Here is a 144,179-nt window from a genome sequence, read left to right as displayed (position 1 = left end):
ACTTTAACTGAGACAAGTGACAACATAAAAATGACACTGAGTGCTGTGCCAGATTCTTCTGAGTTGGGCTTGTTTGTGCTGGTGTAGGCTGTGTGATGACTCAGGGCTCCCACAGTTTTCTCTACTTATTCTGCTGTGAAGCCTCTTATCTTACAGTGGACAATATGCTGAGACATCATTTGTTCTTCACTCGGTGCAAAAACATTATTTATGTTTTAAGTTCACATTTGTTCTTTTGAGTCTGTGTGTCAAGTAGTGGGACTTAACACCATAAGAAACCATTTGGATCCTAAGAGAAAATAGCATCCTTTAGTTATAAAGTGGCCATTCAAATGGTCTCCAATGTGTTCATATAAATTATTTGACATTGTTAGTGAAATGAAAGCACATCACTTAAAAAACTAAAAAGTCTGTTGTGAGAGACATGACTGGATGTTGTATTTCGCAGACTTTAGCATTCTCCCTGATACTTCAGTGGGATCAGGTTCAGACTTGACAAATGTGTAGTCAAGTACCCTGAGCTTAAAAAGCTCACATGCAGGGATGAGAACAGAAAATTCACAAACGAAGAAGCACAAATGGTCAATAAGCACAGGAAAATGTGTCCAATCTCAGTAAGATTACAGATGTTTCATGTATCAGTCATGATGGGCTCGGTCATGCTATAGTAACACTCAACACCAAATCTCAGTAGCTTGAAACAACAAAGGTTTATTGTTTGCTCATCTCCATCATGGCGTAGCTGAAGCCTTGTTCCCTGGAATTGGTTAATCAATTATGGGACCCAGGCCACTTTCTGGAATGTTGCTGGTAACCAATAGATGAGGTGAAAGAGCTCAGTAGAGTCTTACACTGGCAAAGAAATATTCAGTCCAGAGTGATACATATCATTTCTATTCACAGCTCAGTGACCGGAATAGGTCACATGGCCCCACCTAACCCCAAAGGCCATGAAATTCAATCCTACTATATGCTCGGGGGGTGAAAAATAAAAAAATATTTGGTGGGCAGCATTAACAACTACAACATGTAATCAAAACAATGATAAGCTATTATTTTTCAGCTATCGGATTAGAAAATTTATAAAGAGATACCTCAGCAGGTGTGTGGAAACAGGCTCTCTTACACATCAGGAATAAAAGTTTGTACATTATTTTTTGGGGTAGTTTGACAGTATAGACACACACACACACTACATATACTTTACCGAAAATGTCACCTGTAGGAATTTAACCTGAAAAGATATTCACAGTTGTGCAAAGTTAGGTTTACAAAAGCGTTCATTACAGAATTGTGTATAACAGTGGAAAATGCAACGTAAGTGCAACCCATAAGTGCAACAGCAAATTAATAGCTGAACAGCTTATGTTATAACTGTTTGATTAAATACTATGAATCCATTAAAATTATCCTCTCAAAGAATTTATAACTAAGTAAATCTTTATGTTATAATGTTAAATGACGAAGCAGCCTATACACATTCAGTGTAACGTCTCATTGCTCTTTACAAGTGGAAAAAAGCACCTCAGAGTTCTTCCTTGTCTCTCCTTCAATGATCACAGCTCCCTCAGCAGAGCCTGCAGATCTACTATTATAACCCCAACCAGGCCTGTCCTGTGGATGACCCCTGAGCTATTTTGTAGCTCAGCTGTTCAGCATCTCTGGAAGCTATGCTGGGAGCAGGGTGGTGGGTGTCCTCAGAGTGGCTTCCATTTCCCTGGAGGCTCATTTGTGCTCAGCACTGTGAAGAGGTGGAAGTACTGACTCCATTCCCAGAGTCATTCTTATGGCTGAGTTTTTATTCCCAAAGAACCACCCCTTGCTCTCTAAGGATTAGCAGAGCCCCCTGATCTTATCACTTGGGTTCTTCTTCCTTCCTTCCTTTCTTCCTTCCCTTCCTTCCTTCCTTCCTTCCTTCCTTCCTTCCTTCCTTCCTTCCTTCCTTCCTTCTTTCTTTCCTTCCTTCCTCCTTCCCTCCCTCTCTCCTTCCTTCCTTGTTTCCTTGAAAGAAACATTTACTGAGTAGTTTTAAGTTTTGGGCACTGTGCCCAGGACTTGAAACACCACAATGAACAAGATACTGTCTCTGGTCCCGCAGAGCATTCTATCCTCCACTGGGGAAAAGAAAGAAAAGAGGCAATTTCAATACATTCCTGTGGTAGGCACCTCAAAGATGGCCCAATGACCCCTGCCTCCTGATACCCACGCCCGTGTGTAACCCTCTCTCCTGAGTGGGGGCTAGACTTGTGACTTGCTTCTAACAAATAGAATATGGTGGAGCAATGGGAGGTCACTTGTGAGATCAGGTCATAAAAAGACTCTGGCTTCTGTCATGGGTCCCCACCTCTTTCTCTCCCTTTCTCCTCTCTCTCTCTCTCTCTCTCTCTCTCTCTCTCTCTCTCTCTCTCTGTCTTCCCTTGCTCTGGGGGAAGCAAGCTGCCTTGTACTTCACCACAGTGCTAAACAAAGAGTGTCATTTGTCAGAAATAGGAGGTAATTATAAAAATAATCACAAGAAAAGCAAAACAATGCTGTTAAATCCTAACAAAACAAGGTTGCCCACTGAAAGCTCTGAATCGAGGATATCCTTGCCCCTCTCGCTGTGTCACTCTTAAGAAGAGAGGTGATAAACACTTAGTACTACACTGAAATCTTCTCTTTGAAGCATTAAGAATTTAAAAAGGAATCACATAATTTTATTTTAGTTACTCTTGTTGTGTATATATTACTAAAATTTCATCTGTTAATCATGAAGCACTTTAAAAACACTGCCCTAAACTAACCAGCCAAGACCATTAGCCACAAATAGGAGTCAGCTCGCCTCTGCCAGGCATAGATGTTTATTAAAGCCAGACCAAGGCCGTGGTTCTGCACCTGGGTACACGGCACAGTGGTGTTCCATGAATTTTCATGGTGGGTTACCAGATTTTGATCAATATATAAAATTGATTTCCCTTGTCCAGCTGAGGATACACATTGTTGTGTATGTGTCACAGAAGGCTCTACAGAGTGAGTTGGGCCATGTGTCTCTCACTTTCCATATTTAAGAAATATCGTCTCTCTGTGGTAACGATGAACTCAACACTTGTCAGTGCTATAACCACTCAAATTCTACATAGTAATAAAGGGTGGCCCAGCGAGTCGTAAAATAACTCTAGAATGGCTTTTTAATTTTCCAAAAGTTGCCTTTTTAAAAGCATAATCCACCTTTTAATAAAGCTTTGTGCACACTGTCCAGCCTTCTAGAATTCAAAAATGTACCTAATCCTCCCATTTTAGGATTGAGACCCTCAACTCTAAAGTATGGAAAAGGTCATAGTTTAGAGGTCAGAGGTAGAATCCTTCCAATAGCAATTGAGATTTCAAAATTCTTGCAATAAGTGTTGTGCTTTTATGGGAACAGATACTTTTTCATGCATAAGGACAGGAGAGGAAGGTACAGGGTGACAGAAATGTTATTTCTCTCCAGTGCAGAACTGGGCCATGTTTGAGTGCCTGGAGTGAGCTTGGCAGAAAATCACTTGCTTCCTCATGCTGTTATGTTGCACAGAACTTTTTGTCCACATGACTGTCTTAGTGAATGGCTTGTTTTGTAAACTAAATGCCACAGTAGTTCTACATATCCAAATTAGAAGAAATATACTGACCTAAAATATTAAAATTCATTGATAGGTCAGAATTGATTTTTTTCTTATTTAAATTTCAAAACAGCATCCCCAAAATGATTTTACCTAAGTATGTAACTTGGATTGAAATATTTGAGTCCCAGACAGGAAAAAATAAAAAAATAAAAATGTCATGAGAGGAGAGTTGAATGGAAAGAAATTAAGTACCACTTCCTCTCTTAAGAAGGATTTGTGACTCACCCATCACCCTTTTCTCGTCTCTAAGAAGAGGCCTTCATAGAAGCAAAATAAGTTGCATTTGCTTACAAGTTCAAGTCAATAACAATTATATTTAGTTGGAACATTAATACCTGAGGAGAAAGAACAGATTGTCATCCACTAACGGGTCAGGATCAGGGCATGCAGGGCCTCCGTAATTGGCTGGCCAGGGAGGAGGTGGAGGCTGGACCCAGGCTCAGGAACATAATATGGCTGTGGCTCTCACCACAAAGGACACTGGGTGATGGTCCAAGGTGATGTTCAAAGGGGAGGGATAAATAATGCAATTATATCCAATGCTGGTACCTGAGGGGGTCCAGTTTACTGGTGAAACATGTCAGCAAAGGTCTCCATACAGAAGTTATGCTTCAAGTTAGCAGACAATTAATATTACGCTTACAAATGGTTCATCTTTTTAGAGTATAACCCTGGCCAGCAACTTGAGGTCAGTAGAGAGACCCCAAGTTCCCCTGGAAGAAGAATGATGAGATTTGCCAGTGCTCCAGCAGAGCCAAACTGGGCTCTGTTTCTCAGATAAATTGAGGCAGAAGTTCAATTACATAAACTAGACCCCCATGGTGAGATTTAGGGGAGTGTTATAACTCAACGAACCCACCAGGTTCAGGCATTATAAACACTAATCAACAGAAAAACAACTATTTCCAGAATCTACCTACTTGTAAAGGTGGGCCTCAGTGATGCCAACTTAGAAAGTAGGAACTGACATCAGTGTCAGGAAACCAAGCAACTCTGCCATGGCAAGTAGGATCAGCCGTCCTCATTCAGGACATGCTCTGGTGATGGCCCCGTACTACATTTTACGGAAAGGAAGTATAAAAGAATTTATAGAATCCCAAATGCCCAATAAACAAATGAAAGAGTCACAACCTCATGGCAATCAGGGAAATGCAAGGTAAAATCACAATTGGTACCATTTCATATCCATGAAGTATACATAAGAATGGTACTGCAGCACTGTAAAAAAAGAAATTAAAATTAGCTTAACATTAATCAATGGTTGGATATTTGATATAGTAACAAATATTTACAGTAATTTAAATTTTGAATTATATTTGGCAATGGAATGCTTTAAAAATGCTATAAAGCAAAGAGCATAAATGGACATGATCTAGTAGAGAAAATTGAAGGCACATTCATGAAATATGTTAATAATGTATTCTAGAGCAACACAAGTTTAAGTATTTCTAAATACCTAAGTTAATTCAGAAAAGCATTTTGTTCCTATTTCTAACATAACTCTCCAGCTTATATTGTACATTTTCATTTAGATGCCCAGTAACCTGATATAACAGTAAGTTTTTCTGAAGACAAAAACCAAGCAGAATGCTTTAACAGAGTAGGTTTTCAATCATGTTAGTTGAATGAATTAGTAAGTGAATGAAGAGTCAAAGACACAATTGTGTCAGCTGCTTAACTGTCATCATTTGTACCAAGGTCAAAGCCATCACTGTTAATCCTTGTCACCTGCTTCTCCTGTATATCCTGGCTTTTTTCTGGAACCCCTGACCTTTCTCCTTATGGACTTGTTGGACCAGTCAGGGCAAGCTGGAAGACAGACAATCTGTCCCCATAGCTCACTCTCTACCCACACAATTCATCTCAGCTTGGACAGTTTCAGAGGGACACATTCAGATGTGTTTGAGGTGACCTTGAGAATAGACAGTGTTTTCTTCTATGATATGTATTCATGTGTGTGTGTGTGTGTGTGGGCGTGTGCTTATGTGCATGTGCACAAAATACCAGAATGGGCTGAAAGTTGAATGTTCCTTCCACCATATCACCTCTAATTTTACAGATATTCCAAAGACTCACACACAGTAAAGTAAATAAAACATGAACACTGTGGCTTCTCTCAGCGTACTGTGATGTGCCTTCACTACAAGAGGCATTTCAGGGATATACCTAGAATAAACCCAAAGAGTACATGTACCAGGAAGGATGGAGGGCATTAAAAATTCTAAAATAGACAATAACTAAAAGAATGTTTGAGGTGTATTTGAAGCAGGAGAAACAAAAAACGGGATAAACCCATTGCCAAGGGAACATAATACACTGTTAACAGGTGGCGGAGAGAAAATGTGAAAACCTCACTACCACTTTGCCTTGGTTTTCAAAAGCAGCATTTTCCAAAGTGGGTTCCACAAAATACTAGTTCTTTAATAGGTTTTGCAAGAAGAAGAGTTGCATGACCAGGTACATTTGGGAAACGTTGGAAAAACACACAGACTTCCTTACTGCAAAACTTTTCCTATTTTTTAAGATGCTACAATGTTCTTTGAAACCTAAAGAGGAGGGTGGAGTCTTCACTGCTAGTCAGACTATGTTATAACTGACACTTTTTATCTGAAGTGTCTCATGGGACTAGTGTTCTACGGAACACACTTTGGAAAACATTCTTTAAAAGCAAGGGGAAGGCTCTCTAACAAAAATATGTAGAATAAATAGTGCAAAGACAAAACTGCATTAGGAAACTACAGTTTTGTGTTTGAGGAAACGAGAGAGAGAGAGAGAACTATTTTCAAGGATGTCAAGTGTCTTTGCCCAGAAAGTACATTCCAACTACTATAACCTGTTTTGAGAAGTAAAAGAAAATGTTAAAAATTCCATCAGGTTGGAAATGAGCAAGTAACACATCCAAAGACAGGTCTTAAAAACTTGAGACCAAAATATAATCACCATTTAGAGCTAAAATTGATTTTCATTCCATTATAATTCTTCTATTACAAGTGACAGAAACTGACACTGACAATTTTAAGGAAAAAGTGAATGCACTGGTGGGACTTTTGTTGGGAAGAAAGATGGCAGACTAGGGATTCAGCTTGAAACCAGGGCAAGAACCAGGGGAGCTGTGGGCACTAGATCCTGAAATACATATTATCTTTCTTAATTGCCATGGCTGAAGTGAAATCCTTCAAACCATTTTCTCCTCTATCAATTACTCTGCTCGAGACTCTTAAGTCCCAGGAAGGGGTGCCCATTTGGAACAGCTTGGTTCTCATGCCGGCCTCTTAGCCAAGGGAGAGCTGGGCACCAAAAATGCTCACAATGGGAAGATGTATTACCTAAAATAACATGGGGGGTTGGTAGTGGAATGTGCCTGAAAATCAGCAAATTCCCATTATGTGTTTCCTAAGAATGAGCTATATGAAATTAATCTAATGGCCTGAGGTTGGTAAAACTCTGAAATGTCATAGAACTGTATCTTTGATTCATTGTTTATGTTTCGTTCATCCATTTATTTGTAAATCTTCAATATCCAGCAAACAAAAACAAGGCACCATGGTACACACATCACATTAACCTCCTGCTTAAAACTTTCAATGGTTTACACTTCGGATAAAATACAAAATCTCTAATGTGGTCTCTTTGGGCCCCACAGCATCCAGACCCGAGTCTCTCCCATCCTTCTCCCCTTGCCCTATCCATTCCAGCTCCAGGCTTCCACCACCGTCGCCTCTGATGGCACTCTTCTCACTCAAGCCTGAAAACCCTGAATAACATCTCGTGATCATGGGCCTCAAGGTGAATGTTGGTTCCTCAGAGAAGTTTTGCTAAACCCTCAGTCCGATTCTTTCTCGCCTGTTGTTCTGGCCCCTGGAGCCTTGTTTTCTTTCTAACACAATTTGTAATCTCCTATTTTTCCTATTTATTCATGACTTAAAAGATGGCACACCTCCAAAATCCAAGTACCACATCTATTTTGTTCAATCCTAAATGTAATGTGTAACACAGACTGTGACCAGTGTTGGCACAAAAGAAATACTGTTCAGTGAGGATTCAGAAATGAATATTAACTCTATATGTGGAGTCTGTCTTTTAGGGAGAAGAAATTATAATAATTGAAACTGGACTAAAGTTGTTGTGCCCGATGCTTTGGAAGGCCAAAACTCAAAATGTCAGAGTTTGGATTAAGAAACAGTTTATTGATCGAGAAGGTGCTAACCAAAAAGATGGAAGCCCTAGAGGTGCGTCAAATCTATCATAAGAAAGTACAGAGCTCATGCTTCTTTTATGTCAAGGGAAGGGGAAATATGAGGGGAAGAGGTGACTGATGGCTGCAGACATCTGGGCGCCAGCAGGGGTTTTGAGGCAGATTGTGGAACTTCTTTGTTCTTACTCTGCTGACTCTAGCTGATGTGAGTTCAGTCATGAGGTTCCTGCAACCCTTTGATAAACAATCATAAAATAATCATTATTTTTGTATATACTTTCCTTATTTCTTTGGGAAGGCAATTTCCGGTAAGGGACTCTTTTTATAAAATTCAAGCCACAAGCCGAATTCCTTTAATGATTAGCATGTCTATATGCAAGACTAAGCAGAAGCTACTAACCTGAAGGCCATGGGAACAAAGCAGGATTGAACAAGATGGAGTCAGAGAGGCCAACCTGTTAGTTCACTCTGTTCCATGATCACGGTGGTAAGTGCAGTGCTAGAGGGTTGGAGAAGGTATCACAGGAACACCCTGAAGGGACGACGGGCAATTTCACAACGTCTCCCTTCATGTTGCTGTAGATTTCTTTAAGAGGGTGAAATGAGGGGTGGATGACAACATCGGGTAGCAAATGCACAGAGGGAGGGAGAAGGGAGAGGGAAATTCGAGGGGTGCACCTTTAGGTGAGTGCCACAAGGTCCAGGCTATGACCGACCCCCTCTGTAGCATTTCTACCCAACATTTGAATGAAGACAGAAAGAATAGTTAGGAAATCTGTGCATGACACAGATTGGGAAGAATGACTAATGTGCTGTCTTGTCCTGAAATTCTATTTCATCAGGTTTGCTTTAAACAGGCATACTACATTGCATTTCTTAACGATGCACTCTGCATTGCTTTCTCTTAATTAGTAATGTCTTTGTAATTTAATTCAAATGACTTGGGAAATGGGGTTTCTAAGAGAACAAATCAATGACTTGATATTCTGGAATGTTAAATATGTTATAAAGTTAATTCATGATGCCAGAGTTGAAAACAGAAACATAAAAACCAAATGTTTAACATTCTTTTTTCAAACTCATGGTGCTTTCAGCCTTTCCATTATTGCCATAACATGATTTTTATTAAACTATAACTTCTGTTTCATTGGCACAATTAGGCCTAAATTCAATGTTTTATCAACACCATGAAAGGACCATTAACCAATTTATGCTTACTCAGTTGTTAAAATGAGGTAATAAAAACCAATTTCCCTTTTCTCATCCCTCCTCTCTTTCCTTCCTTTCCTTCCTTCTTTCCTTCCTACCTTCCTTCCTTCCTCCCACAAACGTTAAGATTCTAGTGCTAGCCTAGAGTTCTGCTAGGTGAACATAATTTGAATATAGATAATACTTGGATTCAGATTTTATTTAACCAGTTATGTCAAGAGTAAGTTTAACGTGATTTAATTGACTCAATTACAGTACACATCCAGAAACATCTCGTACATTTTTAAACTCCTTATTTCAGCCCAATACGATGTAACAGAGTTTGTCTTTTTTACTTTCTCCCATTCATCCATAGATACTGATTCACCACCATGTAGTTCTTGATTAGTTTATCGTTAGTTCCCACTTTGGCTGAGAGCAAAATAAAAATGTATTCAGCTGAATCTTTAGTAAGTCAGTAAGCTTTCTTTTCATTTTCTAATTCTACTTATAGTTAAGTAGACTGGACTAAGCAGTTTTCCATTCAGCAATTGTAATTAAGCCCATTAATTAAAAAAACATAGACCATAACACATCAATTAAAATGGTTATAGGTTATATCTAATATGGGGATCAAACAAATACATAGTTCTGTTTGTGGTGACATATTAAACAAAACTGGGCACATTTAATTTAGTTGATCTATCACTGTGGATCTGCTTCCTTGTCTTCTGCTGTTTTTAGAAATGTTTTCTTTTTCTTGCTTTGTTGTTGTTGGTATTTAGTAGACCATCCAGGCCTTCTTGAGTAAGGACAGAAGATAGGAATTTGTTAGCACTCACTTGATATTCACCAACATCCTTCTGACACATGAACAAATGTCCTGGAGAGTATTATTTAAATTTGTGTTTCTCTTAAATCATTTTTAATAAACTACAAATCATTTTAAAATAAACTAGGAAATTCTGTACGTTTAGCAGAATTGTTTTATAAAGTGAAGTTGAGGTAAATCTAAGAGACTTATATGGATATAGATTGAGATTTTCCTGTTGATAAGAATTTAAGATACAGCCTCAGTGGTGTAGATAAGAGTGAGAAGCAGCCTCACATTTTAAAGAAGGACCCCAAACACCCATACACAAGCCCTACTGTGATACAGATATTATGGTCCAGCAACCATCACTCCCAACAGCCTCTAGAAGAGGAGACCAGAGATTCATTTGGGCAAATGCATCTTTTAGGGGAGCTTTTAGGGGAGCTTCCCAAGAGGAAAGACAACAGTGGAATTTCTTCCTTGTTTTGCATGGCACATTACTTCTCCCACTCAAGCCAAGAAAGGGGAGATAGTGAAAGAACCCTTTGGAATTGGGAGTGCTAGCCAGAAAGGGATGTGGGACTTTCATTTCATATCCAGATGCTTGCTGAGCTGGAAGAATATGTACATGTGCCCTGTGCTACTATAGAAGTGAAAGAGAAGCCAATTTGGGGGAGAATTTAACAAGGGTCCCTTGGAGTTTGAGGGGTATTGAGAAATCTGCAGACTAAAGGCTGTGTGGAGCTGTGCCTAGTGGCTGGGCGAGGACAGAAGGTTGCAAGTATACTTCCACCATTTGTCTGGGCAAATACACACCGTTTCCCATGGACTGAAGGGACACTGTGAAGACTGCCTACCAAATGGAATGAAAAGAGAGGCCATGCTGCAGCTGTAATATGAGAGGGGAAAGGAGGGACATTTGAAATGGATGAGAAATTAAAGTTTAATTTAGACTGGACTGAAAATTTCCATAGCTAAAAATGAGACTCTTCTCATATCTGTGAGTGACCCCAAAGGTAAAGTATCTGCTTGAAATGTCATTGGGAACAAAGAAGGGAGATTTGCTTGCTTGAAGGCAGTAGTGGGAGAAGAAAGAACAGTTTATTGATTATGATCTCTGATTCAGCACATTTAATAAATCAGTCACACAGTTTATTTAAAGAGTAAGCTATTCTACCACCTATGAAGTATTCCTGACAAAAAATTATTTTTTTGAACCCGAATTTAATCAAGTCTCTTGAACTAACTTACAGCTTACAGAAAAGACAGAAGATAGGAACCTATTAATGATATCAGGAGGACATTGTCAGCCAAATGCAGAATGTTATAAATTCCACAGGACAAAGGTCCCTTTTTTCTTCAACAAACACAACATAGAGGAAAAGAAGGGAAGAATTGTCAGAAGTTAAAAGAAACACAAGAGGAGGCTTTCTGGTCAAGATGGCAGAGTAGGTAAATGCTATGCTTACATCCTCTCGCAACCATATCAAAATTATAACTAAACTACAGAACAACTATCACTGAGAATTGCCTAAAGTCTAGAATTGCCCAAAGTCCTACTTCTAAGGACAGACAGAAGAAGCCACCTCGAGACTGGTAGGAGGGGAAGACATGTGGAATGGTCTGGTACTACACCCACATGTAACCATTAAAAATTGGGAGGGATATCTCTGCTGCAGAGGTCCCCCCTTAAGGAGCAAGGGTCCAGCCCCACATCAGGCTCCCAAGCCCAGGGTTTCAGTGCCAGGAAGAGAAGTCACCATAACTTCTGGCTATGAAAACCAGCAGAGATTGTGGCTCAGTGAGATGGAGGGTGACTGGAGTCCCAGCTGCTACTCCTGTAGGATACCAACTACATAAGACTACATAAGACCACTCTACTCACTGACAGGCACACTCACTCTGAGCTCCAGTGCTGGGGAAGCTGCTAGAAAAGTGCTGGGGACATGTAGGAAGGAACTGAGTTGTCTGACTTCACGGTGAGGGCTGTAGGGGCAGGTTTCTCCCAGATAGAGGAGCTGGCAGAAGCCATTGTTTCCTTGTTGATCCCTCCCCTCTCCTGGCATGCAGATGCAGGGTCCACCATATCTAACTCTCCATCAACCTGGCTAACACCATAGGTTGGCCCCACCCTGGTATATCCTGACCCTGCCCCACCCAACTTGTGAGCCCACCCACGCTACTTCCAGTGGCTTTTCCAGACAAAAGGCCTATCTTGGCTGATGCTGCAGACTTTCCTAAAATCTCTCAAAGGTTCACAAAACCCAAACAAGCAGCATCTGGCTTCAGTGTGCCCTATACCTCTTGCTGACACACCCTAAGCCTGGCACTCGTGACAACTGGCCTTGGTTTGTGGCCTGGCTCCTCAAGGCACCTCCAAGCCAAGTGCAGTTGGCAGCAATCTGCTGAGTGCTTTGTGGCTCATGCGAGGTTGCCCCGGGTAGGGCCCAGGCTGCAGCTGAACTTGGCCTGCAGTGGGGTCTTTCCCAGGAGGCCCTGGGGCTGACACACCCAATAGCCAGCTTCTGACTGAGCCAAAGCATCACCTGGCTGCCTCTAAGGATGACACACCTGAAAGGCAGACTGGGCAGGCACCAGAGCCCTGCTAAAGCGAATCCTGCTCCATAGCATTAGCCACAGCACAACAGCTTACCCATTGTAATCAAGGCCAGTCCTCATAACCAATCAGCCCAAGGGTCAATCATTCCCACTGACATGCAAACAGCAACCAGAGCTCAACTGCAACAGAAGGGCACACACAACTGACAAGGGACACACCTGGAGCACCCAGCTCAGGTGACCAGGAAGATGATGCCACTGGGCCCCACAAAACACCAACTACATAAGGCCAATCTACTAAGACAGGGAGACATAACTGCCCTACCTAATACATAGAAGCAAACACAGGGAGGCAGCCAAAATGGGAAGACAAAACAACATGTCCCAAATAAAAGAACAGAGCAAAGCTTCAGGAAAAGAACTAAACAAAATGGAGACAAGTAATTTACCAGATGCAGAGTTTCAAACACTGGTGATAAAGATGCTCAGTGATCTCAGGGAGGACTTCAACAAAGAGATAGAAAACAAAAAATTGGTGATAGAAAACATGAAAAAGAACCAGCCAGAAATGAAGAATACAATAACTGAAATGAGGATTCCACTACAGGGAATCAACACATTAGATGAAACAGAGATCAAATCAGCAATTTAGAAGATAGAAGAAAGCACCCAATCAGAACAGCAAAAAGAAAAAAAAATCCAAAGATGAGGATAGTTTAAGGAGCGTCTGGGTCAACATCAAGTGTACCAACATTCGCATCATAGGGGTAACCAGGAAGAGAAGAGAGAGAGCAAATAATTGAAAACCTATTCAAAGAAAGAGTGACTGAAAACTTCCCTAACCTGGTGAATGAAATAGACGTACAAGCCCAGGAAATGCAGAGTCCCAAACAAGATGAACCCAAAGAGGCCCACACTAAGACACATCATAATTGAAATGCCAAGGTTAAGACAAAGAGAGAATCTTAAAAGTAGCCAGCGAAAAGTAGTTAGTTACCTACAAGGGAGCTCCCATTAGATTGTCAGTTGATTTCTTAACAGAAACTTTGATTGGCACAAAATATTAAAATGATGAAAAGCAAGGACCTACAACCAACATTACTCTACCCAGTGAAGCTATAATTTAGAATTGAAGGGTAGATAAAGAGCTTCTCAGACAACAAAAAGTTAAAGAAATTCATCACCAGCAAAAAAGTATTACAAGGAATCATAGAGGGATTCTTTAAGACAAAAAACTAAAATAATAAAAAATATGATAAGATGCCAGTAACTACATATGAATGATAAGATGCCAGTAACTACATATCAATCAAAAATTACTTTAAATGTAAATGGATTATATGCTCCAATCAAAGGTTGGGTGGCTGACTGGATAAGAAAACAAGACCCTTACATATGCTGCCTATCAGAGACTCACTTCAGATTGAAAGATACACACAGACTGAAAGTAAAGGGATGGAAAAAGGTATTTCATAAAAATGGAAACAGAAAAAGAAAAAGCTGGGATATCAATTTTCATATCATACAAAATAGACTTTAAAACAAAGGCTATCACAAGAGACAAAACCCAATAATCCCACTTCTGGGTATTTATCTAAAGAAACCCAACATGCTACTTCCAGGGGATATGTGCATCCATATGTTCATTGCAGCATTGTTTACAGTGGCCAAGATGTGAAGTCAGCTTGGATATCCATTGGTGGATGAATGGATAAAGAGGAGGTGGTACATATATACAGTGGAATATTGCTTGGCCCTGAAGGGAATAGATTCTTGCCATCTGTGGCAGCATGGATGGACCTGGATGGTATTGTGCTGAGTGGAGTGTCAGACAGAGAGAGACAGATCCAATGTGATTTCACTTATATGTGAAATCTAATGAACAAAATAAACAAACAAACAAAAAAGGAAACAGAAACAAACTCATAAATACAGAGGACATTTTGATACTGCCAGATGGGAAGAGGTTGAAGGGATGGGTGAAAAAGGTGAAGAGTTTAAGAAGTAAAAATTGGTAGCTACAAAACACTCATGGGTATGTGATATAAAGCATAGGGAATATAGTCAATAATGTGATAATAACTATGTATAGTGCCAGGTGGGTACTAGACTAGTCGAGGGGATCACTTCTTAAATTGTATAAATATCTAACCAGTATGCTGTACCCCTGAAATTAATATTAAGTAATATTGAATATCATCTGTAATTGAAAATTTTAAATGGGGGGGGAAGGTGAAGGTGAATAAGAGGTTCAAATTTCCAGGTATAAAAAAAAATGAGTCATGGGGATATAACGTACGGCATAGGGAATATAGTCAATAATATTGTAATAATGTGGTACAGTGTCGGATGGTTGCTGGACTTATCATGGTGATTACTTCTTTAGGTATATAAATGTTCAATAACTATGGTGTACACCTGAAACTAATATAATATTGTATATTAGCTACATTTTAATAAAAAATCTTTAAAAAAGAAACTGAAGAGACTATCTGACATATATGTGTGCACTGTGTTTGAATTTTTATTTGAACAACAATAAAGATATTTTTGAGGAAATCAGGGAAAATTGAACCTATAGATCAAATATACGTATTAAGGAATTAATTATTTGGGGGGTATGATGTTATTTTTTTTCTTCTTTTAAGTTCTCATGTACTAGGAAAACATACTGAGGTATTTATATTGAAGAGAGATGATTTCTGGTATTTGTTCTTAAATACTCCAGAGTAAACTAATAAAAATAAATATAAATTTAAAAAAAACAAAATCTCCAGGATAGATGAAAATAAAGTGTAAATTTGAGGAGAGGAAGAATGATAGAATGGGAATAACTATTGATGCTAGGTGATGGGTACATGAGACTTTCTTATACTATTCTATTTTTACGTGTGAAATTTTCTATAATAAAAAGTTAAAAATTAAAAAATAAAATTAAAAAGCTGTTTAAATAACAAATATATTTATTTTTATTATGTGAGGTCTAACGGGTATAGCATGATGGTGAAGAGCTCAAATGCTGAAATTCAACTTTGTTTTGAATGCTGGCTACAACTGTTGTGTCATGTGACCTTAGGCAACAGATAACTTTATGAGCTCAGTTTTCCCCACATGTAAATGAGAATAATAATTATGCCTATTATTGTTGCTGTAAGGCTTTAATGAGATAATATGTGTAAAATATTAACAAAGCATAGAGTTGTAAATATTAGAGTAATCTGTAATCTCTGCAAGTAAGTACAAGTATTAGTCTAATCGTATTTAATTTCCACTTTTCTCTCTGTTTCCATTTTAAGCTACTATCTTTGATGCTATAGTTTTCTTGTTACCTTAAGATTAAGAACTATAATGCTATAGTTGTCTTGTTACCTTAAGTGAAAAAAATGTGCTTATGTAGAAATCCTCATGGGTGGAGAACCTCACCTTGGAATTCATCCAGACATGACCTTTGATCAGTTAGAGTTTTTTATCTCCTCACCTTGGAATTCATCCAAACATGACCTTTGATCAGTTAGAGTTCTATGATTGTAAGTCATACAAAACAATTCTGAACAACTTAAGAGAAAAACAAAGGATATCTTACAGAGTTCAAGGAAAATCTGGATCTGGGAAGACAGACTAAAGACAAACCCAGGAACCAGAGAAACTATAGAGATCTAAGCAGCATGAAACCATAATGTTTAGTTTTTTTCAGGTCACCACATCAGGATGAATGAACTTCAACTATTTGAAGTCTCTGTATCATTTCATTCAAGATTCCCATTTAAGAGAGAGTGTCTGAGTGACCCAGTTTGGGTCATACGCCCATCCCTTGGTTGGAATGAGAAGTAAATTGGGTTCCTCTAGTGATAGATCTACCAAGACTGTATCCAAAGATGGAGGGATTGTTATCTTTGTCAGTCTACTCATTTCTCCTAACATTCACTCTTTCTTTTGTAGTAATAGGGTTTTAGCTGACCAAATATCTGCCCAGATAAAGACTGTTTCCCAACCTCCCTAGAAGCTCTTTGTGGCCATGTGACTAAGTTGGAGCATGGGCTACAAACAGAAGTACTATGTAACATGTCCGGGTTCTGACCGTAATAGAATTGGACATATGCTCCTGGAGTCGCCTCAGTTCTCCTTATCCCCTTCCCATGGCTGAGAGAAGGCTAAATCTCAAAAGAAATAACAAATAAAAGAAAATTGGGGGTTACTGTTCTTTCCATCTTACCAGGAGAGAAACTAAATCTTAGAAAGGTTAAGCAACTTACTGATTTTTCTGCATTTACATAGGTGGGATATCTGAGATTTAAATGACTTAGAAACCTCTCATTCTTAACCACTGTGCTATATTTAACTCATGCAATGTTAATTAAACATCAAGTATTAGGTACTAAATTAGAAGCCGTAAGTATAATAATGAACAGTCTCCTTGTCTTTCGGTAGCTGATAGGCCAGAGGGAAATAGAGATAGGTAAGGAGGTGATTACAGTGTAAGGCCATATGTCGTCTGAAAGAGACACACCTAAAACCAGTAGGGTACTGGAGCTGCTTCATACTGGTTCTTACCAGCTTGTAGAAGCTGACTGTTACAGCAGCATTATTCATAATAGCCCCAAACTGAAAACAACCCAAGGTCCATCAACTGATACATGGATAAATAAATAGAATGGAATATAATTCAGTAATTAAAAAAATGAAGTATTAATACATGCTATAATATATGTGGACCATGAAAACATATGCTACATGAAAGAAGGCAGTCACAAAAAACACATATGATGCCATTTACGTAACAGAAGAGGTAAATCTATAAACACAGAAAATAGATTAGTGGCTGCTAGTAGGACTGGGGCGAGGGGATGGTTGGAGGTTCGTGGCTGTCGATGTCTTTCTGGGATGATGAAAATGTTTTAAAATTGGTTGTGGTGGTGGTTGCACAGCTCTTGAATATATTGAAGCTGTTAAATTGTACATTTAAGTGGGTGAATTATATGGTATGTGAATTATGTCTCAATAAAATTATTTAAAAACCAGGGTGGTATGAACATCTCCTCCCAACTTGACATTCAATGACATCATGTTGGTGGGAGTAAGTTTGCCAGATTTAACAAGTAAAAATACAGGACAATTAGTTATATTTGAATTTCAGATAAACAGCAAATATTTTTTAAATATAAATGTGTTCTGTGCAATATTTGGGACATACTTAAATACTAAAAATTATTCCTTGTTTATCTGTAATTCAGATTTAACTGGGCATCCTGTAGTTTATCTGGCAATCCCAGGTGGGAGTACTGACATAGCAGAAATCAGTAAGTTTTACAGATCAGACAGACCCTGTTTCCCCTCCCAGAGAGTTGGTTGTTTAGCATTTGACAGCACACCACTGCATAAATCATTATAAAAAGAGAAAGACTAAAAATCAAAGGACGTAATTTAGTGGTTACCAGAGGGTAAGGGGGATCAAATATATGGTGATGGAAGGAGAACTGACTCTGGGTGGTGAACACACAATGTAATTTATAGATGATGTGATACAGAATTGTACACCTGAAATCTATGTAATTTTACTAACAATTGTCACCCCAATAAATAAAAAAAAAAGATATGCTATTAAGAAAATGTTAATCAAAGGTTGTATGATTAAATTTATATCAGATAAAACAAACTCTAAAACAAACAAACAAATACTGTAATAAGGGTAAGAACATTGATAGAAGTTCACTTCATCAAGATTTAAAAATTTGAAAGTTTTATGGGCCTCATAGCACAGCTGTAAAATATTTACAGTGAAAGTTGCCAGAACTATAAGGAGAACCAACAAGTTCACCACCATAGTGGAAGATTTTGATATATCTATATCAACAACTAATACGCCAATCATAAAAGATATCAGTAGGAATATAGAAGATTTCAAAAATATAATTAACAAGCTTGAGCTAATGGACACATATAGACTCTAATACCTGACAAGTGGATCACAGGCATTCTTGTCAGGTGCCCATAAAGTATTTATGTGAAAACTGTTCAGGGGTGTGGTCAAAAAGCAAGTTCAAATAACTTTTTAAGATCTGGTATATGCAGACCATATTTTCTAAACACAATGTGATTGAATTAGAAATGCATTTTAAAATATTTTATGCTTGGAAATTTTAAAATGTACTTACAGAAATGCATGTCACAAAAAAATTATAATGGAAATTTTAAAATATTTAAACTTGGATGCAATAAAAATACGTATCAAAAATTCTAGAAAGGAATTCTTAGAGGAAAATGCATAGTTCTCAGAGATTAGAAGAGAGAAAGAAGAACAAAACCAAAGATAGCGAAAACAAGGGGAAATAGTAATAAACAGAAATTAAAAGAAGGGAATGCACAGATGAACAAATTTAGAAAAAAATTATAAAAAATTGAATAGGTATTTTAAAATCTTCCCATGCATGTCAAGAAAACCCACCAGGACTAGACAATTTTACAGGTGAGTTCTAACACTCTTTCAAGGAATAGAAAATGGAGAGAAATACTCTCTGATTCATTTCCTGAAGTTGGAGATGATGGTGATATAAAAACCAGACAATTTCAATGTAAGAGATGCAATTTATAGTCCCTCTCACTTATGAACATAGATGCCAAAATCCTAAAACAAAATATTTGCAAACAGAATACCATAAGCCATAGAAAAAGCCCATTCAGCTTTGCAAAACTGAGTTGAATGTAAGGATGCAGGATTGAGTCAGCATTAGAAAATCTATTAGCGTGATTCACTATATTAAGAGATTAAAGGCAATATGATCACCTTAACAGATACAGAAAAAACATTCAATAAAGTTCAGCAGCAATTCATGGTTTAAAAAGCAATCTTAACCTGATAATAAGTACCTAGAAAAAGGCATAGAGCAAACAACGTATTTTAATGATGAAATGTTGACGTCATACTTTTAAAATCAGAAACAAAACCAGGATGCTTGTTATTATTGCTTCTATATACCAAAGCAATCCACAAGATAAAGAAATAATGACTGAAAATAAAATTTAAAGAACTGTCATTATTCACAAAGGAAATGATAGTGTACAAAGATAGCGTACAAAGAAAGCACAAATATATATATTGATTATTACTGAAAATAAGATAGAGTTTAGCAGGATCATTAGCTTGAAGATAAAATATAAAAGGTTAATTACATTTTGATAGAACAGCCCACTCAGAAAATGCAACAAAATATATCTAGGAATAATTTTAACCAAAGATGTATAAAACCCTTTTGTAGTAAAATGTAAGACTTTACTGAATGATATTAAAGAGGATCTAAGTAAATGGAGAGACAAAACATGTTTATGGGTTGGAGGATTCAATAATTTGAAGATTTAGTTCTCCCAAAATCTGTTCAATTCAATTTGAATTAAAATCTCAACAGCATTTATTTTTGTGGAATTAATCAAAATGTTTCTAAAATTTATAGGAAGAGCAAAGGGTCAAGACCAGCAAAGTTAGACTAAAACAAGCTGATATTAAGACTTGCAGTAGAAAAGCACCTACCCAAATTACATATATGTTGTGAAAACCTGATATCTGATAGAGCTGGAGATGCACAGAGGTGGGAGAAAAGTAAGAACTACCCTGTTTCCCGAAAATAAGACCTACCCGGGCAATCAGTTGTAATGCGTCATTTGGAGCAAAACTTAATATGAGACCTGGTATTTATTATATTATATTATATTATATTATATTATATTATATTATATTATATTATATTATATTATATTATATTATAGACCCGGTCTTATTTTATTATATCTTGTATTAATTTTGCTCCAAAAGACGCATTGGAGCTGACTGTCTGGCTAGGTCTTATTTTCAGGGAAAACACAGTATTCAATAAATGGTACAACTGGTTATCCCTATGGAAAACAGAACTGAAAATTGGATTTCTAGTTTATGCCATACATAATATCAATTTCAGATAGATTAACGAATTAAATGTGGAAGACAAAGGCTGACAACTTCCAGAAGATACTATAATATCTTTATAATGTCAGCATAGAAAAGGATTTCTCAAACACATACAGGAAAATATTAATAAATTTAAATTCATTAAAATTAAGAAATTTATTTATTAAAAAATAAAAGAGTGAAAAGACAAGTCACAATCTGGGACAAGATATTTATAACACACATGACAGACAAAATACTAATATCCAGAATGTGAAAATGGACAAAAAACATAAATAGGATTTTCACAGAAGAAGAAACTCAGAATAAAATGTAAAAGAGCGCTCAATCTCCCTAGGAAATGTAAACTGAAACCACACTGACCCTCCTTGGACCTGGCTCTAGTACACCATCTGGACTAGGAAAACTCAGACTCTTTGGGGCCCCCTCTGCCATTGTCACATTGGCAAGCACTGGAAGCACCGGGAAGTTATGGTAATGCTGGTGTCACTAATTGGTGAGCTTTATCCGTGAGCAGACAAAGATCAAATGCTACCAAAATAAGATGGGCATTTCCTCTATCATCAGTTGGATGCGATTGGACTACTGAGAAGTTCTGGAGAAGGAAAAGCAACTAATGGGGTCGGTCATGGTGAAGACAAACTCAGTTATCAGAGGAGTTAGGGAGGTGTTGTTTGCAAAAATCTTCTCCCATTCGGTGGGTTGCCTCTTTATTTTGTCGATGGTTTCTTTTGTTGTGCAGAAATTCTTTAGTTTGATATAGTCCCATTCATTTTTTTTTAGCTTTTACTTCCCTCTCCGGTAAGGGGCTGATGTCCAAATATATAAGGAACTCATACAACTCAACAACAACAAAAAAACAAACAACCCAATTAAAAACCGGTCAGAGGACCTCAATAGACATTTCTCCAAAGAAGACATACAAATGGCCAATGGACAGATGACAAAATATTCAACATCACTAATCATCAGAGAAATGCAAATAAAAACCACAATGAGATATCACCTCACCCCAGTCAGAATGGCTATCATCAACAAGACAAATAGTAACAAGTGTTGGAGAGGCTGTGGAGAAAAAGGAACCCTCATACACTGTTGGTGGGAATGCAGACTGGTGCAGCCTCTATGGAAGGCAGTGCGCAGGTTCCTCAGAAGAGTTAAGGAGATTGAGAAAGTGTGTGTCCTGATGGTGGTCTGAGGTCACACTGGAAGGTTCATGAATTGCTACACATGCAAACACACAAAAATACAAACACACACTGAAATGCCATTTCAAAACCTCAATGGCACAAAACTAAATCATACAGTATCAAGTGATGGTAAAGATAAAGAGCAAAGAATTTACTTACTCTGCTAGTGGAAGTATAAATAGAAACAACCACCTAGGAAATAATTTGGTGTTTTCTACTAAAGTTATAGACATGCTTATCCTAAACCCTAGCAGCTCCAATTAGAAATGGAAATGATGAAGACCATAGAGTTATAGGAGATAAAAGTTTATGAGAATGGTTTAAAAATATGTAGAGTTGAAAGATAAACTGACACATATTAAAATTTCTAAGAGTTTATTTGAGCAAAAATCCATTTTAATCTTGCAGTGCCAAACCAGAAGTGGTTAGTAATGCTCCACCAACAGGTGCTAGGGGAAAGAATTTTGTAGAGAAGGTGCAGAAACAAAGCAAGGTGATTATTTGAATGGCTACAGCTTAAGCGTTTGCATTATTTGGAAAAGTCTAGTTGGCTGTTTGTGGTTGGTTGTCCTTAGGTTTTGATTTCTTAACTTGGAGACATTTCAGGCTTAGGTTTTTGATTTGCTTAGGTAGGCTGCTAAAGCATTGAAGCTACATCATTAATGGCCTTATTTAGTTCATTTAACAATAGATAAATAAAACATTTAAACTCCTAAAATAATATTACCTAGTTTACTGGTGTTTTACACTGGTCTACTGGGTATTCAAATATTTGAAATTATTAGCAGTCTGGAGTCAGACTGCCTGGCTTCAAATCTTGGCTCAACCATTTTCTGGCTTGGGCAAGTGATTTAATCTCTCAAAGCCTCACTACTCTCTCTCTCAGGATTATTGTAAGGAATTAATGAAATAATGCAAGTAAGAAGTTCCAAACAGTGCTAGTAAGTGCTCAATACATGTTAGCTATATTATTTCTGTTTGATTATTTTGTCCTTGCAATGAAAAGTTGCAATATGCAAAGTAATATAAATTGTAACTTATGTATGTGAATTACTTTAAAAACAATACATGATGTTTTCAATGTTTAATAGAATAACATTTCTCAATATTAAAAAAGTCTACTTAATGGAGCTTCTTTCAAATCAAGATGGATTGATTTTTATCCACTAAGATAGTCCTATATCTTACCTTTATTTTATTGAATAACAGGACATTTTATAACCATGACTAAATTTTGTTTTCTAGTCAAACCTAAGTCTCAACAAATAGTACTTCTTTTGCATGAAAAAGAAACTTCCTAAACTAACTGTTGCTTGAGTAAGCAATTGACAATACAAAGATCTGGCAAACACTTATTTAGAGGATTTACGAGTAAATCCATTTCTCCCAAACTTTAGCAGTTAGTTATTTTCCAAAGAACAGAAACAAACCAGCCAAAACAATGTAAATACAACAAAAGGAAACAGACCAAAAATAGATATAGTTTTCTTTAAATTCTTGAACAGCACAGTTATTCAAGCCAACTTCCTAATCAGAGGCAGCATATATAATCAGAGGCACCCTGTTTCCCTGAAAATAAGACCTAGCTGGACAATCAGCTGTAATACGTCTTTTGGAGCAAAAATTAATATAAGACCCGATATTACATTATATTACATTATATTATATTATATTATGTAAGACCGGGTCTTATGGTAAAACAAGACCGGGTCTTATATTAGTTTTTGCTCCAAAAGATACATTAAAGCTGATTGTCCGGCTAGGTCTTATTTTTGGGGAAACACGGTATGCAGGCGTGTGTGTGTGTGTGTGTGTGTGTGTGTGTGTGTTAAGCTGTATGAGTTCCTTATATATTTTGGATATTAATCCCTTATTGGATGTCATTTCTGAATATATTCTCCAATTTTGTTGGTTGTCTTTTTGTTTTGTTGATGGTTCTTTGCTGTGCAGAAACTTTGTAGTTTGATGTAGTTCCATTGTTTATTTTTCTTTTGTTTCCTTTGCCCAAAGAGACATATCCAAAAAGATATTGCCAAGGCTGATGTTAAAGAGTTTACTGCCTATGTTTTCTTCTAGGAGTTTTTATGTTTTCAGGTCTTACATTAAAGTCTATAATCCATTTTTGAGTTTATTTTTGCATTTGCTATAAGAAAGTAGTCTAATTTCATATTTTTCCAGGTATTTCTCCAGTTTTCCCTACACCAGTTATTGAAGAGACTATCTTTACCCCATTGTATACCCTTACTTCCTTTGTCACAGATTAATGGACCATATAAGTAAGGATTTATTTCTGGGCTCTCTATTCTAGTCCACTGATGTATATATCTATTTTTATGCCAGTATCTTGCTGATTTGATTGTAATAGTTTTGTAGTTTAGTTTAAAATCACAGAAAATCATACTACACACTTTGTTCTTTGTCAAGGTTTCTTTGCTTTGCAGGGTCTTTTATGGTTCCATATACATTTTAGGATTAATTGTTCTAGGTCTGAGAAGAATGCCATTGGTGTTTTAATAGGGGTTGCATTGAATCTGTATATCGTTTTGGTAGTAAGGGCATTGTTTTCTTAATTTCTTCTTCTGATCATTCATCATTGGAGTATAAACATGCAACAGATTTCTGTATATTGGCTTTGTATCCTGCAACTTTACTGAATTCATTTATTACTTCTAATATATATATTATATATGTATATATGTATATATATTATATATATAATATATATATAATATATATATATATTTCTGGAGTGTTTAGGACTTTCTATATATAGTATAATGTTATCTGCAAATAGTGACATTTTTACTTCTTCCTTACTGATTTGGATGCCTTTTATATCTTTGTCTTGTCTGATTGCTGTGGCTAAGATTTCCAATACTTTGTCGAATAGAAGTGGTGATAGTGGGCATCTTTGTCTTGTTCCTGATCTTGTAGTAGTTTCTTGAGTGACCTGCAGAAGAAGAAAAATAATTTTCCTTCTACACTTCTAAGTTAGTGGCTGAGACATCCTGTAATAAAAGGCAGATTAACAAGAGAAAAACAAATAGAAATGTATTAACATATATACATGGGAGATACCCATGGAAAAATAAATAACTCCCCTAGGTGGTCTAAGCCAGCAGTTTAAATACCATTTTCGGCTAAAGACAACAGAAGGAAAGGTGTATGTGTGTGTGTGGCAGGGAAGGAGTCAATTACATGATTTACTAAGAAAATCATGGTAATTAAGGGTAAAGTTAATTATGCAGATTTAAGTTGATGCCGTCTCCATTGATAGATTCTCCTATAATTTAGTCATGCTCCTCTTCTTGGAACAGAGAAGGAGACTCCCTTAGAGACGGAGATTTCCTTTCAAAAAGCAAATGTCCCTTAAAAAAGGATAACTTCTATTTTTGTTTTTAGAGCTTCTCTTGCATTTGCTGTTTCTCAAAAGAATCCTGGTGCCAAAGAGGCATATTTTGGGGTGACATATTCCGCTACCTGTCAGAACAAAATTGCCAACCTGGATTTAAAATGAATTGGACAAGCTAATCATTGTTTTTGAAGGCCACATCATGCGCTACAACCTGGGCATAGGCATTAGATTGAAGAGAATCAGGATATGCCACCCCGCCAAATATGCCACTATGGTGTATTGGTTAGTTAGAGCTGAAAGCAACTGAGAAACCACAGATACAATTAGAGTTGTTGAAATAAATTTCTAGGCCTGAGATGGAACCGTTCCTGCTCAGGGTACCATGTCAGCAAACAGAAACTTCGATCATTTTTACGTCCTTGTAAATGTTCCACTTGACCAGCAACCCAGTGTATTCAGTCAGCCAATCCCCAAACATCAAGCCAATTCTGGGCATTCTCACCCCAAACAAAAATTTCATCAGGTGGCCCCAGCTAATCAGATATTTTCTATTTGTCTCTCTCCCTTGTTCTTTATTCTTAATCCTATAAAAGCTTCTTGCCTTCTGCCCCATTTTTTAGTTTTTCAAAAGGAGGCTGTCTACTTCATGAAATATTAAATAAAATTTGTTTGTATCACCCAGATTTTCTTACTTATTATTTTTTTTAGCAGAGTTCTCTGCCCTCCCCTTTTCTGTCTAAAAGCTGGGCATACATTTCTCCTTTTTTCTGTAGCAAGGGGAGGACAGCTATCCTTATCACTTGTCATAAACTGAGACATATTAAAATTTTTATGAGTCTACTTGAGCGAAAATTGATTTGAATTGAGCAGCACTAAAACAGAAGTTGTTAGGAGCCTCTACCAACAGTAGCTAGGGACAAGACTTTTCTAGAAAAGAGGTGAAAGTAAAGCAAGGAAATTATTTGATTGGCTCTATCTTAAGCAATTGCCTTATTTAGGAAAGCTTAATTGGTTGTGATTGGTTGTTCTTGGGTTTTGATTTCCTAATCTTGAGGTATTTCAGGCTCAGGTTTTGGTTTGCTCACATAGGCTGCTAAGGCATTAGAACCACCTCAGTCTAATGGGCTCCTTATTTAATTAATTTATCATTCTGGAGATGGAGAACTGGCACCGAGATGAGTCTGCATAAGCAAATCTTACTAAAATAGCCCTTATCCTCCATTAGATCCTCTCATATATTTCCTAGTCACTTTCCCACAATTTATCTGCCCTGGAAGCCCCAAATCCCCTTCCTTTGTGTAGTTAGTACTCCAGAATGTATCACCACTTTTTGTTAAAATTATATAGCCCCCAAATCTAACCACTTAGGTTGTTCACTTCTTTTTTTTGTGAAGTCCTTATGCATTTATACATATTAACATCAATTAAAATTGTATGCCTTTTCTCCTGTTAATCTGTTTTTGTTAGTTTAAGTTGCTCCTCCCCAGGTACTTAAGCTAAGAAGGGAGAGGAAACGTTTTTCTTCCCCTACAAGGTAAAAGGGAGAGGAGGGAGACTGTAGTTTCTGAAGTTGTTCTTTAATTAACATCCCAGATTAATTTGTTTGTTTGCTTGCTTGTTTTCTATCAAATAAGTGTCCATTTTACATATTAACCAAAATCTCTCAAATAAAATACATTTTTGAATCCAATTTAGCCAACTCACCTGTGACAAGCATTTGTCTTTAAAGTATTTTTTAAAAGTGTACCACCTATTAGTTTTCATGTAATTTTGCAAATGCTGATATTAAGTATATTTTAGTATCATTTAGAAGTGAAAACATAAATGAGTGATCGTCCTGAGTTATCAGATAGATTTTGTCTCCCTCAACAAAGAAAACACTTTTCTTAGTACAGATCAATATCGATAGAGGAAGAAGGGCAGGAAGGAAGAAGGAGAGAGGGAAAGAGAGAGAGAGAGAGAGAGAGAGAGAGAGAGAGAGAGAGAGCGCCTCTTGTACCCAGAATATTTTTTACACAATAATAATTTAAATATTAATAACAATCATATTAAGTAAATTGCTTTATCATCTCATTGCTTGCTAATGCTACCATCTCTGTGGTGGTAAGATATTTTCAGATTAGTATTTCACAAAGGACCATTTTTTTGAGCCCTGACTACAATACTCTAGATTTTCAGACTATTCTAAGCAATCTATGGACTTAAGCAATGCACTGTTTGAATTAGATGGCCCTGGAATCTTCTACCACTAAGTTTCTATCAAATTATAAAGGGGAGATGGCAGTGCATTAGGTCTAAATTCTTTTCAACTCATCATTCTAATTATGCCACCTAGGGAGGCCAGCTGGCTAGCTGTCAAGAGACCTCAGGAAGTTCATTTACATTGGTAAATTCAGTGGGGTACAAGCTCCAAATCTTTGCTTTGCAGGCTCAAAACTTGAATTTTTGTGAGTCTTCTCTTGGCAAATTCATATTATCCAAGCTTATCAAACTGTCATTTTATTAATTTACAATGGGCAATAAAATATTAATAGGATTGTTATGCTTGCATCAACAGGACCAGTGCATTTATTCTTTAAAGACAAATCTATCAAGGAAGCCAATTATGACTGAAATTTTTTTTGGGGGGTGTCTGTATTCAGAACAAGAGGAGGTAGTTGAATGATGCACCTCAGGGACATATTTGTCATGTAGCCCAGAGTATTTTGAGTCTGTGAAGGTCTCTTCTCCTGCATAATAAGGTTAAGTACAAACTGGAGGTACACATAGGCTTAGTTTGAGGGAGGGTATGAGAGTTCGGGATGAGTAGGAATTAGACAAAGGGAGGATGAATGTAGGGAACATCCCAGGCATAGGGAACAGCATATGTAATGGTTCAGAGGTAAGGGATAAGTTGTGATGAGCCAGAAACCTGTAATTGTACAGCACTCCTGAAGTGACAATGCAAAGAAAATAATGTCAATAGATTAAAGTGGAGGGCTACCTGTGGCTTTGCTAGCCACAGTAAGAAGTTTGGGTTTTATCTTCAAAATCATGGGGAATAGTGAAGAATTTTAAGTAGGAGGTGTAATGATGATCAGATTTGTGTTTTAGAAAGATCACACCGGCTGCAGTGTGGAGAATGAATTTGGAGGAATGCAAGACCCAAATCAGAGATAGATTGGCAACCCAGGTTACAATGGAGTGACTTGAAAATGAGGCCATGTGAGCTAGAATTTACAGGACTAGGTGATTAATTGAACATAGGCAGAAGTAAAAGGGGAAAAAATATGACATTCAGGGTTCTAGCGTGGGCATGGTGGTACCAGGACTGACATAGGAACCCAGGAGCACACAGGGATTTGAAGGAAGGGTAGGCAGACGAAGAGTCAATTTAGAGGTTAGACATCTGAATTGAGCTTGAGGATTCTGTGGGATATCGATAGGGATTTATTCAGTGGGCTGTTAAATATTTGGGTTTCATATTTAGAAGAGAGAGCCAGACTGCAAATTTGGGGATCACCAGCAAATAAATAATATGTAATAGAAACCTTAAAAGTGTCCGCTAAACCATTTAGAACATATGGGAGGTAGGCAATAATGATCCTGTAGCCCACCTTCTTTAGCCAAATTATGAAAATCAATAAATAATAATACCATTCACTCTCCTGGGGCAATTCTGGCAACATTCTTCCAAAGTTGAGTAGTTCTAGTACTGGAAGCTTGAAGTTCAAGTTCATGATATGATTTTCCAAACAAGGTAATCTCTTGGAACATATACTGAGCTAACAATTATATAATAAAATATTCCGCTTGTATTTGTTAAACAGCTATAGGCTAGCTGGCCTCGACAGTCACACAATGACTATTTATTTGAAGCAAGTCACTGAGTCCAGCCTACCTTCAAGGGAAGGTAAATTTGATTCTACTTTCTGGTGGGAAGACTGTCAAAGAATTTGCAGATATATTTTAAAAAGCCACAGTTAGGGGAAAAAGAGGCTACATGTTTTGGAAGGTTTACCAAGTAAGTTTACTATCAACTACTGGTCTGAAATTTAATTTTTTCTTCCTCTCTTCTCTCTCTCTCTCTCTCTCTCTCTCTCTCTCTCTCCCCCCCTTCCCTTTCTCCCTCCTTTCCTTCCAAAACTCATTTACACATATTGCCCGCACACTGTCACTATCAATAAACTCCAAATTCAATGTATATATTGCTAATTGAAGTTTTTTTTTTTTTTTTTTTAACACAAATTTATTATCTTACAGTTCTGGAGACCAGAAGACTGTAATCAGCTTCACTAGACTTAAGTCAAGGTGTCTTCAGGGGCTGGTTCCTTCTGGAAATCAAGGTGAGGATGTTTTCTTGCCTTTTCTAGCTTCTGGAGGCCACCTGCATTCCTTAGCTCATGACCTCTTCCTTGCCTCATTCCAATCTCTTGCTTCCATTGTCACATCTTCCACTTCCTCTACTGTGTCAAATTTCTATCTCTTTCTTTTCAAAAAAAAAAAAAAAATTGTGGTAAAATATAATAATGTAATATTTACCATTTTAATCCATTTTAAATGTACCTTTCAGTGGCATTAAGTACATTTACAGTCTTTTGCAACCATCCCCATCATCCATTTCCAGAACTTTTTAATTGAAAACAGTTTTAAAATGTTGACCATTAATTTTATATTTCTTTTCAATGTGATATATGGAAGGAATCACAGCTTTGTAGACATGGATAATTTTCAAACTTCTGATCCTCAGTGAACTCATCCATAGTATTTAACATAGAGCTGTATGAACGTGTCTAGCGCTGGACCACACTCTTTGTTCTTCATGACTTAGATATAGTATATATGAGTACATAGAATCGAGTTTATTTTCCAGCAATTCTCCAGAGGGAAGATGGCTTGACTCGTATTTAACATGAGGTCTCAGCTGCTCTGCCTCTGGAGGCTGAACTTGATCTACTCATTGCTCCTGCAAGCTTCCTTGTTCTTTGTCTCCTCATCAGGAAAGCACCAGCATGAAATCCAGAAGGGGAAAGGAGTGAAGCCGGGCCATATATTCCCTTGGTACCCTCCCTGCCACATCTAAATATTTTCTAAATATTTCTCTACTGGAGGTCACAGCTCCTGTCCTGCAGCTCTCCCTCATAGTTTTCTTGAGATTCTGGTAACTGCTCCCTCTTCTTACCCTTCAGGCACTAGTCCAATTAGATACTATGGGGTAACTCCTGCTGTTGCTAATCGAGGTGTGCTTTACCATTTCTTACTGGTTTTCTTAACCTCTGACCACGCCCGCTTAAATAGCCCCTCCTTGAAAATATCTTCAACTACACTTTTCCTTCTGGGCCCCTGACTGATACTTTCCCCATTTTTTGAAACATCTTAACCAGAACCTCATGATGTAAAACATAAAAGTGAAGCTACATCAGCTGATGCAAGAGTGAATAACATAGAGCCTTAATTTCTTGCTTCTCCCCATCCACTGAGGTGACCTCTGAGAACTTAGGGCTTGGAAGGACACACTTGGATAAACAATGGACTTAGCAAATCCAAGGAAATGCCAGCGCTAACCAATGCTCTGATGGCGGTCTCTATCAAACGTGTTAAATAACTTTATCTGACCTCAAAAACACATCTCAGAAGCATGTGAGAAGACAGCTTTAGATATTAGTTCTGTAGGAGAGGAAAAACTTTCCTTTCTTCCCTTCTAGGTTCTTTGGCTGTTCTAATAATTAAACTGACATAAGTCAGATTAATAGGAGAAAAATAAATAAAAGTTTAATAACATGTATACCTCCTGTATACATAGGAGAGACTCAGGGAGACTGAGTAACTCTCCAAAATGGTGGAAGCCATCACCTTAAACACCATTTTCAGTTAAAGACAAAAGAAGAGGTTGGGCGATGGAAGGAGTCAGTTATGAGAGGTCACCAGGAAAAGCACAGTAAACAAGGGCAAGGTTTTTCTGCAGATTCAAGTCACTGCCTTCTCTATTGATGCGAGTTTCTAGATTGAGTCATCATTCTCTTCTTGCTACAGAGAGGGAGACAACTCTACCAGTGGAGATTTCCCTTTTACACGTAAATGTCTCTTACAAAGGGTAACTTCTGCTTGGTTTTCAGAGCTTCTCTCATATCAGCTATTTCTTAAAAATAACCAGCCTAAAATTATGTTTATGCCATGGAGGCTTATTTGGGGCGGCAAATTTTGTTCCCCTCTAGTTCCATTGCTACAATTCACCCACATTGCCTTTGGTGACTTATTACATTTGGTTGGCTGTTCAGCTACAGCAGGGGTGTCCAAACTTTTTCCAACGTTTTTCACCAAGGGCCATATGCAGTAAAATACACAAAGAGCCGGGCCACTCACTCGAGGTGAAGTATGTGTTGCCTCACCTGGTTTATTTAAGTAAACTAAATATATTTTTGGAATTTGCTGCGGGCCAATTAACAATGGATTGTGGGCCGCAGTTGGCCTGCGGGCCGCAGTTGGCCTGCGGGCCGCAGTTTGGACACCCCTGAGCTAGAGGGTTCACAGATTGGTCTCAGAAGACTGATAAGAATGATGATTTGGATTTGATTTAACTTCAATTTCACTTTGACTTACTAAATTTTTTTTGCAAACAGGCAATGTAAAGATATTTCCAAGATCAAAAGGTGAGATATCCTAGATCCCCATTGCTTTCCTAGTTCCCAAAATGTGTTGTTTATGAAGACGCACACAGAATGAGAAGTCTACCAGGTCAGAAAATCCCAACCATGAACTTTCTGTGTATGATTGGAGGAGCCACATTGGCACTCAAGAGATCCACCCTATTATCTATTTATTTTTTATTATTAGTTTCAGGTGGACGAAACAACATAGTGATTAGACATTTACACCTCTCACAAAGTGATAACCCCAACAAGTCTACTACCCCTCTGACACTGTACATGGCCATTACAATACAATTGACAATATTCCCTGTGCTGTACTTCACATCCTGTGACTATATATTTTATTTTTTTCTTCCCTAGTATCATAGATGGGAATTTTCATTGTGCCATCTCTATTTGATTCCATAACTTATTTTGTATTCCACCAACTTGTGGTTTAAATGCAATAGGCTTGACCATGGCCTATCCCATATATATATTGAGAACATTATTTTTAATAGATATTAAAACATAACTATTATTTTGGGTTTTCCCTACACTTGCCTCCAAAGAAATTTAGAGGAGACCTGATATTTTCCTTGAGGTTAATCGAGTCTACTAAAGTATGGAGAAAACCGGTAGGGATTTCTGGAGAATTCATGTATCTCCCCACATCTTTGAAGTCTTCACATTTGCCTCCCTCCTCATCCTGCCCTCAAGGGCTGTAAGAAGCACAAATTGACACTAAGCTTTGATTAGCTGGTTCACGATGGTTGCACAATGTTTAGAATATGCTAAAAAAACACTAAGAATCGTACACTTTAAAAGTGTAAACTTTATAGTTTGTGAATTATATCTCAATTTTGTTTTAAAGGTACCAATAAATAAATGAGCCAAAGGAAAAACTTTTTTTAAAAAGTGAATAATTCAGTTAAGTTAAAAAAAAAAATCTACTTGATGCCACAGAGCTGGTTAGTGGTCCTGTGTGTATTCATTAGAATCCTTAAATTATTTTTGCCTTACTTATACAGAGCCATTGTCTGCACTCTGCTTATTGTGTTGTAATTTTTCATGGATATACTTGTAATTAAAAATGAATTATTTGGTTGTTACATGAGAATTAACAAGAAGAAAAATGTTCTAATTTATAGAAGGTTAAGAATATGTTGTTTCCCATAAATATTGGGAAATATTGAAGAGTCAAGGAACATACATACATATTATATCAAAAGAAAAAAGAATACCAAATAGGATCAAAGTCTTGGATTGCTCTCAAAATTGTTGGATTTGGACCATATCTTCACAAGTAGGAAGATATGAGTTTGAGGAGCCCTATAAGGCTACTCTTACAGGAATAATTATATACACTTCTATCTTATTCCTTTTGGGTTGTTAGAACAAAATTCCACAGACTGGGTGGCAGTATTATGAAATTTAGATCTATACAAACAGGAAGGTGCCATAGCACCTTTCTCCTTTTCTTCTTTCTTTTCCTTATTCAGGCATCAACAACTATTTATTAATTGCTAACTATGGGTTGAGCACTGTTTTAATAATTGGGGATACAGCAGTGAACAAGAGATAAGGTCCTACTACTCAGGCAACTTCCATTCTTGTTGGGGAGACATAAATAGACAAACAAGAAAAGCAGAAATGGTAGTTTTCTCTGCTATGCAGATAATTAAAATGGGTGATGTGATACATTGAAGACCACTTTAGATGAGGTAATCCTTGAAGACACCTCTGAGGAGGTGACTTTTAAAGATGCGGTATGAGTACCACAAAATTAACTATAAGAGCTCAGGGAAAAACATTTCCTAAATAGAAATTGATTGGTACAGAGAAAGAAATAAGCTTTGTGCAATTTGGGCATAAAAGTTCAGAGAGGCTGGGGCATATGAAGTCAAGGGGAGAATGTTAAAAGTGGAAGGCAGAGATGTAGTCAGGGCCAAATCAACAGGGTGCATGAGCCAGGATAAGGTGTTGGGATTTCATTGTGTTTATGATGGGAAGCTACAATTAAGAAAGACAGTGACATTATTTGATCTGCATTATTTAAAGTTGTTCCTAGATGCTGTGTAATGAATGGATTACAAGGAAGCCAAAGTAAAAGCAGGGAGAACAACCAGGAAACTATTATAGTAGTCTGGACAGGAGATGAAAGGGCTATGGACGAGGCTGATAATGGAAACAAGTGGCAGATTTAGGATATGTTTTGGAGGTAAACTTGTCAAGATTTTCTGATGGTTGTGCTGGGGGACGGGAAGTGATGAGATAAAGAGAGAAATAAAAGATAACTCCAATATTTTTGGTTTGATCCTAATGAGTGCCTAAAAATGGTACATACTGAGACAGGAAAACTGGCACAGAAGCGGTTTGAAGATAAAAATGAAGACAAAAATTTTTGTTTGGGCCATGTTAAGTTTGAGATGCTCAGTAAACATCCAAGAAGAAACGTGAAGTGGATGGTTTGTTATACAAGTCTGGAAATCTGGGGAGAGGTCAGCCATGGAGATACAGACTTGGGAGTTTTGGGCAGATAAAATTTAAAGCCAGGAGACTGGCTGAGATAACTTCTAGGCTGTATGTGATAGATAAAAGGACGGGTCTTAGGACAGAGCGGGGGAGCACGTGAATATTCAGATACACAGTAGAGCAGTTAACAATTGAGTCTGAGAAGGAATGGTTATTCAGGAGAAAAACCAGAAAGTGCCTTGTTAGGGAAGCCAAGAGCATAAAATAATTCATGGAGAGGGTGGTCAACTGTTCTGAATGTGAGAGTCAAAGTCAAAAACAATAAAGTTGTCTCTAGATGAGACAACATGTAGGTCATTAGTAATCTTAACATGAGCCGTCTCATTGGACTCGGTGAGAAGGATGCTTGACTGGAGTGCGTTAAGAAAATGCAAGGAAAATCAGAGAAACGGCTACAGGTGTGAATGCCATTCTGGACATCAAGAGAAAGAAGAAAGGAGAAAAGTGTAACGAGATTGCTGCTGTTCTATGTGGAGCTTCTGCCTGAGATCTGTGACTATAATGTACAACGAGCCCAATAGCCCCAGTTGTGTATGTGTATCTCTAGTGATATTCAGCTGCTCCTGTGCAGCGCAGAGTAGGTGGATAATAAGGTTTGGGTTCTGCTAGATGAAAACAACAGAGGACAAAAGGTGAAAAAGTTAAACATATTTGCAAGGGTGGGGGGACGATAATGTTGAATCATAGACAGCTGGATTTTGATGGAAATGAGGATGCTAGGGAAATGGCTGATTGTAAAAAAGCAAGAGGGGTCAGTGGACTGGAGGTGTTGGTGGAGTCAAAGAACAGAGAGGATATTGATGTAAATGAGCTGAATGAATAGGAATTAATGGCCAGATAGGGTAAGTAGATCTGTTACGTGTGGGAAGCTGCTAGATTAGGGAAGGGTATTTTTACATGATTATATCTCACCCACTGCTTATTTTCTTTTGCAGTAATTAAGTTCTCTAGTGTACTATTCCGATGATGGAGTTATCATAAGCTGCATGGGGGAGGGGAGCACACAGATTTTTGAATAACCCATCTGCTAAGGCGTAGATGAGTCTATTATATTAGTCAAAAGATTCCACAGAATTCCAGTAGAGATGGCCTTAGCATGTGACATTAATAAACAGCGTTAGACTAAATTAATTTTTGAAAAAGAAACAAAAAAGAGAAACAAATACCACTTTAAATGAAACAAACTGTTTCCTTTCTCTACTTATAACACTTCTGACACCAAGTGTGTGGAGTTTTTTATTCCACACCAAGCTGTTCTCCAATCTCTGGACACCAACTGGGTGTCCTACAAGTCACTGAATTCTGACACTAATTACCTGGAGTTAAGGCAGACCCTACAGGTTAAGGGCTCCGTCCCATAAGAATGCCCCCAAGTTCAGATACCCGTTGAAAGTCCCAGATTGTCACATGTACTTCATACCAACTGCATACAAATTGGGAGTTCCCATAACACCATCCTCAGTTTCAATAATTTGCTATAATAGCTCACAGAACTCAGGGAAACACTTTACTTACTATTACCGATTTATTATAACAGATAAAACTCAGGGACAGCTAAGTGGAAGAGGGGCATAAGGCAAGGTATAAGGGAAGCGGTGCGGAGCCTCCCTGTTCCCTCTCCAGGCACACCATTCTCCCAGCATCTTGATGGGTTCACTAACCAGAAGCTTTCCAAACCTCATGTTTAGGGTTTTCAGGGAGGTTCCATCATATAGGTAGCCTTGGTTGGCCTTCGGTGGTGATGAACTTTTCCAGCCCCTCTTCCTTCCATTGGTGGAGAGGGGGTGGGTCTGAAAATCCCAACCTTCTCAACACTTCTTGGTCTTTTCAGTGTTCAGCCCCAATTCTAAAACAATCTAGGAAGCCATACCACCAGTCATCTCATTAGCATACAAAAGGACATTCTTAGCACTCTGGGGATTCCGAGGATCATAGAAGCTCTGGTGTCAGGAACCAGGGTCAAAGATCAAATATTAAAACAAGAGCTGCTCCTAGCACCCTAACGCTAAGGAAATTACAAGGATTTTGGAAGCTCTGTGTCAGGAACTTGGGGTAGAGACCAAATATACAGAGGGTGCCAAAAACATGTATATATATTTTAAGAAAGGAAAAAAACTGTTAAAATTGCTCTGATGGTAACCACTTTGAGCACCTCTTATAATTGCAGAAGTCAAACGTGACGTATTCATCTTTTTATCGGTAAAAATAGAGTATTACAATTTTAATAGTTTTTTCCTTTCTTAAACTGTGTATACATTTTTTTTTTGGCACCCTCTGTATATGTATTATTTCACACAGTTTTATCATGCTAATTGGTGAAAATGTTTCCTATACTGTCTGAAAATAACACACCTGTGTCTGGAAAAACGGAAAAGTGAGCACATTGCAATGTTTGCCTGGAAGTATTTAAGTGCACTATTATTAATAGTGATTAATAATGTATTATAATAGTTGTAGGCATGACTGTTTTGCTGCATTATAGGCACACAGTAAAGAATAGAACATGTTTGGGATAGAAATAACATATTAATTACATCATGCTTTACACTTTACAGAACACTTACATTAACTCATTTGAGAATAATATTTGCAACAAAAAAGAGTCAAAAAATAAAACAAAGAATACTATTTGCTGCATCCTATCAAAAGTCTTGGAAGTACTTTCTATACCCCCTCCATTCATTGCTTGGCAGACTTCAGTCTCTTCTCTCCCTGCCCCCAAGGTTAGTTGCATTATTCCCTCTCTTTTCCTATTTAAACAATATTAAAGGCTTTTCTCTTCCTCTCAGGATAAAACTACTTAGATAAGCTCTGAATACTAGCAGAATGGTAGGAATCTGAAGCTGTGATTTTTGAGTTTAAATAAGACATTGTTCTTGGAAGTCAGTCCCAAGTCCGCGTCCTTGGTTTGGCGTGCTATCTGCGACCTCATTATTTTTTCTTAACCTATAAAACACATTATAAGCTGATTCACATCTTATATCTATTATCAGAATAGGATTTAAAATTCCTTAGAATGGTTCAAACATGGGCTTTAGAAAGATAAAGTGCAACATGTTAGGGACATCAGTCCATTAAATATTGTTGCTACAGTCCCACAGGGACAACTTCTCTGGCTAACTCAAATTCCAGTTTCTTCCAACTCTTCTGATTCTTTATTTTCTCTTTGGCTGAAATTGAAAGCAGGGAGGAAGTAGGGAAAAGATACAAGGGTTCGGACAAGGCCAGGGAAGCCCAACAGACCGGTTAATCTTGTCTGTGATTCTCTCCTTCGCTTCCACCCAGGGGCTAAGCGCCTCCAGCAGAGAGGAAGATCCAGTCCAGGCATAGTTTAGGCCAGGATCACATTGACAAATTTTACCGAGGATCCGGAGGTGCCATCTCAGGTGCCCATCCGGGACCCCTCTCCTCGGGTCACGGTCAGCGGCACCCCAACGCCAGGCCCCAGGGTTCCCCACCCACCTCCCTAGCGGGCACGCGGTCTGCGCGCGGGCGCGGCCTCTGACGGAGGGCGGGAGTGCGCTCGGCGGCCACCGCGTTACCCGGACAGCCGGAAGGAGCGGCGGCGCCAGTATCCTGCCGCCTGTCCGTCATGCATCCGCCCACGCCGCCGCCGCTTCCGATTGGTGCGGGGCCTGGCCAGGCCCCTTCCAGCCCCGCCCCCCCGCGGATGGACAGGCCGAGGGGGCGGGGCGGCGGCGAGCGGGCCCGCCCAGCTGTCAGTTACGGGGGTGGCCCGGCGGGCGGGCGGGCGCTCGCAGGCTACCTCGTCGCTCGCTCGCTCGCGCGCGCTCCCTCTCGCCGCCTGTGGGGAAGTCGGGGCTGCCCGAGCGGCCACCGCCACCGCCTCGCCCCGACCTTCTCCCTGGCCCCCGTCTGGCTCAGTCCCTCCCTCCCGCGCACCTCCGAGTAATCAGTGCCCCCGCGTAGGGTCCGGAGAGTCGACGCGACAGCGCCGGTGGTGTTTAAACCATGTTAAGGAGGATTTTGCAGCGGGTAAGAGAGTGAAATCGTCTTTCCGGCAGCACGTGAGCGGGAGAGCCTGAGCCCTGGGCTGCGGGTGCCGCCGCGGAGCTGAGGAGCCCAGGCGGCGGCGGGGCGCCCCCTCCTTAGCTCGGGCTCCTTCCTTCTCTAGGCCCCGCTGCCCGGGAGGCGATTAGGCCGCGGTCGTCCGCCCCAGGGTCGGGCCGTGGGGGCAGGGAGGGCGGCTGGGGCGACGGCGGGGCGACGGGCCAGAGCCCGGGGCCGGGCGCCTTGTCCTCCGTGGCCCCGTGCGCCCAGGCCGGGCGTCCGGCTGTGGCGCGGGGCTGTCATTGCAGAGGGCGGAGGGGAGGAGGGTGTGGTACCGGCGCGTTCCTCCCCGACCCTGGAACGGCGGTGTAAATGGTGAGTTAGCGCCTGCCGAAGCTCGGAGACCGCCCCGGGGAGACTGCGGGAGGCTCGCTCAGCTCCAACCCCACCCTCCCCGCCCATGGTGCCCCCAACTTTACACCACGCGCACCTGCCACTTACCGCTTCGGTTTCGTATCTGGACAATGTTGGGGCGTAATGTAGTGAAACCCGGCCTAGCATGGGCCCAATCCTGGTACCGACACTTACTGGCAAAGTCAGCTGAGAAGGAAGATATTACTCACTGTTGGAAACTTTTTTTTTTCTCAATTAAACATGCGTTTTCCCCTCCCAGCCAGTCCCTTTTTTTTTGATCTGTCCAAGACTAAATTCGCAGGGGGCTTTATCCAGTGATATACACTTACTCCTTCACTCTCTGCCAGTGCTATCTGTATTTGGAATCTGGAAAAACCTTAAGATAGGAAGATTAGAGCATTGGAAAGCTGTACGTGTATTGTTCAGGAATCCATTCCTAGAATAACGTGAAATGTATTTTCCTGTAAGAGTTACTTAAGTTTTTGTTTTGGATGGCTTCTTTTCTTCTTTTTGAGACTACTAGGGAGCAACAAAATATAAATGGTTGCATAGTTGGTGCCAAACCCATTAATTGGTTATCGTGTCAGTAGGATAGCTTAGTGCAAAAGACAGAAGAAATTAGTGAATTTGTGGTATTCAGCCAAGGAATGTGCTAAAGAGAGTTGAGTCAACCGCTATATGAAAAGGGAGTGTTCTTGCTTCTGCATAGCTTTTGGGAAATGTTTAAGTCATGTGAAACTTGGTCATATATTGGGGAGACATAGTTAATGTGTTTGTGTCTGCCACCCTTTATTGATATTTGATGATTTTTTGCAGTGGTTCTGACAGGGTTTTTTGAGACCTTCATAAGCTGGTGATTTGGGCAGTAGCAAGGGCATGCCCTTTACTCTTGCCATCGGTTCATGTGTTCAACAGGAGAGACATCTGTGCATGATTTATTTGTAGTACTTAGAGATTCTTCTTTTATCGGACCTGGAGGAATGGATTACCTCATGCCTCAGATTTTTTTGTCATAGTTCCACAACCGAAAATCATTTTGCCTGTGGTTTGTTTTAAAGTTTATATATAAAGCAAAGTGTTTACTGACTCAAGAGTAGCTTCTGGTAGTTACAGATTAGTTTTCAGAAATATGGGATGCTTTCCAGTACTCTTAGTTTAATGTTTAGCATTACAATTATGTAAAGATCATTTTTAGTGGCGTGCATACGCATCAACTGTTGCAGAAGTTTCAGTTGAAACCACACAATTGGAATTTATTCTGGTTATTGCTGAGATATGACATATCTCATCACATATGAATAAGTCAGTGGACAACTGAGTTTCTTAACCATGGCAGCATTGACATTTGAGACTGGATAATTTTTATTTTGGGGTCTCGCCTTTTCATTGTAAGATGTTTAGCAGCATCCCTGGCTTCTACCCACTAGATGCCAGGAGCCACCCTCCCATCCCCCCACCCCGCTATCAGATGTCCTCTAGGGGCTAAATTGTCCCTGGTTGAAAACCACTGTTAAATGGATACTCTTTTATAGGACAATTTGAATTGTTTCTCATGGTTAACTACTTTATTTATTTTTCAGTGTACTTATACTGAGTGTAAGTAAATGCCAGTTATATGCCAGGGGCTGGGAAACAGTTAAATAAGATATCAGCCCTCCATTTATAACTCACAGCCTGGTTGTGGAAGTGGGCATTTAAAAGTAATCACAGTGCTATGTAATGAAAGAGTGCTGTGGGTGCTACTTTGTAGGAGGGTGTTGGAGCAGCCATGAAAAACTTCAGGGAGGAAGGTGTATTGGAAGCTCAAAAGAGGGAAAAGCATGTCTGACAGAGGAACAGCAAATCCCAGGACAAGGAGCCATAAAAGGGGAATAATATTAGGGGGAACATGAACAGTTAAGTTTAGGAAGTGAAATGGAGATGAGGCTGCAGATCAGATGTGAGAGGCCTGAGAATTCCTTTGGAGTTCAGCGTTTATCTTGCGGATGGGTCTCTTAATGCTCAGCATTTAATAGGGGCGTTTTGATAAAAGCCTGAAAGAAATCTTGTGATTTTATTAGTAGTTTAGAACGTAGAATGTACATTTAACTCCACAGGTGATATTTACTAACAAGTATAACTGGAATCTTTAAATTATGTAACATGGTAACCATTTTATTTTACCCCACCCTGATAATCTTACTTCTCAGCAGAGATATTAAGATATAAGATTAAAACTCAAGTTGCTGTTTTAGAGGTTTGTTTGAAATGGTCTCCGTGCTTTGAAATTCTATTGCATTCCTTTAACATTATGTTTTTAGATGACCTTCTCCTTTTAACTGTTGTAATTTTCTTTTGAATATTGTCCTTTAAATGGCATTTTTGACAGAAGAAACAGATAATGTGCTTATCAGTTATAATTCAGAGTCTTTGAACATCACCAGTAAGGTACCTGGGTACTTTACAGAGAATTTACTTTCTGGTTCTCCTCCTCCTCCTCCGCCTCCTCTTCCTAAAAGGTGTCTGTCTCTCTGAGGCTTGAAAGGGTCTGAGGAAAAAATTGAGGTAGCTCTAATATGTGTGTAGTGACTATTTTGCTTAATAGTCTTTTGAAGAGACATGTGAATTTAAAAGTGCTTGATGGCCAGAAAGATGATCAACATTTAGTACTTGCAACAGTTTGTAAAGTTTGTTGCAATTTCGTTCTTAAGGAACTCACTGTGACTTAACATTAGTATATTCAATTTACCTTTACTGGTATAGTATATCAATAATATTGCTAAAGGAAAGATAGATTTAATCTAGAATTGTAGAAATAGGAGGTTTCTTTTATGGTCAACAGGTCTATCTGTATGATTAAAAAAATGAGGAAGTAGAAACAGAGAGATTCAGTGATTTATCTAAGGCAACACAGTTAGTAGATATCAAAACAGTCTACAGCCAATGTTTTCAAACTCCCAATCCATTTTCCTTTTCCTGGCACCTCGTTGCCCTGTTCCCCCACTTCTCAACTGGTATAGTTAGTACTATGCTACTAACTGAAGAAGATATGGGAAAAATATGAGACCCAACTTGTGGGGAGGGGGCGTGTCTCTGAGGGGAACTTCAAGCAACTTACCTGATTAAGTGCCAAGTAAATGATATAGACAATGGACGCTATAAATAGTTCGGAGGAGGAAAGATTAGAAAGGAAACTTTGTAAGTGGGGAGTCTCCTTGGAGAAAGAAGTATGAAATGGGGTTTTGAAGAATGTGTGTCATTAGGAGAGGGAAAGTTTTATTCTAGGAAGGAGTTACAGTGTGAGCAAAGACTCAGAGGTGGGAATGAGTGCATTCTTCCTGCCTGGCCTCCTTCCTTTGCATATCAGCCTTTCAGTAAACAAATATTTGTAACACTTGCTATGTGCTAGATACTGGGAAGACATAGGTGAATAAAACACAGTTCCTACCCTTAAGTAGCTTAAACCCAAGTGACTTTTAGAGAGAAAGAGATGTTTAGAGTAGAAAGAAATTGAGAGAAATTTACAGATAGTATGATAGTGTGACACTTCATTTTGGAGAAAATCTTGTCTAGCTCAGCCCTGTCCCGTGCAAATGAGTCACGTACATGTGTAAAGTTTCTAGTAACCACATTTAAAAAAACTAAAAAAAGGTGAAATTAATTTTTAAAATATATTTTCTTTGACCTAATGTATCTAAAATATTTTAACATGTAATCAATATAAAAATTATTAATGAGATATTTTGCATTCTTTTATGTCCTAAGTCTTTGAAATCTGGTGTGTATTTTGCACTCACAGCACATCTCAATTGGACTAATTATATTTCAGCTGTTTAACAGCCTTATGTAGCTACTGTATTGGATAATGCAGGTCTGGTTGAATACATATATAATTTTTTAACTTTTTATTTAGAATGAATTTCAAACTTGCATAAAGTTACAAGAATAAAATTATACAAGGAGCATCGGTATACTCTTTATCCAGATTTAGGTATTAACATTTTATCCTATTTGTTTTATTATTTGCTCACTTTTTTTTTTTCCCTTTCCCTTCCTCTTCCCTTTTCTTCTGTGGTGGTGGTGGTGGTCTTCTTCCTCCTCCTCCTCCTCTTCTTTTCTCTCTCTCTCTGTGTAATTTTTTTTTTTTTCCTGAATCATTTCAGGATTAGTTATGGTCCTTCACCTCTGTATACTTAAGGGAAGAATTTTTTTTTTTTTACATAAACTCAGTATAGTTGTCAACTACATAAATTTAAATTGATTCAATTTACTATCCATAATTCTAGTGTTGTCAGTTGATCTTATAATGTCCTTTGTAGCATTTCCCCCTTTCCATTATAGGATCCAGTGAGGGTTAGATATTATATTTAGTTGTCATGTTGCTTTAGCCTTTTTTATTATGGAACATTTCCACAGCATTTCATTTATGACATTTGTGAGGAAAGTGGATCCCCCCTGCTTTTTCTTTTAGAATGTTTCTCATGTTGTGATTGTTTTATTGTGATTAGATTGGGATTATGCATTCTTGGCCATACTGTTTCCTTCTCAGGTTATCACATCTGGAGACCCATGATGTCTTTCTGTCTTTCATAGGTGATGTTCCGAATGGGCCACTGAGCTGCGCCCTCCTTAAAAAAAAAAAAAAGAAAACATAGGTGATGTTCATTTTAATTACCTTGTCAAAGGTCAAGATGTAGTCCAGTTCCTTTGACTGGATAATAATTACTTTTTCTTCCTTTGCATCTAATAGACAGATACTCGTACTTGTAAGACCATGTAAGTATCCTGGTCCTTATCAAAATTTTCCTAGATTTAGCATCCATTGTTGACTTGTACCTGATGTAGCGTTCACACAATGAAGCAGAATGGCGATTTTCCCACTCCAGCATTCTCTCCACGTTTACCATTTGATCCTTGGCTTCCCCACCCCCCCTTCCTAGCTCTCTTCCATCCTAGTCCAAGCTCCTTCCCCTAGCAATTCCCTTTCCTCTCAGATCCCTCTCTCCCTTCTTCCCTCCCTCCCTCCCTTCCTCCCTTTTTTATTGGTATGGATTCATAATTTCAATTTTTTTCATGGTTTATAATGCATCACTGCACTTCATTCTTTTGGTGCTCAAATTGTCCCAGATTTGAACAGTGGGAGCCCCTTTAAGATGGCTCCTGGCTCCTTTTGACAGGCCCCTGTCATTTTTTTTGAGCTCTTCCTTACTTTCTGACATAACAAGGCATTCCAGGCTCATCCTTTATCTACCCTTTCCCAGCGCTGAAAATAGCCGTTTCTCTGAGGAGCCCTTTTCCTTTTAGTGGGGAATGGTATTAGAGACCAAGATCTTGGGTGGCTTTCCTTCTTGTTTCTTTCAGTAGACAAATCTAACTGAACTTTTGAACTTTATTCTGTAGATATTAGGAAATCAGTAAGATTTTATTAAGCAGTGAAATATATTTAGCATGTAGGGGAGGAAAAATTTTCCTGTACCCTCTTTGGGTCTTTGGCTGGGTGCAAGAATTAAACTGACATTAGGCAAATTGACAGGAGAAAATGCATACAAATTTTATTAAAATTTTACATGTGTATGGGGGCATTCACAAGAGAATGAAGACCGAGATAAATGACCAGAGCAGAAAGTGTTTCACCTTTTAGACAAAGAAAGAATATACTGATGAAGAATTGACAAGACAAAGGGGTTTGGGCTGAGGGTAGTAAATGGTTAAGAAGTACAGTGAGTGGGTACCTTGGTTTTCGAATGTAATCTGTTCCTGAAGTCCGTTCGAGTTCTGAAACGTTCGAAAACTGAGGTACCACTGTAGCTAGGAAGATACGGGTGAGTTAAACAAGGGTTTGTATTGCCTTCTTGGCCCCAAATTCTCTGTTTCTGGTGAGGAGGATGCCTTCTACCCTGTTGGTACAGGGAGGGTTCCTTTCACGTGGGAGTTTTACCTCCTGCTTTCAGGAAGAAAGAGGAGGGTCTGGGTGTCATTTTTGCACATACTATTTGTTAAGTGCCTTTAATTAAAAATAATCAACATGCCAAAGTAGCATATTTTGCGCTGACATATTCTGGTTTCCTTCAGGCACGTGATAGGAGTTAATAGTAGTATTTGTTGAAATGAGTATCAAAAGGAATGTTTTGGGAAGATTAATTTGCCAGTGTTTCATGTGATATATTAAAACCATAGGAGAGTATAGGCAGAGATCCGATGGGAGTGATTTAATATTTTTGGCATAAGTAAATATGATTTGCATTAGGGTGATGGCTATGTGAGTATAAAAAAAGGTGATGAATAGGGAAGACCTTGGACATGTCTGTTCCCCAAATATCTATTATGGGCTTACTATGTGCTGTGGACACATGGTTGAGTAAAACAGACGTGAACCTGCTAGGAGCTTAGTGTCCAGGTAAGGACAGAGGAACTTTTCAAAGAATCCCGTAACTGTATAGTCACATCCTTGGGTGGAGTATTAGGAAAGAAAAGCACAGGGACCCCCAAGAGCTCATAGCAAGAGGGTCCTGATCTAAACTAAGATGCCAGGGAAGGCTTCCCGGATTAGTCACACATTTAAATTTGATGGAATTATTACTCATTTATTGAAGTGACTTTTAGAAAGTGAGATTAATTTTCTCTGTGTAAATTTATTTTAAGTGTGTTAAGAATAAAGAAGAGATTATCAGGGCTAAAACTAAGTTTTATCCTCTAATCCTGGTGGTCCTCTTCTTGATTGACCTGGAGACAATATAATTAGTGATTAAGAACGAACCCTGGAGCCATACTACCTGGGGTGGTATCCACACCCCACTTACAAGCTGAGTAGCTTTGGGCAAGTTACGTCTTCTCTGTGTCTCATTAAAATGGTCACGATACGTACTAATACCCTTCTCATAGGGTTGTTGTGAGGACTAAATGAATTAATACATGTAGTTACAACAGTTACAACCGGGCACACAGTAAGCTCTCTTTAAATGTTAGCTGCTGCTAATGTTGGTGTTTTATTATTATTATATACTCCAAATTTCTTCAAGGAACACTTTTCTTATCATTCCCTTTATCTTTTTTGAAAAAAATCTCCATTGTGTGTGCGTGTGTGTGTGGTGTTGTGTGTGTTTGTGTGGCTGTGTAGACATTCATCATACCGTTGAACATTTATTCTGTGCTAATTACTGTGCTGGATTTAGGGTATTAAAAAAAAACCTCTTGAGTATTAATGGGAGGGACAGATACTTAAATAATTACAAAGCAATGTGATAAGTGTTAATAGATACACAGAGGAAGTTTGTGAGTACGAAAGAAAAAGTAACTAATTCTGTGGCAGGAGGGTGAGGGAGAACGGGGGTGGAAACAGAATGGACGTTGGTGAAGTCCTTGCAGAAGCTGGACGTGACTCAGGTCGGAGGAACAGGGGACAGAAGGGAGACCGACCCGGTCAATGCAAGCGCCTGACACAGCCTAGCACGGCAGCAGGGAATTGTGAGCATTTGTGCCTGTGCATGGGGATAATTGTTGGAGATGAGACTGCAAAGGGTTTGGGACTTTATATTATAGACAACAAGGAGCCATGGCAAGTTTTTAAATGATCAAATTTGTAATAAGGAAAGCCCTCAAATGTATTTTTCCCAGGTAATCTTTATAAAAATAGTAAATCACTCTTCTGTCTAAAGTCTGTTGGGGACTAGTCAGTGCCCATGGGAAATATCCAGATTCTTGACCTGGCACAGAGCCCTGTAATGCTCTGGTCCCTTTAACACCATTGCTGGCTCTTTTCCACAAGCCTCTATACATCTCCTGGCCTTGCTACCCTCACCAATTGTGTTTCCCACAACTTACCCTGTTCTCTCATCCTGTCATACGTCCTTCGAAGCTCTTTGCTTTGCTCAGAATGTCCTACAATCACTTGCCCACATCGCTCAGTTCAGGTGACACTAGAAGTTGTTTGCTTGCTTTTTTTCTTTTTCTTCCTTCTTCCAAAGCGCCCCATACTAATTAAGAGAATGGCCTTTTGGAATTAGACCATCATTTAAGCGCTGAGCTTCTCCATTAATGAGGGTGAGATCTTATGCAAAATTTCAAGCTCTCTGAGACCCAGTTAATTTATTAGTAAATTGAAGATGATGTGTACCTCACAGTGTGGTGCAAGGATTATATGATGTTCATGAAGCACTCACCGCAGTGTCCGGCATTCAGCACACATTTAGCGTATGGTAAATGATACCACATATCTCTAGAAAATTTATTATGTTGTTTTTATAATTTGTTTACTGGAATTCTTCCTTACTAGACTGAGCTTCCTTAGAGTAGGGATTTTGTTTTCTTTCTAAGTGTGTAGGTAGTGCTTAATGCTTAGTGGCTTTCAGTAATAAATGTATGTTGACTACTCAATGGCTGTGTAGAGAGGATGGCTCCATTAAGGGAGAGACCAGCTAGAGAGCAATAACCTTTTAGTTCCCAAAATTGTTGCACATTAAAATCATTTGGAATCCTAAAATCAATCAATCAATCAATCAATCAATCAATCAATCAATAAGATTCCCAAATCCCTCCATTGAATCGGAATTTTTGGATCTCTACTTACCAGTCCAGGGGACGATGAAATCTTGAATTTAGGCAGTGTCTTCGGGAGTAGAGAATAGATTGATTTTTCAAGAAAGTTAAGAGATAAAATTGAAAAGATTTGTTGACTTGTGAGTTGTTTTGGGGAGCTGAGAGGATGGTAGAACCAACCAAGGTACAGAATAGAGGAGGAAGAACAGGTTTGGGGAGAAGATGAGTGTGAACTCGAGGCGTGGGCATCCCAGTGAAGACGTTCACTAGGCAAGTGGAAGCATAGGCCTCGCACTCAGGAGACGAGTGGAGGCAAGTGTTAGATGTGTGTGGATATTAAAGAGAGACGTCCAGTCAAAGAAGGACCGCAAAGTGTCCACTGAATAAAACAGATCATACCTAGTTCAGTTTCAGGAGAGTCATAGGGAGAAACGATTGACTGAGAAGTAAGGAAATAAATTAAAAACATATAAAAATAAACAAACGTAGCACAGAATACTTTTCCAAGGAATATGGAGGAGAGGAATGTAATTTCCCATTCTTGGACAACATTCTAACAAATGCTTTTTATTTTCAAGGATCACAAATTTTCTCAAATCAGTTTAAGTTGAAACGGGGATTTATTGTGAGGTTTCAAAGTGATCGAAGAATAAGATTTGCTGTACAGTTGGGTCTCTAGAGAGGAGGATGTAAATGGTGTTGGAGGCAGCTCTTGTCTCTGTCCCACACTCTCTCACGGACCACTGGCATCTTGTCTCTGCATCTCTGCATCCATCCTCCCTGCTGCTGCTTACTCAGTATGCTCAAGACCTCGAATTGCCATCTGACCATATCATTCTACTTGCTTGTTACTTACTTTTACATAACCAACTGACCCAATGTCTCAATTTCCAAATCCTAAGAGAAGAATCTAAAATGTCCTCCTCATCTTTTCTTGTCAGGTCATGCATTGGTCTCTGGCTGACCAATAGAATTGCTTCCTGTGGGTCAGGTGTCCATTGCTGGTTTAGTCATCTGAGACTGAGAGTGGAGTTGGGGTCGAATGATACTGAGGATTCCTTCTTCTAGGAGTCATGGCACCACGAAACACATCTTTTACAGATCATTTTAGAAATACGAGATTGGACAATTAAGTTCGCGAACCCATCCTAGAAAAAGTGCTACACATCTTATTGCTGAATATCACTACAGTTACCTTTGAAGTACTCCCCTTGGGAAAATATGCACCGATGCCAGCGGCCTAGTCCACCCTTCGAAGCAATTTTGGAACTCTTTTTCTGGAATGGCCATCAGAGCTGTTGTATTACCCCTGATGTCCTGAATGTCATCAAAATGTCTTCCTTTCAATATTTCGGGTAAAGAAAGAAGTCATGGGGGCCAGATCAGGTGAGTAGGGAGGGTGTCCCAATACAGTGATTTGTTTACTGGCTAAAAACTCCCTCACAGACAGTGCCCTGTGAGCCGGTGCATTGTCATGATACAAGAGCCATGACTTGTTGGCGAAAAGTTCAGGTCGTCTAACTTTTTCACACAGCCTTTTCAGCACTTCCAAATAGTAAACTTGGTTAACTATTTGTCCAGTTGGTACAAATTCATAATGAATAATCCCTCTGATATAAAAAAAAGTTAGCAACATTGTTGCAAAAAGATCTCAAACTTAATTGTCTGACCTTATAAGCTTTGTCATGGCTCTGAAATAGTGACAATAATTCTGATTACATTTATTAGGTTCTAGGAATAAATAGTCCATCAGGTTAGCTCAAAATTAGGATAGTGGTAGATGCACTTGGCAATAAGAAAGATGGAATTTCATGGCAATTCAAAACCAAAAATTTAATATGGGTCTCAACGTCTGAGACTGTATTGAAAGGCATTGAAGGACCCAGGCAGTGCTGTTTAGGATCTCCATGACAGGCCTTCATAGGTTTTCACTCTAGGAAAGGGCTCAGTGATTCTTTACTATTCTTTACTTGTGTCTCTTGTATCTATATACTTTTGCTTCTGCTATCTACTAATTTTCTTATCCTCTGTTTTAGTTTGTTTCTTCATAGCTTCTGCATACTCAGACTCTGTGGTCTTTTGAAACTTTGGCTGGATTATAACCTTGGTGTGCTCAAGTAGCTCATGTACTCTTACTTTACCTTAGGATCAATCACTGTGTATCTGTTTAGTGCCAGTTTGTGCAGCTAATTAATCACTTCTCTTCATAGTTTGCAATTTAAAGGCCTAAGCATGGGGACTCAGCAGTAGTTTATTCTTGACATTTTCTTTTTTTTTCCTATCGGACCTTCTTATTGGCTGCTAGCAATCTTGTGAATGGCTGCTGTTGAGTCCAGGTGATCACATCTGGTCCGATGGACAGAGACATGTGGTCATATAACCTGGCTGTCTTGGACCGTGTTCTCAACATGGGCAGGGTAACTTGCGTTAGGATGGATCCGTGCCCATTGCATGCACTGTGATTGACTTACATATTTATTATAATAACATGAATCATCTAGTTGTATCTGCATCTGTTTAAGTGTTATATGGGCCATAGTAGTAGATGAAATTTAATAAAACCACATTCTTTTCCTCATCTCAGTTTTAATATCAGACTATGGTTAAGTTTTATATAGTATGCTAATATAAAAGTTTTTCCAGAGATTCAGTGATACTTTATTTGGACTTTATTAGCTAAGTAATATTTGGAAAATATGTTCCAATCTTTGTATGGTGCTATGCCAAAATGCATTGTTGTATAAGATGGATTAAGCACTAAATCATACTGAGTTAGATCTCTGATAAGGAAGTATGAATTATTTTCTTCTGTAAGATGTTTATTTTTTTAATGTAACTTATATCTGTTTTCAACTTTAAATATTTTAAGCAATGATCTAGTTTTAAAATAAGATCTTTAAGTATAATAAAATGTATTTCTGGTTATGAAAATAAATCATGTACATCATGGAAATATGAAAAGTTTAGAAAAGGAGAATTGAGAAGAAGTGCAGGACGGCAGCATGGTGGATGGTTTTACATTAACTGCACAAGTTTTGAAGTCAAGTGGAATTCCAGCTCTGTCCGTTACTACATTTGTGATCATAGTTAACAACTTATTTAGCTTCTTTGGCCTTATTTTTTTACCCTTGGCTAAATGGGAATAATCCCTTTGACTTTATTTAAAGGATTTTTGTGGGGTTTAAATGATGTAATATAAATAAAGTGCTTGCTGTTGTGCCTGCCTTAGAGATTGTATGTTAGCTATTCTTTTTATAGTTTTTTTTATTAAAAAGTATAGGTAACATACAGTATTATGTTAATTTCAGGTGTACATCATAGTTACTCAACATTTATATGCCTAAAGAGGGGATCACCATAGTAAGTCCAGCAACCATCTGACACTGTACTATGTTATCACAATATTACTGACTGTATTCCCCATGCTGTGCATTACATCCCCAACACCAATTTGGTTTATACCTGGAAATTTGAACCTCTTATTCTCCTTTACTTTCCCCCCCCCTTTTAATTTTTCAATTAGAGTTGACATTCAATACTATTTTATATTAGTTTTAGATACACAGCATAGTGGTTAGACATTTGTATAATTTAAGAAGTGATCCCCCTGACTAGTCCAGTACGCACCAGGTACTATACGTAGTTATTACCATATTATTAGGTTGGAGCAAAAGTAATTGCGGTTTTTGCAATTATTTTTAACCTTTTAAATGGTAATTACTTTTGCACCAACCTAATATTAACTATATTCCCTGTGCTTTACTTTATATCCCTATGACTATTTTGTAACTATCAATTTGTGCTTCTTAATCCCTTCACCTTTTTCACCCTGCCCCCCACCCCCTCCCATCTATCACCCCAATAACTCTAGTACCCATCTGACACCATACATAGTTATAATATTATTGACTGTATTCCTTATGCTATACCTTACATCCCCATAACTACTTTCTGACAACCAATTTGTACTTCTTACTCCCTTCCCCTTTTTTTTCACCCACATCCCCCAACCCCCCTCCCATCTGGCTACTATCGAAATGTTTTCTGTATCTATGAATTTGTTTCTATTTTGTTTGTTTATTTTGTTCTTTAGATTTCACATATAAGTGAAATCACATTGCATCTCTCTTTCTCTGTCTGACTTACTCCACTCAGCACAATACCCTCCAGGTCCATCCATGCTGCTACAGATGGCAAGAACCCATTCCCTTCCATGGCTGAGCAATATTCCATTGTATATATACCATCTCCTCTATCCATTTTTCCACTGACAAGCACTCAGGCTGCCTGCACATCTTGGCCATTGCAAACAACGTGGCAGTGAGCACATGGATGTACACATGCCTCGAAATAGCCTTTTGGATAAATACCCTGAAGTGGGATTACTTGTCTCTTGTTATACTTTGTTTTAAAGTCTATTTTGTCTGGTATAAGTATTTCTACCCCAGATTTTTTTTTTTTTCCCGTTTTCCATTTTCATAAAACATCTTTCTCTGTCCCTTTGCTTTTTGTCTGTGTGTGTCTTTCAATCTGAAGTGAGTCTCTTATAGGCAACATATGTAAGGGTTTTTTTTTCTTATCCATTCAGCCCTCCGATGTCTTTTGATTGGAGCATTTAATTCATTTACATTGAAAGTAATCATTGATAGATATGTAGTTATTGTCATTTTATGATTCATAACTTTGAATTTTTTTTGTGTGGTCTTAAGTCCCTCTAAGATTCCTTGTAATACTGGTTTGGTGGTGATGAACTGCTTTAGCTTTTTCTTGTCTGGGAAGCTCTTTATCTGTTCTTTGATTTTAAATGATAGCCTTGCTGGGTAGAGTACCATTGATTGTTAGGTCCTTGTTTTTCATTAATTTGAATATTTCATGCCAATTCCTTCTGGCCTGCAAAGGTTCTGGTAAGAAATCAGCTGAAAATTTCATGGCAGCCCCTTTATAAGTTACTATAAGTTGCTTTTCTCTTGATGCTTTTAGGATTCTCTTTTTGTCTTTAATCTTTGCTGTTTTAATTATAATGTATCTTTGTGTGGGCCTCTTTGGATTCACCTTGTTTGGGACTCACTGCACTTCATGGACTTGTATGTCTATTTTCTTCATGAGCTTAGGAAAGTTTTCAATCATTTTTTTTTCAAATAGGTTCTTGATCCCTTGCCTCTCTTTTCTTCTGGTACACCTATGATGTGAATGTTGTTACACTTGATGTTGTCCCAGAGATATCTTAAACTATCCTCATTTCTTTTGGATTGTTTTTTCTGTCCTGATTGGGTGTTTTCTGATACCTTTTCTTCGCTGATTTTATCCTCTGCTTCATCTAGTCTGCTGGTGATTCCTTCTAGTGCATTCTTTATTTCAGTTATTTTATTCTTCACTGGTTCTTTTTTATGGTTTCTATGTCCCTTTTTATGCTTGCTATCTCTTTGGTGTAGTTCTCACTAAGTTCCTGGAGCATCCTTATAACCATTGTTTTGAACTCAGTGTCTGGAAGGTTGCTTGCCTCCATTTTATTTAGTTCTTTTTTTGGAGTTTTCACCTGTTCTTTCATTTGGGATGCATTTTTTTGTTTCCTCATTTCGGCTGCCTGTCTGTGTTGGTTTTTATGCATTAGGTAGATCTGCTATGTCTCCCAGTCTTTGCCAGGTGTCCTTATATAGTAAGTGCTCTGTGGGTCCTTGGAACTATCTCCCTGGTCACCTGCTCCGGGAATATCCCTTGTGTGGGTTGTGTGTGCCCTCCTGTTATAGTGCCATGATTGCTATTGGCATGATTAGAGCCATGATTGCTATTGGCACATCAGTGGGTGGTATTGACCCTCAGGCTGATCGGCTGTGGGGTTTGGCCATACCCACAGCTTATGGGCGGCTGTGTGTGTGGGGGGGCTTATCCCACTGAGTGGCATTCACCCCAGCAGGTTTTGGTGCCTGTTGAGACCACCTTTTGGGCTTGTTTCTTGTGGGGCTAATTGGGCGGTACTCTGCTGTGGTCTGAAGCCAACCTCCAAGTATGTTGATTCTTGGGCCTCTGGGACTACCTGGTAGGAGCTACAAAGCGATCAACGGTTGTTTGCTGCCTGTGCTCACCCTAGAGGCATGTGGGACAGGCCATTCTGTGAACCAAGGATGTGTGCCACCAGTACCAGGCCTGGAGTAGCTCCTCGAAAAGCCAGGACACCCCAAGGCCTGCTGCCACCTGCTGGTTCCCTTAAGATTCAGCCATTGATAAAGCCTCGTGTGGTTTGCAAGTTGGGTGAAGTAGGATCTCAGGGAGAATGGGGACAGTTGTGGTCACCAGGTTAATGTAGATTCTGGTTTGATGCCAGTGCTGAGCCTAGAGCTACTTAGCAAAAGTCTCAGAGCACGCTGAGGTCAGTCACTGCCCATCTGGGGCCAGTGAACTCCAATAGTTTTCCAAGAAAGAATGCAGTGCAGGTGCGCTGGCTGCTTGCTGAGAGTGGATCTGGCATTGGGGAAGTTGGGTGGGGTGGGGTTTCAGCAGAGTCAGCAGGGTGGAGCAGCAGAGCTCACCAGACCAATTCAGATTCAGATTTGGCCATTAGTGTACGGGGTGGGATTCACACAGGAAGTATGGCACCCATCTGCTGGCTGCACAGGAGCAGCACGCCACACCAGGAAAATAGCGACTGTTCTCCAGCCCTCATCCGAAAGCCACACGTTAGTCTGACCCCTGTGTGCCTCCAACACCACCCAAGTCACTGTCCCTTGGCTAGAGTCCAGGGTGAGTACCTGTGAATAAGTGAGTCTGTGTGCGGGCCCTTTAAGAGGATGTCTGGGTTTCCCACAGCTTTCCGTCCCAGCCAGATGGTTGTAATTACTAGTGTTTTTTTCACAGCCAGATGTTGTGGTGACTACTCTTTCTGGCACCAGTAGTCCGGTCTGGGGAGCCTGATGTGGGTCCCCACTTCTCTGGGTGGACCTTGTGCATCTGAGATACCCTCCTGATTCTTCACCACCACATGGAGGTTTGGGGCCAGCTCGTTTAACATCTCTGCCCCTCCTACCAGTCTTGACGTAGTTTCTTCATTATATCCTTAGTCATAAAACTCCTGTTCAGCTAGACTTCAGATGGTTCTGCACGTTGACTGTTCTTAAATTTAGTTGTAATTTTAATGGAAGGAATCAGGTACAGTGTTTATCTACTCCACCATCTTGGATATTTCTGACCACGTTAGCTATTATTGTTGTTAATAGGAAGATAGAATATTTCATTTAGCAGACTACCACTGACATTTCCTTAATTAGTATAAAACTGAAGTTTCTTATGTGCATGATTTCTAAAATGCGAATGATCTAGCGGAAGTTGATGTTCTGTGCTTTTCAATAAGATTCATGCCTCAGGATTGTTTTGGTTTTATGTTTTTGAGTATGAAGGCACCAGAGTAAGTAGAGAAATCACAGAATTTGGAATCAGAAAGCCTGAGTTCAGGTTCTACCTCTGCTACCATTGTGATCTTAGAAATATCCTTGAGCTTCTCTTGGCTTGACTTTCTTTAATCTGTGCAATGAGGGCATCACCTAGGGATTTCTAAAGTGCTATTCAGGGTAAAAGTGTTTGTTGAAAGTAAAGGAAGTGCCAGGATTTTGAGTCTGCTGATCATTTGCAACTACAAAGTAGCATTTTAGGTGTGTTATACAACAACTCTTGATACCTTTTACCCCATTTTCTAGCATCTTTGCTGAGGAAAACAGTGTCTTCAGTAAGCAAGGATTCAGTGATGAAATTTGATAAGTCATGTAAAATGACTATCACAGCACCTGGCACATAGTAGGCTCTAGAAGATAGTAGGTCTCCTTCTCTACTGAGACCTCCCCACCCAATGTATAACCCTTTATGGGTATCTCAAATGCAAGTAAGGTACATTTATTGTAGTGGGTGCTTTGGTGAGGACCTAGATCCCCCTTCAGGATGGAGAAATGTTCCCTTAGCTGCCTGGAGTCATGGCTGCCAAAGACTCATAACTTCTCTGGGAGTTGCCCTTATAGAAGGAAGTTGCCTCATCCAAGATTATGTCCCCTTCCTAGAAGCAGGCTGCCCTTGATCACTGGTTGATGTTCAAGATACAGGGACTCATCCCCTTGCTAGAGACTTCTGTGAAGGACCTTTCCAGCTTCAGGACTCTCAGCAGGGTTAGCTGAGGCTGCTGTTGCAACTGTGTTCCTGATCAGTACTGTTCAGTTTCTCCCTGTTCGTCATACGGCCTCTGTGCCCGCACAGGTGTTCTGGAGAGCACTTCTCAATAAACCTGCTTGCAGAGTTCAGAGTCTCCCAGTCTGTTTCCTTGGGAACCTGAATTAGGAGTCATCTGCTATTTGGATAGTTTTTCTCAGGGATTTTTGCATCATAAAAGATGATTATATTCAGGATGGATTTTAATTTTATGAATGTTGTGTTCTACTTCTTTGAAACTAGTAATCTGCATATCTTTTATAACAGGAATCCATGGCCAGTAGGTTAGAATTTCTGTTAGATTCTAAAATGCTAAGTGATAGGTCTTCAAGCCTATTTGGTGGGATTTTGAACATGGCCCACAGATGCTCACTCAGGAAATTTTATTATCAGCGTCTTTCTCAGTTCCCTCAAATGATTTTCAGACTTGTAGGATGAAAAATGGCTCTTTTCAAAATTAGACCATGAACCATTATTTTGGTATATTTTTGTGTCTGTCTATTCATATTTATTAAATCAAAGCATCAGGTACTCTAAACTTGTTTAAAATATGTAGATCAATTTTAATTATATATTAGATATTTAAAAATATGTTAGGTATTTAAAAACTTATTTTTTTTTTTACTTAATATTGAGTTAATTGTATGATGTCTATAAATCCAATTTCATTTCTAGTAACATCTATAATTAGTTTTAATGGTCTTAGTCTCTTACTGACTTGGCTGCTTTTTTTTCCCCCCTGACTTGGCTGCTTTTGAGAGAAAATAACTTTCGTGTAACTATTAATAACTATGCCACTAAGTTTTAGAGTTTTCAAAGTGTTAATGAGAAAGCTAAGCATATAAAGAGATTGGAAATACATTAGCGCCCAAATGAAACATGGATAAGAATTTTGGAGCTAGAAGGACCCATGATCTTGTCCTGTCCCTGCAATTTATCAATGGAGAGATTGAATTTAGAGAAATTAAGTGTCTTGATGGATACCAGAGAGATGACCAAAAAACATTTTTTATATAAGATTCTCTCTAGATTATTGAATTGGGACCTGAGAAACCTAAGTTTTAATTGCAGCTCTATTTGATAGGACAATTATGCTTTCTAGGGCTTAGTTTTTTCATCTATGAAGTTAAACAATTGTAACATAATTTCTGAGATGTTTCTCAGCTTTTAAATTTTGATTCTAGGTCTTTTTGGGGAGGGGTGCACTTAATAATAAGTGTCTACTACTTCATAGTATATCTACCAAATGCCAGGTGCTAATTTAAACATTTAACATGTATTATTTCATGTAATCCTCACAACAATTCTGTGAGGCTGACATTAGTTCCTTTTTACAAATGTTGATAGGGGTTTCGAGTGGTTAAGTAAATTTACAGAGTGGGTAAGGTGGAAGTTGAATACAGGTCTGTGTGACTCCAACTTCTAAATTCTGAATCACTGTACCTAGATTTAGGTCGTTTTTTTGTTTCTGGAACATTTGACAGGCCCTGCTGAAAACAGGAGCCAATTGCATTTAGATGGGTACATGCTTCTAACCCCCTTCTCTGGCATAGTGTAGTACAGTGTGTCAGTAGATTAGGCAGGAAAGACTTAGAATGCAGAAGTATGTGCTGGTGCATGAGAAATTTTGGAGACGACTAGAATCAGATGCAACGGGGGCATAGCTTCTTAGAGGCCACTTTGAAAGACCAATGGAATAGGGATTGCACTCAATTTAGCATTAATAATTTAACAACATAGGTGACTGTATTTGCTTGCTCATTAAAGTTGTAGATAGCTCCAGGTTAAGTGGAATTGCTCACATTTCAGAAAATAGGAATTGTTCTCAGCTGAAAGTTTAGATAAATGAGCTAGTGTTAAATGTATATTTGTAAAGAAGCTTACTATTGTACATGGTTTTATGGTAGTAAAGCATCTGTGGAGATATATGGTTCCATAAGTTTTCTAGGTCAGGGTCGTATTATTGTAAAAGTCTGAGTAATGACTTCAGGATTTGATATTGATCAGGCTATATTCAGTTTTAAGAAGAAGGTGGAGAAATGAGAAGGAACTCTGAGGACCAAAAAAGCAATTAGCAAAAATAAAGTATGAGACAAGATTAAAGGTGTGAAAGTTATAATGGAGATTGGAATGAAGAGTATTTGTGACTGTTTTCAAGGTTGAACATTTAAAACGACCAGGAAAGGATTTGAGACAAATTTTATATGAAGTTTGAGGCTGACAGTTAGTAGTTTAATTAACTGTCAGGATTAGGAGTACAGAAGGTATAAAATGAAAAGTACACAGTCCCTTCTCCAATAAATATTTCTAATAGTTTCTTGTGTATTTTTCCACAATTTTTTGATACCTGTATCCATTAACATACAAATATGATCTTTCTTCATGTAAGTTTGAAGTTTCTTCACTTAATATAGGTTGGAGATCTTTTAGAATCAACAATTTTAGAACTACCTCTTAGTGTTTATTTTTAATAACTACATTATATTCTATTGTATAGATTATAAAAATTTAACTAGTCTCCTATTGAAGGACATTTAGTTTGTTTCCAGTTTTGCTATTATAAATAATACTGCAGTGAACATGCTTGTGTGTATATATATATATATATATATATATATATATATGGTACTTTTGTAAGTTTGTCCACTGGGTAATCTCCTAGCAGTGAGTCCCAGAATATGTACATTTTTTGTATTTAGTTACACTCCCACTAAGAATGAGAGTGCTGATTTTCCAACACTCTTATCACCAATGAGTATTGTCAAAGAATAAAAATACCTTGATTTTACTCAAATACCCTGAAAACCAGATTGGCAGTTTGTCATTTAGTCTTCCAATTTCTCTTAACTTAAAAACTTAAGAAAAAAGATGGAAAATAGAGTGATGTAAATCTTGGAGTAGTTACATTAGTCATTTTTTAATGTATAAAATCTATTATTGTGTGTTAGTTAAATTCAGATGGACACTTTTATTGTGTCCTTACTAGAAATTGTGGTGACTACCTCACTCTCTCTCTCTGTATTTATAATATATATACACACATATATAAGAACAAATAAAACATGAGTTCAAATGTAAGATGATAAAATGTTTTTTACTTTTTAGGTTTGATTTTGTTACACTGAATTTCTTAGAACATTGACATAATTACTTTTCCTAAAAATATACATAAAATAGCTTTAAAATAACAATATTAATATTACTGTTAATAAGATTACTGAATGAATTTTACTACTTTTAAAAAAATTTTTTTAGCAGTTTTGTTTTCCTTATTCTATATCTGACTAAGGCTATGTAGTCAAAACGTTGTGTTCTTAAATCACTTGGAATATTTATTTTCTCTGTCTATACCACCAACTTGAGATTCAGTTAGGTTTTCAAAATTGAAAAAAAATTAAATTGTGATAACAAAATTTACCATTTTTACCACTTTAAAATATACAATTTAGTGGCCTTAAGTCCATTTATATTGTGCCACCATCACAACTATGTTTTTCCCGAATATTTTCATCATCCTAAACAGAAACTCTGTACAACTAAACAATAACTCACAATTCCTCCTATCCCTTAGCCTCTATTCTACATTCCGTCTCAGAATTTGATTCTTCTAGAAACCTCATATAGGTGGAGTTATACATATTGGTCCTTTTGTGTCTGGCTTATTTCACTTAGTGTAATGTTCTTAGGTTTATCCATATTGCAGCATGTTTTAGAATTTCTTTCCTTTTAAAGGCTGAACAATATTCCGTTATATGTATGTATACATTTTGTTTATCCATTTACCCATCTTGGACATTTGGGTTTTCTCATCTTTTAGCTATTGTGGATAATGCTGCTATGAAAACTGGTGTACAAATATCTATTCACATTGTTAGATTTTAACTGAGGTTTTTAATAAATGAGGATTATTATTAAGTAAGTTAGAGAACACAGGAAAAGCAAACTTTTCCCCTGGGATGGTAAAAAGTTGAGCTAAATGAAGGGTTTGATTTTGGATATGATTAATTTCAACTGCTTTGGGAAGTCAAGAAGGGATCATTTGAAATGTGGGGTAAAGGTACAGGGTGCTAAAGTAGGTCTCTCTTTTATAGCCTGGGGGAGAGATAATGGCACCTTGAGCTAAGATGATGCAAAGGAGAGGAAGAGAGGCTAGGTTCAGAATTTATGTCGCGATTGAGTTAACTTAGTGTTTGATATAAAAGTTAAGGAAGAGAGAAGGTTGGAGTGAAGGTTAAGGAAAAGAAGGAAGACTTTGGATTTAGGCAGGTGGGTATGTGGTGTTTCTGTAATTCAAGATTGAGAATGCAGAAGGACGTAAGGTTTTGTGAGAAAAGATAATGAATTTGGTTTTGAATCAGCTGACTTTGGGGTGCTTTCAAGGCATTCAAGTAGATATATTTAGCAGGACAGGAAATTATGAATTTGAAGGTTAGCAGAGATCTGGATTAGATTTAGAGTTTTATTATTGTCAGCATTGGGGGTAATTCAAATTAAGAGAGTGAATATCATCTAGAAGAGTATATGATAAGCTAAGAGGTCAGACACGAAAGCTCCCTGGGAAGCCCTGGGCTGCTTTCCATGAAATTAAAAAAAAAATTGTCCTATAAAATAGTACTTGTCATTTGCAAATATACCTTCTCACTTTATCTGTATGTGGTAAGTAAAATCTTAATTCTTAATAGTAGAAAAGGGGTAGTGAGGGCCTTAAGAATTCTTTGGTTATCCAAGGATCAGGTAAAAGCACCCTTCTCAAGGTCTGCGTATAGTAGATGACTTTTCAAACTTTTCGAACTTGTGAAAATCTTCCTGATTGTTTTTTATGGTGGACTGAGGAAGAAATAGAGTAACAAAATCAATGCTGAAAGTCGCAATTTGTAAAAAATTCTTATAGATGTCTTATAAATCCCCAAGGTTTTGAGGTTGTGTGTCATTTAATTTCTAATATTTGTATTCTTTCCAGTTTCAGAAATAATTTTGGTAAAAATAAATATTTATATTTAGTATCCTACAACCATGTTGTTTTTTTCCCCAAAGAATTTTGCAAAAGCAAAAAATTATTTTTAGTTAACTCACCTTTTTCTGGTAATTAATTCATTATTAACTCAACTTTGGCTGGGTTCAACTAGAATAGTATGGGTTATGTGTTTGCTTATTAAGCATTTTTTTATGGCTTTTCTGTGTACAGAGACTGTTCTAGTTATCATTTTAGTCAGTTTTGGTTCTTTGAAGTTAGGTAAGATTTAAAGGTGAGGTTCTTTATCTTGAGTAGCAATTAAGTTGCGAAACTGATTTGAGTAATTCTCCCAGTGAAAGTTTTGCTCTCTTCCTTGCTTGATATACTTTGGAGTGAAGTCATATGTAGAGTTGGGGTCGAGGCGGGATGTTGAGAATTTGGAAACTCTGACTCAGTATATCACCAGATATCAGAAAAACTTGTTATTCATCTCTATATATTTGTTTTTTATATGCTGCTAGAGGTTTGTTTTGTTTCTGTTTTTCCTCTACTATTAGATTAATATTTTCAATCAAGTAGCTATTTCAAGACATAGCTATTGGTTACTTGGGATTACAGCAGTACAATTATGATTCTCACATGTAGATTATTTAATTGTATTCAGCATACAACTAGTGTGAAGTAGATAAATTATGTATTTCAAAGAAACTTCATGTTTTTAAAACTTCTATGATAGTGATATTTTCTTTCAAGGTGTAGTAAACAATGATAACTTTTTTTGTTTTCTTGTTTTTGCCCAGTAAAGTGCTGTCCTTTTTTAAAAGTTTGTATTTGATTCTTTGATAGCAGGTTGCAGAGATTCATGCTGTTTTTTATTGATCATCTAGTTGTTGATAGTATGAATCTTTTTATATTACCAACAGCAGGGCTGCCTGTCTGCTGCAGGTATCTGTTCTTATTTGGTTGAAGTAAATACTTTGTATACCTCTTGGACTTATTTAGGTCTGTTTACTAGGATTACTTATGGCAAATTTGTGAGAGTATTTCTGGTGATAGTAATAGGAGTATTACAGATGTTGTCTGTTGAGGCAAATGTGAGGTGAATTGTTCTAGACCTTGGGTGCGCCTCTCAGTGACGATGTCCAGCAGAAAAGCAGTATGCGTTGGTGAGTCAGAGACAGACTGCTTACGCTAAAATCCTTTTTCCACTTCTTAGCCATGTAACTTTGGGCAAGTTACTTAGACTCTACCTTGGTTCTCTCTTGTGTAAAGTGGGAATAATGATATTAATAGAATGTACCATAAACGTTTTTTGATAGGGATTCTTGAGTCAGTCGTGCTCTATCTTTTTGTCCAGTGTTTTACTAGATTTCCAATTCCTTTAAGGTGACTCCTATGTATTAATGAATGATAATATTAAATGATAAATGTTGAAAGGGGAAAAAAAAGACCTTTAACCCTCCAAACTATATCTTTGGTGATGGAATATCACGTATTGGAAACAGATCGTTAATGGTTGGCATAGATGTAGATGGATGGTGATTAGATAAGGTGGACTGTGTTGGTCTTTTTAGCACCTCTCAAATCACTGTAGTTTAGTTGTTATAGTAAAGAGGGCAATGCAGGAGGAATTAGGAGATGAGCATTTTAGTTCTGTTTTCTGATTTTTGTTCAGTACAATCTTGAGAAGTCCTTTAGCTGCTTTGAATCTGTCTTTTTGTACATAGAGATAACATTTGCCCTGCCTCTGACAGAGATGTCATTATGATTAAATAAGATATTCTGTGAAAGTGAGTGGAAACTGTAAAGCACTGTATATAAATGTAAAATTTGTATTAACTTAAAAAGACTGAAAATGAGATAATGCATATAGAGATCTTGATACAGTATTAGGTACAATCACTTTTCAATAAAGGATAGCTAGCTGCTAGTACTGTTTGTTATTATTATTGAGAAAACATCTACTTTTCTTATGTGTAAGACTCGACCTGATTACTATTTAGGTTATTAAATAGTTTATGAATATATTGTTAATATCTGCTTTGATTTTTCCCCCCTTCTGTTTATATTTCAGACTCCTGGGAGAGTTGGCTCTCAAGGTTCTGATTTGGATTCATCAGCAACTCCTATTAACACAGTGGATGTCAATAATGAAAGCTCTTCAGAGGTATGAAAATAATAATTTGGCAACAAAATTCAACATTATTTAGGGAAATAGTAAATATTTGGAGTAACGATTGGGAATTTAAACTTTAGTAGGAAAAGTTCTCATAAGTCTTTCTTACTAAGGAATGCAACTTTTGAATGATATATGTACATGCATACTGGTGCTTAGTTGTGAGAATGAGAAAATGTATATTAAGGCTGAAAAATAATGTTGCTGATTTGTCTTTAATGCTAATGTCATCTCAACCTAATGAAGCTTTAAAATCTGTTGATAAAGAATTCCCAGTTAATAAGTATCTATTTATGTGTTTGTAATATCATGGACTACTGAGCTAATGAAAATTAGGTTATCTGTAAAATTCATACATTAGTTGCTGTCTTCATTTATTACTTCATAAGAACTTTTATTTTATTTTTTATAGCTTATTAAAAATTAATGGAGAAAGTAAAAGAAGTCTAAAAAAGAAATAACTTAAATTTTTGAGAAATCAGCCTTAGTAGTTGCTTTATTATTATTATTTTAAACAAACAATATTTGCACATCATAGAAAAAGGAGATAAGGAAAGAGAGAACATAAAACCACCCATAATACTGTCTCTAAGAGATCTACACACATTAGGCTCTGATAGTTTTTGTCAATTGGGCCTTTCTGGGTCCAACAGTACTGTGTTTACCCGAAAATAAGACCTAGCCAGACCATCAGCTCTAATGTGTGTTTTGGAGCAAAAATTAATATAAGACCCAGTCTTACTTTAATATAATATAAGACCGGGTCTTTATAATGTAACATAATATAACATAACATAACATAACATAACATAACATAACATAACATAACATAACATAGCATAACATATAATACAATACTGGATCTTACATAATATAGTATAACACAATACAAAACCGGGTCTTATATTAATTTTTGCTCCAAAAGATGCATTAGAGCTGATGGTCCGGCTAGGTCTTATTTTCAGGGAAACATGGTACCACCTACTGAGTCCCCTTTTCTTTGTTCTCCCTTTCCCCACCTCTTGGTTGATGAGTCTCTCTCCAGTGTATTTCTGGGTATATTTCTCTTTCTAACCATTCGTCTCTTTTTTTTCTTTCTCTGTGACTACTTGTCTCTTCATCCGTCTGTCTTCATGTATATGTATATTAACCATAATAAAATTTTACAACATTATGAAAGTGAGAAAAAAAGTATCAGACGACCTTCATTAAGAACAAATTTAAGGAAATGTCTTTAAGAAAAATATTCCAAATTGTGTTCATGATATGATGAGCTCAGAATGGTCACCTGTAACTGTGGAAAGATATCTATTAATAATTGTCGATCTCAGTCAGACCGAAAAAAAAAAAATCTACAATGGGTAGTGAATAGTGGTAATCCTGCGGTATTTTCTTATTAGGGACATTTTCCTGTTCTCTGAGATGCTTGTAGTCTCTTCTCTATCCTCACATCTCCCATGGGTCTTACGCTATTTCCACTTTCCCTCAGTCACCTTCTGTGTCATTGAGAAAATAGGAACCATAGATGAATGTTCTCATTTCGTCACCAAAGCTATTCTTTCATCTGTGTTCTCTTTCTTACTTTAGTAAATGGAAGACAGGTCCCTTTTCCTATCATATTTCAATCCTTTTTCTGGTACTCTGGATTCCATTCATTCTTATATTCTCAGTTTATCATCTTTCCCTCCTGCCATTTTAGTTTTTACCTATGTCATGAATTATTCCCATCAGCATATAAATACTACTTTAGAGGTGCCGCTACCCTAGGACTTAAATTAAGTTCTGTGCTTAAAATTCTTCAGACTACATGATAACATAAATTCCAGCTACTAACCTAATTGAGGGCTATTGGTGATTATGAATCCTCAGGGGAAATTGTTTTTTCCATATGCCCAGTGCTAAGGTACACAATTGTCAGGGTCTCAGACTCTCTCTCTCTCTCTCTCTGGTTTGTTTCCCTTTTACCCTGAGGTTGGCTTCCCACTTTGAACAAACTCTAGGTTTTAACATTGTGCCCTTTGCAGCCATCTACATGGAATTTGAAATATCATGGTCTCCAAGAGTTTAAAGAAATAGCCAGAAATAAAGCAACAGCTTGCTTTGGTGCTCGTTTATATCATGTTTTATATTTTATTATATATGTTATATAACATTATATCTATACTATATAACATTATATATGTGTATATGTAAACACACATATGTACACACACACACACACACACACGCATGTAGTATTGTCTTAGTCAGTATGGGTTATTACTACAAAGGTACTGTAGACGGAGTGACTACACAACAGACATTTATTTCTCACAGTTCTGGAGTCGGGGAAGTCCAAGATCAAGGCTCCAGCCGATTTTGTGTCTGGTGAGGGCCTGCTTCCAGGTTCATAGATGGCTGTCTCACATGGCAGAAGGAGTGACAAAGCTCTCGGGTTTCTTTCATGAGGGCACTAGTCCCATTCATGAGGGCTCCATCCTCATGGTCTGTATCACCTCCTAATACCATCGTGGGTTAGGATTTCAACATATGAATTTTGGGATACACAAACATTCAGTCCATAACTAATATATCAAATGTATAGTACATAATGTAATAAGTGATAGTTTATGTTATTTATTTGTTATCAAGACAGTTGTTCAGACTATTTAGTGTACTGTATTGCCAGAAGGAAATTTCTTTGTTCATGCTTTATCCCTTTTCAATTTGGCCTCCGTTGTTCGTATGCACTGAAACTATTCACTAATGACCTACATAGTAACAAATCCGATTTTTATTTTCCTGGTCCTTTGGCTAGAGAGAGCTGGCTTTTCTTTGGTCTTTGTTTTTGTTAAGTGCCCACTGAAGTTTCAGGTTGCCAGCTTCTCCAGCACCTAGTCTGGAATATTTAAGGCAAAAATAAAACCCACAGTACTCACCACTGTGTCTTCCCTTGGGTCCTGAAATCCTTAGCTGGTGTGCCTTCTTCTCTTTACCTTTCAGTCTTCTGATGTTTGTTTTACATGTAATGTCTAGGTATTTGAGCTTTACTCAGCAGGAGGAATAGGAAATAGGGCATCTATTCCATTTTGTCTGGAATTGGAAATCTGCCCTTTTAAGAAGTTGGATTTATTTATCTTTTTATTATTAAATTGTAAGTTCTTTATTCTGGGTACAAGTCCTTTGTTGGTATTTTGACTGCTTACTATTCATTCACCCCATTGGTGAGGGTTATGGGGATGGCTGCACACATACCTTTTCCCTCCGAAAATAAGAGCTAACTAGATCATCAGCTCTAATGCGTCTTGTGGAGCAAAAATTAATATAAGACCTGGTATTATATGATATGATATGATACGATACGATACGATACAATATAATCCGATACTATACTATACTACACTATCTTACATTACAGTGCTTTATATTACATTACATTATATTATATTATATTTTACCCGATCTTATAGTAAAATAAGACCGGGTCTTATATTAATTTTTTGCTCCAAAAGACACATTAGAGCTGATGGTCCGGCTAGGGCTTATTTTCGGGGAAACACGGTAGTTAACCCCACACTGGGCACGTGAGCTCAAGAGCAGTTTATTAGTCACGTGTGCTCACAGCCCGAGGGAGGAGGACATTGCGTGCCATGAAGAGCCACGTGAGGATTGCACTCGGGAACAAAATGAACAAGCAGTGGCTGTGAGAGGCAGGCTTCATAGTGTCAAGAGAGTAAGGTGCCCCACGGTTTCTGCAAGAGGATGTGATTGACTTGTTTGGATAGTTCTCTGGGCTGGTGGGGAACTGAAACCCACTACTCAGGGATAAGCAGGCCCTGTGCCTGTTTCTTTTGAAAAGGAGGGTTATTTGACTAGAGGACCTTATCTGCAGGGGCAGTGGGGACGGGAACTTGCAGTTACGCCGTTTGAAACCTGCCAGTTTCACCACTTGGCAACGCAGCCCACAATACGGGGCCCTCAGTTTATGCCTTACACCACAGTCAGATCTATGTGATGTGGATATTTTCTCTCAGTTCATGGCTTACTTTTAATTTTGTTAATGGCGTTTTTGAAGAGAAGAAGTTTTTAATTTGGGGGAAGTGTAGTTTGTTAGCCTTTTCATTTATGGTTAATGCGTTTTGGGTCTGTCTATGAATTATTTTGCTGACTCCAAGATTGCAAAGACTTTCTCTTACACTTTCCTCTGATTTTAAAAAGAAAATCATTTTAGGGTATAAATATAAGTCTATGATTTATTTAAAATTCTTGTGTATGGTATGAGATAGTGGTTGAGGCTCATTTTTTCCCACATGGATATGGAAACCACATTTTTCCATATGGTTGTTTCAGTATTTTGAAAGTGTTATCTATTCCCATTGAATTACATTTTCACTTTTGTGAGAAATCAATTGACCTTATATGTGTGGCTGCGTTTCTTTGTTTATTGTTTCATTGATCTTTATTTATATTTGTTTATTTGTCAATACTGTCTTGATTACTATAGCTTCATAGTAAGTCTTGAAATCAGATAGTTTGTCTTCCAATTTTGTTCTTTTCTAATTTGTTTTTACTCTCACGTAACAGGTTCCTTACATTTCTATATAAATTTGAGAAAAGTTGATAAGGGTTATATATAATCTACAGATTAATTTGGGGACTTAATCTTGAATCTTCTAATCCTTGCACACTGTATAATTTTATTTCTTTAATTTCACTTGGCCGTGTTTTGTAGTTTTCAATTTAGAAGTCTTATACACCTTTTATTAAATTTATTTCTTGGTAATTTTTGTTTTTTTCATGTTAGTGTAAATGGTATTGCTTCCAATTTTACTTTCCATATGTTGGTTTCTATGATATGGAAGTACAATTGACTTTTGTATGCCTGTTTTATTTTACAACTTGGCTAAATTAATTTATTCATTCCAACAAGTTTCTTTTTCTGGAGGCGGGTATATTAGGGTTCTCTAAAGAGAAACAGAACTAATAGGTTCATATATATGTGTGTTCTCACCATCATAGCATAATGGACAGAGCACAGTAATCACACTCACTAAATAGTTTTCGAATGAACAATTGAATGATTTTATGTGGAAACTTACAGTGAAGAAACCAGAGTAAATTGAAAGGCATAAAGCTGTCACAGCAAAAAGATGCAGTATTGCCTTCTTTTATTCTGTAGTTCTAGCACCTGGGACTGTGGATGCCTGAAGGACATTCCTTTCATCATTAAAAAAAAAACCACATTGCGTTCATGTTCCTCACTTTCATCCCCTGGCTAATCACCTTTAAGGGTTGTTAACAAAAGGAATAATGATATTAATGACAGCCAACATAATTTGAATATTTTCTTTGTACCAGGTGCTATGATAAGCACTTCACATGTATTATCTCGTTTAATTCTCATGAGATCCATCTGAAGTAGTCCTTATTGTTATCTCTTTGAACAGAGGAGGAAATTGAAGGTCATAAAAGCTACTAAGAGGAGCTGAATCTACATTCAAATCCAAGCCTGGCTCTTTTTTTTTTTTTTTTTTTAAATTTTATTTTTTAAATTTATTGGGGTGACAATTGTTAGTAAAATCACATAGATTTCAGGTGTGCAATTCTGTATCACATTACCCTATCTTGCCTCCCTTTGGAACTTTCTTTGTAGTCTTCCTTTCCTTCCTTGCTATTGTCCTAAGTGACATTGGTTACTCAGAACATCCTAGCCTCCCAGTTCTTAATGTTATTCATGCCAGTGGTCTTTAGTACCTCTTTCCTAGCTCTCGAGCCGTGGCAGTACCTTCTACTTTACTATCAGGCAGAATAATTTCACCTGAAATGTTAAAACCATATCTCCCATATCTTCCCATAAGTGTCTATCCCTTCAAAAACTTTATCATATTTTCGCTACTTAACTGTGGCTTTGCTGAGTATTTCAGGTTTTTGTTTCCTGTCTTTTCTTCTAGTCTTTCATCCTTTCCAGGCTTCATTTTCTTTTCTTTTTAACAACATATTTAATGTCACTCTTGCTATTGGTAAACACTTACAATGTCTCAGACACTGTACTAAATAAGCATTTTACCTACTACACAATAACTCTAGGAGAATAGGTGCTAATATCATCCCCATTCTGTAGATGAGGAAACTGACATTTAGCAAGCAAAGTGATTTCTTTAAGTTCATAGCATAGGTCGAGATTCAAATATGCATCTATTTTTGACACCAAAACTCATGACACTATAACTCTTATGACCTATTGTCTGTCACCATTGTCTTCATTTTGTTTATTTTTCCCCTGATACTGTTAATTCCTCTGTTATCTTGTCCTTATACTGTTTCTCTCTAACAAAACCCCAAACCCTAGATCACTGTAACAGCCCACATTTTAAAATAACGCTATTGTTAGGTATAGAGAATTTGGGAGATTGTTTTAAGATGATATTATTTGGCTCAGAAAAGTAGAAAGAAGAGTCACCTACTGGGAATTATGGGTGTGGGCAAGAATGGCATCTCAGGCTAGTGAAATATTGTGAAGAATAAACATTGCTTTCATTATAAGAAATTTTGTTTAGAATATTATATCACATAAAGGTATTTGTTAAACCTACTAATCATTTCTTTATCTAAAATAAAAGCTAACTTGCTAATATTAATAATAGCTCTCAGATAAGTAAAGGTAAAGTGGCATAAACAAAAATAATAATAATAATCCAACTAAAGCATCTGATTACTGTAATTAAAAAAATGAACCAATGGGAATCCACAGCATGAGAACTAAGTTTAGAAGTCCTACTTTGGATAGATCTTTCACCTTTTGTACAGTTGCTACCTGAATTATTTCCTTTACATATCTAAAAGAGACGTACTAATTATTTTCCTTATGTCTATTTTCATTGTCTGTATTTTGTCTTATAAATAACTTTTTATGTACATCCTCCTAAAAGTTGTTATTTCACAGGGTTTCATCTGTCCATTATGTATGAAAAGATGTATAACTCCTATTGATTTGTCGGAGCATTACCAGAAAGTGCACGCTGAAAATGAAACAAGAGGACAGGAACTTCTTAATAACGCCAGTGTTACTGTGGGTCCTGTATATTTTGTTTTAGCAGCTTGGTTATGGGTTGCTTAAAATAGCTCTGTTTTTCCTTGCTTTGGTGTTGCTTACCTTTTTATGCTACAAGGGAATATGGATTGCTTTAATTATGCATGCTTTAAAGAAAGTTCAAAAAGGAAAAGAAGCTCTTTGGAAGTTGGCTTGGTTTCTCTTACTGTTTGCAGCTGTCTTTTTGTGAATCTGTAAACAAATATAAAAGTTTAAGTTAATATCTTTGCATAAATTTTGTCATGAAATTTGTAATATAATGTGAATGATATGTTATTTCAACATTTGTAAGTTATGTCTTTATTATACAGGTAATGTTTTACTAATGCATTAAAATGTTTTAGTTTAAAATGCTTTACTTTACATAGAAAGAGGACTTTACATGTGAACTCTTACTGTCTTTATTTGGGAAAATATATGGCATTAGAACCTGGATCTTCCACTGTCTCCATCTTTGTTTTGACTCCCCAGACCTGAGGGAGGTGACAGAATGACACACATTCATCATTCACAGTGGATTGCCCAAATGTTTCTCAATAATGTGTAGGGCCGGTACATATCTCAGGCTGGGAGTAGGATCCAGGAAGGGGAAGTGTGGTCCATTTTTAGGCTGGAAAAAGTTTCTCAGGTGATCCTGACATATCTCTTTCCTTTGGAAATTACTACAGTATTCTGAGAGAGAAGCATAGCCTTTCTTTTGCAAATCTTAACAAAAGAACAAAATTTTTGTACCAGGAAAGACAAAATATCAGACTTTTTTTCTGTAGGGCAGTTATGTATATAATAAGGAAATGATCTCACCAAGAATTCACTTATTTAACATATTCATAGAGTATCTCTTAGTGCCAGCTATTTTGGTAGGTAAAGGAGATAGAAAGGTAACTAAGATATGATCTCTACCCTAGGAAGTTTCTATGAGAGATGTTATTTGCAAAATAAGTGCAATGGCTAATTCAACTTGAGGAGAACTCTGGAAAACTTTCACTGGGGAATAGATAAACCAGACGTTCTCTATGGTGATGGGGAAAATGGTGTATGTAACAGGAAGACATCAGTGAAACTAGCTGGAGCACTACGAGCAAAGATAGAGGCATGAAAGATTCTTGGAACTCTGCTTAGCATTTTACCAGTTGTCTTCCTTCCAGAACATATGGATCAACTTTTCTTCTTTATGGGTTAGCCAAAATCAAAAGTGATAATCTCAACTACAAGTCACTTAAATAAGAACTTCCCTTTTAATTCAAGAGACATTTGGTACAACTAGAATACCATAACTATCAAGTTAATGCAAGTTCTTAGCTGTAGTGGATCCCAGAAAGGAGTACAGATAACTGAAATCTAAAAGGAAGGAATTTATTATTTTTAATCTTAAGTAAACTGTGTGTGTGTGTGTGTGTGTGTGTGTGTGTGTGTGTAGGTTAGTTTTTTTTGTTTGTTTTTTTTTTGGAAGTTGGTGAGAAATTTGGAATGATTAAGGGAAATAAATGTAGCTGGCTACTTTTAGTGTTTTACTGTTTGCTCACAGTACTTTTGTGAAAGTTATTTATCCAGCACTTCAATCCCCTTGAAGAACGTTTAGCAACAATAGAGGCAGAATTTCTTAATGTCCAGAATTAGTATCACAAAGTCCTTGAACTAAAGATCCTGCACTTTATTCATGGAACATCACTCCGGCTTTTATTCTGAGCTTATTTTACTTTTATTTTAAATGAGTGATGTGGTTTTAATAAACTTTCCCCTAATATATCCTTCCTATCGATAGCAGGCTAGTATTGCTGGAAATACAAGGTGTGATAAAAAAATATGGTGAATAACATCAAGGTGATATCAATTGTGTTTTTTGACCTTGATGGAATTGTGCGAGCTGAGATTGTACTCAGGAACACTACGGTGAACTCTGAATATTATAAGGGCTTACTAGAGTATTTAAGAAATGATGTGCGTAGAGAATGGCCTGAGAAATGGGCAGAGTTTCATCCTCCATCATGACAATGCTCTGTGTCACACATCGCTTCTGGTACAGCAATTTCTGTCAAATAAAAACATTACGGTGTGTCCTCATCCACCTTATTAACTGGGTTCGGCACTGTGTGACTTCTGGCTTTTCCCCAAAGTCAAAATGATTCAGGACATCGAGGCAGCTGAAGCAGCACAACTAAAGACACGAAAGAGGACTTCCAGAACTGCTTCAGAAAGTGGCAAGAATGATGGGATAAGTGTGTTTGAAATGAGGGGGAGTATTTTGAGGGGGATTAATGGCAATGTGTCTTTTGCTGTAATAAATATTTTTAAATTTAAACATTCACTGTATTCTTTGATCACACCTCGTAGCATGCAAATAATTCTTAGAAATCATTGTTGAACGACAAAACAGGGTGTAGGAAAAACTATAAAATGTGGGTACAGGAATTAAAGAGGCTTGCCAGAGTTAGTAGAGTGGATGATACCCAAATCAGTGATCAATATTTATGCCTCTGAGACATTAAGCAAAGGTTTAGTATCGTCTATATAAGAAGGTGAGGAAATTTTTATGTTTTAGAAAATTTTATTTTTATTACTGATGTCTCAAAATTGGAGTTTTAAAGTGCAAGCTCTAATCACATGGAAAATTCACTTAGGGAAAGTTTTATAACTACATATTACTGCATTTCTAAAATTTCTCTTTAGGGATGGATAAATCAGGTCTTTCTAGACCATTAACCTGGTAATATTTAGAAACTTTAAGATGGTATGGCATACGTTAATGTGATCATAAGCTTTCTGGCATCCTTAGGTACTTAGAGCCAAAACTTGGAAGTAGATAAAATAATCAAAAAACCAAAGTTGTGAAAAGTAAATAATATCATCGGGATGTGGGGTCCTCTGAACCCACACAATTTGCCTTCCATGTATTAGCAGAAGTTGAGACACAACAGGCTGAAAGTTCTAGGAGTTCATGTACGGTTGCACTAAAAGCTTGTCAAATAGTGTGGTATAATCGTTACTAAACAGAAGTTATTAGAATACCAAATTAAGCATAATGTAGAGCCATTATGAAACATGATGGTAGGTAAGAGGTGGTTTTGAAGAAAGAACATAATACAGACTGGGAGCATTCATTCATTCAGAAGACAGTGCTGAGTACCAAATACCTCTGCAGCCTTGTGACGTGATTCTGATGTCCAGAGGCACATCCTCAGTACAACTGCCTTTGCTCATTTCAGGAATTTCTTATGGGGTCACTGCATTCATTCACATATGGCCCTGCCCTCACCCTGGCTCTGTGACCACAGCACATCTCTGTATCCCACATACAGCATGACTGTGTTTCATACCTTTTCCTGATTTTTTGTTCATACTCCTCCATTTGTTTTAGAATGCCTTTCTTTTACTTCTCACAAGTAATCGTCCGCTCATTCCAGTGACTGGTATACATTACATGTGTATGTATGTGTGTCTGTGTATTTTTTGTAAAGCATTAACTGTTGCCACAGGCAGAGTTGGGTACCTCTTCTCCTGTGTTTCTATAGTTCTTATACTTGTGTTGCGGCATTGTCTAGTAATGTATGTCTACGTATCGGCATTGCCAGTACTCAGTGAGCCTTGATTCTGCCACATAATGTACATAAATGATAAACGAGGACATGCTATTTGCATAGACCCCAATGAAGGAGCAGAATTGTTATTTATTTATTTTGAGTTTTTACATGTTCAGAGCACTTTATTGCTTAGCTCAGTCTTTCCCTGAGAAGGTTTGATAATCTGCAAGCTGTTAAAACTCTTCTGATATTTTCACCAAATTCTGTACTGCCGGGTTCATTAATAATTCATTAAATAAATATACAATGTAGGAAATAGTATGTTACAATTCTGTGTTAGTCATTAGGGAAACATAAATGAAAAGCTCCAGTGTGTTGTGTATTATAGTGGATGTAGAAACTTGACAAGCTAATGAGGCTAGTCCTAGAGATAAAAAGCAGTATATGCAAAGGTACAGAAATGTGAGGTACCATGCATGGTTCAGGGAAGCATAGGTGCATGTTGTATATGGAGAGTTAAGTGTCAAGAGATCATTGGGAGAATAGTCATGCAGGACTGTGTATGCCGTAACCATATTATAATTCTGGGATTATTTCTAAGATTTTTATGTTTTATGGCACTGTATATTAATTTTAGGCTTTTGCAAAAGTGTTAATCTTAAATTAGCAAGGAAATCTACTTCTCAACCATTATAAATACTCTGTGATAATTATGAGTTATATAGTATATTACCTTTTTCCTCAGTGATCAGAATCCTCTGGAGTAGGTTGGATTATTTTACTAATGGGATTATCTAGAGAGAGGGAGGATATGATGGCATATGTTCTCAACTCGTCCCCTAGATTAGAACGAATTTCTGAGATTAGAATTGTATACTAGAGCCATTAATTTTATTCAACCTAAAAGATGGTTGTAAGGGTTTTCTTCATATTTTATAAACTCCATGCTGAATAGATTGTGATGAACCTTGGTACAATACCAGAATTTGGGATCATACCATAAATTATAATTTACTTAATGGCATCATTAAGTGAATAAGACACTTGACCATATTTCATAATATACAAATTATTATTCTGTAATACTAAGTACAATTTTGAAACCTTTTTCTCTCTTTTTCTCCATATAGGGTTTCATATGTCCCCAGTGTATGAAGTCTCTTGGATCTGCTGATGAGCTTTTCAAACACTATGAGGCGGTTCATGATGCTGGTAATGATTCAAGTCATGGAGGAGAGGCTCTGAAGCGGTACAGTATAATAGTTTTGAACTGCAATGTTATTATGAATCTATGCAATATTGTTTAGTCATGAATAGTTTGTGAAAATAGTAGTATTTTTATATTATTTAATTTAAATCTGTCCTCGTTTAGCATGGCCTTCCTCCTTTTTGGTTATAATCTGTTTTGTCCTTGACCAGCAACTATCTGTGCCAGCATCTACAATATGGTCCAGAAGTTATGTTTTTAATGAAGATTGTGAGTTATCATAAGGTTGACTTATATTTAGTATACTCTGTTTAATAAAGAATGATATGCTTTGTTTAGAAGATTTTATAGTGAGTTTTTTAAATAATTCAGTCAAGAATTAAGATTTAACAGTTATTTAAAAATTTTTCTTTTATAATCACCAATATACCACGAAGCGCACATACACATTCTGCTTCTTGGCAATTTTGTCTGATCATTTTAAGAATTAAATTAAACTGAAATACAGTTACTTAGAACAGCATACAACAATATAACTTTGCTTTGCTTTTGTAATTGGTGAGAACCCCTGTTATGACATTCTGAGCTAAAGTATGAGGTAAGGTGCCTTGGGGTTTTAAGGGAAGGAAGGTCATTCACAGGATTTTACTATTCGTAAAATTTTTTTCATGCTTTACTTAAAAAAAAAAAGTCTGTTGGTTAATCTACTATAATACAAAGAACAGCATATAAAGATAAAAACATTGTGATCACATAACTGTAGTGTTTATGTGTGAGTTAATAATTTTGGGTACAATCTTTTCGGCATGTGTTAAGAAATAGATATGAAATATGTACTAAAAGCACATTATAAATGTTTTTATATTTAATACCAATGTAACAATTGCTTTTTCAGCTATGAATTAGATGGTGCCCAATATATGAACTTTCAGTATAAAGTCATCCACAGTGTATCCTTGTTTTTGCTTCTTAACTTTTCATTTAATGTTTAACTTACCAAGGCCTTGCTTTTGCCTTGCCATTATCCTGAAACTGCTTCTTCAAAGACCAAGAGTAACCTGGATTATTTTCAGTTCTTATTGTGTGGGAGGAAGAAATTTTCTTTTACCCTCCTAGGTTCTTTCTTTGGTCTAATAATTAAGTCAACATGAGACAGATTGACAGGAGAAAACTAAAATACAAATATGCAGTCACTAACCATGATTGGTTAAGAGACCAGGTTGTTAATTAAAGAACATTAACTATTAATTCTCTCCCCACCCACCATATGTATTTAGAGATGATATAACCCTACTTAGACAAGAGGTCCAAGACCTGCAGGCTTCACTTAAGGTAAGGAGAAAAACAATTTGTTTATTTTCAGTGTTTCAGGTAATATATTTTCTGAACTTTGCTAATTAAAAATCTTTTTTTTTCCCCTTTAGGAAGAAAAATGGTACTCAGAAGAATTAAAGAAAGAATTAGAAAAATTTCAAGGGCTGCAGCATCAAGTAATTGTTTTTAGATTCTTGAATTGTGTTTATTAGTTGTTTATTTTCATTGTTGAAAACTAAGCATAACAATGTTTTTTGTAAGCAGGTGGCCTGATATAAATAACTTACTAATTTTTTTCCTGTGTTGAATAGCCTACAATGTATATATCCTTTGTAATTCTAATGAAGGCAAAAAAATATATGTAACTTCTTAAAGGTGCTCCATTAAAAATCAGTTACCTGTGGATTGTTTTTGGTACCAGGTTACATTATTTTATTCTAACAATGTATGTAAATAGTTAAAAAATATAGATTCAAACAATAGAGAAACTCTTCAAAGCATTCGTGGTTGTGATGAGTTGGAAATGACTAAAATTTGTAGGGAAAGAACATTATTAACTATTACGAACTATTATAATGGAAGTTGTTTGAAAACATGGGAGAACTGTTTTATTAATAATGTTAGGTTTTAAAAAACAGAATAAAGAACGTGTGCATACACAGAGATATATATATACATATATATACATATATATAAGTTTGTATATATATACATATATACACACACATGTGTATACACACACACACACACACACACACACACAATGACTTTACATAGAAATAATACATAGGAAAAACCAAGAAAACCACTGTGGTAACCAAAATGGTTATGTCTGAGTGAGATTCTTTTGATATCTTAGATTCTTTTTAGTTTAGTATCTTTTCTAACCGCATATTTTAACTGATTTTGATTTTTGTTCTAAAAAAGTCTTTTTGCCTTTTAGTTTTTTCACCAAAAATTGTCCTTTGGACTAGAAAAGACAAAAACAAGTAAATGGATAACAAGCTAAGAGTCTTATTACTGCTTAGCTTCTATAACTGGGTTTGCATTAAAGAGGTTTTTAGTAATTTAAAATGCTTATAGATCATGTACTCATTTGTTACATAGATGTTATTAACAACCAGTCACACATGGGCTGAATTATCTTCTGTACCTGAAGACAGAGAGGGAGTTGCTCACTACATTTGAGATGACTATTTCACATTTAATAAACATATTCTCCACAGTGCAAGGTGTAAATTGATTTGTTAGGAGATTTACATTTGGGAGAAAGTGTGTTTGAAATATTGATGATTCTTAGCAATCAGTGTGTCCAAATCCAGTGTATAGGAAAATAGTCAGATATACTATGAGATACTTTATTAAACTCCAGGAGATATGTATAATTCTTTAGAATATGAACATAATGATGAGACAGTATGTTATTTTGTTCCTAATACATGTTATGAATTAAACCTTATGGAATGTGTTCTTTATTTCTGCTTCTTTTAATGATGATTTATAGTCATGAATTAAAAATTTGTTCTCTTAAAGCCAAATTCTTTACTAGTGATGGTTCCATGCCATATTTATCTTATGTAAATTTTCAAATATTATAGGATTAAATCTTGCCTGCTGATTTAAGTATTTGCTTTAGAATCTGTATTTATAATTACAATTTATATTTATTACTGAATTTATAAAATACCATCTATTGCAAGATACAGTAATTTGTTATATGTTAACACAAAAAACATTCTTAGAACCAGTAAACTGCTGTTAAATTACTATGCCAGTCTGCCTAGTATTACCTTAGAGACCTGGAAGAATGTGAGTAGGGCAAAATTCAATTTTCATCAAAACCTTGCTACTTATCTGATAGAATGTAGCTTTCAGAGATTTTGTTGACATTGGCAATTATGACAGTATTGTCTTTTCCTCTTAATGCATTTGTTTATGTCTTTTTCTCATGGAGGAATCTAAACCTGATGGATTGGTGGTTGATTCATCAGCAGGTAACTTAAAGAGATTTTTTTTTTTTCGTTTTTCTTTTTCTTCTTTCTTATCCTTTTTTACTTTTTCTTTTTTTCTTAAGCCTGGTATATGAATTTTGTTTTGTGGTTATACTTTATGGCTCTAAAATAGCAAACACTCAGATACAAGGTTTACAGTTCTTGTTATCTGTGAAGTTCATAATCTAATCATCTTATTAAAATCTTAGTGTTTTCTTAGTTCATTATATTCTAAAGTTATGAATAAACTTCTGGAATATTGAATTAATATCATTGTTTAATGAAAAATTAAATCTATATCAAAGAGTGATGTACTCTTTTTCTCTTGAAATAAGATGATGAAACTAGCATCTTTGTAACTGACTTCAACTGGAAGAATGCTCAATGAGTAATCAAAATTATATTTTGAGGTTAATTTCCCTCTGAATATGTTTTCTTAATGAGAATGAAATATTAGGAATTGATGGCATATTTTAATTGATTATTTATTTTATTAAACCATTTCTAATTTCATTTCATATTATTTAACACATTTTATCAGAGAAGCAGAATATATTTTTTGGTCAGTTGACAGATATAATAAGAAAATAACTGAAATATGAAATAAAAATAATTTGTAAACAAATATGTATAGACTATTGGAGTGTGATGCTAAATATTCCTTTCATTTGTTTTAATGTTTGTAAATTATGACTTGCACCTTAAATGAAGCAGAAATGCTTAATTCTTGAAAGGTGAAGATACTCTCCTTGTAATTGGTGATAGACATGTTAATCAATATGTCTTTACTACAGTGATTATGATTTAAGTAATAACAATTTAGCAAATGTAATTAACATTGTGTTTGAATAAACACTATATACTTTTTTGTAGAACTACAGTCTTTAGAACAACAGTTAGAAGAAGCCCAAACAGAAAATTTTAATATTAAGCAAATGAAAGACTTATTTGAACAGAAAGCAGCCCAACTTGCCACTGAAATTGCAGGTATATTGAACTTTTTAGCTAATACATCGGTCTCATTACCTTTTTGCCATTTTATATCCTAGAAATAAACATTGTATATTAATGATAAAGCATTTGTTATAGACTATGGTGGTGATTACTAGAATTTAATAATGGAATTGATATATAAATTATTTTGTTTGTCCTCCCACCACCTTCCTTCAAAGGACTGATTTTTCTCTGTAGAATTCTTGAATTTTAGAGAAGATAAATTTTCTTTGGGGACATCTTAAAGGTTAACAAGTAACAGTTTGAAGATGTTAAATCAGACAGCATAGATTTAACATTTGTTTATACTATCAGTTACATATATTATTTTTTAACTGTGCTTTAGGTAAAATATTACATGTGACTAAGTATATACTAAAATGGTATTTAGTATATTTATATAGACAAAAACATTTGATTATTTTAAGTTCTTTATTTAATGCAATCAGAAATATACTTTTATTGTATATGTTTATGGTTATCTAAGAAATGTGACTTTGAATTAAGTTATATACAGATATGCACTACCATGTACAGGAATTTATAAAACTGTTCTTTCCTAGAGTTAATGTCATGAAACTAATACATATATAACTATCTTTAATTAGATATAAAGTCAAAATATGATGAAGAAAGGAGTCTTCGAGAAGCTGTTGAACAAAAAGTGACACATCTGACAGAGGAATTAAACAATGAAGCAACTACAATTCAAGATCTGACGACTGAACTGGTAATTTACAAACCATTTTATTAGCGTTTCTAAATTAAAAATGAAATACACGGTCTGATGAAAATTTTTTTGAAGTATAGCTTGAGAAAAATGAAAGGAATAAATTCTCTACAGTTCTACCACATTTGCATATACTGTGTATAATTTTTTAAATCAAAATGGAATTTTATGATACATAATTTATTACCTTAACATTTTTGTTGTTTCTATCTTAGTATCATCTGTCTTTTCAGTAGTTTCCACATCTGCATCTCTGATCCTGATCTTCCCTTGCACTTCAGTTTTTTTAAATCCACCGACTTTTAGGATACTTCTGATTGCATTTCTAGCTTTCATTTCAAATTCAACAAGTATAACAACAAGTCATTATATTTCCTCCGTAACTGTATTTTTGTTATTGGTACTGTACATGTTCAACACTCTCCCCAGGCTTAACAACCTTGGATTTGTCCTTAACTCCTTTCTGCCCTATATTTAGCACTCAATAAATACATAAATAAATGAATCATCTGCATTCAACCTGCAACAAATCTAATTATGCTTATATCAGCTCCTCCTTCATTTTTCTCACCAGTTTCCTAGGATAGAAAATGAAGGAATGTGCCATTTATCAACTGATTGTTATGACCGATGGGTGTAGTTTGTGAAGGAAAGGAAATTATATAAAGCACTAACCATAACTGTGAATGTGCTATTTTGCACCTTGAGTGGTAATACTATTAAATATGATCTAGAGTGGGAAGAAAACAGGGAGAAAAGAGAGGGTTTTGGGTGGGGGAGAAATTAGTGTTTGATGTTTGGAGTTCAATAATTGGTATTAAAGATTGTTTTTATTTTTATTTCTTTGTAGTGAAACCATTTAAAAATGTGTATTATTTTAGTTTTTCACTGTAATTTTTAATTACCATCTCTTGCTTCACAGCTGCAGAGACCTGGTATAGAAGATGTTGCTGTGTTAAAGAAAGAACTAGTCCAAGTTCAGACACTAATGGATAACATGACCTTGGAACGTGAGAGAGAATCTGAAAAACTAAAAGATGAGTGCAAAAAGTTGCAAGCAGATTATGCTAACTCAGAGGTAATGAAGTTCAGTGTACTTAAATGTGATTGGTATTAACTTGTTTATACTGTTGAGAGAAGCCAGGATTTGAGATTTTTCTGAGTGCCCTATCAAAAGAGTATTTGCTTTGAGTAGTGTTTGTATATTGTCAATATGGTCTGAGAGTCTTTTTTATCTTTGCTTTATGTAGAGAAGAGTGTTTGCATAAAAGAGTATTCTTCTATTTAATAAACGATGGATATTGTGTAGAGATGATGTTTAAAGTTAAATGTGCTCCAGGTTAGTCAGTAAGTGGTAATTACGTTTATTTCAATTATGTGTAGGGGTAAAAGAAGCATCTCTTGTGAGAGCCACGATTCCTGCCAGGTGGTGTAAGCATGCCTATGTCTTCATAAGTCAGCCATTCCATTGAGTTGACGTTTGTTTTCCTGTAATTTACATGCACTGGTTCCAGTTCTCCTCAGGAATTACATAGAATAAATTGTTCTTCTTTTCCACATGAGATATTTGAAGACCGCTCATATTTACTGAGTTTTTTCTCTTTCAGGATAAACATTCTCTGTTCCTTTCACCATTTCTCACATGACATAACTGACCTGTAAATCTCTTATATAATTATGGCAGCATATGACAGACAAGCTCTAGGACATGTAATAAATATATTTGCATAAAAATGCTAGCCTTCATCCTTTGTACTGTATGATAGGAGATATTGTTATGACTACCATTATTTGTTCTTAAGCTCCCTTATGTGGTGTGGATCTCTGTTTTTCATATTTCCAGTTTAAAAAGTAAAGTTATAGTGACCTTTCAATTTGCTTTTAAGCTGGTGATCTAAAAGCCACTCTATTCATGTTTAGTAATATATTAATGAACTATGGCGTATAAATATTATCGATAATCCATGTCATCCTTGTTTCACTTCTTCGTATGTCTTATCAATGGGGGAATGGTGAAAGTTTATGGGTATAACATGCATAACATGGGAGACTTTATGATGCTTAACACTTCAGTCTTTAAAGTTTATGAATTTTAGGTCCAGATTTCCCAAAAGTGATCTTTGTAGCCCAAAAACACCTATCCCACGATTTTTCAAATAATTTGAGGGAGTTCACGAAGTTACTGAAGACTGTTAAAAGCTCCCAATGTATAATCAAGGAGAGGCTGATTCAAAGAAGTCTCATGAGGAAATATCCCATTTAGATAGTCCCATTTAGATAACTTGAACCTGGGTGAATCCAGTCATTTACTTATGTCCTTCAATAAGAATTACTTTTGATTAAATCTGCCTGCTAGCATTTCTCAAATTAAAAAAATATATATACTCTTTTGATTAAAAAATTCCTTTAATGTTTTTTGAAATTTGAAAACAAGTAACAATAGGGTGATTAAAACTGAATCAGAGTAATGGTAGTTTTGGAATATGTTTATTTTAAAGTGCAATCCTCTCTGACCTTTTCCGGTTGAGCATTTTATGGAGTTATACTTGTTATACAAGTAGAATTTTTTGAAGAGAAGAAATTTATATATTTACTTGTATTTTGGGAAAAATATATGTGGGAAGATATTTTTGAGTAATTTTTTTATTTAAAAATTACTCTAAGTTTAATATGGAAGATTTTTGTAAATTTATATTCTTATTGATGTAGATTAAAATATTTTTACATGTAATGAGAAGAGGTCATTTAAGATGAAAAAGATAACTAGAGTTATAAAAGATTTGAAGTGAAAGGATTTAGCATCTTCCCACATTGTCCTTCTGTCATCAGGGGTGATTGTAGGAAACAATGACTTTTTTTCCTCTAGAAAAGATCTTTCTAGGAAAGAAGAAAAACGGTTTAGAAATCTATTCTTTGCATCTTAACTTCTTTCAAGTATTCATAAAATTTATCTTTTTAATGTTTTAAATAAAGGTTTAAATATAAATAAAATGTTTATATAAATGTTTATATAAAATGTTTATATAAAATGTTTATATAAAAAATATAAATAAAAGGTTTAAATATAAATAAAAGGTTTAAATATAAATAAAATGTTTAAATAAAGGGATTTATTCTTGCTGAATAATTGGTGATTTAATATTTCCTTATGTTTTTAGTAAAGCATGGATAACATTTACTCCCTACTTAGTTAATTAATAGATTTATATAGTCATTGAAACTTCAGATTGTGTTGAAATATTTTGAACAACTTTAGGAAATCATAGCATAAGAGTCAGAGTAATATTATTAGAAATAAACTCTAACCTTTTGAGCACCACTAGTTTTGGATACTATTCTATGCATTTTAAATATGTGGTCACACTTGTTTTTTTTAGCCCTGTGAGTTAAGAACTATATTGAGTTTGTTTTATATGCAAGGAATCTGAGACTCAATGAGGTTAAAATAACTTGTTCAAGGTCGTGTACCTAATATACAGAAGCTAGGATTATCCAAAGCTGTGTTCTTTCTGTATCATATTATCTCCCATTTTAGTTGACCTGATGATTTGTAAATTTGTGCTATTAATCTTGACATACTTATTATTACTTTTTATATCTTGCCGTATTGTATGTTGTAATATTTATGAGTTTAGCTTAAAGTAACTTCTGATTTATCTCATACCATTTTTATATGTAAAAAAATTACTGTCTAAGTGCTCCATCTCATTTATTGTTTATGACTCCATTTGTTTTTAGCGTCTGCTTACTCTTTAAATAGATGGCAAGTATTTTATTAATTTATTAATATTCAATTCTATTTATTCTCAGTTAAGTGTGTTGGTAAATTATAGCACTTAAAAAATTAACAGAAAAAGAGTTTATTTTATATATTACTACTTTACTGAACCTAAATATTAGCATTAGAAACAAACCACACTAAAAGGAATTTAAGAAGCTAAAAAATGCAATGGTTTATTTGGTATTTCTTGTTGAGGCTGAAGATACATAATCTGGTGTACATTGTTAAATATGTCCTTATGTTTTATTACTTTCATTAAATATATACCTTAGGAATTCATTGACAGGTTTTTTTAGGGGGTGTCTAGATATTTTAGAAGGCATATAGAAAAATAACTCATTCTCAAGCATTTCAAAGAACTTTATAAATACTAATTAGCTATTTTATAGATCAGAAATTAGGGATTTAAAGCTTAAACAGTATTATTTCTAAAAATCTATATTATTGAAAATATCAAAGTTGTAATCAACTTATATTTAGTATGGTCTTTGATGGAAATTTTTTTAAAGAATTTTATTTGTATTCCAAATAAACTCATTTGAATCCCAGTTTTAAAAGCTAAACTGTTGATGAAGAAGATATGGAATAAGTATTATACTCAGCATAGTTGTTAAAGAGAATACTTCAGTGTGTTTTAAAAGTATGCTGATATCAAGAGATCAGATTTAACGCTATGTTTTGACATTTTTATTGTGTGTTCAATGTGTACTTTTGTCAGTCTTGTTTTCCACCTTTCATCCATCATTTTATTTTTTTTTCTGCTTTCTTATGGAGGTGCTTAAACTTGAGGTAATGTGTTTTTGGAAGGCTTTTAATATTAGTCATACTTTTAATGTAGTACCTTTATCATCAAATGACAATATTGTGTATTAAGACAATCTCAGAAATTCGGAGATATGCTCATTTTTATTTTTATTAATCAAACAAATTTCCAACCATCTTTAAATGATTATTTACTAAAACTAGTAGAATATTAGGACAATAATTATAATTCTATACTACTAGCAGGATGTTTGCTCGAAATATCTTTCCTTAATTATTTTGTGATTTAAAGTCTTTTAGTAAAGTTCAATGTTGAATTCAATAACATGGCTTCAAGGAATACAAACTATTTATAGGGTCTGATACACAGTTTCCATGGCAACAGATATATTAACTCCTTGGAGATAGAATCACTCATTCCTTTAGTGAGTATCTTTTGAGTGCCAAAGTGTCAGCAGACATTTTTGATGTGGGGAATATAACAGTGAATAAGACAGAGTGCCTGCTCTCATAAAGCTTATATTCCTTTGTGGAAGCTGAACAGTATATAAGTAAACCAAATCATGATAGAAAGTCAGTTAATGCTGAGTGCTATAAAGAAAAATAAAGCAGGGGATGCAGTAGTGGAGCAGGCAGTAAGGTGGGTCCATTATAGATAGAATGATCAGGGAAGGTCTCCTCAAGGAGGGTATGTGGGAGAAGAATGAAAGAAGCAGGCATCAGACTGAAGAATTGGGAGCTGGAGAGGCCGTGCAGGCCAGTACTAAAGCCTTCAAGGCACAGAGGAGCTTGGCCTGCTAGAGAGGGAGGAAGGGGAGTGTGGCCAGAGCAGAGAGCCCTCTTTGTTTGAATTTCACCATGAATGGGAGTGTATTGATTTCATTTGAAATTTTGTCTCTCTTTAATCTTTATTTTCCCCCCAAATATTAACACCATGCTTGATCATTGTAAAAGATTCATAGTGTACAATAGAGAAAGTGAAAGTTTCTGTAATTCACTGCCCTCCCTCCCCTTCTCCATAATTAAAATGTTCCTTTTGGTGTGTGCTCTTCATTTTAAATGCTTGCTTTTTTCTTTTTAAAAAACTCTAGTTTTGAAAAATATATATACTTAGTGTACAGTTGGTAAATTATACACCTAATGTTCAGTTATTTAGGTGTTAACATTGTAAAATCATTTATAAGAATATATCTAAAAACTATAAAATATAACAACTATTTTTGGATATATTTTCTTTATATTTTTCTTGGTTTCTTCTACATGTTGGAATTTATCAGCACGGTAGATACTAGAGAGATGTTATACCTGGCTTAATACATCTGATGAATTTTAATGTGGGATCATGGTCTTTTAATGAAATATACTCATAATTTGCATTTTGTTTATATATTTTATTAAATTTATTGGAGTGACATTGGTTAATAAAATTAAATAGGTTTCAAGAGTACAATTCTAACTTATACTGTTATTTATTTCTGTTTATTGTGTGCTAAATCCTTTGACAAGATATTTATAAGTAGGGATTTCAATATGATAACTTATTTTCTTTTGTAATAAGTTGTCATTTGTGCTATATGATTAACACATAGTAATTTAAAATAGCTAAATTATTCCTAATATTTCTATTATCATCCTTAATGCTACTAACAGAAAATGATTCTGAGATTCCAAGTTGTTTGAAATAGCAATATGAAATAAACTCCCAGTACCTATATCCATATCAAGGTTACATGATCAGTTCAAGACAGAAGGTATTAGGATATGCCTTTAACTTGAAGACAGTTAAAGGCATAGAATCACTCATTCCTTTAGTGAATATTTAAACATGAATATTTAAACATTTCCTTCTTTGAATTATGTGTATACATATATGTGTATATAATATATGTATATGTATCAGTTGTTATATATTTTATTGAAACATCCTATATAAGGTGTAACTATATAGTAATGTAACAAAAAGCCTTTCAGTGTATCAGAACTGGTTCATTTACATGAATGTTTTCCTTAAAAGGTCAGGCTATGAACATAACTCAGACATGCTGCCATTTCTAAAAACATTTTTGAAACCTCTTTGAATTGACTTTAAACCAGTTTGGAAAATATTCAAAAAGCTAGCTAGTTTCATTAATTTATGGTTATTAAAATAAAATAAAAGAAGCCCAAGTGTTTGATCATTCAATTCAATCACTTACCTTGTTTATATAGGTGGTTTCCAAAACTTAAAACCAAAGCCACTGTAAATGGATGAAGATATACCAGCAATGAAAATCCTTTAAAAATAAAAACAAAAAACGAAAAAGTGCCACACATTCTGGAAGTCTTTCCAAAAGAGGAGTAGCAAAAGATCTCTTTGTATTACTGTCACAATAAATTAGTAGCCTTCTAAGTTTTCTTCCTTGAAGATGAAAGTACTTATTTATAATATATGATAACTGCTGTTTATTAAGACAATTTAAAAAAATTTGTCTTATTCAAGGTATAAAGTTTATTTACTAATAAAGAGTATAGACAGTGAAAATAATTGTATCTTTAGGAATGTGAAAAATAAAAAATAAATCCAATAAGCAACATTAGAAATACAAAGTTCTTTTATTAATGTCACTTCCAGGAAACTATACTTCAAAAGCAGTGCTTAGTCTTTCTCTCTAGCATTGAAGCTTTCAAATATAGGAAGATTGTATTTTCAAGATCTTTGCTTACCTTTTTCTAATATTACTTTCAAATGATCAAACTATTGTCTTAATAATAGATGTTAATTTTCATTAAAAATATGCTTTAAAGCTAATTCATGTCCAGCTATTATACCTGATCATAGAGTGACCCAGCTTAATGAAACTAGTATATATAACTTCCATTTGGTAACTTCTTTGGGCAAATACTTTCCATTACACCAAAAAGATGATTTACCACCTTTCAAAGGTGATTCTGTGTTGTACGTTTGCATTTAACATGCTTTTAAAAGAAAAAGGAAAGGCTATGCTCTAGAAATTGGTACAAAGTGTAGACATAACTTGCATATCCTCTTTAAATTCAAGAGGATTAAAGTAGAGTTTCAAAGTCAATAAATTCAACTTTGCAGTTTGATGCTTACTTCAGGCACATAAAGTAGGATGTCAACTTTTCATTTCATGTATTATTAAATAAATGAAGTTGTGCATTTTGGATAAATTTTAAAAATTATTTTTTTAGCCCAAAAGATGTGAGATAGCAGGATAAAGAACCAAGTTGAAACTTCTGAGGATTATATCAATTTAACAACAACAGTGACAAAACTCTATGTAATCTTAAAACCTTTGGATGCTTCCTTTTCCTTTTTCATTTTAGTTTGCTCTAATTTTTTTCTTTAGGCCACGATAAGCCAGCTAAGGAGTGAACTTGCCAAAGGCCCCCAGGAAGTTGCTGTGTATGTGCAGGAACTACAAAATCTTCAAAGTTCAGTTAATGAATTAACACAGAAAAATCAGGTGAGAATTTAAAAACTGCATATAGTGGTAAATTGATTTTATGTATCTTAAATTTTAATCTCGTCGGTTATTTACATATGGGCATAGTATAATGTAACTTATTCTGTATTGTTTTTTGGTGTTAAGTGGTTTCACATTGCTATGCAACCAATCTCCAGACCTCTTCATTTTGCAAAGCGAAACTCCATACTCTTGAAACAAATCCACATTCACTGCCACTTCCTGCATCACCATTCTACTTTCAATATCTATGAACTCAGTATTTTAAGTAACTTATAAAGTGGAGTCATATAGTATTTCTCTTTTTGTGCCTGGCTTATTTCACATAGCATAATGTCCTCAAGGTTCTTCCATGTTGTAAATGTCAGAATTTCCTTTTTTTTTTAAGCTGAATAATATTCTATAATGTGTATATGTCATATTATCTATTCATCTGTAGATGGATAATTGGATTGCTTCCATTTTATGGCTATTATGAATAGTGCTTCTATGAACATGGGTACCCAAATATCTCTTGGAGACTCTGCTTTCAGTTCTTTTGGGTAGATACACAGAAGCAGAATTGCTGGATGATAGGGTAATTCTGTTTTCAATTTTTTAAGAAAATCATGATGAATAGTGCGCAAGGATTCCACAATTTCTCCACATTTTTGCCAACATTTGTTAGTGTGTGTGCGTGTGCGTGTGTGTGTGTGTGTATGTGTATGCACATGTTTATAATCACCATCCTAACGAGTGTAAGGTGGTGTCTCATCATGGTTGACTTGCATTTCCCTAATAGTTAGAAGGTTGAGCCTCATTTCCTGTGTTTGTTGGCCACGTAATTTTAATTGGGTTGTTTTGTTGTTATTGTTGTTGTTGAATTGTAGGAGTTCTTTATATGTTTGGGATTTTAACCCCTTATTAGATATATGATTTGCAAATATTTTCTCTCATTCCTTAGGTTGTATTTTCACTCTGTTGTGTCTTTTTGTTAAGGAATAACACTCCTGTGTGTCTCCTCTACTCTCAGTAAATACTCTGACACCAGATATGTGGGTGTTCACACCTCAACAATTCTGTGACACCAGCTGGGTGTCCTACAATCTACCTGCATTCTGAGACTATTAACATGGAGATAGCATCAGATCCCACAGATTAAGGGTTCAGCCCCACCAGACTGCAGCACCCCCCACTCAGACACCAACTAGAAGCCGGGTTTGTCACCTATAATTTTGACCAACTGGCTATAAACGGGGGGTCCCCACAGCCTCCTCTTAGGGTTCAACCAATGTGCTAGAAGGACTCACAGAAGCCAGGAAAACATTTATTCACTAGATTACTGGTTTATTATAAAAGACTGAACTAAACAACAGTCAGATGGAAGAGATACATAAGGCAAGATCTGTGGGAAAGGGCATGGAATTTTCATGCTCTCTCTGTGTTCTCTCCATGTGCTCACCAACCCAAAATCTCTCCAAACCCTGTCCTTTTGGGGTTTTATAGAGGCTTCATTACGTAGGCATAATTGATTCACTCATTGGCCGTTGGTGATTAATTCAGCCTCCCGCCCCTCTCCCCTACCTGAGGGTATGAGTGTGGGGTTGAAAATTCCAACCCTTTAATCACAGTTGATTCCCCTGGCAACCAGTAACCCATCCGGAGGGACTTTCTTGAAAAAAAAAGAAAAAGAAAAATCACCTCATTAACATAAACTCATAGGTGTTTGAAAGGGATTTGTGATGAATAACAAAAGACATCTTTACTGCTGTCATCACATAGAAAATTCTAAGGGTTTTAGGAGTCTATTCCAGAAATGAGGATGAAGACCAAATGTATATTTCTTATTACAAATCACAATTTCAAACCTTTGATACACGGAAGTTTTTAATTTGATGTAATTCAATTTTTTACTTTTGTTGACTGTGCTTTGGTTTCTTATCCCAGAAATCATTGCCAAATTCAATGTCATGAAGCTTTGTTTTGATTAGTGTAGCTTTTAATACGTTTTGAAATCAGGAAGTGTGAGACCTCCAACTTTGTTCTTTATTTTGTGTTTTGTAATGTTAATATTTCCCACCTTGTTTCATTATAGATGAACAACAGATAATACATAGTTTGGGGGCAAGGAAAGTAATGGTATTGGTACTTTTTCCCCATGTCTTTACTTTTTTGGTGGTGAGCGAATAACGAGTTATTAAACCCTTATATTCAAAGGTATGGTAAATTTCATTGGCTTTGCTTTAGTAACTTGAACCTAATATTTTGGTGAAATATAACAAGGGAAAATCAAGAAAGAAAAGAACATGGCAGGAGGGAGAAAAAGAGGACTGACTCCATAAAAGAAGCCATAGGCGTGAGTCTGCAGGAGTTGAGCAGGGCTGTTGAGGACAGGACATTGTGGACATCACTCATTTATAGGGCTGCCAGGAGTAGACTCTGACTCAACTGCAGGCAACACACACAGAACTGACTGTAAATATTAAGCATCTTGCCAACAGCCAGGTGAACTATAGCTTGGAAGCAGATCCTCCCGCTCTTTTCAAGTTTTCAGAGACTGTATTTGTGGCTCACAGTTTACTACCCCCACCTCAGGAGAGACCCTGAAATGGAACCACCCAGCTAAGCTGCTTCTGGATTCCAGACTTCACAAACTGTGTGAAATAATAGGTACAATTCTAAGTTGCTAAGTTTTGGGGTAATTTGTTGCTTGTGCCTTGGCCAACAATTCTTAAACTTCTTGATCTCAGGACTGCTTTACATTCTCAAAATTGTTATGTACCTGAAAGAGCTTTTATTTTGGGGCTTGTATCTATGGATACTTATCATATTTGACATAAAATTTTAAATATTATTTTAAAAATATTAACAGTTAAGTATTAACATAATACTATTTCTTATTTTTAAAAAAATGACTATATTTTCCAAAACAAAGAATAGTGGTGATGGTTTACATTTTTGCAAACTTCTTAATGTCTAGCTTACTACGGGACAGATGGATTCTCAATCTGCTTTTATATTTTATTTTATGATGTTGAAATATATGAAGAAAATTCAGTCTTATACAGATATGTAGTTGGAAAAGGGATGGATATCTTAATAGCCCTTTTAGATAATTGTAGCTATTTTTGTTGTTGTTACTACACTGAAACTAGATAGGTACTTTCACAAAAGTTACAGTGTAGAATCTGAAACCATATCAGTATAGTTTTTGTACTTTGTAACATTAAATTTCATTCCTCTATTTTGCTTTTTGAGTGTGTATTTCCTATGCTAGATTTTGTAACATCATGAATTAGTCATTTGGAAAATATTTGTTCACTGAGTTATGTAAACCCTTCAAATATTGACACATTTCATTGTATAAAAACAGTCACATTTTTCGATATCACTATCAATCTCAGAATAGGCTTAAATGACAAGCTCAGGGTGGTGGATACAAGTGTTCCAAAATTCTAAGCTTCATTTGAAAGCTTTAATATGATCACTGACAGCAAATACAATCAGTTCTGTTCTTTGAAGTGATAGATTCTCTTTTCCCCATGTCTGAATAATCAGTTTGTCTTTCGTTCTTTTCAGTAAAAATGGTGTTTCATGAAAAAAAGCATCTAGCTCAGTTTATAATTCAAATATATAAATGCTTTTCCATGTGACAGATTATTTGGAATGTAGCAGCAGTGATCCATATGTACTTCCTATTTTTTCACACAGTTTTTCTGTTTCCTTGCTATTACAAATATTGTAGCTATGAATATTCACATAGAAATCTCATGCATTTGTGCAAGAATATCTCTGTTCTATACTCCTAGGTAAGTGAAATTTCTGGGTTGTACGCTACACATATGTTCACATTTACTAGGTGACCCCTCAAACTATTTTCCAAAGTAATTATATCAGTTTACCAGAGTTGGTGGTGTATCTCTTCGAAACTGACCAGGATGTGTACATGCAGTGGATGTTTATGATCAGTGTAACTTACTATGTACTTTTGAAATATTAAACTAGTAATAAAGGACATGATTTGAATTTGATAACCTGAGATGGATGGTCAGGTAATGGAGCACACACCTATATACCATACACATTGTTAAAGGAAGTACTGTGCTATTTTTTGAATAATACATGGAATCATGGTGGTTTAGTGTGGTAAAATTAGAATGTTTTTGATTAGGGAATAGGATCTTCACTAATCCTAATAATTCTTATATAAGACTTCACAATTGTTTTTCAAAGTAGTTTCCTATTTAGGATGTGTTCACCAGTTAGAGAAGCACAGAGGTGCCTCTACCTTTTCTTACCATCCTTGCTGTCTCCTGCATCCCTCCTCACCCCATGTCCTTGGCAAACCATAATTGTTGACAGTGGTGATATCCAAGTATTTTGACTGGAAATCTCTGTATATGGTCTTTTGAAGGTTATTACATAAAATGCCTTGAGCAGCGTTAGTGGATCTTAGGCAGCATCCAGGTAGATGGGTAACACTGTAATATGTAATGAATGGAAAAAATAATTGTTTTTGTGCTAATGTCAAAATTTTCAGCGTTAAACCAGTGTTTTGTAACTACTGACTTTGAACTCTTCAAAACAAAAGGGGAATATTGAAGAAACTTCATTTTTTAGCTTTTATAAGAATCATATTCTGACGTTCAAGCAAAATTCTGCAGCTCAAATTAATTAACTATTTACATATAAATTCTGAGCCAAATCATATGCTTATTTAAGGTACTAATACAATATAGGTGATTGTAAGATTGTAAGGTATTTTCGAGTTGTAAGCTTGTAAGGTATTTTCTGAGTCTCACTTCTCACCCTTTTCCATCCTTCACTGCTCTCCCCTTTCCGTCAGTCCTAGTATTGCAGTGCTCATAGGCCGCAGTGAGGGCCAGATGTGGCAAGAGTTATATTGTTTTGAATTACCACTGTATTGCAAAGTGGTATATTGATCTGAACTCTATAGTACAGTGGTCAAAGGTGTGTTTAAATCTCAGCTTTGCCACTGACTGGCTGTGACACTCAACCTCACAAAGTCTGTTTCCTCTTCTGCTAAGAAGTGCCAATATGCCCCGTTTGCCTCTGGGGATTGATATGAGGATTAAAGAAATTAATAGATGTTAAAGTGCTCAGATTTAGTTACTGGCACTTAGTAAGCACTTCAGTAAATATTTGTTTTCGTTTTTGTTTGGTAAGTGTTATGATACAGGGTTGGGTCAGAACCAAGGTGGAAGTTTTCCTAACTTATTGCCTAGTAACTCAGGAAAGGCTTTTGTGGAAGACATAGATTTTTAGCTTACTCTTTAAGGATTCCAAAGAGCATTTCACATGGCAGAGGGGTTAATGACATTCATTTTGAGAGCTAGAAATACAGAACGCATGGGAATATATAAAAACACAAAATTCGAGACGTTGGAGAGCTACAAGTAGTTCAGTTTGTTGATTCTCACCAAGCTGTTTGGAGAAACAAATGGGATGAGACCCTGAAACCACTTTGTAAGCTATCAAGCATTAAAAAAAATGCAATTTTTTTGCATTCATTCTCATTATCTGTGCAAGTAACAAGTGAATAATGGAGCTTAATACAGGGAAATTGACTCTAAGAAAATATATTGAGAGAAGAGGTGGTGAAGAAAAATCAAAAGAGGACTGGACATTTGGAAGGAAAGAATTTTTCCTATGCAAATAATAATAATGTTATGAGTTAGGCTGAATATACATTTTATAATTTAAACTTGAATAGGATATATTTTGGGGAGCACAAATTGACTCATTGAGTGTCTAAATTGTGTTGTGAAAAATGTGTTGGACTTAGAATAATCATATGTGACTTTACCAGTTGGCCAAGTCATATTGAGGTCTTTCAACTGTAGCTTCCTCGTCTGCACGATGGGGATGATAATGTCTAACTCACATTTTGTTGTAAGGACCAGTATGGAGGGAAACTGAAATTATTATTTTCTTTAATGGATTCTACTGTACTTTAAAAAATCAATCTTTAAAATTCATGTATTCACTATACTATTTTGTTCAGATTCCATTGGATGACCATAATAAGAATGAAAAGTTTACAGTGCTAAATATAGTTAGCCTTTTGCATGGAAAAATTATATGAGTGGATTAGTTTCTTTTAACAAGAAAAAAGTTGTTTAGGTTTTAAAGATATTTTAAAGAAAATTTAATTATCTCCCATCTGTGCAATAAAGCAGGTAGATTTTGATTAATTTTTTAGGACAAGTGTATTTTAAACAGTCAATGGTTTTTATGTTTTTGCTTTTTAAAGAGTGAAGCTGTCTAAGGGGTGATTTATGTAACAGAACTAGCAGGATTACTTGATCACTTTATAAGTAAGCCTCTGGGGAAGAAGACTCATTAACTCATTACTAGCTGTAATTTTTGTAGAGTGTTTTAAAATTATATCTTGCCCAAGTTTTCAGTATTTGTGAGCACGGTTGCATTCATTAAATTCAGTAACTTAGAATTTTATTTAAAAAGATGCAGCACATTTATAGATCAATGAATAGACTTAATTTAGCTTATAAATTCTAAAATAAATGTTTTTTTCTTAAAAGAGAAAATGTGAGATTATATCAGGAAAGATTTGGAGTTAGTAACTAGTAACGCAAAGAAATGTTTATAAAAAGAGAATTTTCCTAACATATAGTTTGACTTAAATGTATTATTTTTGCTCTAGTCTTTTTGCTCTATGTCTTTCTTTAAATTTTTTATTTCTGTTGGTCAAAGCATACATATCTTGGCTAATTTTGCTGCAAACTTCTGGTTGCTCTTCTTATCTCTAAGTTTTCTCTCATCTTGTCTCTCATGTATACTTATATCATCTTTTTTAGCACTGCTTTTTCTACAATATATTCCTACTTGATAATTTACATTACTGTACTTTTTCTAAGACAAGTTACGGCTACCTTTCCCTCTTTAGTACCTAGATTTATTATTTTCCTTGAGGTAATAGTGTTTGATGTTTCTCCACATACAACTTGTTTGTCCATTCCTTTGTGTCTTTTTGTATAGAGCAGATAGCACGAGTCATGTATACCTATTATTTAACTCCACTCACCACTTAACCAAGCTCAAACTTTATTTTCAGGTGATTGTAACTTACTAGTTAGTCCCACCTGACTTTGTTCATTTTATTTTATTTTTTTAAATTACACTTTGAAGAAATTTGACAGTTTTTGTATTAATCTATTTTTGCTTGCACATTATGTTTTAACTTTCTTAGAAAAGTTCTTTTTTTTTTTTTTTGTATGTGTGTGTTTCATTTAGATTATAGTCTGTTTAAAGGCCAGAGGCTTTGATTGCCCTCTACTATTTCTGCATTATCCCCTTCTAGCACCCTGCATATAAAAAGTGAGTATGTCCATGGATTGACTCACCAGGCTTCATATCCCAGCTGCCTTTCTTACACATTTAAGTCAAAATTCTGATTCATATGTGTAAAGATGTTGACTTAAAATGGTCAATGTTAATTGTAACAACTCCACTTTGGCATTTGATTAGGCTGGGTGATTCAGATCTTTGATTGGAGGTATCATTTTTATATTTTGTACTTGATCGTATTGAGTAAAATAAAAACTATAAAGCAGGTAAGTGATATTTTTAGATCACTATTTTTACATACTTAGAAATAAATTGGAATTAGTCTTAAACTTATGACTCCTAAAAATGGTTTTTATCAAGAAGAGAGAAAACAAAACGAAAACAAGGAATGAGTAGGATCAGGCATGCTAGTGCAGTGACTGGTATTGCTACGCTAAAGCTCTTACTAACTGTGAAAGAAAGCCAGATTTCAAAGCCAGAAATCAGAATTGCCATAGTATGTTGTTATTCAAAATAATTTTTGATGATAGAAGGCTAGTTTTAATTTTAACTCAATTGAGAGCATACAAATATTCTTACCCTAAGGAATCTAGTAGATTTTAGGGTTTACACTTTAAGTCAAAATGTTGTTGATAATTCTTAAATTATATTAAAACTTTAGTTAAGTGGACCAATAATCATAATTTAGTATGTAATAATTCTTCTTGGCCAGAGTATTTTCACTGTTTTCATATTATAATATTGACTAAAACATTTAGTAGGAGATGGTACTTCTTTAAAATTGTTTGGATAATTAAAAATATTAGAAAAGGAAATAAATTGTTAAATTGATATTTCAGAACTTGACTGAAAAGTTGCTGAAGAAAGAACTCGACTACACTCAGTTAGAAGATAAACATAATGAAGAATGTTTGAGTAAAAAGAATATACAAGCAAGCCTTCATCAAAAAGACCTAGATTATCAACAGCTTCAGTCAAGATTATCTACATCTGAAACCTCACTGCAGAGAATACAGGCAGAATTATGTGAAAAGGGAGAAGCTACTCAAAAGCTCAAAGAAGAATTATCAGAAGTAGAGACCAAGTACCAGCATCTCAAGGCAGAGTTTAAACAGCTACAGCAGCAGAGGGAAGAAAAGGAGCAGCATGGACTACAACTCCAAAGTGAAGTTCATCAAGTAAGAGATGTTTTACTTATTTGAATGGCTCCAATCATTTCTTCTTAGTGTGTTTGATGGTTATTTGGTCTTAATATAGTTTATTAAAAAATTACCATTTAAAAATTAACTTTTAATTTTCACAACTATAGTATTGAGTCAGACCTCATTTCCTTTCATTTCAGCTTCCCTTAAGAGGAGAAAAAAAAAAGACAGTATCTATCAGAGTATTGTTGTGAAGTGTTTATGAATTCGTACATTTCATTGCTTAGTATGTGGTAGCTATTCAGCAGGTTTTAGCTTTTGTATTTAATTCAAATTGTTGACAATTCTTTAACTTAAAGATTCTTTTCCTTTTTCTTTTTTTGTTACTGAATTTTCAAAATACAATAATTGTTAAACCAATAATATAAAAATTAGATATTTTAAAAGAAGAAAACATATTAGTCCTAACAAGTATTTTTATTAGAAAATAATGTCTATCAGATGAAGTTTAATGCAAGTTTTGACTTTGCCATTAATTTAATTTTTGAATTATGTATTCTAATTATTTCTTTTAGATAACACTAATAATTGGTTGAAAAATGGAAATTTGGGGAAGAATAAAGTCCTCCCACTTTTTTGATAGTGTTCAACTATTTTCACTTAAATGGCAGTGACGCTTGCTTTTGTAGCATCAATTCTTCTGTCTTCTTGGCCTGAGATAGTCTTCCTATTCCTCTTCTTGATAAATACTAATTATTTCACGTCACTTTTCTACAAATCTTTTTCTGAACAATGCCACTTCTAACCCTCCCCCTCCCAAAAGATGGCTCAACTGTGTACATATCTTGACTCTTTTACTTACCACAGTATAGTTGTATTACCATAGATGTTTCTTCACTAGACTCTGAACTCTCTGGGCGCAAAGACCATGATTTACTAATTTTTCTATCCTCACTACCTGGCACATTGTTTGTTAATCAGCAAATGTTTTAGTGAGTAAGTAAGTGAATGAATAAATGCAGGCATTCATAATGGAAGAAAACTGAGGCTTGGGGATATCAGTGAATAAAATCACTTAGATATTTGGCTTTCAGTTCAGATAAACAAACCGGGCATTTATGGTTTGTACACGACACTGTGCCTTATTGTTAGGAGATACAGAAGTGAAAAAGAACGCAGTACCTACCTTTAATAGTTGTGCATATCTCATTGAGGATAAGGTAAGTGCCTATCCTATACCAAAGAATGTGAGAAATACAATACAATAATTCCATATACACACACTACGAGAATTTAGAAGAGTTCCTCTCCCACATGGTACTTCATATTGTGTAATTATTTTATCCACTTATGTGATCAGGAAAAGCTTTGTGTGAGAGAAAGGTGATGCTTGAAATTGCGACATTGGATAGTTTTAGGCAAGGAACACTTTGAAGGCAGGAGGGTCTTCCAGGCAGAAGGAATAGCGTGAGTAAACTAGTGGCAAGCAAGTATTACAGGACCCAGGAAGGGACACTGATTTGCTCTTAGGATAGTATGTGTATAGGAGCGGACTATTGTGACTGGAAAGAGCATTTGGGACTTTATTACATAGGGTCTGGAATAGCAGGCTGAGGAATTCGGGCTGCATTTGGTTGTCAGTGGGTGGAGGGAGGGCCATCAGGAATTTCTGAGCACCTACTCGAACACACATTTTTATATGAAGCCTTGAATATGTGATGATTTGGTTGTCACGGTTCTGTACAAAATAAAGAGGTCATAGTGAAGACCTTGAAGTGATGCCATTTAGCTTCTTTCTTTCAGCGTAGTGTCTGGATTCCACCATCAAAGTATGTCTCAAGTCTGTCTACCTCCTTTCATCTGGACTGCTCCCACCCTTCCCTTAAGCCATGGTCACTGATGACCTGGGCTACTGTGTTAGCCCTCCTACAAGTTTCCCTTCTTCTAGTGACCTCCTTCATCTGTTCTCCATAAAGAAGACAGGCAGACATTTTTAAAACATGAAGGATATTACTTTCTTCCTCTCCTTAACACTGTTTAAAGTGGTTTTGCATTACATTTTGAACCGAAACCAAATGACTTAATTTGGTGTGTAAGCCTCTGTGTGGAGTATGGTCCACACTATGTCTGCAAACTCCTTTATGCTACTGCGGTGAGGCCTTGTTGGTCTCCTTTCAGGTCCTCAGACACTCCAGTGTTTCAGGTGCTTTCCTGCCTTAGGGCCTCTGCCTGTGTTTATTCCTTCTCGGTGTGCTCTTGACTTCAGGTCTTCACAAGGCTGGCTTAGGTGCCATTTCCTCAACAAAGCCTCCCAGGACCACTCTGTTTAAATAGTTTGTTCCTTATATTCTGGAAGCTTCTTTTTTTTTTTCTTCTTTATAACGCGTTGTACTGTATATTAGTTTTTTGTTTCCTTCCATATTGTCTACAATCCCCATTGGACTGTGAGCTCCTTAATGTGAGGAATTTGTTTTATTCTATATTCTCTCAGCCTCTATACTCAGGGCTTTCAGTAAATATTTGTTGCAAGAATGGAAGTGAACCTCACCTTAAACCTTTTCTCAATATCCTTAGAGCATATAGGCATGAACTGGGTTTGTTTTGCTCTCCACTGTATCATACTCAGCATCCATTTCAGTGCCGATAAAATTACATAGCTGGCAATTGTCAACAAAGGACTTGAAAACAAAGTATCATATATGCTTCATATTTGTGTTCATGAGCACTTTGAAAATAGCCACACATGTGCAGATGATGATTTGTTTTGTAATTAAAAAATTAGATGTCATCAATTTAACTTTTAAAAATCATCTAACATGCCATCTTGAATAGCTCAGTGGTTTATCAGTGTGGATTTAGGGACCAGCTTCCTGAGTTCTAATTCTGTGGTCTACAAACTGTGTGGTCTTATGCAAGTTATCTATTGTGTCTCACTTTGCTCACCTATAAAATGAAGATAATAATGGAACGTTCTTCACAGGGTTATTATAAGTATTAAATTAGTTAATATTTGTGAAGCATGTAAAATATGGCCTGGAGCATAGTAAACATTAGGAATATAATGAATAAAGAGTTATGAAAATAAGTTTGCAAAACTGAATTTATTAAAGAACATTTGCATATACACATATATCTGAAATTACAACTTTAAGGTTGACCATTTTATTAATAACTCCAGTGTGTATTATTTTTATTTTTAACTTCTTTTTCTTTAACATATTTACTCAAAAATGGTATTGGCTTCATTGTATAAGTGATTTTGGTCTGCTTACATCCTTGGGCACCTTTAATTTGAGATTCATTTCTTTATTAAAGTTCAGAGATTTATCAGGAATCATACAGTAATGTCTGACAAAGTTATAAAAAATACATATCTTTTTTTCGCACTCTCTTTAGTAAATCTTCACTTTGGAGCAATAGTTATCTTTAATTTTGTTGTTCTCAACTCTGTACAACAGAATCACCTGGGGAGATTTAAAAAATTACCGAGATCAAGGCCTCTCCCATGATAGAGTTGCATCAGAATCTCTGGCCTGTGCCTGGGCATTGGTACATTTAAACGTCTCCCTTGTGATTGTACTGTGTGCAGTTGAGATTGAAAACTGCTTCTCTTTAAAGTGTTGCCTTTCGGCACATGATTTCTGAATTCTCCTGAATCTAAATATCATCTGATTCTTGTTATGAAAACATGGATTTCTCGATTTCAGCTCAAATGTACTCAGTCTAACTTGTAGGGGAGAAGTCTGATTATCTGTGTATTAACAATGATACCAGGAGATTCCTATCCAGCAAGCTTAGGGACTAGACATGGGTGATGCCTGTTTGGAAGAGATCCAGCACTTAGATGCTGGAAATATAAGTTTACTTTGAAGGCCTACTTTGCTTGCATATACCAGGATTGGGCCTAATTGTTTCCGTGAGAAGGAAAAGGTTGGGGTAGTTATTATAGTGCCAGTTCACTGCATTTTTAGATGAATAAAAAGGAGACAGATGTCAGGGTGCTGGCTAAGGACAAGGATAAAATAAATACATTTTCTTTAACTGTTACTACCTCCTGTTTTAGTTAGATGGAAGCATATTTCAATTTAGAAATTAACTTTTTAGATTAAGGATAGGATATATTCTGATAGCTGCAGTTTTTTCCATAGCATAAGAAAATAGTGAGTGTCCATTTTCCGATAGAATTTTACTTTTTCTTTGCCAACTATGAATTGTTATAGAGAAATATGCAAGTATAGAGTGTATAAGTATAAACATGACTCAAGGGCTATAGATTCTTAACATTTTAAGATTTAACATGAATAGTTTAGATTGAAAGCAATTGTATAGAATGTTTTGTATTAATTATTTACTTTATTGAGGCATATGCATTTGTTTGTGTTTTGAGGCTGGTGTGTCAGAGCCTTGCCAAACGTCCTGCGTACTTATCTCCACACAACTCTTTTTTGCTCTACATGCCCAGCACTTGTGCAGTAATTCTTCAGAAAGTAATCCAAACTTTTATCTTTTTAAAATGGGTTTTAATGGAAAGCAGCCCCCCACCCCTAATCCTAAGAGAAGGTTACTGTTAATTCTGGTGGTATTAGAGAAAATAAAGAATTTGAGAATGTGATGGTTCGTAGCTCCAGGTCAAATTTCTCCTTTAGTTTTAATTGGGTGGTAATTTTAGAGTGAGTGAGGGTGACCTAATATTTAAAAAAATAGATTCTTTTCTCTATTTTATTTAGAAATTATGTGCCATTTTGAGGATTTTGAAGTGCTTTGTGCTCTCTTCAATACCCAATGAAAAGAGGTCAAGTGTGTTGGTTCATAACTATAGAAAAACAACAAGAATCACTGTGGAATATTTAAAAAGTACTTTGGAATAGGTCTGTGTGTGCGCTCTTAATTTTTAAGTTTCATTTTATTATTTTAAGTTCTTCAAGTGATTCCCACCCTTATGTCTAAACAAGATCCTGTGGTTCATTGTATTTTTTTTAAGAGAGCAAGAAAACCAGAAACTGTGATGTTTAATCATAATTTTATGTGATTCATCATAATTTATGTGATTAAAATTCAGTTGGATCTTAAGTTCCCCCAAAGTATCATAAAAATTACAATATTATACTTATATTGGAGAAAAGTAAAAAGATGCTTGGAAAAACAGGCGATGGTGGTGATGGTAGTGTCTGTGTTTATACATGTGTCTATATTTGTTTTCTTTTTTAAAGTTACATGGCAAACTTCTGGAGACAGAGCGCCAACTAGGGGAAGCGCATGGCAGGCTGAAGGAACAGAGACAGCTTTCAAGTGAAAAGTTGATGGATAAAGAACAACAAGTGGCTGACCTACAACTCAAACTTTCTCGTTTAGAAGAACAAGTAAGCTAGCATTTCAAACGAGTTTATATTAGCAAATTTGTTGATAGATTTGAGGCATCTTGAATATTGTTATGGTTCAGTCTTTTCATTGTCAAGAGCTTTTAACTGGACAGTTCCTTTTTTTTTTTTTTAAACTTTAAATTGTGACATTTATTTCTCCCCAATAAAAACATCCTACTTGTTAACTACATTAAGTCATTTTGTTGTGACCATGTGCCCTACAGTGCTCAACAAAAATGTAAAAGAATACTATCCTTTAGGCAGTATTCCTGCTTTAGGCAGGAAAAATTCTGGCTGTGAACCTCTGTCAGGTTGCTGAGGAAGAGTCTACCTACCCAGGAAGGACCACTTCCTAATGAAACAGTGAAAAATGAACAGTTGATGAGGGTCATTGGTGACACGTACATGGTGCATAGAAATTTTGAGTTTGCATTCAAAGGTTTACAATTTTAAAAATGACACATAAGATTGAATGCTTTCCTAATAAAAGGTGTAGTTGCCAAAATCCTATTATTTGGCTAAAGTAAAAGTTATCATTGCATTATGTCTTTTATTAGAATTGAACAGATGCTGAGAGTTAAAATCTGTAGCTTCAGCAACAGATTTTTTTCTTGACCCAAAATCTTAGATGTGTTAGATGATCTTATTTTTTTCCAATAAGTGATAATTATGATTGTACAAAATATATAGATATAGATATAACTTACATATCTATATCTATACCTATACTGTGGTTTAGATAATTGTTACAAAAATTTGTATGTAATTAATTCCTTGATCATATTAGTATACAAAAAACAATAATAAAGTAAATGCCCGCCTGGAGAAAGAATTGTATTCTTTTCAGGATGAGAGTCTATTCCTAGGGAATAGTTTCCTAATCATGATATTAAGCTTTTATAAGTAATGACATATTACTCCTAAGGTTGATTATATATTGTCTGAATTTAGTTTTCTATTCAGACTTGAGAACTGTGAGATTTGAAATAATGCCAGGTGTTTATGAATGACAGCATTATGCCTTTAAGTTGTCAACTGACAGTCTACATTTTTTTTAAGTTGAAGGAAAAAGTAACAAATTTCACAGAATTGCAGCATCAATTAGATAAAACAAAGCAACAGCATCAAGAACAACAAGCTCTTCAGCAAAGCACTACAGCAAAACTTCGAGAAGCTCAGGTAAGTATTATTTGAATTATTAGTCTTTTAAACAAAAATAGCCAAATCATTACTTTTTTGTTTTGGTAAAACTAGATAATGTAAAATACCTGATTATGAAGGCTGTGGGTAATTTTCAGTATCTGGATAATCAGAAAACCTTTTTCTTTTGATTGGTATGTTGAAAATTTTCTTTAAAATATTTTGAAATTATTTATTATAAATAGATTTATTATATAAATAATTTTTTATTTATAAAAATATTTAAATTTCTTAGTGTTTGTTGGTCATGTCTTTCCCTGCTTCAGAACTATTGTATCAACATTGGGATTGTAGGTTTAGAAAATACAAGTGATTGGTTAAATTCATAATACCTGAGAAGATTGAAAGAAGTTAAATTTTTGTTTTGTTATGGTGAGGGGAAGAAGGTGCCTAAATGTTTGAAATGAATTCGACTTTGACATTCACTTACTCCTTCAACCTTTCATTAATTCATTGACTATTACTGAGGACTATATGCCAGGCCCAGTGATAAGCTCTGAAATAAAGAGATGAGGAAGACACAGTGCTGCCTTCTAGGAATGGCAATCTAATGCTGTGCACACAGAAACAAGGTTGGAGTTTAAAGGAGGCAGTAAGTAAAATGCCTTCTCTCCTTTTTGAATTTGGAGAGTGGCCTGGGAGTCACATGGACAGAGATCAAAGTGCTCTATTCACATATTTGTTCTTTCATTCAGTGAGTCAACAAATACATGTTAATGTCTGCTCTTAGCCAAGGAAGTGATTTTGTGGACATGACAGTAAAGAAAATGGATAAAAATGTCTGCTCTCATGGAGCTTATTGAGGGATAAACAATAGCCAAGATAAATAGGCAAAATATTATACATAGTGTGTTAAAATGGTAATAAGTGTTAGGGATGAAAAAGAGGCGAAGAGTAGGAAGTATCTAGGAAGCTAGAGGTCAATGACTGCAGTGTTAGTTAGCTGGGCCAGGGAAGGCCTCTCGAGCTGATGAAAGTCCTGAAGGAAGAAAAGCGGGTGTGAGCCATGTGGCTATCAGAGAGAAGAACATCAGTGTACTAAAAGGCCCTGAGGCAAGAGCATATCTAAGGAACATAGGAAAGCCAGTGGCTGCAGTGATGTGAATAATGAGAAGTATTAAAGGGGCACAGTCAGAGGAGACCATAGAGGGTCAGAACACGTCGAGCCTCCCAGAAGGGAGAGAGAGGCATGTTACTGGTAATGTTAAGGATTTTACTCTGAGTGGGGTGAGTAGTCATTGGAGGGTTCTAAGCAAAGGAGTAACATGATCTGACTTAGAATTTCACAGCCTGACCCTGGATGCTGTATTGAGAGTAGACTGTGGGGGCACATGAGAAGCAAATCCATTAGCTGAGAGACTACTACAATAATGCAGACAATAAATGATATAGGTTAGACCAGAGTGCAAAAAGTACAAGTAGTGAGAAATGGTTGGTTTCCAGATGTAGGTAAAGGTAACAGTGAAGCTGATAAATACGGATAGATTGATGTGGGACATGTAGAGAGAAGTCAAGAATGATTCCAAGGATTTTGGCGTGGATAGTCAGAAGGATGGAGGTCAAACAAGATGAAGACTGAGAATCTTATTGGATTTGGCATCATGGAGGTCATTGATGACATTGGTAAGAGCAATTTGGGTAGAGCAGGAGGGCTGAAAGCCTGATGGAGAGAATTCAAGAGAAAATGGGAAGAGAGAAGTTTGATAGCATGAATATAGAGAACTCTAGGAGTTTTATTCTGAAATGTAGCAAAGAAATAGGGGGTAAACCCAAAGTAGAGAATTTGGTACAGGTCTGTAGCCCAGTGGGCTTTCCTGTATTGTACCCCATAATTAAATTTTCCCATCCACTCACAGACAAAGCTGGAAATGACAGTCTTTCACCTTCTTATAGACAGATTGTCTCAGACTGAGGGGAGAGCAAGGGGCTGAATTAAACGAGCTTAGTGTTTTATTTAAACTTTCCAATTAGTTAAATTCTTATTCCCTGGGGAGGAATAAGAAAAGGATGGCAAAGAAGCCAGGCAAAGTCTCTCATATGGAAACATGAAAAGTCCTAAAAACTAATTAAAAGAGATGTAATGAGTGTAGTTCTAGGTGTATATATGTATATAAAGTTATTATGGTAGCATAGAGGATAGTTACCTAACTTGGATAGAATCTGGAAAGAGCAGTCATTAAAAACTTGCTAGAAGTGACAATCTGAGTTGCAAAGGATGCATAGATGTTTCTGGGTTGTAAAGATGGTGACAGTGAGGCGTATATTCCAAGAAATTACAAGGACAAGGGTACTGAAGCTGATGGCAACTAAACTGTTAACTTTTGCTGGAGCTTCAGATGTAATGGAGAGATTAGTTAGAGAAGAGGCCAGAGCATTAGACGTGTAAGTTTATGGAAGGCCTTGCGTGACATTTATTCTTGAAGATAGAAAGGTATTGAAGGTCTTAAGATAGAAGTACCATAGCCAAATTTGATTTTTAAATAGCTTATTCTTATGGTTATGTGAAGGATGGATGTTGGAAGGAATATTCTGAAATAGGAGATCAGTTAAAAGACTAATAAATTCAGTAGTTTAGATGAAAAATAATAATGATCTTAGTTCAAGCAATTGTTAAAAAAGTGTCGTAGGGACAAATATTAATAATACGTGGGAGGTAAAAAAAATAGGACTTGTTGACTTAACAGTTGTAGGGAATGAGAGAGAAAAGGAATGACTTCCTGATTGATAGCACTGAGTGCATGGTAAATGGAGGTGTCATCAACTGTGTTAGTGAATGTGAGACAAATGGCCATCACATTTTGTAGGGGAATGTGATGAGTGTAGTTTTGGATATGTCTTGAGGCACCTATGGGATATATTAATTTAGAGCTTGGAGGAGGGGACCATGTTATATGTATTAGCTGTGAGAGACATCAGTATAGATGAGGTAAATGGAATTATTAGAATAGATGTGGTCAGCCAGGGAAGAGAGTATCGTGAGAAAAATAGATAACGAATAACACAAGACTTCTGGGAAACACTGGCACTTAAGGAATGGATAAGTAGAGGAAAAGCAGCCTAAAGAGAAAATGATCAGAGTAATTAAGGAGAACCTCCATAGTGGAAGCTAAAGGACTTCCAAGGTGGGTGTGTGGTGGGGATGCTCAGTACGATCAGTGAAAAATGTCCATTAGGTTAAGCAATTAAAGAGGTAAATTAGTGACCTTGTCAAACATAATTTAAATAAAGCAATATAGACGAAAGTCAGATTTTTGATTGATGAGTAAATGAGAGATGAGGGAGTTAGGAAAGTAAATATGCATTACTTTTGAAATTTAAATGTGAATTGTACAAAGACTGGGCAGAAATTGAGTGGGGCTTGGTTCAGGAAATGTCTTGAGAATGAGATGTCTGAACATGTTTATAGTCTAAGACAGAGGGACTGGTAGAGGAAGTGATTGAGGGTGTTGGAGAAGGAGAGATGACTGAAGGTATAAAGTATTGATAAAAAGCTATGATGTCACTGATACAATGGGTGGTGGTAAGTTTGAATTTATCCTCTGAAGGATATGTTTTGAAGCTTGAGGAAAGGAGGTAAGTTGGACATATATAATTTTATGTGTTAGGAACTGGAAAACTCAAGGCAGATATTCCTGAAGGACATCCCTCCCCCTCCTTTTGGATAAAGTTAGAGATAATAGCTGAATGTCAGGCAGCAGAGACTGAGAATTTCGAGAATATTGAAGCTTTTATGAAGTTATTGAGGGGAATGTTTGCGGGTGAGAAGCTTACTAAGTGAGAGGATTAATGGAGGCTGGAACCTAGAAATTTGTATTAGCACCAATTTGTGGAGTTTTGTGACTTTGCTCTAACAGTGCTTAGAAATGTAGGGGTGGAGGAATATCGATCTAGGATTGGGCTTTATGGGGGGTGGCCGTATTGGAAATTTGGGGGTAAAAGGAAATGGAGAATATAGTTAAAAGAATAAAGTTGGTTTATATCCATATGTGAGGTTCAGGAAGAGAAGCTAGCCTTATTCTAAATAAGCTTGAAGAAAATTGAGGTGAATGTCTCTGTGACATTGAAGAGCAAAAATGAGATCATGAAATTGGAACACAGTCAGGAAGTTGTGGTCACAGAGTAAGATAGATGAAATTTTTCATCTGGAGCAACTTATAAGATTCTGCACGTGATTGACTGAATAGAATGAGTAAAGGTCTAGGAATTAAGATGATGTGCATGTTGAGGGTTTGCTCTTAATCCTCTATGTATTTTGTATTTCCCAGGAAACTGGCAGAAATTGGGATTAGAGAAAGACTAAATCAGGTCACAAGTCTTCAGTGAATAGAGGGTAGAATAAATAAATCACCCCAAAAGTAGCATGAAACTTTTACGTAAGGAAGAGAATAATGGCAGCGAAAAACCAAGAAAGGGGCAGCCTCCCCTGCTTGCCCAGAAGAATAGGCCGTAACGTATCAGGAGTTGAAGGGGAATCAGTGTGTATAAGGGGAATCACATTTCAGTTATGCCTTGGAAATAGTAACTGTTCTAGAAAAAAAGCTAAGGTTCTAGACGATTAGTGGAACGTGGAGACGGGTCATTAGTGGCTGGAAACAGGATGAGAACAGAGAGCTTAGGTTGCCTTTCATGTTGTCATGATTGAAGCTTGGCGGCATGAGGAGTATGTTTGAAAGTGACTGATTTCAAATATTGGCATAAATCACTGAGGATAACAGGTGGTCGCTAGCTCTTACAAGGTGGTGTGGGCTACAATAAGATTTGAAGAGGGGCTTTTTAGAGCATTGTTTTGGATGTGGGCTATTGCATTGTACTCCATGGAACATTACTTTGGTAAAGTAAAAGAAGAAGGATCCCTTGATGTATCGGTAGCAGATACATTTTGTGATACTGAAGTGAGCCTTCCTGAGTGTGTATGTTAGAATGCAGTCATTTATTTTTCTGTGGCCGTATTGGACAACAAAAATTCAACAAATATCTTAGAACATGTGTCTTAGATACATCAATGAATAAAACAAACAAAAATCCTCACCTTTGTGGAGCATTTATTCTAGTGAGGGGGCAGAGGTAGGCAGATAAACATGAAAAATAAGTAAATTAGTGTTCTTAGAAGATAAGTGCTATGGAAAGAAAAAAATATTGAGGAGAGGGCATATTGGGAAAGGTTATAATTTTTAATGTAATGGTCAGGGTCAGGACTGATTGAGAAGGGGACCTTTAAGCATACATTTGAAGGGGAGGGAAAGAGCCATGTGACTGTGGGGGAAGTGTTCCAGGCAGAAGCGTTAGTGCAAAGGCTCCGAGGGGTGCGTGTGCCTGGTGTGATTAAAGCACGATGAGAGTCCCATGGGTCTCAAATGGATTGAACAAGAAGAGTAGTAGGTGGTGAGGTCAGAGTGTTACAGTAAGAATGTGGTGAATTGAAGGGTTTTGTTGTTGTTATATTCCAATTTGTTATCAATAATATAGATTGATATTAAATATATAGTACTAATTATTTAATTATATTTGCCATGTTAACATGTAATGATTAGTAAAAAAAAGTAAGACTAAGAGTTTGCATCATAAAATTTATTATCAAACATTTTATGTTTGAGGAATAACTTTTTAAGTTCTCTATCCTTAAGGTTAGTAGTTTTCAATTCTTTACAGAATGACTTAGAACAAGTACTGCGTCAAATTGGTGATAAGGACCAAAAGATCCAGAACCTTGAAGCCTTATTACAGAAGAGTAAAGAAAATATTTCCTTACTAGAAAAGGAAAGAGAAGATCTTTATGCAAAAATTCAGGCTGGTGAAGGGGAGACTGCTGTTCTTAACCAGTTACAAGAAAAAAACCATACCTTACAGGAGCAAGTAAGCCTATCGAATCTATTCTGTTTCTAAAATTTACTTTTCTCTCTCCACATCTTAGAAAGTGCTTTAGTTAAATGATGCTTTATTCTGGTTATTGTCAGTATTTTTTTATATTATGTATTTTTGACAAATACCATCTCATTTACCTGAGAGGTATGTTGTTATTATAGTGAAATTAGGTTAACATGTTTTGAGAAAGGAAACCTCAGTTCATGTCCAGGATTTAACTTATTACCTATGTGACCACAAGCAAATTATTTCACCTTGTTAGCTCAATTGAAAAGTAGAGATGTTATTAATAATCATACTTGCCTGGTGGCATTTTATTTTGTTTTGAAAAAAGAATGAATAACAATATCTCTATATATACACTGAAAGTGCTAACCAAGTATTAGTTGTTACTGTGTATTGGTTAGCATACAGACTTAGTGCTTACTTATTTTTTGATAAGGTATATGTCTTTGGAATATATAGCTAATGATAATTTTGGTGTTACTTATTCTGAAATTTGTGTGTAGTTTAAAAGACACATAAAATTTAGCTTAATACATTTTCAAACTGGAAAGAAATTATGGTTACTTTTTTGAGGGGAAGAATTGTCCATTGAGGGAATTATAATTATCTAAATGAGAAAGTAGTAAAGTATCAGTAGGTCATAGCACTTCTCTAATTTGGATATTAGAATATAACACAAATTTTTCCCAGATTTCAAAGTTAGCCTTAGTTACCAGTTGTTTTTTTATTTATTTTTTATTTTTTTTAAGTAGTGAAAAAGTAGTTTATTGGAAGAAAAAGTACATTTCAAAGAGGTAAAAGTGGGCCCGGGCAGAAAGCAGTGGCTCAAGGCCATTAATAGAAGAGAAAATACTCTCCAAAGGGTTTGGAGCAGGCTCCCAGCAAAGGCAAGGCTCAAGGGGGGGTTACCATTTTTTATGAAGAATTCTTTAGACTAGTGTTTAGTTCTAACTATCATACAGCTTGATGTTGCTTATTATTCAAATATGACCAGAAAAGCCTATGCATTTTTTTAAATAAAAGAATAAATAAAAATCTATGTACTTATGTCTCTGGCCATGTTGGAATAGCTGATACCTCTTAGGCTTCCCACCATAAACAACTAGAAGAGTGGGGGAAAAATGTGTAAAACCACTCTTTTCAGCCCCATACAGGGCTTTGACCCCTGAGAACAGAGAAACAGATGAAATGAGTCTTTTGGCCACTCCAACTTTGGACCTGGAGACATTTTCAAGACAGTGGTGCAGCTTGGGGAAATCTAAGGAAAACACAGTGGTCTTCACTGAACTGAAGAGTGAGAGATTGAAGTTCAGGGAGGTTGAGGCAGCTCAAATTTGCAGGGGAAAATATCAGAGTGGAGGGAACATGGGGAGAAAAAGCTCCGTAAATCTGCATGAGGATCCACTTGAGCCTTTGGCTGAATGTTGTGCTCATGAGGTAGGATTCCATGAGGTCAGGTAATGAGCAATTATTAGGAGCTATAGGCTGAAAAATTATCAGAACTCACAGGGCTGGGAGGTGTTCAAGATCTAGCCACTCAGAGAAGAAAGACGTGGTTGAACTTAGGGGTATTCATTAGAAACCCCAGAGATGTAACATCTTAGAAGCAAGCTAAACTAGCTCTTGGAGTAATAGCTAGTGCACACCTGACTTAACAAAGCGTAAGAACAAGCCTCAAAAGGATCCAGTTGAACCATAAGTATATTAACTGGATGTTGGAACAAAATTCAGCATTCTTAAAAAGAAGACAATAAAACCCAGAGCTGGTACATTAAATATCAAAAAATTACTAGACATGAAGAAGCAGAAAACATGTGAGCTATACAGGCAGGAGAAAATCATTCGATGGGAAGAGACCCTGAAATGAGAGATGATGGAGTCATCAGACATATACTTTAAAACAGTTCTTAAAATATTCTTATGGATAAGAGAAAAACTATAATAATGGAAGTAGAAGTGGAAACAAAAAAAAGAACTAAATAGAACTTCTAGAGATAGAAAAAAAGATCGGAAATGAAAACTTTACTGGATGGGCTTAATAGATTAAGCAAGTAGAAAACAGTATCAGTAAAAATTAAGATAACGTAATTGAAACTGTCCAAAATGAAGCACAGAGGAAAAAAGGGGTGGAAAAAAATGAACAGTACTTCAGTGACCTGTGGGACAGTGTCATGTAATCTAGCCTATTAGTGTCACAGAAGGGTGAGGAGGAGGAAAATATTTATAGAAATAATAGCTGAAAAAAATTTAAATTTGATTAAAAATATGAACCCACATGCAAGAAACTCAGTCAATTCCAAGCAAGGTACACCAAGAAAACATCAGATGAATTAGATTTTACCTAAACTAAAAATGTATACTTTTCAAATGTATACTTTTCAAAGAAAATAAAAGCCAAAAAACAGACTAGGATAAAATATATACAGTATATGTATCTGACAATTCAGAAATATCCAGATATATAAAGAACTCATTACTCAATGATCAGATCAGTGATTGGGGCTAGAGATGAGTGGAGGATACTAACTGCAAAGGGGCATGAGGAAACATTTTGGGGTAATGGAAATGTTCTCTATCACGATTGTAGGGATGGTTAATGAGTGTATATGTTTATCAAATCTTCTCAAACTATACAATTAAATTGGGTTTTATTTTATGTAAATTATAGCTCAACAGAGATGGGTTTAAAAATAATAGGAATCTGTGAATTTGATATCATTTCTTACAATTTTGAGATACTATGTTTACTTATTTTTGGAAAGAGATGAACAATTCTTTTTGAAAAAAAAACTTGAGGTAACCTATCCTGCAGCACTTTAATATTCTCATGGTACTTAGGTTTGGGTTTCGTAGTTCTTGTTATATCATTTGTGATCTTCATAATTAGAGTCTTGCTTGTGTGGTAGGTAACTCAGCTAACAGAGAAGCTAAAGAATCAGTCCGAAAGCCATAAACAAGCCCAGGAGAATTTGCATGATCAGGTGCAAGAGCAGAAGGCACATCTTAGAGCTGCACAAGATCGGGTCCTTTCCCTGGAAACCAGTGTCAGTGAATTAAATAGTCAGTTAAATGAAAGCAAGGAGAAGATCTCTCAGCTTGACATACAGGTAATACTGAATTATGCAATTTAATAGGAGTTTGTAGGAATAAAGCACTAATTTTAGGCCATCAAATGTTTTAAATTGTTTCCCTCTCTCTCTTTCTGTCCCTGCCCATGCCCCCATCACCCCCCTTTCTTAATGGAAAAAAATTGGGAATAGGGATTAAGTAAAGGTTGTGCCATATTTAGACAATTTGTTGAGCTTTCCTGTTTGCCCTTTTTTTCTCTCTCTCTCCTGGCAAACTACACCTCCTGAAACCACTGAATGTTTTCACTTTTCTTTGTTTTCATGAAGTCATTATTACTGTTTTTGAAGTTCAAAGTAGTTGGATATTATACCATCAGCTTTCTAGGTTAAATATTTTCTGACTTTGATTTTTAAAAATATACTTTAAATATATGATTTAAAAAAAAACAACACAACCTCTATATGGTATCATTATGTATTTTAACATATATTCTTTCAGAGGCCAATATAGAAATTTTGCTCAATAAGTCAGTCATGGGGTGGGACATATTTCTTTCTCCATTCCAATCATTGGTTTCTTATACTATAGTAGAAAAACATTTCTGTGCCTTGATTTTCTCTGTTTGACTCGTAATTCCATTGAAAATAAGAAATAATATAACAGAACTTTGAAAACAAGGATATACATTTCTTTTTAAAATGTAATTATTTGTTAGATGAGCTATATGACAACCCAATATGTGGCTGTCCAACTTAAGTGAGAAGTGTTTTGGTGGTATACAGGGACATCTTTTCATCATGTATCCAAACATTATTAGGAGTCTTTTCCCCTACTCATTCCTGTTTGGAGAATTATCACATACTTGTTTTTCAGTGTTTAAATCCTTATGTTTTTTACCAAAGGACTTAATTTTTAAAATTACTTAATGACAAAAGCAATGTATGAAGTAAGGGGAAATCAAGAACTGAATACAGATTAAATGATTTGTAAATTTTGTTACAGATTAAAGCCAAAACTGAATTACTGCTATCAGCAGAAGCAGCAAAAACTGCTCAAAGAGCAGATCTTCAAAATCATTTGGACACAGCCCAAAATGCATTACAAGATAAACAGCAGGTAGGAGAACCTGATGTAGTTCATACCATAGCCTAATGGTTTGGTAGATAAATGAATTACAAACATGTATAAAGATGATACTCAGTTTTATATAATGTTGTGATCGACTTGCTTATTCATACCCTTAATTTCTTCCTGAATTCAGAATAGTTGAGTGGTAGATGGTAGACGCAGGAGTCAGACAGATAAAGATAAAAGTATCATTTTTGTTTTCGATAAGCTCAAACTGCAGTGCAGCTATGGCTGAGCTTCTTAATATTGTATTTCTCCCCTAGTCTAGAACTTGCTGTGGTGCTGAAATATTCACTTCTAATTGTGGAATTGTTGCTTCATCCCATCAAGTGCCAATGACTGGAAAAGAGACCAGCTTCCACACCAGTTCTTAGCAGACAATCTGGGCTATGACCCAGATATACTTACCAGTTGGAAGCAGAAAAAAGCAACATGTATTCCGTCCCAGTAATAAGAGTTACTCTATTTTCTTGGGAGTAGGAGTAAATGGGGCTGGAGGGAATATAGAAGTTACTTTTCTCAATACTTCTGATGAAGTAAAAGCTTGCTACTTAGGGCCAAGATCAGAATGCTGGTAGATTATTCTTGCCTTTTACCAGATAGGAGTTTTTAAAATTTATTTTTTATTTGAGAAGTAATACTGGTTGCTGATCCAACTTTTAAAAACAATATAGTAATATATCAAGTTAACAAAAGAAAACTGTTTGCTGTATTAACCCTAAACCCCAATCCTATTTCCTCCTTATTACCATGTTTACCTGAAAATAAGACCTAGCTGGACCATCAGCTCTACTGCGTCTTTTGGAGCAAAAATTATAATATAAGACCCGGTCTTATATTATATTGTATTATATAAGACCCGGTATTATATTATATTATATTATATTATATTATATTATATTATATTATATTATATATTATACCCGGTATTATATTATATCATATTATATTATACACCTGGTATTATATTATATTATACCCGGTCTTATATTAAAATAAGATTGGGTCTTATATTAATTTTTGCTCCAAAAGATGCATTAGAGCTGATGGTCCTGCTAGGTCTTATTTTCAGGGAAACACGGTAGATGGAATGTTTGCTATTAAATTTGGTATGTATCCTTCCAGACTTCTATAAGCACTGAACAAATAAACACACACACACACACATTTTTCTTTTATGCACGTAGAATCACTATGTATGTTGTTCTGCAACTTGCTTTTCACTTACATTATTGGAAAGCACATCTGGAAAGTATTTTCTAAGCACAAAATCAGTGCCAGAAACTATAATGGAAAATTATTTATAAGAATAACCACATAAAAGTTTAAAATTTATCTGCCAAAAATATTGCTAACAAAATTCTAAAGCAAATAACAAAAGAATAAAACATTTTCTAAAGTATGTCTGATGAATGGTTAATATCCTTGATATTTAAAATACTTTTACATAAGAAATAAATGAAGCTACAAAAAGTAAATGACCAAAACTATTAGCAAATATTCAAGTTCATTAAGAATTAGTTGCAAATGAAGACAATAATGGAATATGCCCTTATTGAGATAATGTGTGTGTGTGTGTATGTGTGTGTGTGTGTGTGTGTGTGTGTGTTAACACTGGAAGGTCTGGAGATGGCATAGAAGAACAAACCACTTTTATACATTGCTAGTGGTGGTTCAACCTTTTGATGATGGGAGGGGAAGCTGTTAGGCAATCTATTTCAAGAACTTCAGGATTTTTCATATTCTTTAGCTCACTTTTAGTCCTTTATTTTAAGAGAATAATCACAGCTTTAAGGATGTTGTTTGCATCTCTGCTAATAAATGCAGAAAGTTTAGTAGCAATCTACGAATCTAAAATAGAACATTTGGATAAAAAATGGTCTATATCAATAAAATGGAAATTTACGCAGTCTAGTATAATGCTATTTTAGAAAATGTCAGTTTCATGATGTCTTATTATGTAACAACAAAGGCAGTTATGGTAAAATAGTATGTAAAGCAAGATCCTGTTTTTATTTTAAAAGTATAGATCAAAAATAGAAACTCACATACAGAAAAAACTGGAAGGAAAGTTATCAAAACATTAATAGTGATTATCTGTGGGTGGTGGATTTATTAATAATTTTTATTTTGATCTTTCTGTGTAACTAGATATTCCAAATGATTAAACAAGTGTCATAGATGTAATCATTTACATTTTAAAAATTTTTTTTAAAAATATGATGTCTTAAATAGATAAGCCATTTAATTATTAAAATGTCATTTTATTATTAGCTTATTTATTATTCTTTTGTGTCTTTTGGCTTCTGAGAAAAAGTTATTGAATTGATATTGCTTATAAACTTAGTATCTCAGACTGTACACAACTTCAGTTCCGATCCTTTATATTGGTGGATAAATTTAAGCACTGAATTATCATTAGACTTATCGGTGATCTTATTCCAAATAGTTTCTTAAATAAAATTAGAATTTACAGTTTTACCTTGACCAAACATATGGGCACTACAATAAAGTAAAACTTACCAAAATTTTCTTCAATTGTACTTCTCTACAGGAGTTAAATAAGATCACTACTCAGTTGGATCAGGCTCTTACAAACTTGCAGGATAAGCAAGAGCATTGCAGTCAGCTGGAAAGTCATCTCAAAGAATATAAAGAGAAACACCTCTCTTTAGAACAGAAAACTGAAGAATTGGAAGGTCAAATTAAGGTTTGTATTAAAAAAATTGAATTTAGCCATATTTTCTACTGCTAGAGCAATGGAAACTGATGACCTGGATGGAATCAAAGATTTTAAATTTGCAAACAAAGATAAAGTTGTGATATAAAAAACTTTTTAGTTACTTGTAATTTTTTGTTTCTTAATTTTGAATTCCACCTTTACTTTTAATTTCTTCATTAATGGGTGACTTTTACAAATGACAGTTGACATATTTTTTGGTTCCTTTGTAATAACTAGTATTTCAAAGAGACGGTCAATCAGGTATGTACTCTATAATTACAAGGAACTTACTGGTTTTTGTTGTTGAACAACAGTTTCTTTTGTTCTAGCATTCCCATCTCCTCACCTTCTTATTCCAATATAATACTGAAGATATGGTAGACTTCTTCCTTTTGTAAACTTGACATTTATGTCCTTTGGATTTTGTTTCTAATTTAATAATAAATGTACTCTGTGGTAAACTGCTTCTGACTTTAACACAACTCAAGTGAAAGTGTTGATGTACTAAAGATATTCAATGACCAGACATATGAGAGAAGGATTTGACCTGAGTTCTTTGTCCTTTACATTGGAACTACTATCAGTTAAACAAAAATTTCTCAAGTTTGTATATACATATACATGTAAGTTACACCATCATAATCAAGTGAGGCACTTCCGTACGATTATACAATCATGGGACGTGTGTGTGTATATGTATATATATATATCCATACCAATATTACATGGAAGAAAAATTACATTTACAATTCTGTTTATGGGTTCCTTTTCCTGTTCTTTATAGCCAGAGATAACAGTAATGACATTACTTTGTGTAATGGTTGAAAAGAACAGAAAAACTGTCTTATTGAAAAGTGCCTAATGAGAATTCCATTGGGTATCTTTTTAAGTAGTTATTTAGAACCAGTAGTATCTATTGTGATTATTAGATCTTTAACATTTTGTTATTTTAGGAAATATTCCATATGTTTTTCAATATATTGTTATAAAATTAATATTAGTTACATCAAATATCCAATATCAGTCAAGTAAGAGCCACAGGTACTTAGATTAGTTTATAAAATACTTAGGGTACAGAATTATTATAACTATACAAGAAAATGCATTGCTTATAGATATTCAACCTATATACATAGTTTGATTTTATAAATGTGTAAAAATGTACAGTTATATGTATATGTATGAGACAGAAACTATACTAAGAAGAACAATCTCTAGACTGAGAGATTAAAGAAGCATAATCAGAAATTTATTTTGCTTTATATTTTGGGTCAATGGGTGTTAATGAGAAGGCTGACATGACAGTTGCATTTTAGTTTTGAATATAATTACATCAGTGTTGCTTACTGTGAATATAAAGGACAATATATTTTAAGTGGACCCATACGTGAATTTTTGCTTAGTTTTTTCATACTTAATATTTTTTACTCAAATTATAAATATAATTATTTTAAGTTTATTCTCTTATTCAGAATTAATTTTAAAAAGTAAAAACTTGTGATTGTCATGTGTAAAGCCTGCTTCTAGCTCCTCTGAAAGATTCCAAGATAAATAGCTGCTTTAATCAGCAATGGATTCAGAATTATTTTTATTCTAACATAAATATTTCATGGTTATTTTGTGTGTCATGTCAACACCAATTTGAGTATAAAACAAAAATGTTATCATATTTAATAATAATTATTGACATTAAAATTTTTACTATATTATATTTCTTCCATAGAAACTAGAAGCTGATACTCTTGAAGTTAAAGCAAGCAAGGAGCAAGCTTTGCAGGATCTACAACAGCAAACACAGCTGAACACAGATTTAGAGCTTCGAGCCACAGAACTCAGTAAACAACTTGAAATGGAGAAAGAAATGTAAGTTAAACTACTTAAGGGAGAAGATTATAATCTAAGTATTAGAATTTCCTTAAGATTTCAATTTTGCTATCACAGTGCTTAAAGATTTATTAAATGTTTCTTTGTGTTGATTCTATAAACTGCTGATGTTAATGGGAATGAAAAATAAAGCAGTCATAACATTGAATTTACCTTCACTAGAAAGGACTGAAAATTTGATTCATCTAGACTCTTTTCAGCATTGATACAGTATTCATTTCTCTAGGTTAAAGCAGTTGTTTTGAGTTGTTTACCAATTTGAAAAAAAACATAAATTAACAAATAAAGGTGTGTTTATATATATCCCGCAAGAGCAGTCAGGCTTCTGCTTTGAGGCACTGGACCAAGTAGCTAATGGATATTTTCTCTTGTAAGAAATGATCTCTTTTAGCTTTTCCGATGCATTTTGGCAGATTGCCTATATTTATGAGCAGATTTTCAAGTGTTTTTTCCTAGCTGGTTTGCCTTACATTTCTTGGTGGTATCTTTCAATGACTAGAAGTTTTAAATTTTAGTTAAATTCAATTTGTCATTTTTTTTCTTTTATATTTAGTATTTTGTATCCTTTCTAAGAAATCTTCGCCTATTCTCAGGGTTAATGAAGAATTCTATTATAGTTTCTTCTAGGAGTTTTATAGTTTTAGTTTTTACAGTTAGGTCTAGGTTTCACCTTGAGCTTGTTTTTGTGTGAGGTATCAGGTAGGGGTCCAGGGTCACCTTTTTGCCCATACATCGTTAAGTTGTTCTAGTATCATTTGTTAATAAAACTTTTTTTCTCTCATTGAGTGGCTTGGTACTTTCGTCAAGAGCAATTTACCTAATATATGTGGGTCTGTTTGTGGAGTCTGTCCCATTAGTCTGTGTGTCCCATTGTGTGTCCCATTGGTCTGTGTGGTACCCTGACACCAGTACCATCCTATGAACTTGTGGTGGATCACGCCAGTTGTGTCAGTTTTCCAGCATAATGCTTTCCCAAGATTGTATTGACTCTTTTAAGTTCATTACTTTTCCATATACATTTTAGTATTAACTTGTCCATTTCTACAAATAAAATTATTGGGTTTGGTTTGGATCGGAATTGTAGTGAATCTGTAGATCAATTTAGGAAGAACTAACGTTGAACTATATTGAATCTTCTAATCCATGAACATGGTATATCTCTTCATATATTTACGTCTTCTTTAATTCTCTGAGCAAAATTTTGTTATTTTTAAAATAGGGACCTTGGGCATCTTTTGTTAAATTTATTTCTAAATATTTTGTGTATTTCAATACTATTGTAAATGGAATAGTTTTTAAAATCTAATTTCCTGATTGCTTGTGGCTTGTACAAAAATACGTTTGAGTTTTACATATTGACTTTTTGCCCTTTAACCTTGCTAAATTTACTTTTTTGTTTTAATAGTTGTTTTGTAGAGTTCTTAGAATTTTCTGAGTAGACAATCATGTTATCTGTGAACAGCAACAGTTTTACTTCTTTTTTTCCAGTCTGTAGGCCTGTATGCCTTTTCCTTGATTTATTCCTGGCTGACACCTCCAGTAAAATTTTGAGTGTAAACACTAATAGTGAACATCCTTGCACTGTTCCCAATCTTAGGCAGGAAACATTAAATGTTTCATCATTAATTTAGAGGTTAGCTGTCAGTTTTTCCTACATTCCTTTATCAGATTGAGGACATTCCCTTCTATACTAGTTTTCATTTAAAATTTTTTATCAACTTCTTTTTCTGCATTTTTTGATATGATTATATGCTCATATAGCTTTTCTTCTTTATTCTGTTAATATGGTGAATTACCTTGATTGATTTTTAAATATTAAACCCATCTTTCATTCTTGGGATAAATCCCACTTGATCATCCTGTATTATTCTTTTTATATATTGCTGTATTTAACTTAATAATACTTTATTTAGAATTTTCCATGCATTCATGATAGCTATTGAAATGGAGAACGAAATGTGAGTTAAACTACTTAAAGGAGAGGTCTGTAATATTTTTTCTTCTCCTTTCTTTCTTTCTTTTTTTCTTTCTTTCTTTCTCTTTCTTTCTTTCTTTCTTTCTTTCTTTCTTTCTTTCTTTCTTTCTTTCTTTCTTTCTTTCTTTCTTTCATTTTATTATTAAATTCATTGGGATGACATTGGTTAATAAGATTATATAAGTTTCAAGTGTACAATTCTATAATACATCTGTATATTGTATTGTGTGCTCATCACCCAAAGTTTAGTCTCCTTTCGTCACCATATATTTGACCCCCGTTACCCTCTTCAACCTCGCCCCATCCCTTTTCCGTCTGGTAACCACCATACTGCTGTCTATCAGTGAGTTTTTGTTTGTTCATTTGTTGCTTTCTGTTTTATATCCCTCATATGAGTGAAATCAGATATTTCTTTCTTGTCCTTTTCCATCTGACTTGTTTCACTTAGCATGATACTCTCAAGATCCTTTTAACATCATCATCAAGATTTGGGAATTATGGTTATATAGGTCTTAAAAAGGAATTGACAGCCTTCCTCTATTTTCTGAAAGAGTTTGTATGACATAGATATTATTTATTTCTTTAAATGTTTGATTGAATTCACAATGAGCCACCTGGCCTTGACGTTCTCTCTCTGGGTTGCTTCTTAATTTGGAGTTCAATTCATTCAGGGATATTTTTGTTTCCTAATATTTTTCTTGAATCAGTATTGATAATTAGTGTCTTTTAAAGAATTTGTCCATTTCATCTAAACTTCAAATTTATTGATATACTGTTGTTCATTATATTATTATGCTTTTAAGGTCTTGTAAGATCTGTAGTGATGTCTCATTATTATTCTTAATAGTGGTAATTTATTTTCTCTCTTTTTCTTGATCAATCTAATTAGATTTATAAATTTTATACAAAAAATTTGATTTGATTTTCTTTGTCAGGTTTTTATTTCATTTTTTTCTCCACTTTAGTATTTTCTTCCTTAGGTTTAGTTTGCTCTTCTTTTTATAGCTTCTTAATGTGGAAGCTTCCTTGTGGCTGTCCACTTTTTATAGTCTTTTTCTCAGTTCCTTACCCCCTTTGCATTTTGTCAATGCTAGATGTGAGATTTTTGTAGATGGTAGTTATGTTCCTTATTTTAATAAAATCAATATAATATTACAATTTTTCAACAGATGGAATAAATTATCTTGATGAAGATTATCCTGTTCTCATTTACACTAAATGCTCAATGGGTGCATTGACAGCTCTGAGTATAAGGGTGGATTAGTTTAGACGATATTAGGATCCTAAAAGATTAATTGGTAAATGAAATTTCAAATGTCTTTGGTGGCAGAGAGGGTATGTGCCTCTGGACAAATGCCATAAATCCATAAAAGTGCTGAGCCAGGGACGTTTTTCCTTTAGTCCCAAGGTAGAGTTAGTTTCTTGCCTAGCTAGTCCTTGATATTGATGGTTGAATTGGGTTTTGCTATCGATCTAAAGTGGAAACATAGCTCACCAGAATTTTGATGAATAAAAATCAGTTCCACCCCATTCATCTGGATGTCTTCATAGGAGGGCTATGACCTGTCACACTTCAGTAGACTTTGTCTCTAAATGCCAAATAGGCCACTCTGAGTGGACGGACTTCTTCTGTGTCAAGGCGATTAGGGTCCTTGACTCTCAGGAGTAAAGTTGGAGGCTGAGAACGTGGGAAAAGTACCCTTCAGGGAAATTAAATAAAACCCAGCAGAGTTAATTAAGTTGTTTCAAACCTTCATGGTTTCATTCTTATTTTGGGAGTGATGATGAAAAATTTATTGTTCTCCTATCTAGTAAATTGCGTCCTGATACTTTGAATTTGAGGATATAGGGGTGCATTTTGTACCTCAAATGGCATGTCTCCTCACTGTTAAATGAAACTTTCCAGTGCCTACCTATTTGGGGAGCACATCTGATCCTTTATATCACCCACTAAATAGTCATTGGTCCATGAAGATCACATCTCTGTCTTGGTTCTTGTTCTCTTCCCCAAGGCCCCTATTGGCCCAATGGTTCTGTCCATTTCTAATGGGCTAAATGGAAATGGGCCCATTTCTATTCTGTGTTCTAATCTTGTGGTTCAGAACTCACTCAGGTTTCCACATCATTTTGGGGTAGGCAAACCTTTCAGTACTAAGATCTTTTTTACCTACATACTTTTTGCAAACATTCTTATGTGAGGTCTTGCACTTCTAGAGTACTACCTAGTAAGGGAGGACTGGGTAAATGTATCTGGGGTTTGATAGCATCTATGCATCTAACTCTTTCCCTCCAAATCACATCTTACAATGTGTTTTCATTACTCTACAGTTTAACGTATTTTCTAATATCCTTTGTGATTTCTTCTTTGATGCTTAGGTGATTTAGAAATATGTTGTTTACTTTCCAACTATTTGGGGCTTTTCTAGATATCTTGTGTTAGTGATTTCTAATTTAATTCCATAGTGATCAGAGAACGCACTCAGTAAAATTCAGACTTTTCAAACTGTCTTATGTATGGCCCAGTGTGTTATTTACCTTGGTTAATTTTCCATGTGCACATATGTGTACTCTGTGTTTTTGGTTAGTGTTCAATGAATATCAATTAGGTCAAGGTAGTTGATAATGTTCTAATCTTCTATTCCTTGCCAATTTTTTGTTGTTGTTGTTCTGGTTGTTCTGTCAGTTTGTGATAAAGGGATGTGAAAGTTTCCAACTATAGTTGTGGATTTATTTATTATTTCCTTTACTTTTTTTTATAAACAATGTTTTACAGTGATTGTTCTTGCCCTTATTTCTGTTTGCTTTTACTGATTCACAGTCTTATGATTTTATAATAATTATCTATAGAAAAGTTAAGTGGCATAGTAAGTTTGTCAACTTTTAATTTTAGAGTTTGTTGACAGAGATCTTAACTATATTAAAATGATAAAATAATACTAGTATATTTAAATATTATTTAGATACAGTGCAGTGTCTAATACTGTACAGTATTATTTAGATACAGTACAGTATCCTGTGAATGTACTTAACTTCATCTTTTCTAGCTACTTTTTAGAACATAAAAGTAAGTTTCTGAGACTAAAAGTTGGAACATTTCAAGGTTCTGTTATTGTATTAATACACAACTTCAAATATGTGGGTAGTAAATCCTTTTAACCATCACTCTTTAACATATTGATGAATTTAATTTATACTGATTCTAAAGTACATTGGAAATACTATGCATTCAAGAAGTATTACTATTTTGCATCTGGTTTTATTTTCACTTTTAAAAATGGTTGAGATTTAATGTGTGTTTTTTGGATATATATATATATATATATATGTGTATATATATATATATATATATATGTATATATGTGTGTGTATATGTGTGTGTGTGTGTGTATATATATATACACACACACACACACATATATATATATACACACACACACACACATATATATATAAAATTTCATTCCTTTTTTGAAAACAAAAAAGTTTTAGTTTAATTTTCCTTAAGCTGTATCTTCATTTCCTCATTCTCGTAGCTTATTCATTTGAGTGTAGAAAACTTATAGTAAGGGAGAAATGATAACAAATCTCATGTGTAATCTTCTAGGCTCTAGGATTAAAGTAAATCTTTTGTCTTTCCTCTTTGTTTGAAATGAAATATTTCTTTTATTTATTTAATGTATTTTTTCTAGGTTAACCTTAAGTGTTTTGAAGTTTAAGAACTATCAAACACATAATGTGTGTGTTTTTTTAATTGAAGTTTATTGGGGTGACAATTGTTAGTAAAGTTACATAGATTTCAAGTATACAGTTCTGTAATACATCATCTATATATCATCTCCTTCCATCACCATATATTTGATCCCTTTTACCCTCATCTACCACACATAATGTGTTTTATGTTTACAAGAGGCAAAGTTCTCTATGTACTTAGGGTCTGTCTAACACAATAAGTATGTTCTTTAGGGTACATAGAACACTTTTCTGGCTGTTATAGACTAGACGGTCTGCTGTATACATTGTTTTCTTTGGGGATCTATTGTGGTGGACAAGACTGGATTAAATCAGGAGGCTTCGATGGTCTTGGCTTTACCACTAACTTATTTGACTTGAGGAAAATCATCTTCTGGTTAATGATCACATCATATATTTTAAGGCATTTTTCAGTTGTGTGGTTTTATGATATTAAATTTTTATTTTTATTTCTTAACTACAGAACTTAACTATTGAAATTTTAAAGCTCAATAATTTATTAATTTTTATTGGTAAATTAGGGATGATGTATTATGCATTATTTTAAAAAAATTGTTTCTTGAATATTTAGAGTATCCAGTACAAAGTTGGACCTACAGGAAAAATCTGAAGCCCTTGAAAATATTAAGCAAATGCTTACCAAGCAAGAGGAAGAAAAAATAATTCTTAAAAAAGAAATTGAAAATTTAAGTAAAGATGCAAAGATGCAGCACAAGGAATTGAATAACAAAATTCAAACAGCAGTAACAGAACTACAAAAAGTGAAGACGGAAAAAGAAACTCTAATGGCAGAGCTTTCTGCAGCAAAAGAGAAATTATCAAAAGTTTCTGATTCTTTGAAGAACTCCAGAAGTGAATTTGAAAAGGAAAATCAGAAAGGAAAGGCTGCTATATTAGATTTGGTTAGTTGTTTACATTTACTTTCTTAGGTAGAAGTGATTTGTATTTAAAGTATACAGATTTTTCTGCTTAATTCACTATTGCCTTTTCATCCTACGTTTAAAGATTTTAAATAGCTCTCATGAAGAAAGGAATTGGAATTACTTAACCTGAGAAAAGGATATTGTCGTGGGTGTGTGTAATTTTCCAAAGGCCCAGGAAATTTTCCGTTGAATATACAATCTTTTCTCTATGGTTGGTATGATGTGAGATTTGGGAGAGACTGCAGATTTGTCAGGGACTTATCCACAGAGACTATAGCTACTAGTTGAAACGTTATTCACTTGTCTGAAAAAAAAGAAAAAAGACCAGAAAGACCTTGATGATTTTATCATTCTGGTACTATAAACTTTTTATAATCTTCCTATAATCTTTACTGAATATTCTAAAATTCTAGATAATACCATGTCTTAAAGATACCATAAAACCTATTTAAACTAAAGAGAAAAAAAGTCTCATAGTCTGAGGAAATATTTAAAGGGGAATGCATTCTCAGAAATAGTTAAACACAGAATGACAAAGAGTAACAGCGAAAGTAAAATCCTTTTGTTCTCAATATGAAAGTCAGTGAAAGTATTTAGCAGTATAAAAAACACATGATAATAAGTTGCCTTTATATTCCTTTTTGTTTGGTGAAAGCATATCTTATCTGTACATCTTCCCTTTTAAATTATATGTGATTATTTTTTATTTATTGTTTTAATACTTTCTGTTAAAAATTTTCCTTGCATCCATTTTTTGAAGCCCATTACTTTACTTTAAAATTTCATGATAAGTTAATTAATTATAATTAATTTTGTGTCATAAAGTATTCTAAAATATTGTCTAAATATTATCTAAAATATTTATTGTGAGTTGGTTGCTGATAGACACTCTTAGCCTTTTCCTGTCTTGCCCCCTTTACTGCTGTAATATTTGCCTGTTTTTATAAATGAAATGGAAAATTTTACCCCATCTTAAACCAGCAATGATTCTTGTTCATTTCCTTGTGTGGATCTTACTAAATTTATAAACCAGACTTCTTAAACTTACTACAAATATTTTCTGCATAATATAGTTTCCATTTTTTTAGGAAAAAACTTGCGAAGAATTGAAGCATCAATTTCAAGTACAGATGGAAAGCACACTTAAGGAACAAAATGAACTGAAAAAGTCACTTGAAAAAGAGAAGGAGGTAAGATTTTCTCTGTTTTTGTAACATAAAATATGTAAAGCATAATAAAGTCTTTATATTTTAAAACTATCTTCACTGATTCTTAAGTCAAAGGAAGGTTTATTTCTCTGAAATGTAATGAATCATATATATATAGTTTCAAATTGTCATTTGTGTTCTACCTAGTACTAAAAAATACTAAAAGCTAGTTTATAATAAAAGGCCCAGAATTGAGGATTATAATTAATAAAGATGGAAAATTGAGTCAACTAACTATAGAGTTATAATTAGATAATCTAGATTAAGGAACATTATGGTGGTTGGAAAAAAATTTGATAGACTTTACATAGAAATGACCTTTTAAGGACTCTTTATTTCATTGACATTTACATTAATGGTATATTTGGATAATGATTGTATAACAATCAAGAGATTTTTCTATGGTTAATGCTTCTATTGCTTTCTATCAGAAACAAATAAGCAAATGAGTAAGTAAACGTTTATAATGTCTAGTTGTTATTCTATGAAGACATAACCCTAGCAACTAGAGTCCAGTCATGTGCTAGCTTTCTAGAGATCTGATTTGATAAAGCAGTAAAACCTACTCCTGACAAGTCTTTAATATGAAATTATGGTGGCTTAGTGCCCAAGCTCTGAATCCAGATTGTCCAGAAATATTTCTGGCTGTGCCATTTGTTAGCTATGCTGTCTTGCTTTGTTTTAGGCAGATTACCTAATCTCTGTGCTCCAGTTTCCTCAGCAGTACAATGGGGCTAATAATAGAATCTATGTCATAGGATTATTGTGAGAATTAAATGAGTTAATATATTTCAAAGTGCTTAGAACACTGATTATAACAAAATAAATGCTCAAATATTAGCTATTATTTTATCATTGATTATAATAACGTAATCATCATTGTTATATTACCTGACTCCTGTTTTGCACAGAAATATTTCCCTTTGCATTGGAAATAAGCTGAAGCATCTGTATGTAGCACTGAAACTTTTTAAAAAGTAACTTTGAACATGGTCAAGTGCTCAAATTAGGTTGTTAATGAAATATACATAAAATATGAAAACATACATGATTTGGGTTGTAAGGGTGGGGAATAGTAGTGGTTCACTATGGCCACAGAGGAACCTCAGTGTGAACAGAAGTATATGCTAGTAGATTGTAAAAGCAAGGTAGTAGCAAAATATGTCCCATTTCTCTGAATGAGGAATCTGTCGTGTGGTATAATTTATTGTCATCAGACAGATACTAAACATATTTGCCAGACGTGATTTTAGTTTTATCATACTTAATATGGAGCTATTCTTTCTGATTAACCATGGGCAACAGGCTCAGTTAGCATTTTGAGGATATTCTAGAATGACAGTAGACATTCCAGCAATCTAAAGAGTGATGTTGATAATCTTATTTTCTATGATACAAGGGAATACTAGTCTAGTTCATTTCCAAGCTCTATCCAAATATATAATCATAAATTTTAAAAAAATGGGTAGGATTAAGTGAATATTGAAGATTAATCCAGCATATCATGTAATAGTGAATAGTGTCTGTTATGAAAGCTCCATGAAGGCAGGGATTTTTCTTTTAGTTTACTGCTGATTACGTGTGGCCAATAAGTGCAGTAGTTTCTATCTAGAATAGTGCTTTGCATGTAGTAGATCCTCAGTAAATGTGTTTTGAATGAATAAATGAATGCTAAACAGATTTAATTTTCTTTTAGGCTTCTCATCAGTTGAAGTTGGAACTCAATTCAATGCAGGGACAAGTCACACAGGCCCAGAATACTTTAAAACAAAAGGAAAAAGAAGAACAGCAACTTCAGGGGAACATAAATGAGCTAAAGCAATTGACTGAACAGAAGAAAAAGCAAATTGAAGTACTCCAGGGAGAAATTAAAACTGCTATCTCATTGAAGGTAGTGATATATTTGTTTACTTTTCATGGGAAGAAAAAGTTTATAATTAAGATAATAATATGATAATTAACACAAATGCATTGCAACAAAGAAAAATGTATATATGCTCAAAATATTTCTAAGTTAAATGTATAAAAATACTTAATTATATGATTAAATATCTAAGTCCGGATTCCCATTCACTATAACAATGCTGTCAGATAATTCTTATTTAAAATTCTAGCACTAAGTATTTATCTGCTAGACATAAAATGATCTTTTGTAAAATAACATATAACTAACACAATGTTAAAAGGAATGATTTATACAACCTTTCTAGTATATTAGGAAATTTTAAAGGAATTTAAAAATAAATTATTAAAGTAAAATAATCAAGAACAAAAATCACAAAATTGGATATATGAAAAAAATTCAGTAGTATAGATTTCATGTAGCATAATTGTTTGATATTTTAAGTTACATCATAATGGTTTCCATTTCCAAACCTATTCCAATTTAATATTGAGCATCTATTTTTCATTCTTAAATGTGTTTTGATAGTTCTCCAGATCAAGAGTTAATAAAAATGGACTATACTTGATATTTGAACAAAATGAGGTTTTTCCCCACTTTTAATGTGCATATTAGTTCCATGAAGAAGAGAGAAGTAAAATCCCTACTATGGAGAACAAATAAATTGTCTCATGTCATTAAGAGTTGGCTATCATATTACTAGAGAAAAAATAATTGCATAAATATATAGTTTATGTTTCCCAGTATTTTTATAATTATTATGCCACTTTATAAAAGAGTAGTTTTCTAATAATACAAACAGGAGTAGACATATTTTTCTATCCTTTTTTTTGGTGTTATTATATAAAACCATAGGTCAGGATATAATTATCACAATACATATTTTGTTGTATGCTTTGATAACTTGAGGTCATTTTTTTTTTCTTGAAAATCTGTTAGCCTGGTATCCAAGTATTCTCCAGATCTTCATTTTTATACCATCGTAACTTAGTGAATTAAGAAAAAAACAACTATTTTTAGCACACTTTCTTTTTCATTAAATTATTGGTTACAGTAAGATTTCTTTCAGATTTATGATTAATGTATGTTGCCTATGCTTTGCATGGTTTTATTAGAAGACACCTTGAAGATTATGAGACATAGAGGAAATGTTCTTATTGGTAGTTGTCTCAGTTCGGACTGTTATGACAACAATACCATAGAGTGGGTAGCTTGAAAAATGAACATTTATTTCTCACAGTTCTAGAGGCTGGGAAGTCCAAGGCAAAGGCAACTGACATATCCAATGTCTGGTGAAGGCCCACTTCCTGGTTTGTAACAGCTGCCTTCTCACTGTAACCTCATATGGCAGAGAGAGAGAATATCTCTCTTATGTTTCTTCTGGTAAGGGCACTAATTCCATTCCTGAGGGCTCCACCCTCATGGCCTAATCACCTCACAAAGGCACCATGTCCAAATATCATCACATTGAGGGTTTGCATTTCAACACGTGAATTTGGGGAGACACAAACATTCAGCCATAGCAGTTCACTTATTAGTTAGTGTATAGATGCTATAATAATGAAAACACTTCTTAACCTTGAGGAGGACAGTATTTTGGGGAGTATTGGGTGGATAACTAGTCTCTGTAAATTAGACTTGGAATGGAGAGTAACTGGAGAATCATTGAAAAGCAAGAAGAGGTAGATTTTGTTGAAAAGCAGTGTAGCATCATGGAAAGAAGGTAAATTTTGGAGTCAGGCAGATTTGAATTTCAATTTTGTATAACACATGTTAGATTTATGCTCGCAGGGAAATGATTTATCTTTTTGAGGTAAATAAAATGGGACCATAGAATTGTTGTAAAGTTTGAGGTAATGTATTTTTAAGGGTTTTAAGAAGGGAGAAATGCTACCAGACCCATTTTAGAGCAAAACTTACCATTTTGTGAAGGATAAAAGAGAAATGACTGACCCTCCTGCGTTTTCCTTTGGGCCTTTGAGTTTACTTCTGTTAATTATTAAATTTTTGCATTGATTTGTTTTTTAATTTAACTTTCTCATTACTAGATTTGAGTTCCTCAAAGTCAGAGAACTGTTTTAACAAATAAGCTATCAATAACTTTTTAAATGAATGAATGACTCTGTCAGAATAAAATAACGAAGGTCCAAATATAAGGCTTCAGGGCCATTATGGTCATTATTGAGACTTTGCAGAGGGCTTAATGAAAACCATAAAAGTGATTAAAGAGAAAGAGCACTAGAAAAAGTGTTAAAGAAAAGAAGTAGTATTGTACAAAGAAAATGTGTAAATGCACTATAGTCTGATGTCCAGGAATTCTTCATCATTAAAAATCTAAACTGAAAGGGAGGTGGCCTGGGATGTTATCAGAGAATGTGTGGGGGGATCAACTCCCCGCTTCTCATTTCCCACAGCCACAGTCTTAGTCCAGGCTATCGTTTTCTCTTACCTGGGCCATTACAGTACCTCTTACTAGATGTTTCAGACTTTTCCACTTCAACTCTATTTGTCACTCATTTATTCAGGAAATATTGCTAGGCATATTTTATGCCATGGCACAATTCTGGGTGTTGGAGATACAGCCACGGACAGACAAGGAACCTTTTCTTACGGAGCTTACACTTCCTTGCGGGAAGAAACTAAACAAGGTGATGTGAAAGACAGTGATGGGACAGAGCCCTACTAAAGGTTGGGTGATCAAAGAAGCCTGTCTGAAGAGATTTGAGCTGATAGGTGAAATACAAGAACTATCCCTACAAAGATTAGCGGGGACAACTAGTACAAAGACTTTAAGGCCAGAACAAGTTTGCTATTTTCTAAAAAGAGAAGACCAATGTAGGTTAAGTATAGTGGGAGAGAAGAGTAATATGAGATGAGCTCAGAAACGTAGCCAGTGACCAAAGCATACACCTGCAAACTTGTGGAGTATAGGATAACAGAGAATGATATATTTTGTTCTAAGGACAATAAGAATTGATTGGAGAATTTTGAGCAGAGAATGGTGCAGTTTGTCTGACTAAAGGGAGAAAAGGAGCAAGCAAGGAAGGCATTGAAAAACTATTGTAATAGTTCAGACAGTACATGATGATGGCATGCGCTAACGTGTTAGAAGTGGAAGATTTAGGAATACATTTTGGAATTTGAGTCATCAGGACTTGCTGAGGGATCAGATGGTAAGAAATTATGAAAAGAGGAATCAAGAATAACATCTAGGTTTGTAACTTATGCAAGTGGATAGACGGCCATATTTATGGGGGAAGTAGTAGCTTTTTGATGAGCAGGGTTGCTGTCATTAATCAAGAGTTCCGCTAGAGATAGATATCTATCAATCATTCAGTGGAGAGGTCAGGGAAGTACTGGATATAAAGAGGCCGGAGTTCAGGCAGCGAGGTTGGAGCTAGCGACATAAATTCAGGAGTCAGTTGTAAGTGATCTAGATGAGATCTGGAAAGAGACTGTATGTAAAGTAGCAGAGGGCCAGGGCCAGAACCTGGGACCCTACAACATCAAGAGGTCACACAGAAGAAGAGCTAGTAAAAGATTTTAAGAAGGAATGACCAGCGAGGTAGAAGGAGAACCTAAAACGTAAGGTGCCCTGGAAACCAGGTTGAAGAGTGTTTCTAGAGGGACATCATCAACTATTTCAAGTACTGCTGGGAGGTCAAGTCCAATGTGGACAAAGACAAAGTGGATTCTGGAACAAGGCGGTTGCTGGTGACCTCAATAGCAGTTTCACTAAAGTAGTGTATTTATGTTAAAAGCCATATGCTTATTTTCATACTCTGCATACATGTACTTTAATTATGTCATAATTAGTGCATATCTCCTGAATCTTCTTAAAGACTAAAGACAAGTTTAGAGTTTAGAGGAATTGGACCTTTGCAAGATTTTCTTTTTCTGCCTTGATATTAATAAAGATGGCCTGTAGAAATTTCCTAAATTATTCTTATATTTCAAGGACTAGAAACAAAAACTTCAGCATAGTAACAGCTTTTTAATTTCTTTCCTGTAGAAATTTCCTTTAGTTTAACCTTAAGCTATGTCATCTTCTAAAGCCTCTAGCACTGCGATTTCCTTCCGAATATGGTTGGTACTCTCAGTCACCTGTGACCCTGATACTTAAGACTTCCCAGTGAAATGCTTTTGTTCTTTATTTAATTGCTTTTTCATTTTTTGGTTTTTACATTAGGACTTGCTGGATTTTGTAATTCTTTAACTTTGTAACTGTAAAGTAAGTAAGTTACTCTAGTAAAGTAGAAGAGTTTAGAGGCATAAATGCAGTTCAGTTTGTTCTCAGGAATCTTCTTAGTTATGTGGATTTCATTTTATATTTGTGACTGGTTTTTGGTATGCAGACTGTTTTAAATAACTATTGTATGTTTCAGACAGAGCTTGAGAATAAGCTACAGCAACAGTCAGCGCAAGCAGCACAGGAACTTGCAGCAGAGAAGAAGCAAATGTCAGTGTTACAAAACACCTATGAGAAAAGTCAGGAAAGCCTAAAACAGCTCCAGTCTGATTTCTATGGGAAGGAATCTGAACTTCTTGCCATAAGACAAGATCTTAAGGTATAGTAAGCTATAGTTATCATAAAAACTCAGTAAGTTGTTCATAGACATTAATTAAATGATTGATTTCAACCCAAATGGGCAAGGGAATGTTAGTATCTGTTGAATATCACACTTTTTTTATTAAATTATTTTTTGATTTTATTAAATTATTAAATGATTTTTTTATTAAATTACTATTTTTGGAGTAACATGCTTTTTAAAAATTAAATTGTTTTATAACAATATCTGATATATGTAAGTACAGACATTTAAAAATAACATACCTATAATAGCAAAATAATTTAGAAATATGTTGCTATATTATTAGCTTATCTCAGAATTTGCTGTCTTTATGTATAATTAAAAAAATAACTTTTAAACAGTACTACTGTTAGAAAATCTAAGGAGTTTTAAATGTAAACCACTTGTGAAAATGCAAAAATTTTATTGTGGTCAGGCAATACTGACTTAGTTTTATATATTTGTTACCTTCCCAAGACTACTGGAATGCCTGATGATTAAAATTAGGAGGTTATAACTCAAAGTAAACTTACCCTTCATTATCTAAACATATGGAAACTTTGTCCTTGGCAATACTATTTGATTCGATAAAGTATCATGTTTATTAAAATGAAGGATATGGAAAAAGGGTAAACAATTTTTATGTATTAGCATTGAGGTATCATTTTTTTTGTCACAGTTAAATATTTTACTTTTGTTTCTTCCTTATGTTTGGATTTTTTGTTTGTTTAATTTCAAGTGCATTATTGAAAAATTCTGAGAATCAGAATATTTATATATGTTACATATATATATATGTATGTATATACTCATACATACATACACACACACACTAAGTCTGTATTTTATTCACAGGCTGTCATAGGGAAGGCTTTATGAAGGAAGTAGGACTTGACCAGGTCAAGAAGGATATATAGAATATATAGAATTTAAATACACAGAATGTCTTGAGAAAAATAATTTCACTCGGGGCACATTTGAGAAAAGGAGCTGCAGTGGGAATGAGCAAAACCAGGAGACAGTTAACATAATTGTCTTGCTAGAGTGCTAGTTTGTATTTGGAAGCCAAAGTTAAAAAGGTTAGATGCCTAGCAAGGATGATAGGACTTTATGTTTGGGGAAAAAATGAAAACTCTATGCAGAGGAGTAAAATGAAAAAATAGTATTTTAGGCAACTTAACCTGGAAGTGGCTTACAGACAGCTTGGACTGGACCCTGGGGTAAACTAGTGTTAGAGAGATAAGTTAGGAGGCTATCTCCCTTCCTTCCTCCATAAATTCCAGTAATCAAGGTATGAGTTGATTAGAACTGGGGTTAAAGTTAAAAAGAATGGAACAAAAGAGATTTATGAGAGAGACAAGTGAAACAAAAGGGCTAAACACACACAGGCTGCAAGGGAAATGAAGGGATGAGTGGTGACTAATGGTTTGACAAAGCATTAGGAAATTTGGTAAAAGAATTTTCATAGTACCAACGGTAGAATATATATGTATATGGTTAAGTTCAAAATTAGTAAGAGTTGTTATAAGATAAAAACACCACCTGAAACTTAGAAAGTGTCTTATTTGCTTCCAGTTTAAATAGCTTTAAATTATTATTATTTTTTCTTTACAACACTATTGAAAGTCAGGGAATGTTTGTGGAAGAGTTTGGAAAGCAGTAGGGAACCACTGAAAGGATTTGTTCAGATTTGTATTTTAGGCCAACTGTGGGTTGCAGGATGAGGAATGGATTGTAGGGGATTATGGCTGAGTGTAGAGACTAGAGAGGAAACTGCAGTGGTCCAGTTGCCAATGATGGTGGCTTGGGCTAGTAAGAGTAAAGAGGAAGAGTGTGGATGAATTTGAAGGATATTTAGGTGATAAAGGAGATGAAACTTCACTGAGTGTAGAAGTCCTACAGAAATCACATTCTTTTTTTTATATGGATGTATTTTCCCCAAGAACATAACATAGTAAATCCATATACTTTCATTAAGCCAACAACATTTTTATTATGACTGGAATCTACATCATATACTAATAGTTTTATACATGAAAAAATAATTCAAATGTAAATATGGGCAAAAAGTGAAAGATAGAGGGATAAAGCTGCTGTGGAGTTTCACAACTATTAAGAGGCCACGGATAGATCCTCTATTCCCAAGCTTCCTCGTGTAGACGAAGGTTTTCCTTGTGTAGACTGAGGCCAGTATTGGTTTGTGATGGGCCTAGTGTTGCAGCCTTTTATTCCTTTATCATCCTTTCATTAGATTTTTTTTTTTTTGGTAAAATAGAGTATTGATAAGTTCTGTATTAATGCTTCCAAATTGAAAAGTATCAGAACTACTTAGGAAGTTAACTTTAAAGAAAAGAAATAAATTCCTAGGCAAGTTTAGGTGTTATTGTAGGCCAGGATAAGAGATGGCTATCAGCCATCATTTTTCTTTCGCTTCAGTGATGTTATCTGATCTCGGAAGCTTGTAACATGACACCTGCCTAAGGCAAGGCTGCCATCTGTGGGCTGACAGTGCATTCCAAGACACCAGTGGAGTGGCAGATGATGGTCTCGCCTGATCTATGCCTTTAGCCCCATCTGCTGGATTATTTATGAAATACTTAAGTTTGTTGACTAGATATTTCAAATTGGCTGTGCTGTGCGCTATTCTTTATTGTGGAGGAAAAGTAAAAGTGAAATTTAATTGTAAATTTTGTACCCTGAGTGAAGTGAAAATTTTGGGATAATAAGTTCAGAATTAAATATAAATCTTCTCAGTCTAGTACTCTTCCTTATGTCATTTCATCAGTCATCAAGGAAAAGTGATAACTAAAAATTTTTAAGTTTTATTTTGAAAGAAGAAAGGGAAAAATTGTTGACCAGACAAAAACACGAGAGCTACCACAGAACACTGCAGACATTCTTTTTAGCTACAGTACGGTAATGTGATTGGGATATTGATTCAGGGTCAAGGTTGGTAGTTGATGTACTCAGGGATTTGCCTCGTCCAGTGGGAGTGGATGGGTTACAGATAGCCCCAACTCAGTCACTGAAAGGGAGAGAGGAGCCCCCTAAGGGAAGAGCTGCCGAGCAGATGAAAAAACATAGTCTGCAACAAGAAACATAAAAGGAATGTTTAAAATACATGGCAATATACCACTGAATGATGTAGATGAATATTCACACGCAAATTAGAGCAATATGTCTTGGCATATTCAGAAGAAGAGTAGTCCAGATTTTTAACTTGACTGTAAAGATTTAGTCACTGGGTTTTTATGTGTTTAAAATTTTCTAGGCTTGTTTAAACCATGAGCATTTTGGAATTCTTGTGGTCAGAGGTTGAGGGCACTGTTGCTCTCTGGCCCTAGCGAGCCTTGGTATTCTTTAGCTTTAGATCAAGACCTTTACTACCTAATTCCTATTGCTGTAGGCTGCATGGACTAGGCATTGTCCGATTTTGTTCTTTTTATCGGAAATCACTCTCACTCCTTATGATACTTGCGTCAATTCCCCCACACACCCTGAAGCCTTCTGTAAACACATTCCACAGAAACTTCTCACGCGTGTCGTTTTTCTGTGCATTTAGCACATAGCAAATGCTCTGCTACCTTGTACAGCTCCCATTTCACATGCTGGTTCTGTTCTTCAGGCTACATAGTCAGGTCCTTTAAGTCAGGACCGTCCTGTTCCCTCCTGTACCTTAGTAGTGTACTCACTTAATGGTAGGTGCTTGATTAATAAAGGACGAGAGGACTTTAGGTCTCTCCTGAAAAAGAAGCCTTAGAATTACTTCTTTATGTTCTACTGGAAGCTTCTGAAAATGCAAATTTAATTTATATCAGAAAGATTTCTGAACTGAGTTATTTGTAAGGAATAAACTTTCTCTTCCAGGAAGCCTTATTAAGAAGCTCCTTAAATAAGGTCTTCATTCATTTATTTATTTTCATCTATTTTTTATTGAATGCCTACTGTAGGTGAGGTTGACCAGCAGGGATCCTTCCTGAATTCTATCTTCTGCCTCCTTTTCAAAGGAACTATTCTGCAGAATAAGAAAGATGAACTTCTTCTAGATGGAGGAAGAGGATCTTCGAGTTAGTTCCCCCCCCCGCCCCCGCTGATCCTTAGCCACAGCAGCTGAGAGTGGCAAAGTTCCTGCCGTTTCCATTACCTGCCTACTAACATATCTGCTCCAAATCAAACCTAATAGGTCAAAAAGCTGTCCCTTTCCCCCAACTTTGGCTTCTCAAAATATTTGGGCGTTAGAACAGTCAGCAACTATGGACTGTGTTAACTGACAATACTACTGTGCCACGTGGATGGGAAGTTAGAGGATGAGGTGATGGCCTCGTCAGAAACAGCCTCAGATGTCTGGTTGACTTCCCTTTTTCAGGTCACTTGATTAGGTTGGCAGATGTGAAATATACTTATTCTTTTTACCAAGAAGGAAAAGCCCTTTTTACTTATTAAAGGTTTTAGCATGTCAAGAAATATCAAAGATCCTACAAAACATATATGTTCACATAGCGTAGGATTTAACTATATCTTTTTAAATGTCTCTCCATGTCTTCTCTCTAACCATAAATATATATGTATACACATACATATGTATACATATATATGTATATATATGTATGTATGTGTGTGTATATACATATATATATATAGATATATATTCTCTGAGTGTGTTTGATATGGTCCCTACTTACTAATAAGTGATATTCCTTCATATCACTTAGCTAGTAAATACTTAACAGATTATTTCTAGAGGTTTTGGAATTACTTTGGCTTTATCAAGTATTTTATGTTATAAATGTTTCCATAGGCAAGAGAGTTAATTATCTAGCATACTTTCTCTTTTGCATGATACTGAAGGGCATGGCACAACATACTATCTTTTTATAGCTTATTGCTTTCCACTAGGCTTATGTTAGCTGTTATGTTTCTGTTGAAATTTGCAAAAAAAAGCAAAATGACGTATAATAATTTGGGGAATTTGTTTTTTATAAGTCTGTAGAAGAGAAGTTTTCTCTAGCACAGGAGGACTTGATTACAAACAGAAATCAAATTGGAAACCAAAATAAATTGATTCAAGAACTGAAGACTGCCAAGGCTACTTTGGAGCAGGATGCAGCAAAGAAAGAACAGCAGTTGAAGGAGCAGTTTAAAGCCCTACAAGATGTTCAAAAAGAAAAGGTATTTCATTTTCTGACTAAGTCTAGAATCTCAGAGTTGCAGTGACCGTGAGGTCATCCAGTCAAACCTCTTACCCTCATTACGGGCACCACCTTTATTTTCAACAGCTCTCTCAGACGGGCTTCCGGTTTTTGATGAAATGCTTTTTGGTAATTGGAATCTTAATGCTAGGAAGTCTTTCCTAAAATAGCTTCCTTTTTCATTTCTACCCTTTTTCTCTTGCTGCTCCTTTTAGTTTTACAAACTAATCTATTTTTCACACCATAGACCCTTGGTTATTCAAAAAATATAGCTCCTCAACTATTTCTCATATAACATGTTATCCTCTTGATGTGTGAATGAGATAATAAAAGGTCTAGAAATCATTCTTAAGCTTGTTAAGAATTCCTAAAATTAAGAACCAGCTTTTTCTAAGGGGAAGTGAGGGGTATTTTGTATAAACGATGATGTTATAAAGTTGAAAGCATTGTATTATATGACTGGTACATTTAAAAATAAGTTAAAATCCTATATGAAAGAGAAATTCAGAGTCTAGGGAACACTTCATTTTTGGTTTCGTAATTGAAATTGTATTATTTCCATCAGCTTATTCTGAAGTGTGCAATTCCTGAAGTTCTTGGTATATATATATATATATATATATATATATATATATATATATATATATAATGGAATTTCTGAAATTGTCTTTAATTAAAAAGATTGGGGGATGTTTTTGTGGGTGGGGCTGGTGAAGCTCAAGTGAAGTTCATGATTTGTGCCTCAACTTTAGAAAATTCTGACAGGATAGTTTATAGACCTTTTGTTGCAAGGGCTATAGATTAAGCAGACCTTGTTTTAGTTTTGCTTCTAAGTCTAATGGATTATTTAACTTCCCTAAACCTTTGTTTGTTTACCTATAAAATGAGGATTAAAAAAGCCAGCTAGTATAGATATTAAATTAGATAATATATAATACTCCTAGCTAAGTGCCTTATATAAAGATAATGATAATAATAACAATGAAAAGAGTATCAATAAGAGTGAGAATGGTAGTTTTGGCTAAATTTTGTAGTGTTTTTACTTTGGCCAGGCACTATTCATTTTACAGTATTAACTCTAACTGTTTAATCCTTAGAATGACCTCATTATTCACATTGTATGACTAAGGGCGTGGAGGCAAGAGAAGGAAAGTAATTTGCTCATGGTAACTAAGGTAGAAAGGGGCAGAGACAGTGTCATAAATAGTAGCAGTCATTTTTATTACATTAATTGTCAGTTAAATGTTTACTATAAAATTGTGTTTTAATAAATAATTTTTCTACAGTCACTGAAAGAAAAAGAACTAGTAAATGAAAAATCTAAATTGGCAGATGTAGAGGAAATTACGTGTAGACAAGAAAAGGAAATTGCTAAACTGTATGAAGAACTCAAGTCCCACAAGCAAGAAAGCACAAAGGTATGTTAAGATAATCATTGTTCTTTTGTATTGTATTATGGTTGTTTAAATTTAAAATATATACGTATTTATTTATTGAGAATCTGCTATTTACCAAGAACATTGTTTTGTTGTTTTTGACAAATTCTCTTGCTCTCCGAGAACTCGTGTGTTGCTTAATATCTACATACATATCAAAACTGTTACTTTTGTTTTCCGATTACTGAATAAAGCAAAGTAACCCTAAAAATTTTAGATTTTGTTGAGATGATAAGAGAGCTATTGATTTAGAAAATTATGCTTGTAGATAGTCAACTTCAAAATATATGAGTTTAGGGTTAAGATTTTAAGGGATTCTTTTTTTTCATTGTTTTCATCCTAAAATTCTTTAATAATCGATTGAACATTTTCCTGTCATCAGCGTAGTTAGGGTGCCAGTTGAAGAACCTAATTGTTTATAATTTGCTCTGGAAAATGTTATTCATTTTCTTAGAGAAAGGTTAGATTCTCTCTTTAGTCCTCTCCTAATACCTTTTATGTCTATCAGTATGTTAGAACTTTGCTTTATAACTAATTATGTCATTATGTTCTTCCCAAACGTGACTTCCTTAAATCAGGCAATGTATATAATTCACTTTTGTGTAAATCCCCAGGACCTAACACAGTGTGTAGTACCTACATGGTGACTAATAAACACTTGCTAAATGAAGAAGGGGAAACAGGGTAGAAATTTTTCACATGATTCAATCAAAACATCAAATATAAACTGTCACTTAAATTTAAATGATTGTTGAGCAGGAAGTAAATAATCTTGCATCTTTTTAAGCAGTTGTTTGAAATACTGAACTTTAAGACCCTCATTAAAGAAGAGGCTAAAACTCAACGTTGTGTATATTGTGATAAATTGCATAAATTTCAGCTACATTTTGCAATATTTCCTATAAAGGATGATTTAATTTGGTCTTTTTCAATAGGAAGTAACAAATCTCAAGGATGCCAAACAGCTTTTGATCCAGCAGAAACTAGAGCTTCAAGGGAAAGTAGATTCGCTGAAGGCAGCCCTTGAGCAGGAGAAGAGAAATCAGCAGACGCTAAAAGAGCAGGTGAAGAAGGAAGAAGATGAGCTCAAGAAAGAATTTATTGAGAAGGAAGCTAAATTGGTCAGTAAGTTAATGATGTAAAGTGTGTTTTGTAATTGGTTTTGTAAATCAATCCAGTAAGAGAGGATTTTTCTACCTAGAAGTTATTCAAATTCTCGCCTAACATTTTAATTTTTATTAAAGGAGATCTGGTTTGTTTAAACAACTGATATATGATTGGAAATATTTTATTCTGTAATTATATTTTCGTTTATATAAGTGAAAATCCAATAACACATAATTCAGAAAAAATGAAAACAGTTTTAGTGCCAGAAAAACAAATCCACAGCTCTGTAGATTGAATGCTAATCACATTAAACTCTTGTGTTTGGTCAGGGTCAGTGTTGATAACGGGGAACAGAAACTTCCGTGTAAAATCATGACGACCAAAGTCTGCTTTTCCTTCCCTAAGTTGTGCATGCCAAGTGGGAAACACCTGGCTTTCCTTTATTGGATTAAGGCCCAATATCCCCAGATAACTTGACCGCTGAAAGTTTTAGTTGAAGAATTGCAGTCTCCATTCACACAGTGATTTGAAGGGTTTGTATTGGTTTTTGGCAGGTTGATAGAGACAAAAGGATTTATATGGAATTTGAGACATAAGAAAATGCTAGCTTTGTCTCCAGGGCACTTTGTCTCCAGAACACATCCGTATGTGTACTTCCCCTGCTCTAGTGGAGAAAAGGAAACTCTCAACTTGCCTTACTTTAGCTGGATCTTATAAGAGGCTTGCTGACCATCACTTCAGCATTCTGGCATTGGAGCCAATGCAGATTACACAGATGTTTGTGGACTCAATTTTATTAGTGTATAATGAAATATATTGTCCTGCCTTCTTTCTTGAAGAAGTAATATTGTTTATATTGCCAGTATTTTCAATTCAATAACTAACTTAAATGTATTTTACACTACTTTTATAATAGGTTTCTTTCCTCACTATTTTTCCTTTACTCAGCATTCTGAAATAAAAGAAAAAGAAGTAGGAATGAAGAAGCATGAAGAAAATGAAGCTAAACTTACCATGCAGATTACAGCATTAAATGAAAACTTAGGCACTGTGAAGAAGGAGTGGCAGTCTAGTCAGCGGAGAGTTAGTGAGCTCGAGAAGCAGACGGATGACTTACGCGGTGAAATCGCAGTATTAGAAGCAACGGTTCAGAACAATCAGGATGAAAGGAGGGCACTTCTAGAAAGGTGACTGATTCTAGTAAAATTAGTTTATTTTCATTCTAAGTGATAAAAAGATGTCATATTCCACATTTTATTAATATAGAAGAAGAGTCTTGATAAAAGTGCATAGTGCCTACAGAAATTTAAGTAGCCATTTAAAAACTAATCCTTAAAACAATCAATAGTTGAAATTAATGTATTGTATTTGAAGTTACTAAAGTAGTTCATTATCTGTGTTCTAGAAGGGTCTTTAATACATTTTTTTTAATTATCTCTTTGCAATCTATTCTAGATGTCTTAAAGGAGAAGGTGAAATAGAAAAGCTTCAAACCAAAGTACTAGAATTGCAAAGAAAGCTGGATAATACAACTGCAGCAGTGCAGGAGCTGGGCAGAGAAAATCAGTCCCTTCAAGTGAGTCACGTGGCGATGTGAGGCAGTTTTTTAGTCCAGCATTTACCTGTTAGTAAAAAGCATATTTTTAACCTTAAAAAAAACCCTCAAATATTTAATAAACACTTTTGAGTGACTACTGTGTATGTAGTAGTGTTATAGGTGTTATGGGTAATTAAATATAAGAGGGAAAGAACTTGTCTGAGAGACCCCAGGGATTAGGTGGAGAGCTATGTCATTCATGAATTGTCAGTACTGGGAAAATGCAAGTGCACCAAGGAATGGACGAGTTGCTATGTGTTGAAGAAATGTTCTGAATATGTGCTCGGAGTCCCAAGGAAGGATTGATCATTAGGATTAGGATGGGTGGGAAATCATCAAATGTGAGAAATTACCAATCCCTTTGAGGAATAAAATTGGATTGGTTTGATTGATTTGTCATTCAGACTTAAGAATGTAGCAGTTTTTGACAATGGAACTTGACTAAAGTATTTCTCATTTTTAAAATTTTATCCCATGGTGCTTATAGTTGAAAGTTTGTAAAACTCAGGTAACAAATTAGAAATTATCCATCATTCTTTAAAACATTGAATATTACAATGTATTGATTTTTTTTTTTTAACTAGATCAAACATACGCAAGCGTTGAATAGAAAGTGGGCTGAAGACAATGAAGTACAAAACTGTATGGCCTGTGGGAAAGGCTTTTCAGTAACAGTGAGACGGGTAAATGATTTTGTTTATATTGCTATGGCTCTGGATTTTATTCCTCTGTGACAATGTTTTAACCATCAAAGTAAATTTTGACAGATTAAAAGTTTTTCCATTTTTTTGGTTAATTTACATCTACATAGAATAATTAAATTTCATGCAATTTAGTTTCTGGTTACCATATATGTTTCAATTTTAGTTTTAAATTCAGTTGTTGCTTTCTTACTTAGTTGCTCTTTGGAATAATCGTTTTCTGAATCACTGTGCCAGTATTAAACTCATATGTTTTAGTCATCATTGGGTTCTTTTAAAGGAAAAAAAAAGCAGAGATTAAAAAAAAATTATTCTAAATAATACCATCATGTGATGTTTCAAGTTTATATTCCCATTGAAGAAATGATGCCTGAGACATTGAGCAAATAGTAGTTTTTCACCTGATACAGGTACTTTATTAACACTTTTAAAAGCCTCGTTTCTTTTGAGAATTCTATGATAAAATCCATATAAAATGTTTAGCATAGTATCTGATTAATAGATAGCATGCATTTTAACTAAGGGATTAAATTGATGTATTAAAATGTTCTGTTATTAAATAATATACTAATCACTTGAAAGTTAATATACCTTCACAGTGCAGTTTGCAGTATTCTTGTAGTCTCATCATGTGTCTGGTGTAGTTTCTATGCTTAAAGTTGTTTAATTTTGTCATTTACAGCATCACTGTAGACAATGTGGAAATATCTTCTGTGCTGAGTGTTCAGCCAAAAATGCCTTAACTCCTTCTTCCAAGAAGCCTGTTCGTGTCTGTGATGCATGTTTCAATGACTTGCAAGGATAATGTTATCACAACTTCAGAGTAGTATTACACTAACATTCGATTTTTAATAAATGTACTTAATAAAGGTCTTGGACTACTATTTGATTTGGAAGTGGTTGCAATACTAGACCAACTTAGAATTCATCTATTTTGGAATGTTATCAATATCAAGTAAAACTCTTTTATTTTTGTGAGACTTGGGCTCATCTTTCATTACTTTTTTTCCATTTTACCCCTGGAACAGCTTTCATGCCAAGTCTAGAATTAGCCAATGAAATGTAAATAAACTTTGGACAGAAAATAGCAATGTATTTTTTTAAATTTAATTTCGTTGTTAACAAATTACATGAGTATATGTCCATAACTTATTTCTTTCTCCCAAATTTAGTGTACAGAAATGTACATGAATGATGTTATCACCTCATATATGTTGCACAATAACACATTAAATATATTAAATATTCTATTTGTGAAGTTATGCACAGAACTATAAAACTTTCTGACTCTTTTTTTCTTATATACAGGTCAATACTTTCGTTCCATTGTTATGTTATAAATTTACTACTCACGTGTTCTAAATACAATTTATATTGAAATATATATTAACCAAGATCTCAAACATGGTTTTTGGTTTAACAATACTGATTAAATTCTCTTGGATGGATTTTATAAAAACCTCTGTAAAACCAATTTGCTTCTTTTATGGTTATCCTGGGGTTATATTTTAAAGATCAGGGTTAATTTTCCTTTTTCTTTTTTTACATCATTTTTAAACTCCCACATATTCTCCATTAAGAATCCTATAAAGCCTCCCACACTCACCTCCAGTTGGAAGATGAGTAATACCGTGTTTCCCCGAAAATAAGACCTAGCTGGACCATCAGCTTTAATGCATCTTTTGGAGCAAAAATTAATATAAGACCCAATCTTATTTTAATATGATATAAGACCCGGTCTTATATAATATAATATAATTAATATAATATAATATAATATAATGTAATATAATACCGGGTCTTATATTAATTTTTGCTCCAAAAGGCGCATTAGAGCTGATGGTCTGGCCAGGTCTTATTTTGGGGGAAACACAGTAGAAATTGTAATTGTCCTATTCTCAGTTTCTTGTAAGTGGGGAGTCTTCTGAGATTAGCCTGCGTATTATCCCCTCATTTTGTCTCTGTAGCATCTTCAGGAATCCGAGGGTTTTTTTAATGGATCTTTTACCTTTATTTCTTTTAACCTTCCCAAGCACAGCTACCTTCACTGTAATTGTTTTATAATTTTTACATCTTAAAGCTAGTAACTGATATTGCAATAGTTTTATCTGTGAAAACAAAATAAAAAATGGTAAGGAGACATTAAATATTCTACTTTATAGTTTCTTCTTACCTAATGGGGAAGAATTTGTAAAAGTTGTAAAATTAAATTTAAAATGGTTCTTAATTTGGGATTCCGTTATCAACTGCTAAGTCTTTTTACTTTGCAAAAATAATGCTGTGAAATTACTTTGAGGTAACAGCTGGAGAATAGAGTTTCACCAAAAACAAATGTATTTAGGAATCCCAAAGTTGTAATCAGAACTGAAACAGAATGTCTGATTAAAGATAATTTAAAATTGGCTTATTTGTATGCTGAAGAATGAAATTGAACTTGAAATTATCATAGTCTTATTAATTTGGAACATTGGAAAACATCTGAAGAGACAAGTCTTTAATACTGGTTTATTATTCTTCCTAGAGAAGAAATGTAAAGTTATACATTTGTTCAGTACAGTCATTTGGTAATAAAAGCATGAAAGGATAGGAGTTAATATTTCATTTAAATAGTTTATAATATACACTTGCTTTCAAATATTATGGAGAAATGAAATTATCATATATGCTGTACCTACAGCATATATAAACTAAAAGAGATTGCCACATATTCCTTTTATTATTTTTTTTAAAAGCCATTTACGTAAACCCTGTTGTCAGTAGCTGTTGAAGCCCTGGACTTGGATAAACATGTATCCTTTAGTATATATACTGAAGAAATACAGTGGCTCTGTATTAAAAATAGTACTTGGATAATAAAAATGGAGCTAAAGTTATTTATGCATTTTCATATACATAAAAATCCTTTCAAATAGTCTTAATTCTACCCTTACATATAAGTGACTTAATAAATGTGTTGGAAAAATATATATTCGCAGCACCACTGTTTAATTCTTTTAAGATAACAAAACTTCATGAGAATTCTTCTAGAT

The 144,179-nt window shown here is 35.3% G+C and overlaps 1 protein-coding gene across 1 annotated transcript; it reads left to right on the top strand.

Moving 5' to 3' along the window:
- The first annotated feature begins 37,742 nt into the window (after nucleotides 1–37,742).
- EEA1 (early endosome antigen 1) lies at nucleotides 37,743–142,868 on the top strand. The gene is made up of 30 exons (XM_033118210.1): nucleotides 37,743–38,017; nucleotides 62,176–62,268; nucleotides 69,200–69,325; nucleotides 73,995–74,113; nucleotides 75,349–75,403; nucleotides 75,496–75,561; nucleotides 77,340–77,379; nucleotides 78,250–78,363; nucleotides 78,978–79,099; nucleotides 80,022–80,177; nucleotides 86,993–87,109; nucleotides 95,257–95,595; nucleotides 100,770–100,919; nucleotides 101,979–102,098; nucleotides 107,769–107,972; nucleotides 110,894–111,094; nucleotides 112,059–112,172; nucleotides 114,739–114,894; nucleotides 116,630–116,769; nucleotides 123,087–123,417; nucleotides 124,527–124,628; nucleotides 126,343–126,537; nucleotides 130,935–131,117; nucleotides 136,104–136,289; nucleotides 137,596–137,727; nucleotides 138,681–138,866; nucleotides 139,801–140,039; nucleotides 140,308–140,428; nucleotides 141,034–141,132; nucleotides 141,833–142,868. The coding sequence occupies exons 1-30, from the start codon at nucleotides 37,994–37,996 to the stop codon at nucleotides 141,953–141,955; spliced, it is 4,353 nt and encodes a 1,450-aa protein (XP_032974101.1). The 5' UTR covers nucleotides 37,743–37,993; the 3' UTR covers nucleotides 141,956–142,868.
- Nucleotides 142,869–144,179: the final 1,311 nt, after the last annotated feature.

The sequence above is a fragment of the Rhinolophus ferrumequinum genome, chromosome 10 (assembly GCF_004115265.2).
Source record: "Rhinolophus ferrumequinum isolate MPI-CBG mRhiFer1 chromosome 10, mRhiFer1_v1.p, whole genome shotgun sequence".
NCBI lineage: Eukaryota > Metazoa > Chordata > Mammalia > Chiroptera > Rhinolophidae > Rhinolophus > Rhinolophus ferrumequinum.
Note: the sequence above shows the minus strand (reverse complement) of the source record. Positions and strands in the feature narration are given on the sequence as shown.

Coding starts and splice junctions, on each gene's coding strand:
- EEA1 (XM_033118210.1), top strand. CDS start 37,994: ATGTTAAGGAGGATTTTGCAGCGG. Junction 75,562..77,339: donor TTCAAGGGCTGCAGCATCAA/GTAATTGTTTTT, acceptor TTTCTCATGGAG/GAATCTAAACCTGATGGATT. Junction 114,895..116,629: donor AATTGGAAGGTCAAATTAAG/GTTTGTATTAAA, acceptor TTTCTTCCATAG/AAACTAGAAGCTGATACTCT.